This window comes from Elaeis guineensis, chromosome 10 (assembly GCF_000442705.2).
Source record: "Elaeis guineensis isolate ETL-2024a chromosome 10, EG11, whole genome shotgun sequence".
In the NCBI taxonomy this organism is placed as follows: Eukaryota; Viridiplantae; Streptophyta; class Magnoliopsida; order Arecales; family Arecaceae; genus Elaeis; species Elaeis guineensis.
The window spans coordinates 869063-977539 of NC_026002.2; the positions used below are offsets into that span (position 1 = coordinate 869063).

The 108477-nt window shown below is 38.2% G+C and overlaps 7 protein-coding genes across 12 annotated transcripts; 2 read left to right on the forward strand and 5 right to left on the reverse strand.

Annotated features, from left to right (window-relative positions):
* Positions 1-6106: 6106 nt before the first annotated feature.
* LOC105053354 (late embryogenesis abundant protein D-34) lies at positions 6107-7427 on the reverse strand. Its single transcript, XM_010934457.3, has 3 exons — positions 6959-7427; positions 6577-6867; positions 6107-6490 (listed from the first exon to the last, which is right to left on the reverse strand). The coding sequence occupies exons 1-3, from the start codon at positions 7304-7306 to the stop codon at positions 6326-6328; spliced, it is 804 nt and encodes a 267-aa protein (XP_010932759.1). The 5' UTR covers positions 7307-7427; the 3' UTR covers positions 6107-6325.
* A 3984-nt stretch (positions 7428-11411) lies between these two features.
* Positions 11412-21910, reverse strand: LOC105036909 (E3 ubiquitin ligase PQT3-like). Its single transcript, XM_073244101.1, has 15 exons — positions 21007-21910; positions 20601-20700; positions 20295-20376; positions 19949-20115; positions 19691-19770; positions 19180-19245; positions 18911-19067; positions 18677-18825; positions 18386-18550; positions 18009-18305; positions 17560-17601; positions 17145-17403; positions 16829-16951; positions 13676-13757; positions 11412-12163 (listed from the first exon to the last, which is right to left on the reverse strand). Exons 1-15 carry the CDS (start codon positions 21170-21172, stop codon positions 11639-11641), a joined length of 2460 nt encoding a protein of 819 aa, XP_073100202.1. The 5' UTR covers positions 21173-21910; the 3' UTR covers positions 11412-11638.
* A 2775-nt stretch (positions 21911-24685) lies between these two features.
* Positions 24686-41729, reverse strand: LOC105053355 (uncharacterized). 2 transcript variants are annotated; one of them, XM_010934459.3, is made up of 10 exons: positions 41517-41729; positions 37433-37492; positions 37309-37348; positions 36682-36731; positions 35097-35135; positions 34017-34103; positions 33846-33906; positions 26036-26160; positions 25436-25527; positions 24686-25347 (listed from the first exon to the last, which is right to left on the reverse strand). In XM_010934459.3, exons 1-10 carry the CDS (start codon positions 41562-41564, stop codon positions 25233-25235), a joined length of 717 nt encoding a protein of 238 aa, XP_010932761.1. In that variant the 5' UTR covers positions 41565-41729; the 3' UTR covers positions 24686-25232. The 2 variants fall into 2 exon arrangements, with proteins under 2 accessions (XP_010932761.1, XP_010932760.1); XM_010934458.4 differs by having other exon boundaries at positions 36682-36860; positions 41517-41725.
* Positions 41730-44650: 2921 nt separating this feature from the next.
* Positions 44651-63959, forward strand: LOC105053356 (pentatricopeptide repeat-containing protein At2g30780). 4 transcript variants are annotated; one of them, XR_003802034.2, is made up of 3 exons: positions 44651-45027; positions 58774-60156; positions 63391-63959. XR_003802034.2 is itself a non-coding variant. In XM_019853182.3 (2 exons), exons 1-2 carry the CDS (start codon positions 44791-44793, stop codon positions 59770-59772), a joined length of 1236 nt encoding a protein of 411 aa, XP_019708741.1. In that variant the 5' UTR covers positions 44651-44790; the 3' UTR covers positions 59773-60681. The 4 variants fall into 4 exon arrangements, 2 of the variants coding, with proteins under 2 accessions (XP_019708741.1, XP_010932762.1); XR_002165593.3 differs by lacking the exon at positions 63391-63959 and adding an exon at positions 60316-60681; XM_019853182.3 differs by lacking the exon at positions 63391-63959 and having other exon boundaries at positions 58774-60681.
* LOC105053358 (uncharacterized) lies at positions 62702-67787 on the reverse strand. Its single transcript, XM_010934461.4, has 6 exons — positions 67622-67787; positions 67455-67509; positions 67258-67308; positions 64675-64766; positions 64506-64583; positions 62702-63080 (listed from the first exon to the last, which is right to left on the reverse strand). The coding sequence occupies exons 1-6, from the start codon at positions 67675-67677 to the stop codon at positions 62930-62932; spliced, it is 483 nt and encodes a 160-aa protein (XP_010932763.1). The 5' UTR covers positions 67678-67787; the 3' UTR covers positions 62702-62929.
* Positions 67788-74691: 6904 nt separating this feature from the next.
* LOC105053359 (uncharacterized) lies at positions 74692-92609 on the forward strand. 2 transcript variants are annotated; one of them, XM_073244915.1, is made up of 6 exons: positions 74692-74830; positions 76593-76992; positions 78831-79399; positions 79518-79584; positions 91086-91599; positions 92319-92609. In XM_073244915.1, exons 2-5 carry the CDS (start codon positions 76623-76625, stop codon positions 91592-91594), a joined length of 1515 nt encoding a protein of 504 aa, XP_073101016.1. In that variant the 5' UTR covers positions 74692-74830; positions 76593-76622; the 3' UTR covers positions 91595-91599; positions 92319-92609. The 2 variants fall into 2 exon arrangements, with proteins under 2 accessions (XP_073101016.1, XP_010932764.1); XM_010934462.4 differs by lacking the exon at positions 92319-92609 and adding an exon at positions 92053-92294.
* Positions 92610-103672: 11063 nt separating this feature from the next.
* Positions 103673-104954, reverse strand: LOC105053360 (uncharacterized). The gene is made up of 2 exons (XM_010934465.4): positions 104803-104954; positions 103673-104700 (listed from the first exon to the last, which is right to left on the reverse strand). The coding sequence occupies exon 2, from the start codon at positions 104614-104616 to the stop codon at positions 104038-104040; it is 579 nt and encodes a 192-aa protein (XP_010932767.1). The 5' UTR covers positions 104617-104700; positions 104803-104954; the 3' UTR covers positions 103673-104037.
* Between the last annotated feature and the right edge of the window lie 3523 nt (positions 104955-108477).

The window sequence follows — 108477 nt, forward strand, 5'->3', positions numbered from 1 at the left end:
ATATATAGAAAGCTTGGGAGTATTTCATCGATATCTTTTGATTCGATCAGAGAGAAAAAATATTTCTTTCAACTCGCTTAATTCGAATCTTATAAAAAAAAAAGATAGAAAAAAAAGAAGAAATTTCAAATCTAGGACTCAAGTTCTTTTTCATTTTTTTATTAATTAATTCATGATACGATAAATTGAGGTACATTGTTCCTATTTATAATAGTGATCGAAGCCTATCCTTGCACAATTCAGATCAAATTTCTCTTCTTATCTTCTAGGAAGATATCCACCATTGAATAAGTTAAGTTGGACTCCTCTTCTTAATTTGAACAGAACTAGATCTCTAAAAAAATGATAAATATAAAAATCATGAAAAAAAAATTAAAATTTTATAGGAGATAAATATCAACTTCTATATCAACTTTTTCTTCTATGGCTCCATCTAATTCTTCATGGATTACAAGATAATCCTTAGTCAAAATCTTTCCTGAAAAATATTTTGGTTTAACTTTTGAGACTCGAACAATAGAATTTTGGTCTAATTTAACCCCATTTAAGGTTTGTCCAAAGTCATAGATCTTAAAAAGATATAAAATTTTAGAAAAATATTATCTCAATCGAGCATCGTATGGCCAAATTATCGTCTCCTAAAGTTTACCACATGATTCAATTTTTTGATGTGGCAGATTTTGCTCTTGTATTTTATTTACTTCTACTTGTGTGGCCAATATGATCACATCGAGTTCTCATAGTAGTGAAAGTAATCCTTATCAAGTCTAGTGATCATTCTCTATAGTAGTCAAAGTAGTCCACATTGAGTCTAATAATCCATCAGATCAGAGCTCTCTTTGTTTAATCCAGCAAATCAGAAAAGAGAGAAAGGAGAACGTGGAAGCTTGGATTGGATCACCAATGATCCTTGGCATGAAACCCTAGGTAGAGATTAGGAAACATGAGAGAGAGAGAGGCGGCTAGGGTTTCAGGAGAAAAAGCTCTTTTTGTTCTACTATCAATGGTATTGCAAGATCTGTATATATACCAATTACAATGGGTTAAATAATCCGAGCCCAAAAAAATTCCTAGATTAACCCATACATCCCATGAGCTTAATTCCAGTGCACATCCTGATTTAATCACCTTAAGACCTCTCAAATCAAACCTTAAGACCCCTAGGATCAAACCCGACCCTGGACCCAAACAGAAAATCCATCTCGCTATTTTTTCATGACTAAATCGACTCACCTGCGTGTCGATCATAGATTTCTAAAACTCTATTTTTTGTTCTTTGAGACATAGTCTGGGTCGACTCATCTTCAACTTAGTCAATCCAGTCTTAGTCTGAGTCGACTAAAATCCAAAAACTGCTCTTTCTCCACAGTTTCATCCCTGGTTCTGATTCTTTGCTCCACCTGGTGTCCTCAAATCTCTAAAGCACCAACCAAATCCCTCAAAATTCTCAATATCTGGACCTCAAACCCATAGATGTCTCCATCCTAGGACCACTCCTGTCCTAACCTTAGGACCACACTTGTCCTAGTCTCCCAGAGCCAACATTCTGACTCTTCCCATGGCCTCCTAAAGCTTGAGAGTACCACACCAACTCCTACACTCTTTTTCTTCTCCCCATAGCCTTAGGCACCGCCCTCGACCATCAATTTCAGCGAAAAATCAAGAAAAAAATTTCATATATATTTTCTGATCTCTCTCTCCCTTTTTCCAGCCGTGTCTGCCATCGGTGCTCATCGCCAAAGCCCCTAATTTTTTCACCACTTTGCCCTCTAGCCTATGCCAAAGCCCCAGCCCCCAATGAGTGGGTTGGTACCTGAGAATAACTAAGAAAAGGATCTTGGTTAGGCCCTATTTTGGCTTGAATTTTATCTTTCTTTTTATTTCACTGACATCGATCACTCACTGATTGTTGATCCAAGATCCACTAGACATGCCATTGTAGCCCCAGCTGCCGCCGGTTACAACCATGCTGGCCAGGAGCCCTTTCTTCTGGGAAGAAAGGGAAACATAGGTCCCTCTTTCGCCAAGAAAAAAAAAAGAAAAAAGAAAAAGAAGAAGAAAAAAAATGGAAGAGAGAGAGAGAGAAGAGTTGTCTTTCTCTTTCTCTCTCGTGTCCCTCTCTCTTTCACTCTAGTGTGCGTCCCTCTCTCTCTAGATAATGACTAGAACCTAGTCCGCTATTTCTCTCTTCCCTACTTTCTCTCTCTAGCTTCTCTCTATGAACTTCTCTATCTAGAATTGTTCTCTCTCTATGTGGAGTCTCTCTACATATAGCTTCTCTCTCTTAAAGTTTTCTAAATTTTAGAAAAATCTTTTAGTAACTTTGATAGGCCTTGGTGAAGGGATCTTGATCGATGACTATCGGACAACCTGTCGACCCCCAATCGGGTTAAGCATCATGAGATTTTACTATTGATTGCATCCTAGTATCGTAGCATGATCTTAATTTGATTTGTAGTTAGTCAATTGGATGCCCTAAATCAAATCGACTGGGATGTCGGGCACTGCCATATGGCCAATTTTATGAGAATTTTGAGATTTAAGATTTTTATTCTTAAAATAATTATGATTAAATTTTGATAAATATATATTTTAGATATTAGACTTTGAAAAAAAAAATTGAAAAATCTTTATTTGTCGAGATTGAAATGGCTCCACATCAGATAAAAAGGATTGCTCGAGGTACTATTAGGAAAGTATCAAATCAATAGGGTATGTAGCGACACCCCTCAATAGGTGGTGGCACCCCTCAGCAAAAGGGAGTCATTGTTCTTGCTAGAAACACCCAGACAAACCAACAGAACCAACTATGGCCCAAAAAATACAAACACTAGTTGGCTTAATGCAATCGCAATAATAATTGCAGTAATAGTTTCTGCAATAATGACAAGTGCAACAAAAAATTAATACTGCCGCCATAATGATGTGAAGAGCAGCAAAAGCCATGAGGTAATATTATAGAATTTAAGAAGTTGGCCCCACCAACTTTCAAGAGAATTATGGAACCTTTGGAAGCTAAAAATTGACTTTTGGAGATGAAGAAAGCATTTATTGTTAAAAAATACCGTGACGTTGAAAAAATCTTGTATGCATTGCACTTGCTGCAAGGTGAGACGTTCAATTGGTGGCAAAGACTGAAACACAAATATAAAAAAGATGGAGAATAACTCATCTGGGAGAGATTCCAAAAGATATTTTATAATCAATATTTTTCTCAGTGTAAGGACTCAAAAAGAGCAAGAATTTATTTAATCTAAAATAAAAAAATATAACAGTTGCAGAATATAAAGCTAAACTTACGAAACTTACTAAGTTTACTCCAAGCTTAGTCGAGGATGAATGTGATCGGATGTATAAATTTTAGGTAAGACTAAGAACATAAATTAGAAAGCAAGTGGTGCTATATGAATAAACTATTTATACAGATATGGTGAGTAAGCATTAATAATTGAAAGCGAAGTTAATGAGGAATGTGCTGAAAGAAAAAGAAATCAAAAAAAAAAGAATGTAGGTCAAATAAATCCCAGAGTGATAGAAATATCAAGAGTGCAAACAAGAGATCAGCAAGTGATAACTCTAAGTCTTCTGGTAGCACAAGTGTTTCAAATGTAATAAAACTCATAGTAAAAAGGATTATCTCTGGTACGCTGATGCATATTTTGGTTGTGGTCAGAAAGGCCACAAAATAATTGAATGCCTACAAAAAATGCAAAGCTAATCTATTTCAACAATTTGAACAAAATAAAGATGGAAGCCTGAAATTCTAGACCTAAGAAAGGATCTACGCTCCTATATAGTAAGATGCACAAGTTTTCGATACAGTGCTGACAAATTCTGAGAAGGATTCTTGGAATTAATTAATTTGATCAGCAGGTTAGTTTTACTTGCAAGATAGAGGATGCTTTACTTTCTTTAGATTTATCAGTAAATTATAAAATATTTTTTATATTAAATTATTTATGATTTATGAATCTGACGCATGTAGTTTGAACTTACTGAATATATCTTTTTTTTAAAATATTAAGTGCTTTATAATCCAGTGTATTAAATTTGATATCAATCATACTGATTGATTTCGATGTCGTATGGTTCTATAAATTATTCAATTTGAAATATGACATATTTTTAAGAAAAAATATTTTGATTTAAGATGAATTTTGACTCACAATCAAACCATACATCGAACTTGTTAGTAAGGATTAAACACTAGTACTATGATATCCTACCAGTGAAATGGTTAAATATTGATATTTGATATCCTATCAGTAAAAGTTGTGCATTACTAATTCGATATCTTACAAGTGGAATGATTAAATGCTAGTAATTTAATACCATGCTAGTGAAAATTGTATGCTGGTGTTTTAATATCTTACCATTAGAGATTATATATAGGTACTTTAATTTAGTTCATAACAATCGAGATGAACATGATATTTTACAAAAAATTAATTTATGAATAAAATTTGAATCATAAAAAGATTGCACCTGCATGCTTATTATTTGAAAAATATCATATATGTGAATCAGATTTTGAATTAATATATTTTATATGCTTATTTTTAGTATATTATTATTACTAAACTTATCTAGCTAAAATATTCATTGTTTATTGAGTTGTCAAGCTCATTATGCTATCTTTCTTTTTCTGATTCAAATGCTTTGTTTTGAACATAGAAATCACTTGAAAGTAAGATTAAAAGTGAGATTCAATAATATCAATATTTTTTAGATTTAGATTTAATTGTTATTAGTTGAGATTTATCAGTCGATATTTATTTGATATAAAAAATTTTAAATAAATTTATTAATTAAATTTATTAATCGAATATTGATTTTTAGTTATTTAAATTAATTTTACTGTGATGTATTGATATCATATTTATAATATTCTCCTGCTCAGCCTGATCAATATTCAAAAAAATCTAACTAATAGATCTCAAGAGTCAAATGACCTATCTTTTTCGATGACAGAAACCCAGCATCGAGATTAAAAAGTAGAAAACTTGCATCAAGATGAAAAATAGAAAATCTGGATGACCAAATGACCCACCTTCTTAGATAAGAGGAAGAAGACATTGAAATGAGGAGCTCGCCTCAACATGGATAGCAATATCAGTTGGATAAGCAAAACCGACAAGATCAACCTCAATGTCACAAGCAAAACGAGCCAATGAGGGCAAACACCTCATAACCAATCTCAGATCATACCAGACTCGCCGATCTCAAAGAATAAAAATCTAAATGAGCTAACGGACCCTCTGTACCTCTTTGCAGATTTACACACATCGAGAACCATCGACCTCTTTCTTGCAGACCGACTAGACCGACAAAAATCGAACCGACCAACCAATAGACCATATCCACAAACTCAAATTACCCAAAAAGCAATTTGAATGGGACTTATTCCCCAATTAGTTTTTCACTAAAGCTACCAAGAGAGAATTTTCCACTAAAACTCGGATCTAAAAGATTCAACTAGGATGGAATAGGACCTCTTCATCTATAAAAATAAAATAAAATAAAATAAAATAAAATAAAATAAAAGATCCAAGACCTCAAGTATGGGAGAGAAGAAGAAAAGCATTATTCTACATCATACCCTTATTCCGAAACTAATCCAGTAAGCTTTTCTGTTTTGCGTAAACCGACGACTCTTCGATTGCACCACGAACCAGGGCGTCCCCACCAGGCAGAATTTTAGCATCAACATATGTATTTCATTTAATTTAAATCATCCATTTTACCAAAAAAAAATATATTTTCCTAAAAGAACAATCCTTTCCCTATTATTTTACCCAAAGAAAAATATTTCCCCATTTCAGAGGCTTTGCCAACTTCGGTTGTTGAGGATAAATCTAAGCAAGGAATACACAACATTGTCCGAGCACTTAAGATTTGCACCACAGAGGCCACCTCTACATTGTTTTGACGTCACCCTCAAGTTACCTCACTATCATTATCTTCTCCTTTTCCTGGTTGACCTAGGTCAACCAAATCCTTCCCCTGAAATCCCAGGTAAGTGCCTCCTCATTTAATCTAATAAATTCGGGTGGTAACATCTCATTTTCATAAAAAAAAAAAAAAAAAAAAAAAAAACGACGAGGTCTTACGAAACCATTTTTTACACAAATATATTCAAAGATAAGACCAACACCCAGACAACAGGGTTCCATCACAAACTGCATTCGACCAACACTTGACCAAAAAACCAAGCACTCGCTCTAAGTTTTCATATACATGTAACAGTTGCACGCAGATACATAGGACCAACAGGCCACTCCCACTATATCTACTTTTCACTATGAAGACTGACGCCGTTTTAAGCCTAGACCTGCCGGTTTTGATTGAGCCGAGCCGCTGCTGCCATGTTCGCCGCCACGCCTTGCGGATGCGTCGCCATGTCCGGTCTGTTCCGCATTTCCGCTCCGATCACCCGATCCGCGTCCTCCCGAGTCACCGCCTTGTCCGCGGGAAGCTTCGTCGTCGCATTCTACATCATCATCACATCACAATATGATACAACAGATAGCCTATAGTTTACAACCCATTGATGGCGGTAGAAGAATTAATACTTACGGTGACCACGTCTCTGAGCTTGACCCTGTCCTCGTCGCGCATCACACGGGCGTTGGCGTCCGCTGCCGACTGCGCCTCGGCCGCGATACCCCCCGGCACAACCTCATTCTGCCCTGTCGCCCTCACTTCCGCGGCCTGTAACGCCGCCGCATCGCCCTGGTCCACCGGCTTTCCACCTGCTATCATCGCCGTCGCCTCCAGCGCTTCTCCGATAGTAATCGCATCGCCTTGCAGAGCCCCCGCCGGCGTCGTCATACTCGCCGGCGCCGGCGCCTCATACCTTCCCACCACCTGTCCGAAAGCCAAAAATTAATAGCTCAAAGAAATAGACGCAAAAAAGACTAGCCTAGTATTGTGATATTATACTCTGAATTACTCTTACCTGTCCTCCCACAGACTCGGTGACGACACGGCGGCCGGGGAGGTCGGTCTCGGTGACGGAGACGCCCTGGTCGGCCGGAAGGCCGCTGACGTCGCGGTGGCCGACGAGCCCTGCCCGCTCATTGCGGTTGGCAGCCGACTGCATGACGGCGGCGGGCCCACCTTTCTGGGTCTGGCCCATGACCAGGTTCTCGGCGGATTGCATCATGGCCGCGTCCCGGGGTGCAATTGGCTCGCGACCCAGCTCCCCCTGGACGTTAAACACGTCCCCATACTTGATGGGCTCTCCTTGGGCATGGGCGTAGGCCTCGGCCTGGTTCAGAGCCCTCCTTGGCAGTTCCTGGCTCATCCTCGAAGGCTTCGAAGAAAGTGGCTGGGTTCCTGTGATGAAGTTGTGGAGCGTCCTCTGGATGAGAGTACCCAGCCAAGGTTTTGGTGGCTTTTGCGCTGGAGACAGAAGGCCGTTTTTGCCATGTGTGTATATATATAGGTTAGCGGAGGAAGGAGGAGAGGACGTCTGGAATTTTTATGATGACACTTGGAGGGTTTGGAAGGGAATGGGATCCTTGCTTTGGGACACGTTGTTCCTTTGGAGCGTGGGGGGTGGGAGCCAGGTGTGGGCTTGTGGAGTGGCTGCCGTTTAATCGACAGGGCATGACGGTATTTTTGTTCTGTTTTGTTTTGGTTGGGGCGGTGGAAGGTCTGTCTCGAGTTGGTGCTCGCCGACCTGAAAAGAGGAAAACGTAAAATGGATAGGCTTGAGAAAATCGAGTTGGTGTGCGTGAGTAGGTTGCATTTCGTTCCCACTTTGGCTCGAATCATGATCTCTCACCAACAGTAGCATAGCCAGAATTTTTGTCCGGACCATTCAATATATAAATTAAAATAAATAAATAAAGATCGCAGACTAAAGTGAAAGAAAGAATTCAAATATAGGATGTGAGAGATAGATGGTGGGGGTTTAAACTACTAAATTAATTAAAATTTTTAATTTTATGAAGATTTAAATATATTTATGTAAAAAAAAATTCAATAACATTTACATACCTTGAGGATATTGTACTAAAATTTAGGGGTTCAATTGAACCCCTAAGTCAAAATATGGTTCCGCTTCTATCCACTAAGAATTGACACGGGTTTGACTGATACAGGATAGAGGCTAATGTAGAACTGATCTCAATTGGTTCTTCAAAATTTTTAAAATCGAAATCAAATAAATCATGCTACCAACATTGGATTTATTTAGACCAGTTCTCGGACCATTCAATTTTTTTTAAAAAAAAAAAGTTAAAATAAATTGCTCATTGGATCTATATATTACAAGAATATTTTTAATTATAAAAATAAAAATATTTTTTGGTACATCATCGGATTCCAACAAGCCAGCTCATGGTTGATTAGAGTGAATGAGAGAGTCACCTTCAAAAAATTTCTCAGTTGATAAATCTGCCACTTTATTTCCTTTTTTTCGCCTTATATGTGATTGTAATTGCATTGGCTGCTGTCATCCACCCAGCGATGTCCTTCGTCGAGGGGTCTTGTGCTAACCTGCAAAGCCAAGTGACAATAGTACTAGAGTCCCCCTCAATCCATAGTTTTTCAGTATGGAACACTTGAAAGCATGATAAAAACCTAGCCATACACCAATTAGTTCATCAAGGATAATAGAAGGTGAGCTAGGTAATTGTCTGCCTGCGGCCCAAACTAGGTTCCCCACATGATCTCTGAGAACACAAGCCGAGGTAGCCTTTTCCCCTCTTTTTTCTCCATCAAAGTTTACCTTTGCTATTCCAGTGGGGAGCCACCCAACTAATTATGAAACATTTGGTTGGTTGTTGATAAAGTGAATAGGTGGCCTAATTCTTTGACTGGGTAGAAAAGGCATGCATCCAATTTTGAGACATGTCTACATAAAAGGTATGTATCATTCTTAACAGGTTATGTAGGGATAACAATCTAGATTGAAAAATTCTTTTATTCCTAGCAGACCAGATGAGAGAAGTCAAATTAGAATGGAGAGCTTGAACATCTTTCTCTACCCCAGCTTGAGCCACAAAAATGACTAAAGTTGGCAAAGATGAAGGAATAAAATCAGCTCTGAGAATGTGGACAAAGATCACAATACACCAAATGATTTGGAAGGATGCCCCACTCATACAACAAAGATTTGCAAGGCAATCTTAACCAAATCAATTTCCACCGGAAAAAAAAAAATGACACCCTCAGAGGCACCAGCATTTTCCAAATCTTCTAAAATTAGGCATCTGATGAGGATGTTTGCTAATTATCTACTAAGTGGTAGAACTTCCTCAAAGATGTATCTTTAAATCTGGTAGAATTCCAACCCAGCTGATCAAACCAACATCCCTTTGCCAATTGAACCTAAGAGATTTAGTTTATCATTTCAGTATTAAACAATAAGGCTTACGTTTGCAAATCCCATCTTCAGTCAGCAGTAATAAAATCAGCCACTTTCAGATTAGAAAAATCAGCAAGATATACTGGCTAGTGACTAGAAGGAATTGAAGTGACGTCCCAAGGTTCGGTATAAGCATTTAGATTTATTCCCAAGCCCACAACCCACTGAATTTGATTTTGAACTTTATTTGCGTGCTTGCATATTTGGTGCCATATGGGAGATGGATTCCTTGGCGTTTTATAGGCTAGCCTTGATCCGCTTGACTTATATTTGGCCTGCATTACTTCAGACCATAAAGAGTCAGGTTGAGCCAATTTACATAGTAAGGCCTTTTATCTGGTTTGAAGTAGGTGCAAGCCAAGTCCTCCCTTACGTTTCAATTGACAAACAGTATCTTCCAACAATATTGGAAGTGGGGCTGACCTATCTGGTCAAGCCAAGCAAAAGGGGAGTTTTCTCTTTGTATCCTCTAGTCTCAAGAGTTTCTTTCATCTTCGATAGTCTGGAGACAGTGCATTAGCCTCCGTTGACCAATTTAAAGCTTATGAAATCTCTTTCACAAAGAAGAGTCTTCAATACTTATTTTCTTTTTCAAGTAACCGTATGGGTGGTCTATCAAGACAATAACATATCCGCTAAATAGTGGCTTAGAATTGAAATACGAATATAGCAAAAAACCATTAATTAAAATAACTTTTCACTACGATCACATTGATGCCCCTAAAGAAATGATTTAAACTCTCTTCCTATCATTTTGATAATTGATATAGGCACAACAACAAATAACATACAATGAATGGGAAGAAGAGAAGAGAGCCGAATTTAGAAGGGTTACACTGCCTGCTAAAGACAGAGCCCTCCACTTTCGCCTGACCAATCTACTCCCCACATCAGGAGGATTGAGCTTTGTACCTAATAGAGGGACCCGAAGATATTTTCAAACCCCTCCCTTAACTAGCATGTGAATATGGATTGGAGCTGAAGCTTTAATAGCAGGAGGTGTTGATGGGCAAGAAAACATGGACGATTTTGTATTGATTGCCTATCTAGAGAAGTCACAGAAAGCATCAAGAATTTAGACGGTACCTTTTTTTTTGTTTAAAATTGTTTACACCCATTTGATGCTTGAGATGATAAGAAACTTGAGCTAATGGCCTCTTCTCTAATCCAATCCATACCAACAATTTTTTGGGAAATACTAAAAAAATATCAAATTATTATTCATTTTTTTCCTTTTCCAAATACATCTTCAAATTATTCCCCATAAAAAAAATTAATTCAAGACTGTTCGATTATTCACAAATATTCATGGAATTCATGATTTATTTATGACCAATTTTAGAAACATTTATATGTCACAAACTAATAATACTATTGATACAGATTAGTGATATCATATACAAATAGCGGTGGTATTGCCGCTTTATCTGCTACACTTGCGCATACCATACATAGTGTTATTAATATTTTAGAAAACCTACATTCTATATTTTATATTTATTTTTACTATTATCCAAACTCATCATCTTTTAAAGAACATATCAGATATTTTTGGGTCTCAGATTCACCTCTGCCTCTAGCTGGATGGATCAACTTGTGACAATATCATATCCTTCAAAATAGTTCAATGGTAACATAAACAGTAGAGAACAGTTTATCAACCTTCAATAAGTGATTCGATCATCCAGATTTCAAGCTTCATTGCCAGTTATCCCAAATGCTGAATAGTTTGAGTAGTTAATTATATTTTGTAATGAATTTTATCTTGAATTTCTTTTAGAACCAACATCCACTGTAATTAAGAGGACACAAGCCACCACAACTTGAGTCCTCTTCGTACTTAAAACTATGCAAATAATTACTCTAAATCATATAGCGGGTGGTTTAACCTCCCAATTTCATCAAAAAAAAAAAAATGGTAACATAAACAGCTAGATAGAACAACAACCTAAACCTTTTCTCTAAATAACCGACTTTCATCAAAAAAAAAAAAAAAACTTTGCGCTAGAGTTTAACAGCCAAACACAGATATGCATAAATATAAGCAAAAGATCAAATTGCAACAATTTGTTATGAAAATATCATGTCCCTCAGAATATATAAAAAACTAATTTGGTGTGCTCGCATAAAATTCGGGCATAGCCCCCTTTATCACAGCAGTCATTACAACAATCTCGGGACCTCTCACTTCCTATCGCGCTCCCCCCGTCTCTCTCTCTCTCTCTCTCTCTCTCTCTCTCTCTCACAGAAATACACACACTCTCATCGGCGCTTGCTCCCACGCTCATGCGTCCCCCTCTCCCTGGACCCCCTTGCCGGTCGCCCCTCCTCCTCCGCCTCCCTCCTTGACGACGACGGCCTTCTCTTGAAATGATACTCCTCCTCGCTAGACTCATGGTCGTACCCGCCGCCCCTCCGGCCTCCCATCGACGACGAACCACCACCCTTCGACCCCTTCCACTCGTCCCTATGCCCGTCCGAACTGGACCGATGGTGGGCGGACTCGTGCTGGTCCCTGAGCCCGTTCTTCAGCGGCAGCTCCGACGACTTCCTCTTCTTGCCGGCCCCCTCACCGCCGTCGCCGGCAGCGGATGAGGAGTCCGGGAAGCTGATGCGGGAGAACACGCTGCCCTTCTGCTTCCGATCCAGCTTGGCGGTCTCGGCCGGGAGCGGCTCGTCGTGGTCCGAGGCCCTTCTCTTCCCGGTCCGGCTCGGGGAGTCGCGGGACGGGCCGTGGCGGTCTGCTCGGTCGGACCGGTCAGCGCTCGTCGCTTGGGATGTCAGCCTCTGAAACAAAAATGATTGCTTGTCAGGACGAATAAAGTTCAACCATGTTGCCTATCATGCCCCTACAGTGACAAAAATAACGTTACCATCGCACGCACCTTTGCTAAATTTTAAATTGCATGCCTAGAATGCCCTCCGCCGCAACAAGAGCAAAGTGCAAATTTGAGACAATAAATAAAATCATCTTAAATGATATAAACTAAGTAACGCGCCTTTCCGTCAACCACCACATCGATAATTCTACCTCGTCAATGAACGAAGTAATTTGAAGGCAGACAACGCGACATTCATGTGTGACGTGGGACATAGCCTGGTTCACTTACACGAGGACGAAAATGGTCCACCCCCGCGATTAATGATTGGATGCACGACCCCAGCCTATCCAAAAGAGATGCTTCAATCTAATTGAAACCGCCTCCAAAGCTATAGGTGAACCCTTACCAGCCCAAAATCAAAAGCCGTTTGGCTTTAAGGGTTCTCTCCGGAACTGCATCGTCCGATGAACCCATCCTGGAACCATCCGACCACATAGGTTCGAGAGGAAGAACTCACGATTTCTCAAGGTATATGCATAATTTAGTATTGCCTAAAACGAAGAAATAAAAAAAACAATCGTCAAATGGGTCCCCTAACAAGTTCCCTACGTCCTCGTGGCTCAACAGTTCTAACCGAAGCAACCAAAGGCTTGCTCCCTTTTCCACCCTCCGAGTCGAATAAATAAGGCCCTTCCAGAATACGCTTCCCCTCTCTTAAACATCATCCCCCCCATATGACAAAACTAAGATTTCGAAGTCACCTGTACGAAAAAGAGGAAGCGGCATTGGGGAAGAATAAGGTAATAGAAAGGAGCCGCGTGTTCTCGCTACATCCAGCCTATCTCTAGGACCAATAAAGTGTACGTGGAATAGCTTGCTATAGCTGCATGAAGACCAGTTTCGAAGGGCATCATAAGGCTAACAGTTGCACCCTCAACCTTCGGATAGCCTGCGGCTTTTCCAAATAATGAGATCAGAATAGAAAAAAAAAGGGGGGGCCCGGAGGTAGTAGCCAAAAATCAGGGGAATCAGTGATAAACTTCCTTGCCACGAACACCTCAGGCTCACCAATTGGTACACAGCCAGAAGGTGACAAGACCATGATCAAGTGAACTCAGATGTCCCACATGAGTGCACCGAGAACGACGAACCTAGGGCTTTTCCAGGGACGAATCACAAACCGTCCCTGGCCGAATGATGAATCCAAATCTTAAACCAGACACAGACCGACAATAACTTCCAGCATGCAAGGAAAAGCCCTATTCTGGCAAAGTGAATCCCTCCTGAAAGTACTAATGCTGTATGATTGCATCTTCTGCTAATACTTATATTGATTGGGGTTTTGGAACCTTGGGAAATCCCTTTTCTTAATACCCCTATTCTCCCTTTCATCCGGAGCTGCCGGCTCTAATGCTGATATGACGACACCCGGAGTACAAAAATGAATAAGCAAATGAATCAACAAAAGAAGACGTACGGGCTTCGACTTCAATGAAGAAATGTCAGTGGTCCCATTTGGTTCCCTTCTGGGCTCCCTATCCTTGGAATGCTCCCTCTCCCTGAAACCAACAGCAGATGCAGCAATCAAAAAAGGAAACAACAAAACCCACAAGCAGCACAAGGGCTTTCATCCAACCTCCAGAGCCTCAAAATCCATGAAAATGAGTGACATGAATGACTGGATAAAAAGAAAACTCAGTTTATGCACTTCATTCATGAATGTCCCACTTGGGAAAAAAAGCCATATCATGTGGATGAAAGCAAACAGACATCCAGAATCACATCAAAAACAGCAGCACCAAACTTGTTATCCATGTTATAAAGCTACAGAAGATAGTAGGTCTATAAATGTGTATGTGTATGTATCCATATACATACATACAGATAGATAAAAATAGACATGTATATAATAAGGATCTCTAAGGCATTGATAGAATTAATAATCCCACCAATATATACACGAAACCACCAGTGGTGTTTGAGAGGCATACCGAGCATGATATATTATTGATAGCATTTATTGGAGAATGATTGCAAGCAAACAATAGGTATCCCCGGGAACAGTGCATGTCAATACGTACTGAAGATAGGGATTGCTGAATAAATGACTGGAAGAAAGAACAAAGGCGCCTCAAGAGTATAGATACATATAATATTCAAAACAAAATATATCTCAGACAGTGCCACTCTACTGGAACGTGTTGAAACTGACAGTGCAGACAGAGTCAAGGGTTAGAAAAATTGTTCATCAAACAAGAAGTTTTCACTATAAGAACGCATAGATGAGTGTGGCAAGGGGTAACAAAGATATGATAAATTTATGGTAAAACAAGGATGCATAGAGTAAGGAAAGACTCGGAAGGGAAAACGCTTGATCATAGCACCACTAGGAAATAAAGCAAAGGAAAAAGGCTGAGATGGTATAACATGGACAAAAGATAGTCCAAACAAAAAGAGGGGGGCAGAAATATAAAGAAATCGATGGGAATAATTAAAACAGGGAACCCAGACATGAAGTATGAAGTTCAATGCATTCAGATAGGTTACACTCACAGATTCCTAGGTTAAGATTTAAGAAAACACAACATCAAGAAAAATATGAAAAAGGACATAATATGTAACATGTCTTGTTACCAATATATGAGAGATCTCAAATATAATGAACTACAGAATTTTGCAACAAGTTTAGACAAATTAAGGAAAAGGAGATAATAAGAGTAGATTGAAGAAATGTGTCAAACCCTGGCGCATGCGTTAAGAAACAGAAAGCAGGAGTTAAATAAGCTAGCAACTAGCTGCTGATATATTAGGAAAAAGCCCGTAAACTTTTGCATCTACCACATAATGTCGTTTTATTTTTAATTGCATTTCTTCCCTATATATTGTGAATATTCACCCATGATTATATCCGTTTACGCTATGCCTATGCATATATATGCATATTTTGGTCAACTGTTTTATCTTATCTGATAAGTAATTATACTGCTAGTTCTAAAAATATTTTTTCATGTAATATGAGAAATCAACTACTATGATAAACTTGAAACTGAAAAAGAAAAAGAAAAAACAGAGATCAAGGAGTGAATATATCATGTGCATGAAATGTTATCACAGTAACATTGTGGATATTAGCTTTCACATAACACCATTAGGTTGCGTTTGGTAGCTGGCAATCTATCCAGATTGCTGGCAATTTAATATGGGCCCACCACATTACTGCATTTGGTATGTTTTTTAAGTGACAATCTGGATTGCCTTAGAGAGGGGTGACTATCCAAATTACCACATATTTGATAATATTATAATAATTTTTTTAGACAAAAATATCCTCAAAAAAGTACCATGTAAATCATCCCTTCTTCCTCACGATGGGCAGCAGAAAGAAGGGGACCAAAACCAACGCCCTCTACAAAATCCGGCCAACGTCGGTCGAAACCATCCAATCAGTGGGCCACCGTCGTCTCCTTGACGCCAGCCACCGGCAATCAAGAACATTGTGACAAGCACATGGGGATGGGGTATAACACGAGCACAGGCTGGGGAGGGGGGCACGGGGGCTGCGGCAGAGAGCAGCAAGGGGTGGAGACGGGCACCGATGGTGGGGGGGGAGGTTGGGGGGCTATGGCGGAGAGAGGTGGCAGGGGTGGGGTGGCATAAGCACGGGGTGGGGGGTGGCCAGGGGGGCCTGCGGCGGAGATGGGCGATGGCACGGTCGCGAGAGGGAGGGGGGTCGTGAGGGAGAGAGAGGAGAAAAATAGGACGGCACAAGCATGGGGTGGGGGGTGGCTGGGAGGGCCTAGGGGGCTGCAGCGGAGATGGGCGGCGACACGATCGTGGGAGGCAAGGGAGGGTCGTGAGGGAGAGAGAGGAGGCACAGACAATCGGAGTGCAATACCAAAGGCGCGACGGGTGGGGTGCCGCTGGGGAGAGGGTGCGCGGAGCAGCGAAGGCCACCAAGGGTGCTACGGGAGGGGGAAGGGGGGGTCGAGGTGTGGCGTGTAGAGGAAGGAGGAGGAGAAAAAATAAAAAAAATAAAAATAAAAGTAGTAGTAATAATAATAAATACTAAAAAATAATTAAAAAAATTTCATATAATAATTTTTATCATTAAAAAAAATTAAATAAATAGTTTAAAATGCTAAATTAATAATTTGATTTAAAAATATTTTGAAAATTTGATGTTACATTATCAGTAATCTGATTGTCATATCAAACATATCAATCAAGATTCTCAATAATTTTACTGCAACATTATCTACGTATACCAAACACAGTAATCAACATTACTGGCAATCTATTCAAATTGCAGATAATCCAGATCATCACGTGATCCAGATTAAAATTGTCTGGCAATGCACCAAACGCAATCTTAAATTCTTCTTTCAATTCCAAAGACACCTTAAACTGCAAGCCTTGAACACATGAATTTCACTACATAGTTTTGAGAAAATTTCCAAACACCATCCTAGAACCTAGAGGCTGAAATCTCCTCAACTGCCTAACCCAGTTTATCTCGTGCATGTGCGCACATACGCGTGCATCCATGCGTGTCCATATGTAACACACAGTAAGCAAACCCTCAGTTTGGCATTGCAAAAACATCAACAAATATAGTAACCATTTGAATTACCTTTCATTGAGTCGGTCCATTTCACGCTTCCATCTTAGATCAGCTTTCTTAGCCTCAAATTCTTCCCTGGTTAAATATCCAGGCCCCTGATTCATACCACCGATGCCTAACTCAGACAGATCCCTGAAACATGTATGATTTTTTCAATTTACGCAGCCATATGCTGCAAGTGAACTATGCATATAAAACCAAGAGGACTAGGATCAAAAAAAAAAAAAAAAACTGGTTATGGTTTCATATTTTAAAAACCTCCCTTTATCTTCTGACACTGATGATGCATTCTAACTCAAAAAGGACTTGTAACTACCAAGCATACCTTGGAACTACTGGCATCATATAACTTTGTGCAGCAAATGGATCTTGTGGAAGAATACCTCCCCCAAAAGGGACATCAAAGGGGCCAGGAGTATAACCCATGTATTGCATGGGACCAGTGAAAGGCGCCATGTATCCATCAAGTCCAAATGGCATTCCACCACCAGCCCAGTACGGGTTGTAGCCTGGAGCAGCCAAAGGCATTCCCGCAAAGTTTTCAGCTCCAAAATCTTGATAAGTCCTCCACTGCATGTCAGAAGCTGCAGAAAGGAAAGGAAAGCAGCAAAGGTAAAGAATTCAGACTGATTTTTAATTCGCATACTTCATAAAACATCTGATGATTCACAGCAACTGTACATGATAAAAGATTGGCATCACTGATCAAAGTAGAACAAAACATAAGGTAATGCACTAACCATTGCCGGCCATCCGTGTCTTCTTCTTCTTCTTCTTCTTTCCTGGCAAAAAAAAAAAAAAAAAATCTTTCTTAAGGGAACAGAAAGACCTGAAGGAAAGGTTCTGATAAAACCAGTGATCGATCATAATCACTTCCTTACATAGGTACCGGCCCAGACATATATAACTAACTGGAATTCCTTTATCAAGCACCAAAAACAAACCCCTCACTTTAGGATACACCCTTTTTGATAAACAGATTCTAGATTAATCTAAAAGATGATCTGAGATCATAGGATTAGTTTACTGATTCTATGAAACTCTGAAGGAACCTTTGCAACACTCCACACCCTTACCGTGTGCAATGCATCTCTCCGATATTTATTCTCTAGCTCGGACAGACAACAAACAAATTTATATTTTTTTTAAAAAGAAAAATCATATTACATTGCAAGTGCAGATCACCCACCTTGGTCTCCAGCAATCAACTTTTCCTGGCCTTCTTCAGGAACTGGAGCACTCTCTGATGATGGTTCTTTTGCACTCACTGATACCGGCATTGCTTCAGATTTATTCACATTTGCAGCGACCTTCTTGTCCACAGAATTTGTCTCCATATTTGCAGCCTTTACATCACTTGCAGCCTCCCCTTCATTCACATTTGGAGAACGTTCCGGTGGAGGAAGTGGCTTATGTTCATCTTTGGAAGCAGCAGAAAGAGTAGGAGACTGGTTTTTGGGTTGTACCTGGCGAGCTGACTCCATATCTGAAAGTCCAGAAGATACAGGACATCCATCAACAAGATACAAATAACCATATATCATCAACCATGAAAGGTATTCATACCTTGAACATGAACAAGATTTCCTGCATTTTCTGTACTATTGGTTGTTGACTCCATTATGCGACTAATTGTTTCTCTAAGTGTTCTATTTGGCAGAAGGTCATCTGCTAGTATGTCTGTAGCACCACAGACACACACTGACTTGCTAATGATATAATCTCTTATGCCTAGTGGAAGAAAATAGTAATTGGCAATGGATCAATAGGAAAATATTAAAACTTCAGTACCTTAGTTTTCCATGTGCCAAATAATACAACACAAGAAAATTGAGTTCAAATCATTAACACACTTACATTTGTCACAAAAACTCTTAAAACAGCACTTGCTAGTCAAAACAGCATCTTTCATTACTTCTTTACAAAGTGGGCAGTGCAATTCTGGTGGGAGATCACTGACAGGACGAGCTGTAGGTAACCCCTCAATTTCCTTCTCAAATGCAGCTCTATATAGGAAAAGTTGCCCATCAGCTGTGATATCTATCACCATGCTGTGATAACAAGGAGCATTGCATGAAGTCACCAACTTACTCATTCGGCTTAAGAACAGCTACAGCACCACCAGGCAATGCATAGGAACCATCAGGAGTTGCCATTAACATTGATTTAGGAATGCCGGTTGGGGGTTTCACCCTTTTAATGTCATAATTTGGATCACCATTCGTGGGGCAATGCTGGATAAAATGACCTGGAAAAAAGAAAAAAACACTCTTAACATACATAAACTGGTGCTCGCAAATGCTGAAAAACAATTAATTACAATGATAGGGACCTCATAAGTCAACACATTATAAACATACCTGGTACTTTGCATCTGTGACAAACATAACCTGCTGGAGGTGTCCTTCGCTCCAGCCCACCTCGGCCTTAATTTAATGACAAAAATGAAAATGTCAGTATCCAGGAAAATGGGAAAATAAAATAAAGTGATACATGCAGCACACATCATAAAACTAAGAATTCATCTACTTTTGCAACAAAAGTCTACAAAAAAATGGATAGATTTTAATCCTAAAATGTGACATATCAGAAAAGAGCCAGCCCAGTAAACAGAGAGGGTGAAGGCATTTGTGGAATCCCTATCATCACAAACATATATAGGAACCAAGAAAGCATATGCCACATTTAGAGGCATATACGTATGATAAAGATGAAATTAACCAAATCCTAGTTCCATTTAAAAAGTAAATGTGATTGTGAGGCTCTGAGTGTAAGACAGTCAAAGAAGGAAAATGACACAAGAATAAAAAGCAACACAAAGACAGGAAAAGAGACAAGCATGAAGAGTGCCACAAGTGTTTAAGGGATTACCAAAACCACGACCAGCCATCATCCTCCCACCCATTCCCCTACCAAAGCCTCTTCCAGCACCATAACCTTCTTGTGTTTGACTGAAAAGTTACATTGACATGGTGAAAAACATTATGTCATGAACAATTCCTTCATTGGTAAACTAAATGTGACTGCTATTGCCACCCCATTCTCTTGTACTTTGCTAAACTTTTTAATTTCCAAAAAATAAAACCACAGAAAGATGAGAAATATCAAAGCTCCAATTAAATGTCTCACCGATTCCAGTCAAGGGCAGGGGTGTCAATTAAAGCCTTAATCTTGCTATCCTCATCAACCTTATTTGCAGGAGCAACATCTACCACTGGATTGCTTGACTGAGCAGGAAGGACTTCCGGAATAGCATACAAATCATTACCAAACTCATCCCATTCAGATTCTTCAGGCTGCAAAATGTGATTGGTTGTGTATTATCAATATCTTTGCCATCAATCAAAGATAAGAACAGTCAGGAAAGATCCACCCATTATCCACCCAAGAATTAAGCCAATGGTAGCTCGCACCAGTTCAGGATGAAAAAAAATTAAGCACCTAGAGAATCATATTCAGAAATTATTGATCTTACATATTTCATTGTAGATGAATCGCCAACCAAAGTGTTACTTGCTGGTGGAAGATCTTCTACATTATCCTCTACAACTTTGTTCCTGCAGATGGAATACCAACTTTCAATATCAAAATCCAGTCAAGAAAGTCTTCAACATTGTCTTAAAGTTGCCTAACAAAATTTGATCACAATAAAGTTGCAAAATATTTCAGTAACACTACATCCCTCTCACATAACCAAGTCTAAAATTATGAGCAAAAGCATAATGTAAAAGCAAATAGAAGAGTTCATCAAATGCTCAGGATTCAGAGTGCAAGGTAGTACTCGTCTCGTTCTGTGACAATAGGCTTCCGTGGCCGTCCTGGGACGCGACGAATCAATACTGATGTATTTTTGGGTATCATAGCAGCTTCATCTACATATTCTGAAACCGAAAATGAAAGAACACAAAGTCTATAAAAATCCATTGCGAGATTAGCTCAACCCACCTTACTCCCAGCAAAGTAACTCAACAGACACACTACCAATCGTACAGTAGGCACAATCTCACAAACTCAGTTAGCCCTTATCTCTTAATTTTTCCAGCACGATTATCTAAAAATACTTCAACCCATCCCTTTTTATTAGTTTCTAGTCCAATAACAGTTAATTCTGAATGAATTGAACTATCCTCTTACAAGTAAAATGCATGAATAAATCAATGAAGAGAACCTAGTCTAGAAGAACCAACCTTCATTAGTCTGCGCATTGGAGACCATGAGGTCAAAATCGGTACCCCTTCCCAAATGCTTGGATTCAAAAATTCGTTCTTTCAAATTGGCAACAGATATGAATTGACCCTCAATTGGAATAGAGTCGTAATCTTTTGCACTTTTAAACTTATAATACACAGCCATTATTTTTTTTTTCCACTCTGGTCTTCCTCTGATCTAATTGCAGACCAGATCAACCACAAAGAACAGAACTTTGCCGGGGAAAAAAAGCAGCAAACTGAATTTAAAAGGCCGAAAATTAAAAAGCAGGCCTGATATTACGCTAGAACAATAGAAATCATAGAGTACAAGCAGTATATCTTCTTTCTAATCCTTGATGAAGATAACGCTCTATTCTCCCATCAAGAAACGATCTTTCCGAAAGGAAAAAGAAGAAGAGCTCGAGATGAGTTCTCCGCCAACCCTTTTACTTCCAGAACGAATAGAACAGCGATCCAACCAGCAAAGAACCACGATCCGCAGCAAAATCCCTGATATCGCCGATCGCCGCCAGCCGCTACAGGAGGAGAGAGGCTTCCGCGCAAGAAAAAACCCTTCGATCAAAGGAATTCATCCGCAGGAGGAGCGATTAGATACCGCGCTCACCAGATCGCCATCGCCGAAGGAGAATCACCCGAAACCGTGGCGGATTCCAGGATCCCCCGAACCAGCACTCTGATCGGCGAAATCAAGAAGAGAACGAAGAAACGGCGGCTCCCCCGACAGAGAGAACCCGAATTCGAACGGCACAGGGCCCTGGATCGATCAACTGGGGAAGGATCCGCAGATAACTCGAACCGATAGACAGATTTGAGGGGTGGAAACGATCGAAGAGGAGGATGGGGAGGATAAAAGGGGGTTAGGGTTAGGGTTTCCCCAATCCTCTCTCTCTCTATTTCTCCAGCGCTCAGAGATGAAGCGGTAGGGAGGGGAAAGAGGGAATCCGGTTTCCTTTATAGGGCATGCCAGCGAGAGGCGACCTTAATTTTTTCAAAATAAAAGAAATAATAAAACGACCTTAATTTATCATAGAGGTGGGGCCCAGAGCAAAAGATCGGAGGATAGAGGCCACCGGAATGCCTCCTTGTCCGTTTCTATTTGGGCTAGGTGCTGCAGGAGTTGTAGATAGGGCTCTGAGGTGATTAGGCTTTGAACTTTTAGATTAGGAAGAAGTGATAGGGGACTCATGTTGTCACTTGGTTTTGCAATCCAATATTTTTCTATTGGATTGTAAATATTGGTAGTTGCGGGATTGAGTTGCATAGACAATGACTATTACCTATAACACCGAGTTCAGCAAAAAGTTATGAACGTTAAGGTCATGTATTTTGGCATGGCAATATTTGATGCTTAGATGTTGCAAGAATTCTAATTCCATGCAACTCAAAAGTGTTGGATTGGTAAAATAAGAATATGGGGTTAATTTAATAACTTGGTGGTTGAATTAGATATTTTTCATATATAAAACAATTGTTTTTTTTTTTTTATGCTTTCTAAGATCCTACGAATGTTTAGTCATACGAATCATGCACGCTACACATGCTTAAATGTGGATGACATGCACTCGCATACAAAAAGAAAAAAAATAAATTATATGTATTTCTCAATATGCTTTGCCATGAGTTATAAAATTTACCACAACAGCATGCCTCCTCATCCTCCCCGACTCCTTTCGAGCAAAAAAAAAAAAACCTTATCCACCTTTTTAATTCGAAAAATAGTTCGGCCTTAAATGTATGCTTGGCTTGATTTGATCAACTTGGATTATAAGGCAAAAACATAACACATATTTAGCTAAAGCCTAACTAGTGCACATGTTGACCACTTATTATGCCTAGAATTAGTACAGTAACAAAGAGTATCCTTATAAATATTTGTGTGTACTCTTTCAACTGTAGGAAAGAGGAGGGTTTGAGTGCGATCATCTTTCTCAAGTAATTCCACTCACAAAGAAAATTCAAGAACCTCTTTGCTGGTAAGATTAGTTCAATCGGCTTGTTTTCGTAATCAGAAGTATGAGTTCATTATTTTATTGAATCTACAAATTATAGTCTAATCATCACTTGTACATAAAGCAAGTCTATTTTAGCTTGAAGCAAGACATATCAAAACTGATATAACTAATGAAGCTAGGAAGAATGAACATTTTTAAAGAATAAATGGAACCGTAGAGTATGATGATAGGGATGGAAGAGGAAAAAGAACGGTGAGATTATAAATTGAGTGTTTGTCTACTCTCCTTGCGAAAGGATCAAGATCTCAATCTTACCTACTCAAAGTCGATGACGGACATCCTAAATTAAGAATTCATAACATTGATCATGATATACATTAAGAAACCAAAAATGATTTTGTTTTTATGTAATCATCAACAGTTATAATAGTATTAGTGTTAGTAAACTATGTCATAGGTAAATTAAAAAATGATATCATTAATCATGGTCTGTACATTATAACACATGTATGTACTAAATCAATATATTTGAATACTCCAAATTATAAATCATGCAAACATCACATAGAGTTATTTTAACGAGAGATTGTTGGACTGCTTGATGCATAGGAAAATGACTTCCCAAAGACATGATATTTGATTCCAAAATAATTTCTGTAATGTAGATCACAACCAATAATGTAGATCCTCCATATGAGATCGCCATCATTGATTTTAGATAGTTAACATCTCGATCCTTTTGGAAGGAGAGTGCAACAACTTGTAGATTGAAATAAAAAATTTTAGGATATGATGGTCAAACACACATGTGAGTGACTTGGTAAAGAGCATTCTAAAATAACAAACAGCTATTATGAACAAATATAAAGATGAAAGCTAGCAGCACCAAGATGGGTGACTGCCAAAGAGCCAGCCATCAAGGTACGTTGCCCCTATCCCAAGATTTAATTACTTGCGAAGCTTGTTTGTTGCATAAATCATTGTTCTTGGGCAGAACGGAGATTGAAGATTTATCAAGAAGAGGTTAAATATTCTGTTCAATGACTTCAATGAATCTTTTGTACATTCCGCGCAGGACTGGAGAAGGTGGTCAAAAGCTTTTACCAGGCCTAATAATCGTTACATGCGTTTGTCGCTTGCTTGACCGTTAAAAAAATACACAAGTGCATTGATTAGACCTGCGTGGTCCAATCCATGGGGCTAGTTGGCATGGGAAGTCGTCGCCATTGCCTTCTTTTCATCAATCTAAATCACATGGTTAGCCAATCAATTCACGTGGTTCCCTTCCAAGCCTGTATGAGGCATTGGAAGAGCATAGATCATCTACAGCAGACCATCATGTCCAAGAGCACGGGTAATAAGTCGGATTCCTGTCTACCCCAACACCGATCTAAGAAATGTCTTCCAAGTCGCCTTCCTGCCTTCTTCGTTGAATTTTTTTATTTTTTTCACACAATCAGATTAGATTGGGAAACCCTAATTGAAGTCCAAGTCTCCTTCTAGAGGCCACCCCAAATCGATCAAAGCATTGGGTATGGTCCAGGTCATCAATCGGTTACAACTTGTAAGCCTATTCAAACCATCTGTTCTGGACTTGCGAGACAGAATATGCTAGCATTTATTCAAAACTTGACAAGTTGGTGATTAACATAATGAATAATTGATTTAAGTTTATGGAAGTACGCAAAATGAGAAGTCCCGAATAGCAAAGACAGCTTCAAAACGTAATTTCACATTCCATAGTTCTCGATCCACTACAAATTCAGACACTGAAGTAAGATTATATAATACAATAAAATTACATAAAAGCTTCGATTTCTACTTGCCCTTCTTCCCTGAAAATCGCAAGTTTCTTATAATGTAATGTCAAGACCAACTACTAGATGAAGTCAAAAGAGCTTTCTTACTTCAAGGAATCAATAGATAAGTTACAAAGTAAAGATTATCCACAATCCAGTGGTCATCTGCATATTTCCCCAGTTCACGATCCTGAAGTAATCAGCAGAACTACCCCAGCCAGAAAAAAATATCCCAAAACCCTTCAGAAGAAATAAAGCTGGCAATTTGATCATGCTGAATAGCAATATTTTTTGCATCAAGCTAGAAAAACTAAACATCAAATTCCCATACTTTCACCCCCCTTTTCGATTTAACGTCAATATCCTTAACGCCTACAAGGAAAAAAAGGTACCTCCTATCGCTATGAGAATTACGTATGAAGGAAATGAATATTGGAGAGGAGGGTAGGAACTAGACATCCGTCAATATCAACGACGATACAATCATAACATATGCCAGAAAGAAGAAAATCGCTATCTGAATGAAGAACTTAGGGTTTTCCCTCATGCTTGGCGCTGTGACAGCCCTGCAAAAGGGGAAGTTCTCTCAGAGTGAAAGGAAATAGAATTCACAGGTGTAATGAAAATATGAAAAGTACATAGCAATGAAATTACCTTGCAATACGCTGAGAAAGTCGATGGAAGGGTAAACTCTGAATAAAGACAACACCAGGTCCTGTTAGAGTAGCCATTAATTGGTTGTCGCCCTGCAATGTAATGACAGTGAGCTCTCAATGCTAAACCAAAATAAATAAATAATGATGAGAACAAAAATGTCATAATTTGTTACATGCCGTGGTATCTAATAGAAATAACCAAATACAGCAAAGCAAAATGGCAACATTGCAGAGTTATGGAACCACAGGTTAACTATTTCCTCCCCAATACCAGTCATTATGGTATAACAATCATAAGCAGAAGTGCAACCAATAACCAAACAGATTGTAATACCGGCAGATCATTAAATTTTAAGTTAATATCTAGTCAATTATATTACAGGTGAAGAGAACTTATTAGACATTCCTTCGACTGGAAACACTGCTAATCAGCCTCATAATAATCCCAAAGCCATGCCATATATGCATTTCAAGAAATGAAATGGCCATGATAGACTTTACTGGTGATTCCATTTCAAGAAATGAACAGATATCTTTAGTCATAAAAAGGCATTGAAATATGATCAGCACCAGAAAGTAGGAAAGCAGATAAACTCACGCCAAATACCACCCTTCTCATTGGGTTGGAGTGCTTCAGCTGGAAATTGATGGTATTCGTCATAGCTACGATGCAGGCAGCATCAACAACTAGTACTTCACCAGAAGCAAGAATTTTCTGTGCAACTAGCATAAAGAAACACCAAAGAGTTCAAAGAGTTAATTAACGACTAAAAACTATAAACTTATTTATAAGCTAAGGATACTAGTCTGTTACAAACTTGTCCTCTCAAAGCAGAGGGCACAGATCAAATCTCTATACCAAAAAATATAATATTATAAACATAGTGAAGCAATGTACTTTAATTTAAATCTAGTGACTAAAACAAAATCAATAGAAAAGCAGTAAAAAGAAATTACAAAATCTGATATTAGTTTGTATCTACCAATATCTTGGGTTATATCAGTTAACATTGGCTGAGAAAATAAGGACCACTGTTTTGCATATTGCTAAAAGCCCAAAATGCTGACACAACAGATATTGTCACAGATATCTTAGATGAGATGCACAAGATGAATGGAAGGGGGCTGGAGTTTATTTTTATTATCTTATACTGTATTTTTATCACAACTCTAGCAATTCTTTAAGCTTCTTATTTTCTGGTATTATTTATGCTTTTTTATAATTACTCAATGAGTATGAAAAAACAGTAAGCACTTGAAACAAGAATCTGAAAACGCAAGAAGTATGCATGAAGATGTTAATCAAAACTGCCAATAAACACATTCAGCTAGTTGATGGATGTCCTCACTAAATGTCATAGCAGAGGGCAGTGGAATTCAAATTATTTTCCACATATTTGCTTTTCATAAATACCATTGTTTAGACACAAGAAAAGAGATCCGTAAGTACATTTTCCTTACATTTCTACGCTTACATGTCCATGGGGATTCTATCATGAAGCGCAACGAAGCCCAATGTTGGTCCAACAAACCATCATAAGGCAGAGATAAGAAACCAATGCAATCTTCCCAATTTGTTTCGTGATATTAATAGGCCCAGTTAATCAATTTTGTGACCTTAAAACTGCATGTAATTGCAAAATTAATTGAGAGTGATATGAATGCATATATGCATGAGGGGAGTTCATGGAAAAGCATGTAAATTTCATTTTCTTTACATTTTTATGCTTACATGTCAACAGGGATTCTATAATGAAGCACAATGAAGCCCATGTTTGTCCAACAGAGCAGAATAAGGCAGAGATAAGAAACCAATGCAATCTTTCTAATTTGTTTCATGACATTAATAGGCCCAGTTAATCAATTTTGTGAGCTTAAAACTGCATGTAATTGCAAAATTAGTTGAAAGTGATATGAATGCATATATGCGTGAGGGGAGTTGATGGAAAAGCATGTAAAAATTTCATGCTCTTTACATTCTTACACTTATATGTCAACAGGTATGTTAGATGTATGTCCTAGAAGCCAATATGGCAAACACATTGTAATAATTCTAGAACATATTTTTGTACTTAAACAATTAATTTATCAATAAAGTGGGCAATTTTTTATCCATTCTTGTGTTATGCGTCCGAGAATCGTCCAAAAAATTAATAATTTAAAGATACATATTTTAAAGAGTTTAGATTTGAGACATGTATAATTAATTCCTAAATTGCTCCCCATCGATGGATCCTCGTAGAGAAAGTGATTGATCCGATTAAATTGGTGTATGAATCGCTTTCTTCGAGGTAGACGAGTCTTGAATCTACAGTATAGAGACACTGAGCAAGAGTGGAGATGATTGTTAGAAAACATCGGTACTGAACGTAACCATACGAAGATCACATGGATGTCTACTCATTCATCAGTGATCTTCTCGATGCCATAGTGATGTGAGTGGTTCATTGACCTGCGATTGCTCATAGTGAGGTTGCTGTAATTTAACTGCATATAAACATAATCTCCTAGCCATTTAAGTCTTTGTAGTGTATGTTGGCTACAGTAGGTTCGTTGTAGGAGTAGGATGTGCACTTATAAGAAATCTATCGACCTTAGTAAATAAGGAAGTCCTATAAGATTTGAGAAGCTAAATCCATAAGTCTATGGCCATAGCAAGGTAATTGATGGAAAGAAGTTTTCATGAGTATCACATTTGGACTTGAGCTAATTGAATCTTTCATATGACGGATGTTAGGGTTTGACAAGTTTCCATAGTCTCCGTCTTGTCAGGACTCACGATAGAGGAATTAAATCATACGATAACTACACCTAGGGATTCTATTTTCTATTCTGCTGGATTGCCACTATATACTACTAGGTGTCACTAGTGGATTGTAAGAACTCACTAGGATCATTCTGGATCGATAATCTTTATTGGTATGAGTTAGAATTGTTCTAACCCATCGAAAGGAGTTTCAATGATACTATAATGTTAAACATGGTATGTCCCGTTATCCGACAGAACAAAACCTATGGGATCATACACAAAAGAGGTTCTTGACTGATCAGATGGTTGAGTTACGATTATGAATCGTAATAGGATTTAATTATTAATATGATTGATAATGCAAAAATTGTAATTAACTAATTTGCTAAGTGTTAGCAAATTGTAAGAGGATCAATTAGCAATTGGATTGCTGTCTGACTCAATCTGATTGAACTATGAGGTTCAAATCAGATCTAATTGAATTAGATTCAATTTGATTTGATTTAGGTTTGATTAGATCAAGTCTAATTGGATTATGAGATAATCCAATTGCATAAGAAGATCGTTCCTAGTTTGACTAGAACTTGATTTAATCAATTTTCTAATTGAATTATGATTTAATTCAAATTTAATTGAGTTCCTAATTGGACTAGGAATTAACTTAATTTGAGTGCTACCTAATCCTAAATTGGTTAGGATTAAATCAGATTTAAATCAGCACTTAAAGGAATCCCAATTAGATTAGGATTCTATCTCCTTGCGCCACCTATCTCCGCGCCAAATAAGGAGATCGCCTCCCTTGTTTTTTGCCACCAAAGGGCCATGCTAAAGCCCTTCCACGCCTCCTTATTTCTCCTCTTTTTGATAAGGATCAGATCTGATTTGACCTGCTTTTGATTGGATCAAAGTTGAAATCCTAGTTTGATTAGGTTTGATCTTATCAAACCTAATAAGATCAAACATAGTCTTATCCTAACTACTTGGACACCTATTTAAAGAGGGATTATGGGACATGGAGACCTGATACAAGATCAATTTTGGACGTGGGACTCCTCTTTGGGCGTGAGATCGTAAAGAGAAAAGAGAAGGAAAAGAGAGAAAGGGTTCTCATAGTTTCTTCTTCCTCATCTTCTTCCTCTTAGTCTTCTTCTTCTTTATGAGAGTCTTAAAGATTGAAAAAGATCCTAATCAACCATCAAGGAAGTGATCTCTGCAAGGAAGCTAGCATCCCGGAAAGATCAAAGAGCCTCCAATCAGATCAGGCCTCGTTTAGATACCCGTAGAGGTCAGATACGTACGCGGCTACACCAGAACCTGAGACATCCTCAAATCCGGATCTGAAGGAGTTCAGCGATTCAAATATGTGATTCGATCATAAAATTATTTTATTCTCTGAAATCAAATACTCTTAATCTTGTTTATCATCATATGAACTAGATCCATAGGTATTTGATTTAAATCTATATATGCGCAGGATTAAATCTGATTTAATCTAGTCTTCCTGCTTATTTTTCAAAATTATTTTGCAATCCACATGCAAAATATCTAAAATCCAACAGAGAATTCTATCATAAAGTGCAATAAACCCATGTTTGTCCAACAAACCAGAATAAGGCAGAGATAAGAAACCAATGCAATTTTTTTAATTTATTTCGTTATATTACTAGGCCCAGTTAATCAATTTTGTGAGCTTAAAACTGCATGTAATTGCAAAATTAATTGAGAGTGATATGAATGCATATATGCATGAGGAGAGTTGATGGAAAAACATGTAAATTTCACGTTTAGTAAGAACTTTTGACATATTCTTGCACGTCAAGTTTTTTTTTTCCAGCCCAAATAGATTTTTTTTCTCTTGTTATGATCCAAAACTGATGAAAAACTTAGGTTTTAGTCAGCATCAGCCAGTTGCAACAGTTTTGACCGAACCTAGTTGGAAGTAACTCCCTTCTTCACCCCAACCCCCACCACCCCCCCCGACAGAAAAAAAAAAAAAAAACTCTCACCCTGAAATCCCAGTTTTTTCTTAAAGAAAAAGGTTTAACAAGTAAATAGACATCACCAAATTTATGGGATGTGCATCGTGAGGCTATAGACAACAATGCAACATGAAAAGATGCACATGCATGGCTAATTTGAAAAGGGGCTGTTTGGGGAGACCAGGACCTTTTATTAATTTCAAAAATTTGGTGTACATGACATTCTACTGACATTACCATAACGTACTTCACTTTTTTATTTTGATTATTGAAAGTCATACTAAATAGGTATAGGTAATTAATTTTATACTCCTTAGTACTGGGTCATGCTAGTTCAGACTTGACTGAGTAATATTTGAAATTAATACTGAATAAGTTAGTATATTCGCTACATGTTTAATGCATTAAGCTTCAATAAGTTCAGCTTCAACATAAAGCTACCCAAACTAAATAAATTACGATTTTTGATAACTCAAGATACAATAAAATGATGCAAAATAACTTGATTTGGTTTCTTTTTTCCTTGCTTTTGTGTTTTTATAATCGTTTTTGATTTCTTGACTGAGACTCGGCAAAACTAATGAAAGCAAAACCTACCAAGGAGCAAAATTGAAACTAAAACTGAAACCAAGTTTGAAAACAATCTTCAAATTGTTATGTATAAGAAGAGTATTGCCACGCCATATTATCCGAAAAGATATCATCAAGCAGCATGGTAGAGAGCATGCATGAACAGCACTTTAACCCATGATGGCTGGTGAGGGTGAATGTACCGCAGAGTTATAACATAACCGCCTTTTCTTGAGAATAAAATTGTAGCCCTACCATGTTAAGAAAGCACACTGTAGCAGTAGTGTTTGAGAAGATAACATCTAGCTGCTTGATAGGCAGGATGAAGGAAAATGCGGAAGTAACAGATCGGTCGCACCTAGTGTCACTTTATCTAAAAAAATTGTCTGCCTGCGAATTAACTGAATCTGTGTTACATAAGCTCAGGTACAACTGCTATATGCAGGAGCATGCCTAAGCATATGCTAATTTAATCTCAAAACGTTTCCTTTTCCAATATTAACAAAACATTTCCTTTTCCAGGCATTTACTCAAGTCTCATATGCATATTCATGTCCACAAATCATGTGCGATTAATTTTTAAATAAAACAAAGGGAATTAGCAACATAGACCTAGCTTGCTAGCAACCAATATACAGTGCTGTCCGGGCTGCTACATGATTATATTTATTTAATTGAGTCTTAGTCCTTGGAGCAAATTTTGGTCAGTTGATGTGATTATTTAGCCTAAATGCCTGAGTATATAAATCCCCTATTCTCTCTCTACTCTCTTCTCTTGTCCCTTCTCTCTCTTTTTTTAATTTTTCCATCTATTCATTAAGCTCTGTTGGCTAGTTTTTTTTTCTTTTTTTCTTTTCACAGATCTGTCTAAATTCCTCAATTAGATGTTTGTTCAGTGGATTTTGGGAAAAGAAAGGCATAGCATATCAATTCCACCCCTAAGGATTGCAAGATCCTAGAGTCCTCAGATGGTATTAAAGCAACCCTTGGACTTAAACTTTTCTTTCAACATACTTTTATTAAAAATCAAGGCCACTAAAATTTGAACTAGGTCACCACATCTTGTTTTTCATATTTTAATCATATAAGTGAGATATGTACATTTGATTTTTTTACCGTATGAAATCATGTTGAGTTCAATGCACAAGGGCAGAGTAAAAGAAGAATATCTAGGTACAAAGGGGTTCAGGAATGTCCTAGAATACCAGAAAAACTTGAGGAATGTTTGTGCATATGTTTTCCCTACTCTCATCTTTGCAACATATGTGCAATCAGCAAAAATGATAGACTCTGCAGATTGACACTATAATCATTGTCTTTTGAAAATATGGATTCAAAATTATTCTCTGAAACTTAGGATACCAGTTTCATGATTTCATCAATAGTGTCAAACAAAGTTACCTATAATGGTCCACAGCTGCTCCCTTACTTAAAAGGGAAAGGAGAAAGGAAAGTATCTCCACCACCTTGAGGGGATAATTTTAAGTGGAATGGTTGTGGAAAAGCATGAAACCACAAATCAGCTTCAATGTGCGCTTTACGTCTCTGAAAGATAAATGGGAAACCTTGAAGCTAATATACCTCATTGACTCAAAAACTAAGATTTTTAACTTTGATCTTTGCGAGTCTGAAGCTACAAGAAGGAGATTCAATCAAATATCTACCCAAATTGCCTCCCTGAAATTTTTCAAGAGGTAAATCACAGTCAAGATCCTAAACTTAACATAAATAAATGCACATGTGCCTTAAAGTTGACTTTCAGTAACCTCCTTGAACCAAGGTACTTGAAATTTGCAACTTGAGTGGGTTAGGTTGGACCAAAAATCACCCAGGCCCCACCAAACAATGAACTATCTGATCCTAACTAGACCCTTGTTGAAAATTAACCCGAACAACAAAACCCAAATCCAACCATGCCTTGAAAATTTCAACATAAACACAAATTTGGTTAGCTTAGGTCAAGCTCATTTTGAATTCAACCAATATAGGTTCTTTACTATAATTCTAGCCTTGGATTTTAAGTTGGACTTGTTTTAGGTTAGGTTGGGAGCCCTACAATAAAAATTTGGATCATATCAGCTGTCTAAGCCCTGATGTTTTCCCCAAGTTTCACATATTGACCCAACCAGACCTAAAATATGAGTTAAATCAGAGTCAATTCAGGTTACACAAGGTTCAAGTTGCTCCTATATTGAGGATGGCAATAATGAAAAGCTAGAAAAAGAAGTGGTTGATTTTATAAAAAAAAAAAAAAAAAAGAAGGTTTCCTTACCAGCTTTGGAAGGTTTCCTTACCAGCTGCTTTTACACCATGGAGATGTTGCAAAAAGAAACTTACAGGGGTGTTATATACTCTGGAGCAAAATTGCAAGGATCAAGCATTATTGCATTACCCTATCATAGGGACTAAAGAGAACGATTTTAGATTATAACCATCATAATGTTATAATGCACATTATGACATGTTACAGGGCACCTATGATTAAAATATATAGGCTTAATGTATAAAAAATAATAATCTTATATCGTGTTATCAGTGATTTTGTCAAATGAAGCTGCTGTTTCCCTGGTTTTACCTGATACTTAACATTATACTGGATACTGATAGTCATCTCAACATTAAGTCATCAAACTATATAATCCATAACATTACAATTGCCAGTAACTATTTTGGGCCCAGCTAGCAAACAGCTCTAATGGTGTTAATAAAACCTTGTTCAAGTGAAAGAACAAGATGCTGAAGATGCTTGTTCGATTACATCTCACTAATCATGATTGCAAATTTTACTTGAGACCTTGGAAGTCAATAAGATGGTATTTTGACGTTAAAAATATATCGGTTATTCACTTGTTATTGACCTAACAAAGATGTACATGAGTTATTCTAGTGTCAATATAATTCAATATTATGCTAATCTATGCAATATTTTCCTCCAAATATATGGCAGCATTACTATTTAATACTGTTCAACATTCTATGCTATTTTGGAAAATTCTGATATTAATAACAACAACCAGTACTCAATCAAAGACTTGTGGGGATCCAAAAAGCACATCTTCATAATGGCACAATAAAGAGGATGTAATAGAACAGTAGAGAAATAAATATACCTGAACCACCACCAACAAGGAAAGCAAGGCCCTGCCCTATCAGCTTCTGTTTAAGGATTGCCTAAAATAGGAATAGACAGCTATGAGAACAGAATTAAATCAATGTAATCCAGATGCGAGAGAAAGAAGACTCTTAAGAGGGGGAAAAAAAAGTGCAGCATTAGACCTTACCTCTGCACCAACTTCAATATTGCGGGCTCTCTGATCAACTGTGCTTGAGACTGTTACATCATTGACAGAGCAAAGGAATGCATCTGGCTACAACAACCAAATTTGAAAATTGTGAAATATTCTGCATTGCTCCGAGATGAGAAGAAAAAAAGGGCAAACATGTAAATATAAAAAAATAAATAATTTATAAAAGCACATGTTTTCACCTAGTCAACGTACTAAAATTGACTGACATGATCCAAATTTGGATCTGATAAAACAGCCAGTTATAATTTGACTTGAACTTGAATTTGGAACCTTCTCAAATTGACTAGGCTATGGACCCTTGTGATGATAAAAACTATCTCTGGCATATGCCGCAGCAAGCCAGCGATGATTGTCAAAGTACTGCAATCAGACACACAGGGTGTTGCCAGTGCCCAAACACAAAATCATTCAGCAACCTGCTTAGGCAGGCCAGTGCAAGTTTTGTTGTCCAAAAAAAAAAAAAGGAAAAGAAAAAGAAAAGAGTACTGGCATATACATCACTTTGAATTTTCAAAAAAAATGCATACTACAAAAAAATAAGTTTTAACAATAAATTAAGGAGACAAAAACATGGGATGCCTACTAAAGAACATTTTTAAGCTGGCTACACATTAGGAGTTTCATAAGCTTCAAGTCTGACCTGACAACAATTCAAACTTATATGCATAAATCAAGTTATCAGGCAAACACAAGTATTATTAACACTAAGTGGGCTGTGGACACCAATGCAACTTAAATAGAAACCAAAAATGTGAAAAAGAAAAGGTGAGAACATAACATAAAAAGAATGGTGTCATATCAAGTTATCAACTATTGACGATTTATACATAATCGGCTCATAATAGCAAGCCAATGAAAGCAAATCAAGATGAACTGGTCTTGTAAGGTATGTTAGCAGGTACATCCATCAGCTGACATAAGTCAGTGGTAGGAAATATGAAACAAGAGTCAAGCTAGGCCATTTGCATCACTAATTTCAAAACTTCATGAACAACAAGTTCTTAGAACAAGATCAGTTAAACAAAGCAATAGAGATGAAGGAATCAACTCTACCTGGCAAAGAATTTCTCCACCAAAGTTTGCCAAGTCAATCTATAAAAAAAAAAATGACTGAGTTAGAAGATGAAATAAATACAACAGATACAAACTCACATAGCAATGTTTAACAAAAATACCAGCAAATCTAACAATAATTTAGAATTCAATGAATGGCCTTCTGTAAATAAGGATTCACTTATCTTTTCTTTCTAAAAGTTTTATATTTAAGACATGATTTTAAATCCCATTGGATGGGGCCATCCCAGTTTTTCCATCGGACAGGCAGCTGTCCTGCTCTGTCCCAGGACTTGGGACAGAGGATGTCCCAACCTGCACCAATTGGGACACTGGGATGATGGCAGGACAGTCCCATCCCAAAACTAGGGACGGCACCCCATGCCAGCATCCTGCAAGATGTCCCACCAGGAGTTGAAACCATTATTTAAGACATTGAATAGAAAATGACAAATGTTCAGTTGCCATCCAAAGAAATGGAAAACATCTGTGAAATTCATTTATGAGGCCAGCAGTGAAGTGTTTTACTCCTTCCACAACTTCAGAATTACAGGAGCATGGGGCCTTAGCCTCATTAAAATCATATAAGCAGAAAACTGTCCATGTGTGGGCAAGAGTAAGGAAAACAATTTCATGACCTACCGCACATTGTCCTCAAGCAATTTAGGACCCATTTTAAGAAAATGAAGAAAATCTGTTGATTTCTAGCGACACTCTTATTCGACTGAAGCAGTGCCAGTGACAATGGTTGTGTTCTTATCAACAGATTGTGGTGGGCTGCAGCAGTTTCTATGGTGGATATTCTTATTGTTGACACTAGTGGGGGGCTATGAGATGATACAATAGACCTCAGAAAGGGTAAGGGCGGCATCATAAGTAGAACTGGAGAAGACCACTAAGACGAAGGCAGCAAGCCAGCAACGAAGAAAACTAAACTTGGGATGACGTTAAGCCACTCTCATGTGAATGACAATCATTCATCTTGTTGGAATATCAAGAACTATTATTCCTATGACCATCATACAATGGCAATTAATAATGTCGTCTTATCTTGGAACTTGAAGGACTTGGTCTCACAAATTAAAAAAATTGTGATACTTAGATTCATGGTCAAAAGGTGCCCTAGTTATCTCTCAGAATGTCTCAAATATAAAACTCATTAACAAGGCTTTTAAGAAATAAGGAAGAAGACACTTCAAAAATCATTGCAAAGTAATTACAGTAGAAATCTTTAAAATTAAAAGGTTGATCAGATCTTCACATATAAAAGAATTGACAAAAAGCTGACATTTGACAAGGGCTTTTGCTGTATAGCAGTTTAGAGAAAGAGGAAATAGCAACAATCAATAAGGAAAGTCTAAGAATGAAAAAGATGAAGAACTTTTAGATATTCAAAGGAAAAGAGAAGGGATTTGGTTACTAAAATAAAAATTACAAACAAGCAAAAGCTCTTGAGGGATTGTTGTGGATCTTAATTTTCATAAATATTTGTATTGTTGTAGCTCTTATAACATAAAAACAAATTTTGGTTGAGATTCCATAACCATATATGGACATTTAGCTAAATTATCATTTATATACTAACCGGGAGTATCCTCGCAGGAGAGGGTGCTGCAATTCCAACAAATCCATCCTCTGAACCAGAATTAAAAAGAACTATGCTTGTTACGCTTTTTCCGAAAAGCCACTGCCAGAAACCCCCTTCATTTTCAGGGAGGTAATTATTGTCCATTTGAATGGAACCAGACATGTAACACATTGTACCTAAGGAAATTTTCCAACATAAACTTAAAGCTCCTTCACTGGATTCAATATATTAAACAACCAGTTTATGAAATTAGAAATACATAAATGAACAAAGCATATGCTTAATTTTATGAACTAGACCCCTTGCAGAAACGTGACAGAAAGGATAACATTATGGTGCTAAAACCTCTATTTTTTGGCATCTTTCATTACCAGGTTATACAGTAAGCATCATACACTCAAAAACAAAAGTGATTAGCAATTCGTAGATGGCATATCAGGAACTGGTGGTGCCTACTAAAACATGATATAAGGTCGAGCACACAAGGTGTAAGTGCAAATCAGATAAGATTATAAGCAGCATGCAACAACAAAATGAAATGCATAATTAATATATGAATTCAGAAAAAATATGTCCATCTGATCACAAATAAAGCCCAAAAGACTGCAGTGAAAACTGACTTACCTGGCTTTGCGGTTACCTTCTCTTGTGATTTCAACATTATCTAGAAATTGGATTCCAATTACATGTGCAAAAGTTAGTAGTCTTGGAAAAAAGGGTACTCAAACAAGTTGGTGCTTCAAAATACCTGTAAAATTTGTGATTCTCCACCCAATATTTGAAAAGCGGTCACTGTTGTTTGGGGACTCTGCATGATATATTCATTTGGTAAGTCCAACAAGTCTAATGATGATGATGTTTATCAAAAATGACATTTCAGTTTACCAACATTCAGTGACAACAACCACATTTCCAATGAAAGAGAAGTTCAGATTTTAGTAGTAAGAACTAAGAAACCACCTTATATACCCCCAATTTACATAAAAAGAAACCCATAGTCAGGTTGTAGGCACACTGAGCATGTTAGAGAGCAAGAAAAAGTTAAGAAGGAACTACGAGCTTAAAGCTTTTGTCTTCTTGCACAATGCTTCCTAACTTCACACTCACCCTTTCCATGTTGTTTTGCTTTGATCATAACACTGCAGTTACTCCAAAACTTAATTTTTGCAGGACATCTAATTTGTGGAGGAAGCATGTGCCAACTATTCGACACATATGGGAAAAATGGAATGATAATAAATATTTTTCAATTGGAAAACATCAGTTCAAAGCTTGAAAAAATATTAGATAAATTTCAGGAATAATAGATAGAGTTAACCTATGAATAGTGCAAATAAGTGATGATAATTCAACCACTTAGAGAGAGATCTTCAACTTGAGAAGATTGAAGAAAATATAGCTAACCTAAATTTTAAGGCAAGTGACTAGCAAGAAAGGGCAAGTCATTAGCAAGAAAATGATTGTTTAAGAAAGCAAACAAAGGAAGTTGAAGGCAGCCAATCATGCACTTGGACAACCCAACAGCTTAGGTGCTTGGCAGTTCTTAGGATGTTAGGCCAGGAAGTGGCCAAGCCCCCAGGTTAGCGCCTAGGCAAGCAATGGCCACCTAGGTGCCACCTTGTCTCAAGCAAGCATCTTGTTCATTGATTTATGGAAAACATTGTATTTTCAATTAATTATCTCTTTAGTGAAAAGGTATTTACTTTAAGAGACATATAAGCTGAATCTATGTATAATGTGTTGTGTTCTTTTAGATACCAATTGATACTTCAACATTAAATGATGGTAAGAAGCTTCACATACTCTAAATGACTTAGTAGAAAAATTATAAAGTAAAATTATGGCAATTAAATCAAAGAACTACATTTATCACTATGTATGAGAACATATTCTCGAGCTCCCACCTGGGCCTTAGAAAGGGTCAATGCCAAGGATCGTCTAGGCAATTTAACAACCTTGGATTGATGGTTTCTAGTAATATGATATCACTAACTACGTTTTCAAAATCTGCCACTCAAAAGAAGCATCATGAGAGAGCATATTTGCTTGAAGATTATCCAATACTTTTAGGCAACAAAGTTTGTTTAGATAAAAAAAAAAAAAAACTAGGACTTTATGCATAAGATGATTATGCATATATGCTCATAGGCAAAGTGTCAACAAAAGAGGGTTGAAGAGAATTAATGATGGGATTAAATGATAGCATACCATCAGTTATCCTCTTTTGGATTTCTCCATCATTGGGAAGCAAATTACCTTGCAAATATATAATACAGGGGCTAGAGTATGTAGGTTTAAGCATACATCCTATAGCAATGGTGGAGATGTTTAAGGATGGAGATGAATTCCTATAAGGAGTTCTACCTAGATGAAAGAGCTCTGATACACATGCCTTACATGCTAACATGGCTACATGACACTAACCATGTGGATGGCACCAGCTGCTATATACAGGATGTAGTCCAATCCATGTGGGGCTACCTCCACACATAAAGGACCATAAATAAGTACCCATTCATGGGCATAGAATTTTCCTTCTCTAAAAGACCAAGGTGTGCTGGTGCCAAAATCATACTAGCTAAGGCATATCAACTGTTCTCAGGATGTCAAGTAAGCAAATTAACCATGCCACTTTAGGATGAGTTTTCAAGTTGAAAGAATATGTACTTCCGGTGATATTTCAGTCAAGCAAAAAGTTCCTCAAGGCCATGTGATGCTAGCATGACAAATCTTGATTCGACCAAACCCTATGCATTACACAAATTCTCGCAAGTTTACATCAATCCCCTCCCACAACATGGCAGGAGCAGCTATTTGCATGACAGAATAGGTCTGTCCTAGATTTACTCTAAATCAGTTTATGAAAGGTAACACTCAAGAATGTAAGCTAAAATTAACAAGAACTTTAAAAACCAATATCTCCATTATTTTCAACAGGTTGCCAAAACCAAGATGAAACAAGCTATTAGTTTATCGTAACTACGATGGAAGGGCTGAAGAAAGTTCCTATTTGTATCCAAAAAAAAAAAAGAAAAAAAAGAAAGTTCCTATGTCTCAGCCAGTATCTGATGACCAAGATTTTGAAATATCAACCTGTACAGTAATATCCAAAACAATTAGCATTTTAAACAATAATATTAATATTTTAAATAAAAAACCATTTAAGATAGGAAAGAAAAAAAATGTCTCAGGTGATATATCATATCAGCCAATATCTCGGGACATATCACTTTACAAGGGCTCAGATAATAAAGACTATATATCACATAGTATCACGTTAGTAACTGCCCAATATCATAACAGTATTCCAATCAAGAGGAAAACCATGCAACACTATTATTGAAATTCCTCTAGTCTGTTTGCTAGGGGATGTGGCCTCTTAGAGGGTCAACCACATGAACTTGCTCAACTGATGGTTTACTGTTTGCTTTTCTATATTTTTTTTGCCATCACAATCTAGCAAATGAGCCCAAGGTTTTCCCTAAACTCTTAGTATTACATCATTTTGAAACACAAAAGGGGTTTGCATTGTTTAATTTCAATAGTTGGACCCATTGATTGGCGAACAGACCCAAACCGGGGAGTTCAGCCCACACCGGACCAAACTGATAACAAGGCCATATGGTTGGACCAATTTCTCTAGGCTCTCCTTCACTCGCTCTTCTTCTTTCCCTCCCTCCGAAACAATGCAAGTCTGCTACAGGCACTTTGAGCAACGACTTCTTGATCCCTCGCCCACTCTCTCTCCCTTCAAATTCATTTATCCCCTATCCTCGGATGGTGATCTCCCTCCTCATTTCATTCCTTTTACCACTGATCCGTCGTCTATGATTTCTCATATATCTTATGGGTGTTTTCTAGCTTGAAAACACCATTTCCATCAAGAGAACGGGGCATCTCATCTGCAGGAGCATAGACGGAAGGTCATCAATCGACGATGATGGATGACGACCTGCAGGGGCACAGGTGGTAGGTCATCAACACACACCCCCACCCACCTCTTCCTTCTCCCTCTCCTCCACCTTTTGGTATGCGCTGGAACAGCACAGCTGAACCATTCGCCAGCCAATATGACCTGTTATACCGGTCGACAGTGAACCTTGGTTGGACCTATTAGTAGTGCATTTGGCCACTACTGAAAACCGAAGGTAATAAACAGACAGTAGGCTTTTCAAGAAAGGCATAGCATTAGTTAGGGCGAAAACCAAAAAAGGCCTATCTCAGCCAGGATGAAACCTAAAATACCGAATCCTCTAATCCATTTGCAAAGGGATAAGGTCATTCGAGTACTAGCTTGCCTTTGGTTTATCCATGTTTTCTGCTATCACATTCTACCAAAAGATCCTTACGTTTTCATCGGTCCATTAGTACTATATTTCTTTTAAAAAGGGATTGTTGTTGTCTAATTTCAAAAATTGGACCCACACTTCACCACTACGTAAAACTAAAACAATAAACAGACAGTATAACATACAGATGAGATAGACTAAATTAGGAGAAAAACCGGGTATATTATAAAAATTCAGAATAATTTCACAGTAATAAATAATAGAAAACGGATTCAATCAACGGATATCACCCATCCACTGGTTATGAAATACAACAAAACACCGTAAAAAAGGATTCAAGAAACGGTAAGGAGGAATTGCAACCAAAATCGAAGTACTATGAGTTCACATCACGAATATTTTCCCCAATCACAACAAATCGATCAAAATTTTCCGAAATTTCGTACAGATCTCTTTGGATTGACATCAGATCCTAAACGAGAACTCCAAAAAAAACCCCAGCATCCAAAGGAAATCGAGATGAGAAAGGGAAGTGAATGGCACCTGGTAAACGTAGGGCTGGAACGGCGTTGAGAAGAAGGGCGCGGCCATGGCGATGCCGATCAAGCTTCCAAATAAAACTTCGAGCAATAACCAAAGATCGGATCGAGGGTTTCCAAGCGCCACTAGAGACTTCTGAAAGAAGTCGAGGACTCCATCTCTTTTTCTTCTCCCCACGAAAGAAGAACAAAACTGGAGAATTTAGATGCTCTAAATTAAAAATTAAAAAAAAGAAAAAAGAAAATTTAGAAGGGGTAAAACAAAAAAAAAAAAACTCGCTCTACGGTTTCAGAAAGCGGTGGGTTCTCTAGGCCCTTCTGGGATTTTAAGCGAAAGCTTATAGTTACCGTCCGATGACAGAAGAATAATCATATGCCGTTGATATACAGCGTCAAGATTTCTCGGTACTTTCTACTGAATGCGGCGTAGTACGTGCGGCGTGGATGACTTCATGCACGTAATATGGACGGCAGATCTGACACTCGCACATGAGTTATTATGCATCAACTTGTAAGATAACGTTGTTGGCTTTTACGATCTTACGTGATAGCCCTTGTTCTGTCGCACAATTACGCGTAAATGAGCGCTCTGACGGTGGTTATCTTGTAATTATTTTTACTCTGTAAGGGTAGTGATGTCTAAATGTATTCGACTTCTTTCCTATCTGGCGCACCGGTTTGCTCCACGGCATACGCTTGACGGCCACCGCCCACGTCATCACTTTGGGATACGCGGAGCGTTTTTATTGGTACCCATGCTGCTATCGACGTGTCTGAATGATAGCTGGATTTAGACGCCGGAGCCGGGGCTACGGTCCCCATCGTTCCTTCCGCTAGGTGCTGCATTTTTTTTTTTTCGCATGGAATAATAAATGGGTTAACTTTCGAATAATTATTCCGCCGAATACCTTCTATGGGTTTAAGCTGCAAATGTCACCCCGTGCCAGCCCAATTGTACCTTACCCGATCCTGAATTGAATTAGGCTCAAAAATTGAACCTCGCCTAAATTTCAAGCTCAAGTCTAGATCGTGCATATTTTAACCCAACCCATACCATCCAAGCCTAATTTGTGGGTTGGCCCAACACATTCTAAATCTGATCATTTTATATATCTTGTTGGGTAGATCCTCGCCGCTTAGCCGACTAGCTCTTTTTCTTGCCTTCCAACCACTAGTTGTGCGATAATTCATCTCTGCACTGACTGAATTGCTGTGATTGAAACCGACTGATATCAACGGATCTGGATTTGATCGACGTTCAACCAATCAAGATCGACGGAACTTGACCACCAACGGCAACGAACCTAACCAAGTCAGTATTTATCTGACTTGGTTCGACATACAACCTACGATTAACTAGTAATATTTGACATCTACTCGACTACTTCTTTGGAACCATACCGCCTATCTAAATCGACAACGGTTATTCAATTTGGACATTAACTATATATAAACATATAGGATAATTGTCGTCCACGAGCGGCTGATTACTCGATCTTAATAGCAGTTAATGGGGTAACCGCCCACTAAATGCCATAACTCCTATGTCCCAAACATTCATGGACGAGACTTACACAATAACGACATCACCTATCCTATAAATATCGATGAGCAACGGGGGATCTGAAAAGTTTTCTTATTATAAGTTTTCGCTCTCGCTTTTAGCCTTTTTTTATTGTTCATTTTCTCTGACTAACTTAAGCATCGGAGAGTCCTCCATCAAACAACTTCCGATAAATGGACTTATTTTATAGGTTTCCTAATGGTCAACTCCAAGATTGAACAACTTGCTCTTGGCCGACTGTCTCGCCAAAGATAGGCTGTAACATATCTCATACTTATAGAGGGGCAAAGCAAACAGATATTTAGCTAATCTATTTGTGGACAACTTATCTCAACCTCTAAGCCAATAACTTAGCAATTTCATAAGTCTAGCATATTTTAAATATTTTGAGAGAGAAATTTAGTTAAAGTTATTTTGTAAATATTTTAATCTTCATTTTAAATCTTTAGAAATGCAACCTTATTAAGATTATTTTTTTTAACTTTTAAAAGTTACTCTTTTTTTCACGCATAGTTTAAGAAATTAAGGATGGACGACATAATAGGCCTTCTTTGAGACCACTTTAATAGCTATTATATTATTTTTTTGGGCATAGTTATTACAACCTGCTAAAAATCATAATCTAACAAGGCTATGATGCAACAAAAGAAATGAACTGATATTGTTTGGTATATCATCGGTGATATAATCATTAGAGTGATGTGATCACTGGAATGATATGAATAATGAGATGACATACAAATATTGAAGTGATATATAATCAGCATATTTAGTATATCATTGTAATATCAATGAAAATAAAACTTCACTATGTTTGATATATCACCAAATAGTGATAGTGATAATATATGAAATACCATAAATAGTTTTATATATTAACGTATAATAACTACTTTATAACTTGATTAAATATTCTTTATTTATAACTTCTTATAAAAATATGTAGCAGTAGTAATAATAATAATATTTATTTATTTATTATTATAGTTATTTATTTTGATAAATATATTAAAATAATATTACGATAATATTATATATAATCAAGCTTGACTAGACTCAGTCAATTTTGACCATCAATATAGGGCTACCCATTAAGAATGATTTAACCCATCAAAATAAATTGAGAAAAAAAAAGCACGAAGAATTTAATATGATCCATCCATACCAATTAACCATATCTACCTATAAAAATAAAAAATATATATAATAAATAAATAAAAGATATCCATATCATTTAACTAAATTTATCAATAAAAATAAAAAATACATCCAATAGATAGGCATATATAGAAAAAGATGAGGAAGATTTTGATTTTCTTCTCAATTTACTGATTAAAAATATTTTTATCTCAAAATAATTTCAACATATCATCGGTATCCAATGATGTGCTATCATCTGAATATGTATGGTGATAGTACTATCATCAAATTTATTATTAGATCTTTAATTATTGAATAAAATTTTATAATATTAAATAAAATGATCTTGTTATCTAACTCCTATCGTTAGAGTGATGTAAAATATCACTCCCTATTTGATAGCACCCAGGGAGATTCTCATCCCAGAGTTCTCATTCCACTTCGTATTAATTCCCAGACCATCCAAATACGTGGACAGCCATCCGAATGTCCGAATCGGAATCGAGCGAAATCCGGTCCGGCAGAAACGGTTTAGAGTGTTTCCGTCCGGAGGTGAGCCGGCATCAGCTCAAACATGGCGTCGATTTCTACGTTTTTAGCCATCGCCAGGCGAGGTTTTTGCCGTCAAACCTCGACGTCTCCCCTTACCGCCGCGGCGAACTCCCTCCTTGCCAAGCTGCTAAGGGAGTCGGAGCCGGGCGTCAAGATCGCTCTGGACGCGGAGGAGAGCTTGACGGCCCAGCGTGACGCCTCCTTCTGGCAACCCCTCCTCGCCGCCCTCCACTCCTCCGCTCCAAGGAAAGCACAATTGGTAAAGCTGAAACCACCCCATTCTATTTGATTTTATTTCTTTTTAATGATGTTATTCTCCGTTTTTTCCGATTTTTCCAGGTGACTGGAAAGAGATTTTGTGGAAATAATGATTGAAATCTTGTGAGATTTTTATGTTTACAGGATACCAAATTAGTCTTCTGTAATTATTTAGATTAGATTAGTAGATTTTTAAATGAAATATTTGTTTTGAAATGCAAAATGGCGATTCCCAGCTCGAGTCATTTTCTTAATTTGATATTCCCAGCACTCTGACTGGTGTGAAACATTGAATTTTATTAAACAAGTTTGGAGTATTGGGGCTGTTTTTGAATTTGGAGTTTGGGCACAAGAATGGGATGCTAAACGTGGATCAACTGGATGCTTGTAGTTGTAGAACTTAAATGTTTAGTTGAATATCTGGAGGTGATACTGTTTTACTGGTTGCTACTTGTGTTAAAATTTTCTTCCCGAGATAATGTTATTGCATTTCTATGATTAAAAGGAATTTGTAATGATTCAAAGGCTTATCTCTAACTCCTTTTTTTTTTCAAGAATTTTAATGAAATAGTCCTCCTGAAATAGGTAGTGGATTACCATTTTGCTGTGTTGACACCAATGGCTCACTAGCATGGTGCTGCTACAAAGTGTAATCTTTGTTTGGTCTTGTCTTCAAGTTCGAACTCCTATGTAGCACACAAACTTGGATACTGACCTCCATAAATTCATGTGAAATCGGCGATCATTCATTTGCTTATGTACTATCACCTGTATCTATGGTGAACCTGGGTCTGCCAACTTTATAAAACTTTGTGAATTTGACAATTTAAGCATTGATTCCATGTCGATGTGTCAGCGGTTTGGGATTTGGACTTCATTTATTTCCATAACTGATTTTAGGCTCTCTTCCTCTGCGTTGACATCTCCCAAAATTAATATGTCCTGTTGACTTGGCATCTCTACCCACTCTGTTCGACCACCACTGTGATTTGCCCTGTCTGTCAACCATCTTCCTTGGTCCTCTCCTCCCCTAGATTGCATTCCACCTCTTGATCGTATTCTCATTGTCCTTGATTGCCACTTTGCCCTTCATCACTATCCTTAATTCCTTATTCAAACCCTGAACCAACCATCAATCATTCTTTCTCTGCTCCCACTGGTTCACTCCCTCCTCACCTGTAACTCCTCTCTTCAACCCTTGACTTGCACCTTGCCCCTCCATCTTTTGGTCAACCTATAACAATGCCCTACTTCTCACTTCCTCTCCCTTAGGCCATCCACCATCCTCTCTCTCTCTCTCTCTCCCCCCTCCCCCCCCCTTCTCTCTCTCTCTATATGGGTCCTTTGCTCTTGGCCACAACTCAAGTGTCCTCTTCTCTGAATCCTCTTCCTTTAGTTAATTGACCTTAGCTATCATCCCCTTCCGTGCATATATTCTTTTTCTCTTCTTCAACTATAACTAGGATTATGGAAAGACTGGCTACAAGTCACTGGGGTAATTTAATGTCATGGATTGCTTTAAGTTTTTTTCCCCTCTATATTTTGATGGGAAGTGCAATATAGAGGCCAGGTGATCACATGGTGCCCAAGCTAGCACCTAATGGATTTCATTTGGAAATATCAAAATATCACTAAATAGACAATCATCATCCAGAGCCTTTTGTAAACTTCTAGAAGACATACCATGAATAGAAAGTTGGAAAGAAATTAGAATATTCAAAGAAAAGGAAAATAAGCTATCAACCAATGCTAACCAGAAAGCAATAACCTATAGTAATTAAGTAATAATTAGCTTATAAGCGACAACTAGACACTAACAAAATAACAATAGTATTGAAGGAGGAATAGTAGCTGGACAAGTTACAGGAGGAAGAAGAGAAAAGAAGAGAGAAAAGGGGAATAGCAGCAAGGGGAGGAAACAGAGTAACAGCTGATAGGAGCTAGAGGAGGTTAAGAAAAGTAGAATAGGGTAAAGAAGAGTAGCAGTAGGTAGAGAGGAATACTAGTGGCAGCAAGGGTTAGAAGAAGAAAAGGATGGGACTTGTTACGGTAATATCCTGAATGCTTTGGATCTAGCATGTTGTCATTGATACTTTAGATCAGCGTGCTGTCCATGCAGTCACCGATCCAAGCACAGAACTGAGGTACGTAGAGCATAGCTATTTACCTCTGGTCTGTTGCACAGGCTATTTGCCTCAGCCGATCAGCTCCTGGGCACGTGCTACAGTTGTCTACCTTGAGTGGATGGGCTCAAGCATAATCAACTCTTTTGATTTTGTGGGAGCGATTGAGGGCTAAAATATCTCACCTGCTATGGCATGTTAAACAATCTCAGGATGGCACGATCTCATAGCTATTCAACCAGCTGTTCGACGACATTCTTTATAAATCATCAAAGCTCCGAGGATTGAGGTAAGTTGAGCAAATCCCTTTTAGAGAACTTGTTGCTATTCACTTTGTTCTTTGAATCTGACTTGAGCGTCGGAAGGTCCTCGCAGGAGCAAAAATTTTCTGTTCGAATTTCTTTTGCAGGTCACTCCAGCACTCTCTGTACAAGGACCAGACATCCGCCTTCCGACCTAGCTGAAACGAGCAGCAACAGATAGAGAAAAGATCGACTTTTTACATCATCATGCCATCGAAACGAGTATTATCTCGTCTCTCCAATGCCGCCGCCTCTCGTTAGGCAGAGAGCCAGACTGCCAGCCAAGCGCAGCCACCGACGACGGTGACTCCTCCATCAGCCCAGCCAGCACTGATCACGGTGAATCAATTCAATCTGCTTTTTTAGCAGGTTCAAAATTTAACGATCGCTGTTCAAGCGGTCCGACTGTTCTGGCGCCACCGTCGATGACACCACAGCCTACTCAGATTGCTTCTGCACCCGTCTCCAGCAGTACAATCGGTTCTTTTGGTATCACCACCTGCACCTCTTGCAGTGGTGTCCCTATCAAATCGGCCTCCCAGCCACCACCACAATCAGAGCAACCGCGGGTCCTTCCTCAGAGTTCGGAGAGGAGGTAGGTCCGCCAGAGCCACCTGAAGGCCCAGCAACCAGCCAGATGGCGATCTCCTAGCCCGCAGTCGGGGCACGACTCAACCCCCAGTTGCCACTCTCTTTAGCAATCCGAGGCCTGCACCATCCGAGATCTTGCTATAGAGAAGCGATTCCAAATGCTCAAGAGAAAAATCGACTATGCTCTCAATAATGATTCCTCGATGTAGCCCTATGATGGGTTCAACAGCAAGCCACCTTTTACGTCGGAGATAACATGAAAGCCACTCCTCCGATACTTTAAAGTACTCGAGTTTGAGGTTTACGATGGGACCGTCGATCCCATTGATCATTTGGAGACTTTCAAAGCGGCAATGCTCTTTCAAAGAGCGACAGATGCTATCCTTTGTCGAGCATTCCCTGCTACTCTTAATGAGGTCGCTTGTCAGTGGTATTCAAATCTGAAGTCGGCCTCCATCCACTCTTTCGAAGATCTGTGCCGGTCGTTCGTCGGTTACTTTGTTAGCAGCCGGCGACAGCAAAAGTGATCTGACTACCTCCACACCATCAAGCAGAGGGAGGGTGAGTTAATCCGCGCTTTTGTCAACCATTTCAATGCGGTGACTTTGGAGGTCTACGACTTGGACCAATCGACTGTGATGGTCGTGATGATGGGCGGCCTACTGAGGAACGACTTAAAAAAATCGTTGACTAAGACTTATCCTAGGGATTTTTCAGACATGCTTGCCTGTGCGGAGAAGTATGCCTGCACAGAGGAGGCTTTTGCAAAAGAAACCCCTGCCAGTTTTGGTGTGGCAGGTCAGAACAAGGAGTGCTCTCCAAGATGGGAGGGGAGAATCCGCCAACGCTCCCGATCCCCATTTTGGAGGCAGAAAAATAAGGGTCGAAGCCATCGATCTCGGAGCCCTCCGAGCGGGGATCGACGACCCTCTCCTCCTAGGCGTTACACTAACTACATGCCTTTGAATATTTCTAAGGAGAGGTGTTGATGGAGATTCAAGCTAAGCTGTCCGAGCCTCCAATGATGCGAACGAAGTCAGAGCACTGCCGCGATCCAAATAAATATTGTTTCTACCATCGCGACCATGGTCGCGATGCTAAAGACTGCATGCAGCTCCATGATGAGATTGAGAGGCCATCAGGTAAGGGAGATTGGACCACTTCATCCAGGGGAGAGCGCCTCCACGACGACCTCTTTCGAGAGCTTAGCAGCCATCTCCTCTACCTCAGCAGCCATTCTCTTTGCTCAGCCACAGCCAGCACCAGTGCAGTCGGTGAGACAGGAAGCAAAAGGACCGGCGGTAGTAGAAGATCGACCCATCCGAGGTGAAATCCATATGATAATTGGGGGTTCAACTAGGCCAGTAGAGCTTTCGAAGGTAAAGAGGCTGAGGCTCAAAGATGAGTATGAAGATGCTATTACCTTCACTAAGCGGGATACAGATGGTGTGCTAGCCCCGCACAATGATATGGTGATTGTAACAGCGAATATCGCTGATTTTAATGTGCACAGTGTATTTATTGATAATGAAAACTCGGTTGATATTTTGTATTTCTCTATCTTCGTCCAAATGGACTTTACACCAAATCAGCTAGGTAGATTTGATACCCCGGTTCAAGGTTTCTTTGAGGGTTCCGTGATCCTAGAGAGAATGATTAGGTTGCCCGTCATAGTGGGTACTGCATCAAAATGGACGACGATCCAAATCAATTTTCTGGTGGTCAAGCTCCCTTCAGCTTACAATGCCTTGGTCGTCCAAGCTTGTGGACTCTAAAGGCCATGGTGTCGAGCTATCACTTGATGGTGAAGTTTTTTCGAATGAAGTAGGACAAATCAGAGGCAATCAGGCCATGGCTAAACAGTATTTTGTTGTAAAACTTCAAGCAGAAAGCCAGTCATTCCAGACAGAGGTCCAACCTGAACTTCCTATTAGGTTGGATGCCCAAGATGATTTGTCCGAGGAATGAGCCTAGCCGTCCGAGGACCTCCTGGAGATTTCGCTGAGGAAAGAGAATCTCCAGCAAATAGTGAAGATCGGCTCGCACCTAGATAAGGTAATAAAAGACCGACTAACTGCTCTTTTGCAAAGAAATACAAATCTCTTTATCTGGTCGGCTGCAGACATGCCCGACATTGACTCAGAGATGATGTCCTATCATCTGAAGGTGGATCCAACCTATCGATCGGTGAAGCAGAAAAAGCGAAGCTTCGCCTCAGAGTGCTAGAAGGCCATATTAGAGAAAGTGGACAAACTACTCAAAGCTGGCTTCATCAGAGAAGCGATGTACCCAGATTGGCTGGCGAATGTTGTCCTGATCAAAAAGACGAATGAAAAGTAGTGCATGTGCATTGACTTCATCGATCTGAATAAGGCCTGCCTCAAGGATAGCTATCCGTTGCCTCGGATAGACTAGATGGTGGATGCTACTTTTGGACATGAGCTTTTTAACTTCATGGATGCATTTTTATGCTATAATCAGATCCGGATGGCATCTGAAGATAAAAAAAATAGTCTTTATTACTGATCGTAGGCTTTATTGTTATAGGATGATGCCTTTCGATTTGAAAAATACAGGAGCTACCTATCAACGGCTGATGGATAAGATCTTTAAAGATCAACTCGATCGCAACATGGAGGCGTACGTAGATGATATACTGGTCAAGAGCCGTGCAGTCTCAGACCACATTGCTGACCTTCAAGAGATTTTTGACACCTTTCGCCGATTCCAGATGAGGTTGAATCCAGCGAAGTGTGCCTTTGGAGTTATCGTTGGAAAGTTTTTTGGATTCATGATCTTGCAAAGAGGTATTGAGGCGAATCTCGAGAAGATCAGGGCAATTTTTGAGATGACTCCACTAAGAACAATTGGAGAGGTGCAGCGTCTCACTGGTAGGATCGCTTCGCTCAACCGCTTCATCTCCAGATCGATCGAGAGGTGTCTCCCATTCTTCCAGACCCTCAGACAGCAAAGGGCTTCCAATAGGCTATTGAATGCCAAAAGACGTTTGAGGAGTTAAAGTAATATCTCAGCTCTCCACTGTCCGAGGCCTTCCATCAAAGCCCAAGTGCTAACGGACTTCATCCTGGAATGTACCATCCCGAATGGACAGAGTTCACAAAATGGAGAAGGCTCAAGAGCTAGTGAGGGCTCAGAAGCTGGTAAAAACTCAAGCAATATAGAGGCAGACGTAGGATCTAACCCTGAGGAGTTATGGATGCTGCACGTCGACAGCTCATCAAATGCTTCTGGAGTTAGGGTCGGGTTGATCTTAATTGATCCTGAAGGCGATGTTGCAGGATACGCGTTGCGCTTTGAATTTTCAGCCACCAATAATGAGGTAGAATATGAGACTCTGCTTACTGAACTCAAGATGGCAAGAGAAGCGGGAGCCTAGCATTTGAAGGTCTTCAGCGACTCCCAGTTGGTGGTGGGACATATAAAAGGCAAATATGAGGTACGGGAGGAGAATATGAAGAGGTATCTTCAAAAGATAAAGGATTTAACCTTGGTCTTTTTGAGTTGTGACATTTGATGGATCCCTAGAATGGAAAATACCAGAGCAGATGCACCATTGAAGTTAGCAGTCTTACTACCGGTCGACCTGAAAAAAGGGACCTACTTCTAAGTATTGAAAATCTCGAGCCTCGAGGACTCTCTTGTCATCCAGTAAGTTGACAAAGAATCCTATTGGATCGACCCTCTACTGAGGTATCTGCGGTCAGGAGAACTACCGCCTGATCATAGGGAGGCTCAAAAGATAAGAAAGTAAGCCGCTCACTACGTCCTGTATGATGACAAGCTCTACAAGCGATCGTTTTTTCTGTCTTTGCTAAAGTGCTTATGCCCGTTCGAGATTGATTATGCATTGTGGGAGGTCCATGAAGAAATCTGTGGAAGTCACTTGGGGAGTAGATCTCTATCCTACAAGATCATTCGATAAGGATATTACTGGTCCACAATGCAGTAAGATGCAGGTGCTTTTGTCAGGAAGTGCGATCGGTGCCAGAGAAACTCCAACATCTAGCCCAGCCGGCAGTACTTCTGACTCCAATCAGCACCTCATGGCCATTTGCTCAGTGGGATATGGATATTCCTGGCCCCTTCCCTCTCACGTCGGATCAGTGTTTCTCTTAGTGGCCATCGACTATTTCACATAATGGATTGAGGCTGAGTCTTTTGCTCACATCACCGAGGCAAGAATAAGAGATTTTATTTGAAAGTCGATCATCTGTCGCTACGGTCTTTTCAGAGTGCTGATTGCAGATAATGGCAGACAGTTCAGTGATGCTCGACTCAGCAATTTTTGTAAAGAATATGGAATAGAGCATCATTTTACCTCGATGGGTCACCCACAGGCAAACGGAGAGATAGAGGTGACCAATAAAACTCTTCTGCAAGACTTCAAGGCTAGGATAAAGTGGACCAAGGGGTCTTGGGTAGACGAGCTTCATCATGTACTATGGGCTTATCGAACCACTCAGAGACTTCCAACCGGTGAGACTCCTTTCAATCTTGCATTTGGGACTAAGACAATCATTTCTGTGGAGTTTGGACTCCTATCCCTTAGAGTGGAGGAATATAATGAAGACACCAATTCAGCGTGGCTTTGGACTAAGCTCGACTTGATCGAAGAAAGCAGGGAGTGCGCTGCTATGAGGATGGCCGCCTATTGCCAGAGAGTAGCCAAATACTATAATGCCCGAGTCAAGATCAAGGAGTTCCAAGTTGGTGACCTAGTATTACGGCGAGCTGAGGTATCACAACCCACTGAGTAGGGAAAGTTATCACTTAATTGGGAAGGTGCTTATCAGATGGATGACATAGTGGGCCTTGGGATCTATCGGCTGAAGCAACTTGACGGCACCACTTCCTAGGCCATGGAATTCGGCCAACCTCCGTGTATATTATCAATAAGGATATTGTAACATCTTACTATCGCATACATGAAGTTTTAGATTTATCAATTCTTATTTACACATAAAAGTAGCTTGAAAAACTAACCAATACCTCGACGACTTAGAGGTAGGGCTAGCTTATAAGATCCCTACAAAGTCCAAGTCACGCAAGACGCGAAGGGAGATCCAAAGAGACCTCCGAAGGGCTAACTTACAAGACCCTCAACCTATAATTACGAGCAGAGCACAAGCTGCTGCTCACAAGATGAGCAGGACATATGCTACCTCTCGCGTTATGAGTAGAGCACAAGTTGCCACTCACAAGATAAGTAAAGCACACGCTGCCTCTCATATTACACAAGCTGTCGCTCACAAGATGAGCAGGGCACACGCTGCTCTCGTGTTATAAGCAGAACACAAACTGCCGCTCGCAAGATAAGCATAGCACATGCTACCTCTCGCATTACGAGCAGAGCACAAGCTGCCGCTCACGAGATGAGCAGATTACACGTTGTCGCTCACGAGATGAGCAGAGCAGAGTTCCTTTGTTCGGATCCAGCCTCATCTCCTATACTTTTATGATGGAGTTGTCTCCTAAACCAGAGCGGTTTCAACTAAAGCCCTTAGGGTTAGAATTGAGTCAGATAGAAGCAATTTTAAGTTTCTTAGGTTGGAACAGACCTCTGCGATGCCTCTGTACGCTAAATGAAAATACACAAGCATAAATAAAGAAGATGCAGACATCATGAAGATGGGATAACTCTTTTTCATGTATTTTCATTTAAGTATTTACAAGGAGATAGCACTTGTAGCGCCCCCCCCCAAAAAAAAACAAAAAGAAAGAAAGGAAAAATACATCACTTCTCCGGAGCACCATCGGCACGACTCGCTTTGGAGCGACATGTTTTGTTGTCGGCAACCTCTTCAGTCTGGATGGCTACGACGATTTTGCTCGGCTCAACAAGATACCGGGATGCTCTTGCAAATCTCCCAGTGTTGTCTACTATTACGGCCTTCAAACTTTCATTCAGGAGGTTAGCCTTTCGAAGTTCTGTGTGCACGGCAAGAAGATGCAGCTCAGCCATTGTTTTGCACCTCTCAAAGCCAGCAGAGAATGCCGACTTGCAGGCTTGGTTTATAATCTCAACTCTTCTCTTTGCCAGCCGATCCACCCTCCATTGAGCCTTCTCGATCATAAGCTCTTGATCCGCGAGCCGGCCATGAAGAAGAGCCTCCATTTTTCTTTTATCATTAACTTTCTTTTTCAGGCGCTCCATTTTTGAGAGAGTTTTTCAGGCGCTCTATTTCTGAGAGAGCCACCTGAAGCTCAGCCTAAGGTGTGGATGGCTTAGGAGATACTTGAGTCTCTTTGGAGGCAAAGCCTCCATCCCTCTGCGGTGTTTTCTCTCTATGGCCGGCCCTATCCGAGATCTTGGCCTTTTTGGTCGAGCCTCTGCCGGGGCTCCTTTGAGAACGGGTCTCAGAGGAGGTGTAGTCGCGGCCTCTGTTCCCTCCGAATGTTCTCCTTAGGCGCTCTACATCATTGTGAGCTCGACGTCAGTCCCTCTCAGCCCTAGACCTCCGCCTCTCGAGATCTGCAATCCTCCTTTCGGCCCTTCTAATCTCGTCATCATGACGGTTGATTATTTTTTGGCTTTTTGAAGGGCCTCCTTAGAAGAGTTGAGCTCTCTAGTCAGCTCGGAGATGATTCTTTCTGTCTGCTCCAATTGATGCTTCAGCAAGTCAATCTCTTCTCTCGCTGCTGTAAGCTCTAGTGCAGACGCATCAGAAATAGAGCCGATGAAGCTGGCCAGATGATGCCCAACTTGCACAAAATTAACATCAAGACTATTAGATGCCGCAAATCGCAGGAGATAAGGAGAGATTCGAAAAATCCCTTATCTGGACAAGGGACCTAAGGGCGCTCGCCATACATTGCTGAGCCCCTTATTCTTCAAAGAACAATTTCTGGATAGGAGAAAGAAAATTTTTCAGAAACTCCGCTGCAGATTTGAGATTCTCCACCGTTGATGGAGCAGTGGGCACAGGCTGTGAGGGACCTGCTTGAGAAGCAGCCGTAAGAAGAAGATATGCAGCAGGCATTGCTTGCTTCAAAGGATTCTCAGCTTCTATTATGGCCACTGGAGCCTCTTCCGGATGACCAACGGTCTCCTTCACCCATATGCCCTCCATCGGAGCCTCTTCCGTCAAAATCTCCTCCGTCGGAGTCTCCTCCATTAGGATCTCCCTCACCGAAATCTCCTCCAGTAAGGCTTTCATCACAACCTTCGGAGGGGGGCCACAGATTCAATGAGTAAAGGGGAATTCACATCCCCCACGACCGTAGAAGTAGATTTGATGGTCGAAGCCCTGACATTGCCATCCGTCGGAGCCTGAGGACTAGCCGATGGAGCCTTGATTTGTCTTTTTCGGACCAATCTCAGTTCAAGCTTTTTTACAAACTCTGGATTCTTCATTCTGTCGTTGGAAATCTGCTGGGAGTTTCGACAAAAATCTGGAGCAGAAAAAGAACTTGCGATTGTCCTTTGGCGCATCTGTAGGCTAATTTAAAAGGAGGATGGAAGAGAGGACAGAGAGCCGTCGTTTAAGGAATTAAATCCTTGAGAAAACTGCCGACTGAGTGGTCCCATCAATTGTGGTCGTTCGTGACACTTCTTCGTTAGGCTGACATCATCAAACTCAAATGCCAGGGGTGCATTGGAAGCATGAGCGCGCACGTTCCTAGATTCGAGGAATCACTTGAGATACTCCTCTCGTCTAATTCTCAGACTCAGGACTAGGGGGGTAGTGTTACGGTAGTATCCTGAATGCCTTGGATCTGGCATATTGTCATTGATATCTCAAATTAGCGGGCTGTCCGCGCAGTCGTTGGCCCAAGCGCAAAACTGAGGTACATAGGCAGAGCTATTTAACTCTGATCTGTTGCACGGACTATTTGCCTCGGCCAACTTTCCATAGCCTTAGCCGATCAGCTTCGGGCACGTGCTACAGCTGTCCACCCCGAGTGGATGGGCTCAAGTGTAACCAACTCCTCTGATTTCGCAGGAGCGATTGAGTGCTGAAATATCTTGCCTGCTATGACATGTTGAACAGCCCTGCAATCTCGAGATGACATGATCTCACAGTTGTTCAACTAGCTGTTTGACGATATTCTTTATAAATCACCAAAGCCTCGAGGATCGAGGTAAGTTAAGCAAATCCCTCTTAGAGAACTCGTTGCTGTTCACTTTATTCTCTGAATCTAATTTGAGCATCGGAGGGTCCTCACATGAGCGAAAACCTCCTGTTCGGACTTCTTTTGCAGGTCACTCCAGCACTCCCTATGCAACGACCAGGCATCTGCCTTCCGACCTAGCTGAAACGAGCAGCAACAGGAGTCAAAAGGAAAAAGAAGGGATTTAATCTTCTGTCCACTGTAAACAATAAGGGCATGTTTTCCACTCTGCCTTTTATTCACCTATTCCAATGCTTCTACTTCCTCTCTCCTCCTTCTGTTCTTGCTTAAGCTTATAAATCTGCTTGTGTGATCGCTCGTACCCCGACCAGCCTGCTTGTATATATCCATGTACGCCCTAGCCAACCAATTAGCCTGCTTCTATATATCCATGTACGCCCAGCCAGCCTTGTTGGAAGATAACCTGCCATCCTGCTTGCCCATCCTATGTAGACAGCTAAGCTTGTATAGGCTGTTTGGGTGCCAATTAAGTGACTAGGTCACTTAGGGGCCACCTAGGACACTACATATCTAGCTGAGGTGCGCTTTCTTTTCCTTTTTTAACTGAAACTAAACATATTCTAGATCTTCATTTGCTTTGCTTAGCTTGATAGTTTTGTTTTCTCATGTAATGTTTTTTTATTTTGCTGAACTGCATTCACATTCTTGTGCACCTAAGCTGCATCCAATTCTGATGTAGTCAATTAGGTTTTGGAATCAAGGTCTGGAAGTTAAGCTGCAACTAAACCAATTTCATGCAAGACTTTGATTCCTTCATTTTGCCCTATTTAAAGGCTAACTGACGTTTAAGGCATTTTTAGAGCCTACTTTTATATTTCTTTGATTCTGATTCTCATTTTATGAGGCTTTTGTGAACCAAAGTGTCATATATGTTCTTTGTTGCGTAACATTAGCTTCACAATCTTGTTTTCTTCGATTCTGATACATACATGGCAATATCAAGTTATCCCACTAGCTGCTTTCTAAACAATCTTTTACTGGCTAGTAGCAGTGCTTCTGACTTCTTATATGTGGGAATTTATATAGATTTATGTAAATATAAGAATGCATTTGGCGTTGCTGCCATTTTTCTTTTTAAAAAAAATTAGAAACAAGAATTCTGTTTCCATTTTTTTAGATTTCTGACAACAAATACATGTTTGGTGGTCACTTTTTTTTTACAACAGACAAAAGAGAACATGTTTGGTAAGCCAAAAGTAACAATTCAAAGTAGTTGTATTTTCTGTATATTCTCTAAGATATATTCATCTACTATAACTCCTGTAACTGCTATATACATCATGGTTAACAAGTTCAAATTCAAAACTCATCCATTGGACCATCCTTTTTTAAGTATCATTGGTCGAATTTAAATTTCCATGATGAATCAGCATTGAAATTTAAAAAAAGTGGAAAAAGTATATCCAACAAGATAGGACTAGGAGATCAACATAAATAAGGCATCTACAAGGTATCAAGAGTGGAAAGAAACCACCAGCTCTGCTGCTTCAGTTTGCTTCTTGCCGAAATGTATGTTTTAAGTTTGTAATGTGTTTTTGTTTCTGTCAGGAAACAAGAAAGAGACAAATGTTATGTTAGAAGCAAAACATGATGATAGGGTTGGGTTTGTCCTTAGAAAATATCAAAGAAACAAGCCTTATCCAGCCGGTCGGCACCCACATCCCGTCCTTTCCTCCCATTCTGACCATAATTTCTTCCATATTTCTCGAAGAAAAACACCGATTTTTCTTCAGTCTGAGTCTGCTATGGAACATGAAACACATGTAAAAAACCAAGCTAGCGACATTGGCGGTCCAATAAGCTTACATGTGCCAAGATGTACATGCAATTGAGATGACTTTGGTTTTTGGGAAAAGCATATGGAGTTGGCACCTAAACTGCAACTCTAAAAGGGGGGCTTCAATCTGATTTCAAGTAGCATATGTAGTTGACATTTGAAAGTTTTGGCTTCATCTAGAGTTGGTGACCTTTATGAATCTCACAATGGATAAGTGGACTCAGTATCTCAAGTGCCAACACCATGTGCTTCATGAGATGTGTTATTCAGTATGCTGGCTGCATAAGGTCCTTGAAAGAACGGAAATAGTGCTTTTGTGGCATACTACTTTGCCATTTCTTGACTCCAGCATTCAAGCATAGTGAGGTACGGAAGGGGCAGAAGGCCACTCATTGCTAAATTTTTATAGGATAAGGCTATGTTTAATTAATTTTTAAATACTGTCTTTTTGAAAATATCAGAATTCAGAGTGGAAAAAGCAGGGCGTTGAGAGGTGGTCTTTCTTATCAAAAAAAACCATGGAGTTTAAGTAGGACTTCTTATTTAATGAATTTGAAACTTCAATTTTTCAAAAATTTACTTGGGCTTATAATTTTCTCATTTCAGTATCATAACAAATTAGAATAAAAAATATTTCTTTCCTTTCCATTCATTCAAACTACATGTAAACTCTAACTAATCAACTTATTGATTTCTTGATGTAATTGAAGCATTAACTTGTGTTCTTTTTGGGATGTGAAGTAACTCATTAGAGGTATTTAATATCTTATTCTGCATCTTCTGCTCATGCATGTATTTAGCAGGTCTTGGAATGGAAATTGGATAAACTATGCAAGGAGGGTATGCAGGACTGGATCCCTTATTCAAGACTAATCTATTTCTGTGGGAAACTGGGCAACATTCCATTTGCAATGAGGGTCTTCACAACAATGGAGGCCCAAGGGATTAGAACAAATACTTGCACTTTTAACGCTCTGCTTACTTCTTGCTTGTCAATTGGCAATGCTGTTACAGCTTTGAGCTTGTTTGAGATAATGGAGAGGACTGAGAACTGCAAGCCTGACTTGGCCACTTACAATGCGTTTGTATCCATGTATTCAGAATATGGAGATGGTCACAGTATGGTGAGTTGGTACATGGCTGGTAAGAAAGCCGGGTTTTCTCCAAATATTCAAACCTATGAGTCCATTATAACAGGGTTTATCAGATTGGAGAAATATGATGATGCTGACTGGTTTTACAAAGAAATGATGTCAAATGAAATTTTGCCTAATTTAACCATATTGGAGTCCAAACTTGAAGGGCTCTGTAAGCAAAAGGATATGCATGGTCTCAAAGAGTTTCTGAAATTTGTTCTTGATGGAGGGTGGGAATTGAGTGAACCCATGGCTGAGAAGCTTGCAAGAATATACATGGATTTCGGCATGGTCAAAGAGATGGAACAGTTGCTTGGGCTCATCAAACCAACTCTAAATGTGGATATCTTGTCACAAATCCATTGTGGCATAATAAGATTGTATGCCCTATCAGATAGCTTGGATGACATGGAATATTCAGTTGGGAGGATGTTGAAGGCAGGAATGATATTCACCTGCCCAGAAGATGTTGAGGCAGTCATCTCTTCTTACTTCCGTCAGAAGGCTTTCACTAGGTTGGATTTGTTCTTGGACCGGATACGTTGTTCATACAAGCTTGCAAAATCTACTTATGATCTCCTAGTTTCTGGATACCGCAAATTTCACTTGCATGAGAGATTGGGTTTGATTGTAAAGGATATGAAAAATGTTGGGTATGCATAGTTTCTAACAGTTGGTTTCAGTTTATTGCTTGCATTTATTCAACATCTGGTGAAGTAACAGTGCTAGAGGGAGTAGTGCTAATTGTGTTCGCTGACTGCAGTGAAAGGCTTATGAGAGACTGCGGGCACTTTTGATTGGCAACTGGAATCAGAATTGGAAACAGAATGGTTTGGAATAGCAGTCGGAATGATATTTGAATACTTGAAGAGAGTAAAGATTTGGTTTCAGAGGGATTGGGGCATTCCCATCCTCCCCTGGAATTGGAATGGCAATGGGACTCCCCCCAACCAAATGGCTGGAATAGGGGTCACTCATGCCCAATCCTATTACCATTCCAAAGTCCAACTTCCCCCCACCCAAAGGTGCCCGGCATATATTTCAGTGGTAAGTCCATCATGGGTCTAAAAGAACCATTTACTTTTGGATTAGTTTCTTGATGCATTGATATCTGGGTTGCTGATTGGTTGATAAATAATAATAGAGGCAGGTTTGTATAGCTTAAGAATGCTAGTATGAACCAGTTTTTGTCATTTAATTTTGCAGTGTCCATCTGTTAGTGAAACAAATCAGTAAAAAGAAGCTATAGAGTGCACAGTTGTGCAAAAGCAAGCATCTAGCAGGCTATTTGTTTAAAAAATAGATGTAAAATTACTTGCAGAAGAGGTTGATAGACAAAAATGTGGTACACTATCAGACTTCCATCATTGGTGTGAGTGATATGGTTGTGCAATACCAAGCAAGTTTATTCGTTGAAGGGCTTGAAAAAAATTGTTACCAAAAAGGCATACAAAAGATATGGGTTAAACCATGTGGAGACTCCTATTAGCAGTTTATATTCAAAGTCTGTAAAAAAACCGTATCTATTGTCCTCCTCAATCAGCAGTTTAGCTCTTGTACCGAGTTGATAGCTGTGACTTTCTTTTCTTTCCTCCTTTTTTTTTTTTTTTTGAGAAATGATAGCAATGATTTTCTGTTTAACCTACTAATGCAGCATTAATGCTTAACTGAAAGTGGCATCAAGATATATGAGCAGGGGATCAGAAATAAACGTATGTTGTTGTAGGGATTACATGGAATGGTGTTATCTGAGGTTTGATCATCTCTTGCAGAGTCAACTGAGATATGTTGCCCAATTCTAGAGGATGAGAAACTTGTGTTTTTTCTTAGAGCAAATAATACTTTTTCTTTTAGGTAATTTATTTGGATGTTGTGTTTGATGGAAATTGTATGGTGCTGAGCAATTAGTAAAACTTTCACCTACGTTTTTTAGGGCGTAGTCATGATATAGCTGTATTCTACTTGTTTATTTGGGATTGCATTGACTCAAATCAGAATTATTCTAATGTTGCCTCCAACTTTTTGGGTGAGTCTGAGCAGGAGCAAGTAGGTCATGCATTCTTTGGGAAGTAACTTTCCTTTTTTCTCATTTTGTGTGTTTGTCTAGTCTCGAAGATCATAAACAACGATGGTTGAACAGTTGGGATTTTTAAAAAAAAAACAACACTTATTTCTCATATAACTCTTGAAGGTGTGGAGCAATCATGGTGCTTTAGTTAATCCTCAAATTTGATTATTTAATCCTACCAAAAGAACAAGATGATTATTTAATATGTTTATCATTATGATTTATAAACAACAGCATAATATAAAACTTGATCTCAAAATATATTTTACTGTTGGCTCTGTGTTTTGAAAATTTCTGATCGTTGGCTCTTAGATTTTCAGAGTTTTAATCAGTTCATGAGCGCAGTTCATCAACATGTAACAATTCACCTACCTGGTTAGAGAAGGTCCCATTTCCATATAATAAGAGCATCATAAGATGAAAGAAGCTTATGGTGAAGAAACACTCCTCTAAATACTATGTCACATAAATAGTTAGTGCATATGAGGCAACATGTTTACCATCTAGATACATTGGAACTGATGAAGGGGGAAATGGAATTTTTCTTGCTTAAGAGAGAAATAAAGAAAAAGAGAGGCTTTCAGCCAACAAAAAAAGAAAAAGAAAAAGACAGATGGCTCCTATTGAGGCCTATGTTTGCTTTATGTGATCTCTCTTTCTATGATCGGGTTGAATGGATATACTATCCTTAAATTATGTACATTCTTGATATATAGCCCCTCGCTTACAAGCTATTTTTATCGCAGATAAAAATCAAACAAACAATAAAAGAAGACTGACATATAAAGAGAACAACCAGGGGTAATCTATTGATCATCTTAAGTTTGAAAAATTTACAGCCAATAGCTTGTGGATCAGCTGGTTGGCGCCCATCTCTTCAAGTGAGAGTTCCCAAGTTCAAAGCCGAGGGGTGATAGACTATTTTCAGAAGGTTTATTGAAACTTATAAATGAACTTATAAATGAGGCAAGGGTAGAGGGTGTTTATTTCTGCACCAAATAAGCCATTCAAAGACTCTCCAACTATGCAACACTTCCCAGTATGTGCTGCTACCAACTTACCAAGTACACAATAATATTCACCAACACGAGTATTGGCAACGAAGAGGATAAAAGGCTTATTTAAGTTCCCTCCCCAACCCAGAACTTTCCATGGCCAACCAGTCTCAGCTGGTTGGCATCTCTCCACTTCAGGGAGGTCCTGGGTTCAGACCCTGGCAGCAGCATCCCGTCTGTTATCTCTGAAAAACTGAAAGTTTTCTATAATTGCTTTCTGCAGACAAGTTCCTATTTTCATCTTCTACCATAGGATGACTATATCTGATCATTTCATCTACAAGAGTAATACACACACACGCACGCACACGCACACACGGCAAATGAAAAAGGTTTAAAAAGTTAACATGTTTCAGGTTGAATGCACACCAGCACGTTGTTCTTAATCTTTTTGAACTTATTATGGCAAATATGAGCATCCCAAAAATGTTTGCATGAATAATTAACATCATAGATTTATCAAGGATGATTTCACTACCAAAGAGTCCAGAATTAACTTTCAATAATAGCCACAACTGGCAGAACATTCCCTGGTTTACCAATTGCAATAACTTACAAATTTATGATTTATCACCATATAAATGACTTGATTCACTAAAAGCATTGAGGCTCATTTTCTTCTAATTGCCAATTAATAAGTTACAAACTTTCTTTGGAAAAAAAAAATTGCTACCACAAACACATCAAGAAATACTAATTAACTTTCTGATCCAGAGTTCTGATTCTCTTTAGGAGAAGCCCATTGTTGGCTAGCACGAGACTTTGTCCACGGATCAAGAGGGACTCTCTGAGGTGGTTGCGGAGTTGGGGGTTTAGCCTCTCGGAGTTCATTTTCCCTGTCAACAAATCTGCATACAAGTCCATACATATAAAAAATTAATACTTTATAGCCGATATTGAAAATAAATACTGCTGGACTATACAAAACCCATCCAGCTGAGACCAAACAGGAAGCATTGTTGTTGATATGTTATTTCTATTGTTGAATGAAGTCGTATACCTCCTTCAAAATAAAAAGAGGCATATATTATTTTTTCTTGTCTCAAATCATAAGTTGGAGGTTCTAGAGTGAGCTAAGTTCATGTACATTAATATCACATAGGGCACAAACATCACATAAACTATTTTGATGTCAGTTCATGTTTTTGTGACTTGAAGGTGAGGAATTATGACCTGAGTTGTTCAATCCCATATGGTGACAACTAGACAAGCACCGGACCAGATGTTGGCACTGTAAGTGCATGAACAGCGCTAACACAAGCTCTTGTAGCAGCTAGAAATATGCTAAAAAGTACAAGGTGAATATGGTGTGGGATTCAACAGGGTCATGGTAGTGCAACCACATGAGTTCCTAAGAACTGTGTAAAAGATAGCAAGCGCATGGTATGAGAAAGTCAGACTGCCATAAGCACTCTCACAGCGAAAGAGTCTTCACACCCCATCATCACGCTAAAGGCCTGGGCATGCTTGGAGATGGTGGATAAGTTGTTTGGTTATCAGTGTGTTGTCAACCATGCATGATAAAGCCTGATATCAAGTTAAAACAGATTGTCCAAAGCAGAAAAGTGAGATTTTGGCAAAACTTGGGTCTTTTGCTCATCTATTTTGGTATAACATAACCAAAATGTTCAAGTAGTTTCTAATTTTGTGAGAAATGTTCAATGGCTAGATTGATTAAATTCAGCACATGGGACTATTTTATTAATCATGCAATTTTTCTTTCTTCTTGGGCTTTTTAGCTTTTTCATATGCTTGCTGAAGGATGGTTCTTTTTAGCTTGGGTACTAAAATGATTGTCTCGTTAAAATTTACTTCCCAGCACTTTTACAAAGGTAAAGGTCATATAAGTTTCGGGATAGCTGTAACTGATGACATAAGTTGTGGCAATGGATAGTCATCAGCAAGAAAGGTATCCGCAAGAGATTTAAAATAATGTAAAAGAAAAATAGAAATCATAAAAAGAAGAGGAACAAAGAAAATCCATAACAAATTTATAAGAAGAAAGAGAAGACCAAAGGAAGAAGGAAAAGTACTAGACTACAGTAATCATAAGCACCTGAATTGCTTTCCTGTACTGTAACAAACACAACTCTACATGAGAATGATAGAATATCTATACATTCCATAAGATTTGAAAATGGAAGGTATAAATCATCCACCCTCCCATACAGCATATGCTCAAGAGAATTAATATATATAAACCTCCATGGATCATTGACATGAAAAATAAATTTCAAATTTTAGGAGAGACATAAAAAGAAAAGATAAATTACTCGATATATGCCATAGGTGCAGCATCCCCCACTCGTATGCGAGTCCGAAGTAATCTTGTATACCCACCTGCTCGGTCTCTGGTTTTCCAAAGAAATTTCTTCCATGAAAAAAGAGCAATATAACTTGGAAGAATGGATCATACTGAATCTTAATAAATTAAATACTTACTTATAGCGATAAGCCAGCTCTGTAAACAACTTATGAAGGACATCATCACCACGAACAAAAGCAGCGGCACGACGTGCAGCAGCAAGTGTACCCTGAAAATAATCGAACTCGTGACTTAAATATAACCATGGCTATTAATGAGAAATGTTATACAAAATAAATATCATCTTCATTAATCATGCATCATACTAATCAAATAAATTTTGAAATGTTATTAGTTATAAAAGCATGCAGATTAAGTATGACAGATCTATCAGGAAGCAACTGTCCAACATGTTAGACAGCTGTTATGTCATGAAGATTTCAGATAAAAGTGCTCCTCAGGATATATAAAGTAACTTTCCTTGCTCAAAAACATAAAGCAGAAGAGCAAAACTTGTGAAATAAAACCAAGTCAGAGGCATCTTGATCCACACCATAATGTACACATATCTCAGGTCTGTTTTCTTAACATTTTAGGTCAATCTCTGGTATCATTTGACCCAGCATAAATGAATTGATCCTTTTTTTCCTAAGAAGAAAACTATTGTTAACTGCAAATCTTGAAACAGGAAAAGAGAATAATGGCTCTCATCCTTTGCCACTAACCAGATAAGAGAAAGAATGGAGGCCCCCCAAAAACAATGCCACAACTCGGTCATGAGGTAATGAAAAACAGAAGAGAAAAAAATAAAGAAAGTACATATTGTATATATAAAAAGATTGTTATATCAAAAGTATAAAGGTGACTGCAGAATAAACAAACATAAAGGAACCTAGCAGAATCTGCAGACTTCTTCATAATTATACAGGAATATATAACCTGATTAAGATGAGATCAAGAAAGGGCTAACATGAAATACAGAATCAAGCAGAACTTTGTTTTGAAGCAGCAAAGATAATCTAAATCCATGATGATATGAAAAGTGGGATTGCTTTCCAAGTCACGTTATCAAGCTGATAAGGTAATGAGGAAACCCCAAAGAAACTGCAAATTGAAAGAATATTCAAACAATAAGAGAGATATATAGATTGACAAATAAATAAATAAAAATAAAGCTGGATCAACAACAGAAAGAAAAATAGCTTAAAAAATAGCTTGAATAATATTAAAGCAGTGTAGTTAGTTGTGAATCTTCAATTACCCGCCTTCACCACAGGCCACTCAAATATTCTTCTGTTTTGATCAGTTCAGATCTCCCAACTCACTCCATGAAAAAGTATAAGTCTTAATCTTGCACCATCTTTTTTATGACTTGGATTGTTTCAAGGATTCGATACAGTTTCTTTGTTCCAATTAGCTGACAAATATTGCAACCTTCTGTGGGCAGTTGCACCAAAATCTATGAGACAGCACATTGTCAATTTGTCGTCAACTCACCATGCCACAAAGAATGCCCTTCTTGTGACCTCTCAAGACCCTACTCAAGAGTTTATCACTAGTTACGTTTCAATTTAGAATAGTTTTGCTGCTGAAAGCTCAAACTCTAGATAGTTCTAGATAATCCTTTTTCTAGGCACAATGCATCCATATAACTGAGATACTTATCAAAGGATTTAATGGAAGGTGTCCAACTTGCTATCACTTTTAAACCCTAAAACATTCTGCCTTTTTTTGAGTTCTCTAAATCATAAAGAAGAGGTAGCACTTCCATATATCATGTTTGAAAAGCAATCCATTATTCTCCTTCATATAATAGAAAGAACTTACTCAGATTTACATATAATTTCTTCCAAAACATCATAATGCATGGCTCAAGTATTCAGACCTCTATTGATATGCTCCCAGACTAATGAATTATTCATAGCCATCTTAGCACCACACAACCTTTCCTAATCACTGTTTAGTTACTTCTATCATATTCAAGACTCCAAAGCTTTTTCTCACAAAAATCCCAGTTTAACTCATTCGGTCTCTTAATCCTTCATCACCCTTTTTCTTTAATCTCCTTCTTTTGAAACCCCGCTCCTTTCTTCATAAGAAGGAAAATTTATTCAGTTTGTTCCTAAGAGAGTCATTCCAAATGCTCTTAGTTTAGTTGGCATGTACATTTAAGCCCAGGAAACCAACATCTGATAAGCATGATGACTGGATAGACAAGTTTCAGAATAGTAGGACTCCCTCCAAAATGAAAGAAATCTACCCTTCCAGCATACAACGTTCATTCGATATTTCTGACATTCCCGTGCTTATTAGATTTTCCTGACCCCAAGTAATCCCTCAATACACTATCACAAGTTTTCTTGCATTCCACATATGACATATCGGTAATATGCTTGCCTGAACAATTACTCTAACACTGGTCAGGCACTCAAGAACAAACGAAGATAAAGTACAAAACAAACCAATTTTGTCCAAATAAAATGCACTAACAAACAATAACATATGTGCATCCCAGTCCTCATTGCTATGCTTTCTGATTCATTACTGCAAGCATGTCAGAATTTTAGTGGCAGAATCTGTTATTAGTGTTGCAACGTTGTAGCCATTTGGATTGTCCACCACTAGCCTCCGAAGTAGTCTGATAATATTACCAATGTAACCTTGGCGGAATTTGATGGGTGAAAAAATTATTAAAGCATAAAAGCAAGTATTTTCATAACCTCTTTGCCCAGCTGCACCATGTTGTCTGCAACACGACGAACTTCCTTTGCCTGCAATATAATCCCAACAAATACGACTTCAGCTTAGTTTTCACTGGTCGAATGATCGCCAACTGCTCGACGAAATGCCACACAAACCACCCCAACTAAAACAGCCATATCTCCCAAACCAGCAGGAGAAGAAAAAGAAGAAGTACCTTTGCGACGGTGGTTTCAATGCGTTCATGCTTTACCAACTGCGAGACCATCGTCCTGAAAGAAAGAAAGCTAGAGCTTATCAAGGAAAAGAGCCCAAACTGAAAAGGAGGAGGAGGAGAAATGGAGTTAGGCAGCGTGTGGAAAGAAAAGGGCGGGTGGGAGTAACCGGAGCATAGAGACGCGGTGGGCCGCGGGGCGGCCGAGCTTCCGGAACTTGGCCATGGCGGCAGCGACGACGGAGCCGGCGGCGAGATCGCTCTCGGTTGTCGTTCCCGGTTCTCTAGGTTTAAGATCTGGAAGCCAGTTCACCGTTGTGTGGTTTTGTCCAATTGCACGTGCATCTCACGTGCTAGAGGTCTCCTTCAAATATGCGCGAGGTGCTCAGAAAAAAAGATTTTTAAATATTATAAAAGAAAATATTAGTAAGTTATTTTTATACCTTACAAAATTATTTTAGTGCGTTGATTCTCAACCAATTTTTTTTTAAAAAAAATCTCACTTTCAAAAATAATATAATGTATATATTTTTTTTTGATGAAAGTAAAATTATAGTCCAACTCTTCAGCAAATAATAAAAGTTAAAATTGAAAATTTTGAACGATATCTAATGTGAATATAAATCGAATATAGATTCTTGAAATTAGGCATAGGCGCCTATAAAGTTCTTGCTCCACCTCCACCAGCTCGCAATCTCTATCGATAGGCTTTCACCACCATGTCTCCTATCTCCATCATGTAACGAAGACTAGACTTATACCAAGCTTTCTATTTAACATATAGATGCTTGTTTAATTTGTTATTAATATCATTTATAAACATTATTCCTAATCTATATAATATATTCAAATATATATATATATATTAAAATAGATATTTTTATGTTGGCAAAGTTTTTATCCATCGCGTGTACATAGTTTTATTAAAATCCAAATTCTTTATCATAAACTACCAAGATTTTGCTACTATGCTCTGAAGCCTTTTTTTATCTTTTTATTGTTAATCTTTTTTTGACCATCTGATTCACGATAGACGGTACTGATTTATTCATCCACAATCAATTTTAACTAGTCATGTGCATGGCTGGCATGGTAAATAATTTAAATTTAGAAGGTGATTTGAAAAATAGAAAGTTGACTTAGTGCTGCAAGTAATTAAAAATTTAAAAATATTTTTGAAAATTACTTATTTTGGAAGTTGATTCTTCTTCTTTCTTCCCCTATTCTTGTTGATTTTTTCCTCCTTTGCCTCTAACTACTGTGGCCTCCTCTCCAATCACCACTTCAACTGCCACCGATCAAGTGCCACCCCCCTCTCATTATCTCAACCACCTTCTTCTCGATCTCCGACCAACGATAATGCCTCACCCACCTTTGCTCCTTCATTTTCTCCTTCGATTAATTACGTCCGCTTCTTGGCCACCACCTCCTTCTCGATCTTCCTCCAGCAATCAAGCTCCATGCCACACTCTACTTCTTCTTTACTAATCAATGTGATGATGCCCTGCCCGACCCTCTTCTTTTCTCTTTCACCTCCAATTGCAGTGCCATCTCTCTCCTCACCACCTCGACCTCCTCCATCACCTTGATCGCACCACTACGATCACCTTTCTCCCCCATCTTAACCATCTCCTTCTCTAGATCCAACCACTCAATCCTTCGATTCTAATTTCATTGGCTTGAAATTTGATGAGCGGTTCAAGTGGAGGAGATATGGGTGGAGGGGGAGGGCGGTGGTAGGCCACGATAAGGAGACAAATAGTGAAAAAAATTATAAAAGATTAAAAAATAATAAAATATTATTATTTTAAAAAATAATAAAATATGAGAAAAGAAGGAGAGTGGTAATCTAATGGTGATATAATTTTTTAAATATTTTTATTATAAAATATTATAAAAGAGTATTATAGTAAAATCTAAAGAAAAGAAAGGGCAAAGAAAAGGTAGGACAATTTACAGAGTCCTGCTCCTCTGGTTATGGCATTTGAAAGATGGGTCCCATACGGAATACTTCTCATATATGTTGTCCTATCATGTATTAATTGGAAGACATTTTAAAGTATACTATAACAGGAATATAAGTCTAAAAATAACATTATAGTATTTTATGGTAGAGAATTTTTGTACTTTATGGTGTGAATAATGGCATTTTTGTATTTTTAGTTAAGAGCTTGTTCTTCTGAGGAAAAAATATTTATCCAGAAATCTATATTTTTATGAATAAATATTTTTTAATCAATATTTAGATAAAAAAATAATTTATTCATATTCTTTTATGCATTGAAAAATGACTTGGGAATCTATCATTTGTGTTCTTTTGTATTATTAGTTTTTTGGATGAGTTACCAAGAGAAACGTAAAATATAGGTAAGTTGGTCAATAAAAAAATTGATTAATTTTTTCATGATATTTATCCACAAAAAAGAGGATCCTTAAAGAGTCTTCTAAACCGAAAAATCCAATGATGGTTATTAACCCATTAACATTTAGTGGGAGATAAATAAATAATGATATTAATACCAATAGAAGACCATTAAAGGCCTTGGTGGTCAAAAAGGGAGGAAAAGAACTTCCAAGATCGTGACTCCATAAAAATATTTATTAATAAAATAAGTATATGATATATTAATGAAACATATATTTTTTAAAAAAATAGAGGTGGTATATTTTCTAAATCAGATAGTAAAGTTACAAATGGATTGAGTTGACTCGTGATTTAATCCGATCCTATCCGACCCAATCCGCTTAGTTATATAGGTTGATTTGAATTTTATGCTCAATAACCTGATCAGACCCAACCTTAATATTGGACCCGAATGGTCGAATCCATCCATAGGTCTTGACCCATCGATATCATGAGATTTGTAGCTTTGTACATTTCATTGTGATTTGTAGCTTTGTACATTTTATCATAATGGTTTTCATGGTTTAGATGAATATATAATTAGATTCGGACCATCTGTCAATATCAAGTCTTGGTCTTTTTTTTTTCCTGAGCTTCAAGTGGGTCTTTTTTTCTTGCAAGGATGGTGGGATGCACTTGATTGTAGTTAATACACCATGTGGTGCCAACTTAGTTTACAGTTTAAAGACATTGACCACCTCCTCTCTCTTCCTATGTAAATTATAAATTAAACCATAGGTTCCTAATTGATATATCTTTCGATGAATATACTATATCCGGTATTGGAATGTTAGAAGACTTAGTAATATGTTTTCAACTATTTTAGAAGATCAATTATTAATAGTGTCCATAAACATGCATATTTCTTCTAAGTTAAACTATTTAAAAATTTTGTTTGATTTTTGAAGAAGTAAGAGCAAAGATATTTAGGAAAGAATCTTCTTACCGTTAAACAAAAAAACTTTGAGAGAGGAAAAAAGTGAAGTTCAACAGAAGGGAGTAGATAGAACTATAGATCATTAATATGGTTAAGAAATTAGTGTGGCAGTGTTCTGAGATTATAAACTTCGATCGAATCTGAATTTTTTAGATTATGATCGGATTATATATGGACTTGATTCAACTCAAATAATCTATTGGGATAAAATTTTTGTCCATAGATCTGATCCGACCAATTTTTCGGATTGAGTCTGGATTTAATATTAGAATTCGATTGAAAAATCAGATCAATTTATGATTATTCATGATCCGATCTAACCTGAGCATTTGTATCTCTATCAAAGAGATGGTGCTAGTAAAGTCTCCCTCCACCATGTCTACAAATAAGTACTTATACAAAAATGATTCATATAGTATATTTTTTTTAGCATATTAGAAAAAGAAGTGCATTTTAACTTAACATCTTGCATTCTCCAAGCATTTTTGTAATGTAAGTATGATAATATTAACCATATTGGTAATAATAATCATTTAATAAAAAATATTTTAGTAAAATAATATTTTATTTAATAATATTTAAAAATATGTTAATATATTAATAAAATGACATTTCTAATAAAACTAAGAATGTTATTTATTAACAAATAAATACTTTATATATTGATAAAATATATATTATTTTCTAAATAATTATGTAAATAAAAATAATATTTTAAAAATATTATATTCTTAAATAAAAAATGTATCCCTTGCATTGCTACAGGTTTTATGCAAGTTATATATATCTAAAATGGAGGCTCAGCTTTGCTGAGCGTTCCATTTACGGTAGTAGCCATTATTAACGGTGAAGCATCAATGGATTACATCAATTTTAATATAATTTATTAACATCATCCTTGGGCTATAAACCAAGCAATTCTATTATTTATTATCTAATATAGATATATAGATATATTGATATGTACATAGATATAGGTATGGATATAATGGATGTTTAGCTTATGTAGAGTCTATCATTATGTATATACGATATTAATGAATCGGTGGATCTGAATTTTTTTTTTTTTAAACTCTCTAGCAAAGTACCTATCAAGCCGAATAGAGGCAAGGTTATTAGAGAGCAACATGAGAACATACACCAAATAGATAAAAGATTTTTTTTAGTTCATATAGGATGAGTGTACCTTTCCTAGCATAGTAGAACGGATGATTTGGACCATAAGACCAAGACAACCATGCCTATCGGCCGAATGGGTTATATATTAGGGTTATCGATCATTAGAGCAATTAAGTTGACACAAGAAAAAGAGAAGGGATTCCAAAAATAAAGCCTCAATTCAAGGTAAAAAGTTCGATAGTTTTAAAATCATATTCAACTTTCTCTCTTCTTCTTTTCTTTACTGGTTCTTGCTCTGACACGTCCATAACATACACATATTACTAATAAAATTACAAAAATATGTAAAAGTTTTATACAAAACCAGTGAAACTAATAATATAAAACTTCCTAACTGCAACGGTGCTTGAGCGAATGTATTTTGATCACGCGAAACCAGTGAAGAGACCAATTAAACATTCTTTTCATGAGATTTTTATATTGCGGTATCAATCCCATGGCTCTAGAATAGACAAAACCTTGAAACTTCATGCCACGAAACAACGAGAAATTACTGATGCACGACCTGTCGTGGACCATCCCCAATTGTCTAAACCTCTCGTATGTATCATGCCAACAGTGAATGAAGTTGAAGTTTTGTACTTGAGACCTATATTATCATGATGAACTTGTAATTCATCGGGTGTATCCAGCAATATAATCACAGCTATCAAAGATTACACAATACCAGCAGCCTTACAAATGAAAGGAGTTCAAATCATGGTTTACTGTACTATTCGACACGAGATATACCATATTGGTACTATATACCAATATGACATACTATCCCATACTGATATTATTGTATCGTATTGAATTGCATACTGATACCGTAATTAAGAATGTCTAAGGATAACAATAGATAGGGTATGGGTTTGATAGGCCATTATCTATATCAATCTCGTATTTTTCTTAGGATGTATAGTCTCGAGGTAGGGGTGGTAGAGTCAAATGGGGCAGGTCAGGTGAGGTTACAAAAATCTCTTTTTTTTTTTTACATGTAAATCAATTTTTTTTTGCTTCAAGGGGAGGATTTAGGAAGAGATATATATCGGATTGGATTCGAAACGAATTTTACCATTATCGGTACCCATCTCTAGATCCATCATATGTTGGATAAAACCTACTCCATTTGGGGTGGTTCGAGTCAGATACCTGATGGGCTAGAGTAAAGTGCCATCCCAGATATGTTTGAACATATCTCATGTACCATATTGGGCTTATTCAATCGCATCTATTGTAGGGGTAAAAGTGAATCAGATAATATCCGTTCAAATATATTTTTATATTCAAATATATTTGGATATAAATAAAAATTTGAGCATAAAACTAAGATTCATATTCGCATCTATTTCTATAAAAAAAAAAGATATAGATATAGATAGACAACTATTTGATCCATTTCTAAATATTCAATTCTATTTATAATTTAATTTAATTTTATATAGCACTAAATTTTTTAAAAAATATATATAACTACATTAATATACTATTAATTTGATTGGCTATCCACTTAGTAGTTTAATTATATAATTATAAAGTTTAGTTATCTAACTTATATCCATATTTCTATTATTTGACTTGTATTTGTATTTATTTAAAATAAGTATGGATATGAATTTTTGCATTCAACTAATATTCGTATTTATATTTGTTAAAAAAAATAAATATAAATATGGATATATTAGTATCCGATCTGATTTCAATCCTAATTGTGGTCGAAGTAGGAAATGAGCTTGGGCCAATTTAAGGCCCATTGAACTAAACTAGCTTCCCAAATCCATCTTGGGCATCTTGAAGACAATTTCAGTCAGACTTGGGCCTAAAACAGAATCATAATAAACTTTTGACCAAGGTTGATATTTGGCCTTGGGCCATGGCTCCAACTTGAAGCATGATCCTGGAACTTGGCTCGATGTTGAGTTGAATTCATTATTAGGATTTTTTGCTGGGGCTCTTTTGAGTTAGGCCAAGCATTTTGGGTTTTGGGCCAAAGATTTTAGATTAGTTGGACCAATTTAGCTTGGGTGTAATCCTTTAGCCCAAGCGTTTTTCTGCATTGATCCAATTAAACTTTGGATTAGGCTCATGCTCAATATGTGGGAAAAAAAATTTGGACCTAATTCTAGCATGAAACTTAAAATTTGTCTGGGGCTCATGTAGGAGTATGGTCCAGCCTGACCTAATTTCAGCCCTAGATGTGGCATATAAGAATGACTTATTAGACCTCTAACTAAATTTTTAAAAATAAAAAAAATATATATATAGCCAACTTTCACTCCACCTCAAATGTTAGGAGCCACGGCGAGGCAATCTTAGCTCCACCCTCACCATTAGGGGACGTGGCGAGGCTAGTAAAAAAAGAAAGGAGTAACTAATGATTTATTTAATAAAGATATCAAATTTAGATCTAAATTTTTGGTCTATTTAACAATTATATAAGATTAGGCTGATAGATTTTTGATTTACCTTGTATACGACTCAACCCGGTTGCCCCAAGAATTGATACCGAGCCAGGCAGCACACACTCGGTCCGCTCCGTGACACGTCAAATTTTCTACGTGGCATTTGGGCGGATCCTGCACGGATTCGGTCGGCCGAGCGGTCCACCGAATCTGGCCGCGAACTCAACAGCTGCATCTGCTGCTCGTAACGGTTAGACAAAATCTGTCGTTGTCGGGTACCGAGGGCATTTCGGGAACCAGAGGCTTGGAGTTCAAAAAAGCCACTGCCAAAAGCATCAGTCCCCCCCTCCCCACCCCCTCGTTCATCTCGCCTTCCCTTCTCCATTTCAGATAACCAAAGGGGGCGATCGAAATCGAATCCCGTCTTCGTTTCTCTCTGACAGGCACTTCATTTTCCAAACCCTAATTCGCCCCGGTAATCCTTCTCTCCCCCTTCCTTTCCTCTCTGAAGCTTTGAAATGAAATGATATGTTTGAAGAATTCCAAAAAAAATGAATGATTGTTGTACATAAAAAAAAAATAGAATGATTTTTCTTAAAACCCTAGCTCTCTCAAGGTTTGGATCCGGATTCGGATTCTTTCTTCTCTACTTTCTCGAATCAGATTACTACATCCAAGGCAATCAGAGTGTCAGTCGGAAGCTGATGATTTTGTTTGATGCCATGTATTATTTGATTTAAATGGGAATTTCTTCTGGTTCAATCTTTCTTTTTTTTTTTTGCATGTTTTTTTTTTTTAATGTTTTTAATTCGGTGCAAGAAGAAAACTTAGGTACCTATTGTTCCAATGAATTATACTTTTTGGTGTACCATGTGTAGATTCCATACTGGTTTTTTTGTTTAAGAAATACTTCCATTAGTTGACATTCCAATTTTCAAAATTTTCCCCCACTCCAGTAACCTGTTTTTGTCTCAGGATCAAATCCACCTAGTCCCTTCCAAGAGATGGGTTGCTAAGGTGTCAGACACCAGGCTAAACAAACCCATCCTCCACGCAAATTGCTGCTTAGATATCAGCCAACATGCTATGAAAACCTGTCTGCTGTACTGAAATATGTTCCTTGAAGTCCTATATCTATCACTGATTTTATAAGTTGGTGGTTTAATATTTTTTTTACCTACAGTCAGTATTCAAGAGGGTGAGTCTTGGCGCAACGGTAATGTTGGTCCATCATGACCTTGATATCATGGGTTTGAACATGGAAACAGCCCCTCTGCATGCGGTGTAAGGCTGAGTGTTGAGTACATCTGTCGCTTCCCTGACCCTGCAGTTGCAGGAGTCTCGTGCACCAGACCAACCTTTCTTTTTCTAGTTAGTATCCTACTAATTGCTGGTAAAGGTTGATATTCATTGTTGGAGAAATTTTTTCTTTTCACTTTCATCATTGATAGTTGGCTTGAATCAACATTGAACTTTGGAAATAACTCATTGTGAGTTGTTTTATGTAGTTTGTATTAAGATGATAATAAATGACACTTGCAAAAAATTGAAATACTTGTAAAATTTCAGATCAACCCATAGCTGGCATGTGGTGGCAAGTACTGGAGTGGTTGATGTACAAACTAGTCTTCCAGAAAATGATTCCATGACCATAGTCACTAGAGGACCAGTCTTAAATTCATCTATAGGAGTGGGGCAATGAAGAAGATAGGTGGGGAGGAGAGTAGGAAGCATAGGGGAGGAGGGGAGCAGATTTGCTCTTTCTTTTTATTTTTCCTTTCTATATTCTTTTTTGTGGAGAGTCCCAGTCCAGTTTCACTTCTGGGGGTTATTCTATAATATTACTGATGCCATTTTAGGAATATGTATGTGGTTATAAATATGGAGAATCCTGCAAACAAGCTGGAGTTGTGTATTTTGTAGCATAAGACGAATCATCAAAGTCAGGCACATTAAAGCAATTTAATGCCAAAAAATTCTTCCCTCCTTTAACTGCTGTTTTGAAATATTAAAGCTCTCTTTTCTTCCAAAAATTTTAGAATTGCTAATAATTTTGCACTCCTCAAGTCTCATTTCTTTCAAACAATTTGCTTAATCATAGCCAATTTTTTGTTGAACATCTTTGACAAATCAAAGTTATGCAAATGACTAGTTGCTGAAAACATTTGACATTAGAATGTGATATCTTTCTGAATTATCTAAGGTGGGGAACTAACTGAATACTTTATGGTCACTAGTATAATTTAATCACCAGAGGAAACAAATCCATGGACGTTGATCTATCTGAAGGGAGTAATTGTCAGACTCCATCTTCAAATGAAAAGTGGCTAGTTGCCATACCTGTTGCAGGTGGTTCATCTGGTGAAGGCTTGCCTTATGCTCCTGAAGATTGGCCCCATCCAGGAGATAAATGGCGGTGGAAAGTAGGGAATAGAAAGACTTCTTCTGGCCACTGGATTGATCGATATCTTTATCCCCCTCCGCATTTTTCAAAAGCTACTGGTAGCAAGTCGGGATTTGCAAGCAGATCATCCCTTGAAGAATATATTCGGAAGGAATTTCCTGACAAGGATGTTGATTCCTTCTTTTCCTCTTTTATTTGGAAGATTCCTTGTGCTGGTTACACCCCAAGAAAAGGTTCAACTTTGTATAATACCTGCCTTCTTCTGTTGTTATCTTTTACATCACTCGAAATCTATTCTATTGCATTAGTTTTGTTGGGGACTTGGTTTTAGGTCTATAGGTCTGTTTTGTTAAATTTGCATTCAACTTGATTTACTGCTTGCATTGACACTTGGTTAACTGAATCCATATTGTACCATTTGTAGAATGTTTCAGTGAATGAGTGCTTTTCAAGCACTCCTTCTGACATTATTAGTTGTCCTTGAGATCATTTAATAAATCACCTATGTTTTCCCTTGTTATCTCACATGAATAAGGACAGCAGCAAACAGATGATAATGGAAGCACTCCTATATCAAGAGGAAAAAAAAAAGAAAAGAAGAAGAAAGAAGAAGAATGATCAAACTGATGTTCAAGTGAAAATCAGTGTTATGCATCTTGATACATGCACCTGTATATGACAGTTGGTCGCTGGAAATTTTAACACTTTGCATTCTAGGGGGTTCTCAATTAGGAACACGGTTAGACAATAATCTTTTGATGTTGTGAAGTCCTTGTCCGTGGCTGCATCCATCTGCAAGCACACATGTGCATGCATGAACAAATGGGCAAATGCAGATATGCACGTAGCATTTTTTTTTTTTTTTTAAAGGTAGATAGGGATCAGTTGGTAGGCAAACAACATTTTGACATTATGGTTTTGTATTATCAACCATAAGAGTGGCCTATCTTAACATTGGCCAAGCTTTACTTCTGAATCTCTTCATTATGCAATTAGTTATGTGAAACCATTTTCCAGTCTTTATATGTCAAGTTGTTGATATAGTTTTCAAAGAGGTTGATTCATGCTTCCTCTGTGATCATTCTTTTCTTGGAACTCTGCTGGTACTACTCATTCTCTCTGAATGCCTTAAGTACCATCAGTGTTTACTCTGGTTTTCTTGCCCATCAGAATTGATATCCTGCCATAATTAGCAGTCATTCAAATGACAAATGCTTGGGCAGCTGGTTTACAGCATGCAAATCATAGAAGCATATATTAGATAATACTTTGTAGCCCCTGTATCGGTTTAAACTATTATTTTTCTGGGGGTTCTGATGGTGTCATAATGATGTAGAAGATGGTGCAACATCAGCCATTGCATATCTGGGCGCTACTAACTGGTTTCCTTAACAGTTCTCTGTTCAGATGTCATAATATCACCCTCTATGGTAACCATTGCAACCATAAACACCTTGTCTCATTGTTGTCTTGAGTTGGCATGATAAATCAAGCTTTGTATTGTGGTTGATCTTGTTTTAATCATTGATCATCAGTCTGGTGACAACTCTCGACCACAAGTTGATTAACTGTCCATTACTCAATTGTACAAGTACAACTGTTGAAACATTTAAAATTCACCAGATATAGAGGAAAAACAGAGTATCTTAGTTTGGTCAAGTTTAATATGTAATTTGGGTCCAGTTTTTTTTTTCCCTTTCTTGCCATTCATTTTGGCAAGCTGATTGTTGTTATCACTAGATTCTCAGGCACATGTCTGTGCGCCAACTACTTTAATTCTTATTCTTTTGCCTCAGAAAAAGAATACTTTAAATTATTGTATTGCTACTTTGGACAAATAAAAGCAAGAGTTGCAAACTCTATTGTAGATTCCAAGTCAAGTGCTTCTTCCTTTCTGGATTCATAACCCCATTCTGTATTCCATTCTTCTATGTTAACATCACTTCATTTTAGACGTAATAGATCCAAATTTAAGTTATTATTTATATTTTTTTCCAAGAAATGACAGTTCTAGATAACTATATTCATCCACTTCTTCTGATGCTTGCATTTATTTGTTCACATTTTGCAGGTACTGAGAAAAACATATATATCCATGCATCTCCCAATAATTTAGATGTTAATGAATGTTCTGGATCTGAATCAGCATTAGGGACAGGGGGTTGTAAAGCTGGAAATAAAATGTGCAGCCTTCAAGAGAAAGTAGGAAGCTACAGATTGCCAGCCAAGGATTGTGATGTCTGCTGTAGTGAAGATGGTTTCTGTCGTGACTGTTGTTGTATTCTGTGCCGCAAAACTATTGATTGGGCATATGGAGGTTATAATTTTATTAGATGTGAGGCAACTGTGGATGAAAATCTTATCTGTGGGCATGTTGCACATATTGAATGTGCCCTTCGTTCTTACATGGGTGGGACTGTCGGTGGAGCCATTGGTTTGGATGTGGAATATTATTGCAGACATTGTGACCATAAAACCAACCTTGTATCACACGTGACCAAGCTTATAAGAACATGTGAATCTCTTGACTCCAGGGGTGATATTGAAAAAATTCTAAATCTGGGCTTCTGCATCTTGCGGGGCTCTGATCAAATGATAGCAAGGAGCTTGCGGAACCAGATTGGATTTATCTTGGATAAGGTACTTTATTATGGTTGAGTTTTCACTGTAAGGTGCTGCATCTTTAATGCATGGGAATTTCTTCCCTTGTCTTATTTTATGATTTCTCAACAAAGGCATTGTGTGATATTTGATCCAGCTTAAACAAGGTGTTCCTCTTGGTGAAATCTGGAAGATGGAGGATAGCATCTCATTGACTACTACAGGTCAGCTTCTCCTACATCACTTTCTTGGGAGATTATTATTGTGACACTCATCTCATTTATTACGGGTAGTAGCAGTTGAATATAAATAATATGGTATTATGAAAAAATGCCAAAAGAGGTATAGATTAAGCTATGTTCGGATATTGATCCCTAGTACCATAAAACCTTATTCTGACTCATAAATGTTTTCACAGGTACTTCAGTCTCAGTTGCTCAAATATTTTGGTCCTTCATCCACCATCTATTTTAATCTCATCGTAGGAAAGCTTGGATGTTTGATTAAGTGTTTCTTGAGTGCTTTATCATCTGCTTTGCTCATAGCCTTTAATTTTCTAAGCCAGCATAACAAATGTGCCTTTGTCATTCCTCATATCTGTATCATTTTCATGAAGCCTGAAATGTTTGTAAGACTTTTATCAAACTTCAGCTTTCTTTTAACCCATCAACTTTTAATGTCAATGCTAGGGTAGGATACTGATATTGTTATATTGTTACCTAATGGACATCTTTTCTTATGGGAGCAAGGCAACAATGAACCATGTTTTTATCTTCTTTGAAGTATTTTCAGTTAGCTGGGTCTTGTCTCTTGTGCTTGATAAGCCTTTCCCACAACACTTGTAAAAGTTCATGGGATGACTTTTTTAAAATCTATCCTGTATTACCAAAAACTTATTGCCATACCACCTTCTTAGACATCCATCAAATTGTTAAGGCAAGCACATTGCATGTTTGATAGTATTTAAACATTCAAAATATCTCACTGGATGCGGAGATTTGTGGGTATTATGTCATCAGAATATTGAAACATGGACAAGTAGTTGATTGAGGGTTCTTGTTTAGAATGTACTTAAGGGAACTCATCATTAACAGCCACACATGAACAAACAAAATTATTTGAGATAGCTCCAAAACTAGGCACAGCGTTTTTGAAACCACACCCATAAAGTTATGTTAAGGAAAACAATAGGGAAAACGGTTGTGAAGAAACATAGTTTCATAAAATATTTTTTAATATTTACTAAATAAACTATTTTAAAAAAAAATGCATTGTAATTTGAATTGTAAACATAGTTTGAATTACTGAATATTGAAATATATAAAAAGGCCATTATACTTGTTATGTAATGGCATTATAATAGAATATGAACAAATAAAATCTTTTTATATAATTTGGCAATACCTGTCATTTATCTATCTATCTATCTATAGTCTATACTATCATGTAATGCAAATGATCAGGGTTAGACTCCACTCCAAGCATGCAAAACAACTTTTTTTTTTTTTTCCCCAATTATACTTCGACTTTTTCCCTTCCTAATGGGTGCTCTATCAATGTATGTGAAGAAAAAAACTTTGTTGCTTTATTCACCATGACTCCCTGGTTTCCTCCTATAGACCAAAAACAATGAGGCCTTCATCATCACATGCATAACTTGTGCAAAGTGTGATTATATTTAATTGCAAAGCCTTCAGTCATTGGACTCTCTTATTGTAACCGAACAAATGTTTCCTAGGGGTGGTAATGTGTTATGCCAGGTTGGGTTTGCTTTGCATCAAATTCAGGTTGGGTCAAAAACCCTTGACACATACCCACACCATTTATAGTTGGTCTGAAAGTTGTAAACCCATTCCCCATTCTCATCCCATTTATTTTATAAGGACTCATACCTGCTCTGCCAACCAGGTTAGTGCTTCACTTGCCAATTGTATACCCTAGTAAATAAAATAAATTATGATCAAAAGTAGGGGATTTAGGGTTGGCATCAAAATAGAGTGAGAAAGCAAGGAGGAAAAAATCAAAGTGGAGAAGGAAACATGGTATTTCATAAATCTTAAGCACGAAATTCCCTCCACTTCTCTTTTTAGCATTATTTATTCCTTTAATCATTAGTTATGCAATCTTTCCTTGATTTGGCTATAGCCCATCATATATTTCCCACTATCCTAGGGTTAGGAATGGATTATTAAGGAGTGTTCAACCCATGGTGGTCCATCAAGTTGAAAGGGTATGAATCCATACCCAACCATTTATAATCGGATTGGTCTTGGGCAATCCATATGTTATAACAAACCCTCCTAGGTTTTGGCAGGTTGGAAGGTCCGGTCAAAAATTGCCACCCCTAAACAATAAGCTAGATTTTTCTTTTGTCCAGGCAAGAAAAATATGAAAAACTATTTTGCTTCAGTACATTTTTGGTTGAGCTATCCATTTATTTTAGTTGAATAGTTGATATTAAAGTTTAGCTGGTCACAACAGGGTATACTTTCTGTGATACCAGTGATCTTGGTAAAAATTCTTGAGTTTGATGTAAATATGTGGAATATGAAGGTTTTGATATGGAGGGGACTGTGGAAGGAGATTATCTGGCATGACTTATTTGGGTAATATCTTTAGGACTCCTTTTATGGAATGGAAGGGAATTTAAATCTAAAGGAATTTATTTGAGAGTATTGTCTCCAAGACTTTCAATCAAAAGGAAAGGAATTAACATCTAACATCAATTGAGAGTCTTTTCTTTATATGTCTTTCTGTAGATGAGCCACACCCCCTTATCTCTAGGACTTACCCAAACTCATCTATCTGTCTTCGGTTGGGTGAGCAGGGGAAGGGAGAGAGCAACATTGGGCATGAATTGTTAGATCAAGAAGAAAAGATAGAGGAAAAGAGAAGAAGGCTGGCTGGAATTGTTAAAACCAGCATCTTTATCGGTTTAGAGGGCTGGGATTTCGTCTAGATAAAAAATACTATGAAAAATATATGAAGCAAAACTTGTAAAATACGTCCATTAGTGCCTTGATATTACTGAGAGGAAATCAGCATCATTAAGATGGTTACACTTAATGCCCATAGGGGGAAAAAAAAAAAACATGTACAAAAGGTGTTGGGAATAATCTCTAATTTGCCTATATATTTAGAGTCCAAATGGATCTAGGAATTCTTTAGTCTCCTACTCTAGAAAATGCTTTAGAATGCTAATATATATGAAAATAGAGCCAAACTCCATGATTATATTTTTGTCCTTTATAGATGTGAATTTTTGCATTCAGGAGTTATGTTGCATAGCTCATGTTTATACAAAATTTAACATATATTGCCAAGTACCAACTTTGATAAATGGTCAACAATGGTGTGTCGACAGAGTTTCATTTACTAATTCTTGTATTGGTAACTTGGCACCTCATATTAGAGGCCATTTATGGGTAGTTTGCTGTTGGAATTAACAACCTACAAGAAGATTTTGGATAAAGCAAAGATATTTGCAAGAGCAATCATCGAAGAAGAGTTACTTGTGAAGGATGTCACCATGCAAAGGAAGTTATTGCTGGAAATAACTTATTCTTTTGTGATAAAAGCAGAAAGAATACTTCATTTCAAGGATCTGACTTTCTTTTCTTCATCATGGAACAAGGCTATTTTAGTAATGTATCTTAGGATTAGGTTTAGGATTTATCCTCTAGAATGGAGGTTCAAACTGCTCTAGAGTTTTCATTGGTACTGTCAGTCAGTTTGTATTATATATTCCCTTGTTACTGGTGCCTTAATTATACTTATATTTATAATCTTCTTGTATTCTTTTGTTATCTTGTAATGGATGGATTGTATAATTTATCCCCTTGTTACGATGTCAATGATTACTCTGTTTGGATATCAACTACTGCCATGACAATTGTTATGACTATGATGATGATTATTGCTATGATGATGATATTTGCCATGATATGTTGGATGAAATTCAAGAGATCCTAGGGACACAACATGTTAATTTTAAAGCATGGAATGATTACAAAAGCCAACAAGAGGACAAGCAACGCTAATTCATGCATGCCTTTTTTGGTGTACAAAAACATCTTTGTGATATTGTAGTTCAATATTTAGATCAGAGGGCAAATGTTAGGTCCTTGGAACAAATGATAAAGAACCTACTGTTTCTCTCATTGGACATGACACACTTCATGTTGACCAGCCTAAAAAGTTTCCCTAATGTTTCCTTATGGGGGACAACTTACCATAGTGGTGGTTTCATTCACATGCATAGCATGTGCTTGCTGCAAATACATATGAGAGTGACACTAATGATCACCAGTTCACCACTATCAGGGTGCCAAGTGTTTAGCCCAACTTCCAAATGCCACCCACTTATCCTCATATATTGCATTAATCCTAGTGTGCCACATGATGGGATTGGGCGAGGAGTGGAAAGCAGATCACTAATAATACTTTGCATATGATGGTCATGTTCTATAGGCACATTTGTTATTTAAATTGGCAATATCTGTGCATATAAACATATAATGTGAGAGATTTGGAGAAACTAAATAATGATTATTATAAATTATTTAGGTCGTTACAAATTAGACTTGGTGGCAAATGGAGTTGACTGGGTCAAAAGGAAAGTAAGCCATTTTTTAAAACCAAAAGGAGGTTGAAGGCCCTTTAAAATTATAACCTATCATGGCAAACACTTCTTGGAACAACTATAAAGATGGGGGAGACCCATCAATCTAAATTCTTCACTCTGGCTGTTGGGAACCTGCATCGGCTACCCAACTGTCCAACTTGTTCTCTTCCCTCAAAGTATGACTATTTAGATTTTGAGAAAGGAAGACATCATATCCCATGCATATCTTAGGCAAGGGTGAGCCAACCAGATTGCATTCTGATCAGTCAGCCAATGAATCACTATCTAAGAGTACTCTGCCATCCAGCCACCCTTATAGTAGTGCTTCCATGCAAGTTCTTGAAGACACTCCGAGGGCAGCCTTCACCTCTGCCACAAAAACAACATTGGGTCAACTGGACAGGACCTTTCATCGGCTGCCATGCTGAGGACATTACAAGGCTGAAAACCAGCTCCCCTAACAGCCTTGCTCTTGATAGCCCTATCAAACTTTAAATGGATGTACCCTAGTTGAGGGGACACCCAGAAAGTGACATGCGAGAAGCTGAAAGTAGGTTGCTTTTTGATGAAGGGCCACTAGCAGGAATTGACAACTCTTTGCAGTTTGCATACTCATATTCATTCACCAAGGTTTGGAGAATGCCAACATCCCTTAATAATGGACCCAATTTGAAGTCATCAGTTACCATTGTAATAGAAGTAATGGTCATTATTTGTGTAGACATCGACGTCAACATACTTATTTCAGGCTTTGACTTGATCTTTTTGAAATAAGATAATAGCTATTATAGTGATCCTTATTAGTATAATAGAAAATAATGACAGGATAATCATATTATTTGATCAAGCCACAATATGTAGAATATATTATTATTTTTGAATTGACAAGATGTTTAGAGTACACAAAACATGGACACTACTATCCATTCCGATGTGAAATCGACACTGTTACAAGTGCTGAAAGTCAAAACCATCTGTATTGGTACATATTGTATGTAGTATTCCATATTGTTGCATACCGATGATATCATATTGACATGTAGTGTTGGTACCAATGTTTTTTCATTGTTTGATACTATCAATTTTGGTACATACTGTCAATATCAATACCATACTTTTCTGATTGAAAAATGGTATGACATTTGATATTGGCATTTAAACCTTGATAAAAATGTTGATTTGGATATTTGGCAAAAGACGTTATAACATGCTAGCAATTAAATACTTTAGTTTTATTCCTAGTTTATGTGTCAATTTTATCATAATTGGAGGCCTCCGAGACTGTTATAGCAACCTTTATCTTAAAGCATGACATTTGCCTAAAATGCTTTGGTATACTTTATTTGGGCCACCATTTGATGACACTAGTGTTGGGAGAATTATGAGCAAGGATCACAATGCCTTTTTTAACTTTTTTGTGGAGCGCTTATGTAAACCTGTTTGTTCACACATTTGCTTATTGTTAAAAAATAGCTTTTTTGTGCAAAAAATTCTATTATTATTTTTGTCATTGATGATATTATTGTAAAAAAGAATCAGAAAGGTGCATTTAAAAATTCATTAATAGTAGTAAATTATTGAACCTAAAAGAAGTGAAATCATATGGCACATGCATGGCATTTGCCTGGATGCATTTGTACTTATCATCAAATTAAATTTTATTGTTGGTTCATAATTATGCATCTATATCAAGCCTGCTGTATCTTAATATTTTTGATAGTTATATGGTTTTTTAGCTAAGTCAAGTTTTTCTTTATTACTTGCTTTAAGTAATTGAAATTAATATGATCTCCAAGCTTCATTAATAAAATACAGGATGCTAGATTTCTTTAGATAGATCTAAAAGCAAGATTTGCTATGTTATGACCTGTACCAATTGGTTGGCGGCATGGTTCAGTATGCCTTTGTGTCGAACCCAAATGACACCGTAGAGAGAACGGGGAGAGGGAGAACTAGAGAGCGGAAAAGAGAGAGAGAAGGAGAGGGAGAGCATAAAGAGGCTGTCGGAGGGCTGCGGAGATTGGGGAGGAACATCTGGCTATCTTGCGGCCTGGATGGATGACGGCCACCACCGGCCTCCTCGCCCTCCCTCTCCCTTCCCCTCTCTATTTTCTTCTTTTTAAAGGAGGGTGGAGTTTTAGAGGCCTCGGTAGCCTCAACGGACCTCTGATGGCCTCCGCAGCCTTTCTCTCTCCTTCCCTCCCTCCTCTCTCTCTTCCTCTCTTTCCTTCTCCCTCCCCCCATCTGTTGGTCGACTGTTGGTATGGTTCGGCACACCCCAAACTGGGCGGTTCGGGATGGTTCGATGAATTTTGTCTAAAAGTGTCAAAATTTACCATAATCTATGACTTATAATGCCATCCATTTTTTGGAAACCTATTTCTCTTAACATGCAACAGCTAGCTTACTGAAAATATGGGTATGAAGACCATTTTTTATGATGGCTTAGCAATGACTATGGTAGCCTACCATGTTGATGGAGTTAATTATGAAGAAACAGGAGAATGACAACAAGAAAAAAATCGTGCACATACAGTTTGTGTTAGTGAGAAAAAAATAGCTTGGTTTTATACGATAATTTTTTATTACTATATTATTCTATTATTAATACAATGTTAGTAATTTATATCTTGCCTAAAAAATTATTTTCTTACAATATTTTGGAAATCGATTTTGAACAATGAGATGAAAATTGGAGAAAACTTTTAATAATTTAAAGCTAGAAGGATATGTTGCTTGTTTCATTCATTTTAAGATATGATTCACGATGGAATTCTTTTACTCATAATTCTAGATAAGGTACGCCATCTCGATACTAGATCCCGTATAGGTACCAATCTAATATTATGTCAATATGCCTGGTATAGGGGCTGGTTGGGTGTATCGACACTCGATACACCCCTTGTACCATGTATCAATTTGATACTTGTATGGTATGGTACAATCAGTACACATCGGTACCGACCGGTACAACATTCCTTGATTTTAGAATTAATGGAAATTTAGTATAATTTTGAAAAGATTAAATAATTATGCCTTTTGAGATAATGTTAAGAATTTCCCATTCTTTTCTGAACATATTTGAGGTACATAAGTCTCATGAATTTAAAAAATCCTTCTTTCTGTAGAAAACATTAAATCCTTATTAATAGTATACCATGTCAAGATCATTGATGCAGCACAAAAAGGAAGGAGTAATTTGATCAAAGTGGTTATGCTTTGAAGATCAACAATTGAAGAAAACTAGATTGAAGAATTTTTCCCATGGTGAAAGAATTTTTTTTAAAAAGAAAGTTTATTAATATCTCAAAAACTGTCCCTTATGATGCATAACATGCATATTTATAGGACATGATACCCTAACCCTAATTTGGGAATTAAATCGAAATGTTTGCTTAGTACAGTTTTCCCCGATGAATCTGTTGGCTCCTTTGATGCTTGGTATGGCCTAGTTGGTCATAGTACCTATTGGCTGCACCTTGTGCTGCTTCATTCGTCAACCCATGACAATGGATGAAGGAAGTCAACTTCATGTTTAAGTCTAGAAAAGTCAAACTATTTTTTGTTTAAACTTGGAAGAATAACATGGGATAAGTAAGGTATCTGGACTTGTTAAAGTGCTGCTTCCCTAGTAGTGGGCTATGGTAACCAAACATGGCAAACAAGTAACCTTCATTGCCACTGTGATCTGCTGCTTTGTTGATGCGTCGCTGTCAATGACAATTTCTGCTTTCATTGCCATTACCTAACAATAGCTTGTTTATGCTGCTAATCCTGCTAACTTTTGAAGCTATTCTTCCTTGACAATATATGGTGGTGGTAATCTTCTCATGGAAAATCACAAATAAGAAGGATGTAGTTGTTTGCTCCTCAAGGTGACTTCTAAATAAAGTAAAATATGCGCAAATAAAAGAATGAATTAAGAGTTGATCTTTTTGATTTTCATCCCGGCTAAATCTGTCATTTTGTTGCCTTGTGTCTGCTCTCTTTGTTGCTACTGGCTTGCATTCACCATCAATTCACAAATGCTTATGCTATCAATTCCAACCTTACTTAGGAAGTTATTGGGAAGTTCTTACTTTATTCTTCAACTATGATCTTCATAATTGCTTACATAATGATTTGGTAAATAAATCATGATTGTATTGTATCATGGTAAGGTTTATAGAAAATTCCCAATATTTTGCTAATTTGTCACAAGTTACTCTAGTTTCACATCAATATTCCTTATCCTTGAGATGCTTTCTCTATTGTTAAGATTATCTACCATTAATTAACCATTTAATCATCTACTTTTCTTGTTTTCACTTTTTTTTTTAGAACTATGATTTCTTGTTTGATGAAATGATACCAAGACCTTGAACTTATTCCTATGGCCAACTTGGGGCTGCTAATGGTTAAGCTTTGGCTTGGATGATTTCCAGCTTATTTCCAGCTTAAAGTAGGCCAAGTCTAGATTTAGCTCTTGCTTGAAGCAAATTCATTTTGGTGACCTTTGGGCCAAGTTTTGCCTAACAAAGTTGAGCCTAAATCTAATTTGGCTTGATCCTAGAATTTTAAGAAAGGAAGTGAAAGAGGGGGAATGTCGTGTGGTATCCTCTAGTAAAGATCAAAACCAATGTGTATATGTGTTCCAAACTGCTATTGATATGGGTCCATAGAAGTGGCAACTAGGTACATTTCCTCAAATGTTGAGGCCAATGCTTAGTGGCAGGAAAATTCAACTCAGGATTTTACCTTGGTTTGGTATCTCGGAAATTTTCTCCTCGACCAACTTCCCAAGTGCTTCCTTTAAAATCCTGAAGAGATTTTTGCATCAATACCCACTCCTATACCATCGCTTAATTCAGGTAACCCAAGGGCCAAAAGCGTGGGGACTGGGGAGGAAGCTGAGAGGAAAAAGTGGGGAGGGGGTGTTTTGTTTAGTCTTTGGTTGTGACGTTTAGTTGGACCAGTGGTTGAGCCACATGTATGAAATTATTTGAATTTGGGATCGTAACTCGAATCAACTTAACCTAAGCCTGGCTTGATTATGTCTTATCAGAAAAGTTTAAACAAGCCCAAGCCTCAAGCAAGCTTGGCCCAGCACAGCCCTAGAATTGCTATCTCCCAAGCCATCACTCCTACTTTTGCCCACTAGCTCCACATTGCTCCTGTCTGAACCCTAGAACCCTTTCTAAACCTTGATCTCCACTTTCCATCCCATCTCCAGCACCTGTGATGCATGTAGGAGCTGTCAAGCATCAATTTCAACATCCAAAGTCAAATTTTGGGAGTATTGAATGTTAGATCTGAATTTTGAAATCTTTACATGCTGAGATTGAGTCTTTTAATGTTATTTGTATCTTTAGCATGGGACATTCTGGATGGCTAGATTAAGTGATCAAATGCAAGACTTGACCATTACTTAAGTAATGAGGTCCATAGGAGGGGACAGCCAGTGAAGCAAAAGAAAAAAGGAGAAGAGCAACGAGCTGACACTATCTCCCATCTCCCTTTTTTGATTGTCAATTGTGTTACTGGTTCAACCCTTCACCATTCAGGGCCCCAATTTGCTACATACTCAGGCTAGCCCTTTAGATCATTTGCTAAGACACATAAGAAATGTGTAGCAGTCCAACACCATAGCACACATATGCTTCTTGCCAGACACATAATTTTGGACTCTTGAAACCAGGGTTTTCTGTGCTGATCTGTACCGCCAAGTACTGGGCATACCTACCAACTTGATAAGGTACTGGTATGGTATGGGGACTTGATATGGTATTGTACTACTGACGCATGGTATAGCTGTTGTCTCACTTTATGCAATGTACCATGTGTCATCATGCAGGTGTACTTTATTAATTTGACTCATACCTGTAAGTTGTCAGTACGAGGTCTGGTACAGAGATTGAAAACCTTGCTTGCAACACCCTCAAATGTCCAGAAGTAGCCCATCCGTCAAGTTGGTTGTGATGTGCATCAACACCGCCATGCTATATGACTTTCTTCTTGAGAACACAACCACAAGTCAACTTTCTTTTCTGTATTGTTTTTCCTTGTAAGTCAAACTCCTTGTGCACCTTGCCATCTTTGAGCTGAGCACCAGAGGTCCTTGGTATGACTTACCACTCTGTTGGTGATGTATTGCAAACCTAGCTGGCCTTTGATGCCACTAAAGTCACATGACACAGTCACATTGCTTCCGCAATGCATGGAGTCCTTAACAAGCCTAACATCTCTGCGACAAGCCCAAGTTGCCAAGTTGGCATCCCTTGATGTTTAACCATCATTCCCCATTTTCATTTATTCCTGTACTTTATGTTATTTTCCTTAATAGATTTGGCTGGAATTTCATGGAATTATATTTCATCATTGGTGCATCATAAAGAAAGTTCTGTATGCACAATCTGATGTGTTAGACTATTTGTCTAAAGTTGTCTTTTCTCCAGATTTCATGCATTGCAAACAATGATATGAAATATACATGGTCCAGTAAAGTAGAATAATGAGATCAAACAGAAAAAGCACTTGGAAGTGGTCTGGCATTTTCAATCTTTTCAATAAACATAAATTCTGCTTGGAAGCTTGATATCAACTTGGAAATTCATCTTTGTTTGATGGTATATACTCCAGCCAACTTAATTATACAAACAGAACTGGATCAGGGAGGAACAGGAGTTCAATTTTGAACGCATTGGATTTTTTTCCTGCCAAACCTCCCATGACAGGACATCCTTAATTTGATTATGTTAACACGAAGCTATTACTTCTTCATGACCTTGCTGATATATAAATATTTAAAATTAGAATCACAAGACCTTGAAATTTTATTAGAAGAAGTGATCATCCTTATTTTCTTTCAATTTTTTTGCTCAATGACATTTAGTGTTAACCCAGATGGTCAATTGCCTTTTCTTGTATTTGGATTCCTATCTGTACTTTCATCATGCCTCTGTAGAAAGTCATTGTCAGCAGCTTTTAAGAAAATATTGGCATTGATTTTTTTTTTAAGTCTTCAACAAATACCTGTATTAATTGCTATATACGATAGATTTTTTTCAGGATCTAATCATCTGATCTATATATTAGACTTACAGAACTTTCTTTTTCATGCAGAAGATACTTCTTATCTTGGAAATGAGATAATGATTTTAGGAGCATCGGACATTACAAGATATAAAATAAATGATGGTCTCAAAGATGAGGTTGAACATCTGCAGAAGAATGATGCAGTTGATGGGAGAACTCAGCTGCCAGTATACATAACTTCAGATTATGATAATGTCTCTCTGAAGCTTGAAGATGACATAGATAAGATACTTCAAGAGTTGAAAAATTCACAAGATTTGAACTATCGAATTGTGGAGCGAAAGCTTTATGATCAGAAAGATTATCTTCTCAGTTTATATCGACAACTTGATTCAGAAAGATCAGCACTTGCAAATCCTATGTCTTTACCTAATCTTGGTGATTGTGATAATCTTCTTGCCAATGTTCTGGACAGAGTGGATCAAATAAAGCACGAGGAAGGAAAACTCAGGAATATGATGAAAATTGCTAAAGGATATGGGCAAACCAACAAAAATATCCTTCGTGAACACTTTGGACTAGCTGCTGATGATTGAACAAAGTGAGTACCTATATTAGTTTACATTGTTATGTTGTATGCCTTGTTTTCACAACTGAGAAAAAGGATAACATTCATAGTTTCTTAAGTAAATAAATGCAGTACAACCAACATGTATTGCTTTGTTCTATCCTATGTCCCCTAATCTAGTTGGTAAAATGAAATTACCAATGTCAGTCACACTAATTTTTCGTTTATGAGAAGTTGAATCAAGGGTCTCTTCATGTATTATGCTGCCCACTTAGTTGTGTGGTAGGTTCATGATCAGTGTTTTCCCTGTAATAACTGGAGGCCAGTCTCCTATTCATTCTTTTGTTCATGATCTTTCGTTGTTGGTTTTATGTATTCTGATGACCACATAGGCCTTTTTTTTAATATTTGTTTGTACTTTTTTAATTATTTCTTCTGTTGTTTCACTTTTCATCATGGTGCTTACAACAATCTGAACATGATTAGGTTTATGAATGCCATGGATAAGCACACATTTCCTGGTCTCCGTCCCAGTTTTCGACATTCATGGAACTGGAAAGACACTTGATATTTTGGATGTGCTTAATATCATAAGAGGTTTTTGTGTTGTAAAATAAAGCATGGACAAAGCTTATACATCTTGTTCAGTCAGATGGTTTTGAGTTGTTTTGTATTTCTCTGCATTTGATGGAATATATCAATTACTGATCATCTTGACCTCTGCTTCATATCGCCTTCTTCATTTTCTTTAGGTATATTCTTGGATGAACCTGGAAATTCAACTCCACTATTTCCTGTTTTGTTGTCTATCAAGCCTGGTTGAAGTAGTCAAAGTATGATTCAGCAGTTTTTCTAAGTATGTTATGCTTAGTAGCATGGCCACGTGGTGCAATTAGTGAACTGGATCAAAATTGCATTGTTATGGTGCTTGGTCATAGCATGAGTGTCATTTTGCAACTGCTTGTGTGTTGCAGGATCTTGCTTGATGTTAATCATCTTTGCTTTTGGAATTTCATATGGCTTTGATGATTCGTTTGCTTTCACTACTGGGTTTCTTGCTATTTTAATAAGTCTGGAAACAGCCCAATTACTTTGTTGGTTCTGTTGATCAGACAATAACAGATGACATGGGTCGAACACCAGGTTTTAGGTCCAGATGGAATTCAGATTATGCCCAATGCAATCAGACAATTCCTGAATAAATTCAGTTGTCCACTTTTATGAATAACCAATTCATGGCATCCTTTATGAATGAATTAAGCAGTTGTTCTTGGTCAAAATTTCCATTCTTAGACCACTCCTAGACTGAGCGAATGTCAAGTCAAACTTGCACCATTCTAGCCTGCTTGCACTGATTTGTAAGCTTTTGTCTGTTTGTTGGCATACTTTTGGATTTGGGAGGTTATCGAGGCTCCTGATGCAGATAGCTGAATACTGCCACATAAGGTCATCCTAGAATCCATAATTTTCCATCTTTTGTCCTCTCCCATTTTTTTTTCCTTTTTGGTATTGAATGCAAATGGGTCCTAGAAGAGATTAGAAACCTAGTTAGGCAATAGAGACTGGTATTGCAAACCATCCGTTGGATCAGCTCAGTCAGTAGCTTGTTTCAGAAAATGAGCCAAACTCAAATAGATTCAGAGCATGGCTCACAAATGAGCAGAGCCTGAATACTGGTGGATTAAAAATAAGGGAAGGCTTTGCTCTGCTAGAGAAAGGTCAGCTTAGAATTGATACGAGCTGAGCTCAAAGAATGTAGGTTAACCTCAGTTTGATCCCAAGCTTTTATGTTTCAAGCCAAGCACAAGCAGCCTGATAGTTGGCTCAGTTTGGCATGTTTGCACCCCCTGATCATAATTCATAATATACTGCTCAAATTTTGCTTGCCTGTGATCAAACTGCATCAGACCATGATGTATAAAACTGTGTGTGAACCATGCAAACCTGTGGATACCATGGAACCAACTTATTGGGTGCTTCCAGTAAGAAGGCAGGAAGAGAAGATAAATCTTTCCTCCCATTCTTGTATATATGTAACATTAAATGTTGTGGTTATCTATTAAAAAGCGGATTATGACTAAACTATTTTCTTATTGGAAACTATATAGTTGATGTATTACTTTTTGCTTTCTTTACAACACATCTTTTTTTCTTGGTAGTTCCTGCGGAGGCATTCAAAACAGAGTTTCTTATGGGGTAGTCCTGTTCATTGAATTTTCTTGTTACACGATTAATAACTGCTCAAACATATGTGTCCTGTGATGTGCTGAAAGTTTCTAGAATTTGAGCCTTTCACTTTGGGTTGTTTTGTTTCTTGACATGCTTTGTCCTGATTGCACTGTCCCACTGTGTCATTATTTTGAAGCAATACGATCAGGAATGAATTCTGAATTCGGCATTTTGAGTCCTGGTAAAGGAGCTTAGAAGCAAAGCCCTGAATTCGGCATTTTTGGCTCTTGGAACTTTCTGGCTTAAGTTGGCATCAAGTAATTTATTCAAAACATTAGTGCTCTTTGACTTTAATTAATGGAAACAACTTCAATGATGAAGAATCAAATTTGAGGAAGACCAAAACTGACCACTTGATCGGAATGGTTTCTCTGTGAACAGTAACTTATGTTTTTTCAGAACCCAGTAAGCTATACAGCCAATATAGATGGCCCACCTCTCAGCTAAAATGGTTGGAACAAGCAATGCTATGCACTGAAGAACCTTTGTGATTATATTATCTAGTCAATCTAAACCCAACCACAGCTTCTGAGTATACAGAAACACTTGGCGATCTTCTTCTAGCTGATAATTATCCCTGCACTCTACCTATGTTGTGTGGTATCTGTTTGGCTTGAAAACCACTATAACTGTTGGGAAAAACGTCTCGAATTCGACCCATAAGAGCGAAAACCCAGATGCGGAGAAGTCTAGCTCGAAGAGCATGTCGCGAGAAGTCCGGAGGCGTGGAGCAGTGGGGCCTGCAGTGCGCTGAGCAGCGGGGCCCGTAGCGTGCAGGCCAAGGGGGCGCAAGGGGCAGCCCAGCAGGCCAGCGCGCGGGCTCAGCCTAGACACGCACGGGCCAGCCATGTGCGGGCGCACAGCCCAGCGTGCAAGTGCATGCCGGTAGGCCGCGGGCTCGCATGGGCCGGCCCAGCAGGTGCGCGGCCTGGCAGTGTATCGCGGTCCACCGCAGACCATGGTCCATGGGAGGGCGCATGGACCGACGCACCATTTTCCTTGTGCTTCTCGCGGTCCACGATGAACCGAAGGTGTTTTGCAGGCATTTCCCAGGGTAACTGCGTGATTGGACAGTCCAGATGATGACTAAGGCTTGATCGGATGCTTGGAAGGCTAGTTCAGGTATTGATCTGTGCTGATGAGCACGATCTGATGGTTGAGAAGGCAAGCGGCAAAGATCAGACGGCAGCAGAGCTTCTGGATTTCAATTGGGAGTAGTTCTTCGATCTGAGCTGGGTTTTAGGGCTTTAAACGGCTCTGTGGGCGAACAAAATTGGGAACATGCTGAGAGCAGCAGGTGTGTGCAGCCGTGAGGAGTCCGACAAGCAGAGAGGGGCATCAGCCATGGGAGGCTCAGGCAGCAGTCGAAGGGAGTTCGATGGGTGCCAAGTGTGCGCAGCAGGCAGAGCAGACACTGTAGAGCACCGACAGGAGATCGGGGGCAGAGCAGAGCGTCAAGCAGAGCAGCTGCGGAGATGTATGATGTAGCGGTTCACTTCAAAGGAAGCATCTAGAGGCGTCGAGGATCCTGGTACTAGCAGGCCCGTGAGAGGGTCTCCTTGGGGGATTTTGAGAAAGCTTTAGTAAGGATAGCTTTTAGTTAAGAGAGGTGTGTATATGAGAGTTGAGAGTGGGTGTTCTCTTCTTGTATTATTTTCTCTTTTTCATAGTGAAGCTTGCATGTCCCGTAGAGATGAGCCTTTTGATTGATCCATGTACTTGATTGTTCTGTTTTATTTCTTCTCTCTTCTTGCTGCAACGAGTGGTATCGGATCCTGGGCAACAAGTGGTATCAGAGCAAGTGATATCACAACAATTGATATTAAAGCCGGGTTGGTACCAGGTGCAGGTTGCAGCGGTGGTGTTCAAGATTGAAGATGGAGAAGATAGGCGCAATCAAGGTGAAGATCAACCACGAAGGGTTGATCGATGCTCTCTTATGCAAGGAGGAGCCGTCTATATAGAGAATGCCAGTGGGAGCCAGTGTGAGGTGGAGCTTCAGGTAGAGGTCGATTGGGCACAGAACGGGAGACTCGGGAGGAGGATATGTGATGTCGCCAGGAGGCTACCCCGAGCAGGTCTTAGGTTGGAGGATATGATGGAGGTGGGATAGAGCGATCTGACTCGACTCTCATGTTTGCCCATCCATGAGTAGCATACGATTGCCCCAGGATATGGAGGTAAGATCCAAAAGCTTTTAAAGTCAGATAGAGGCTGAATATTGAGTCCAGGTGGAGATTATTGAAAAAAATGCATCGATTCGATCCACAAGAGCGAAAATCCAAATGTGGAGAAGTCCAACTTGAAGAGCACGTCGTGAGGAGCCCAGAGGCATGGAGCAATGGGGCCTGCAATGCGCAGAGTAGTGGGGCCCACAGCGCGTAGGCTAGGGGCTGCAGGGGGCGACCCAGTGGGCCAGCGCATGGGTTCGGCCCAGACGCACGTGGGGCAGCTACGCATGGGCGTGTGGCCCAGCAGCTAGCACTACCCAATGCGCGAGCGTGCGACTTAGCGGTATACCGCGGTCCATCGCGAACCGTGGTCCATGGGAGGGTGCATGGACCGGCGCACTGTTTCCTCTGTGCTTCTCGCGGTCCATGGTGGATTGGAGGTGTTTCACAGGTGTTTCTCAAGGTATCTGTGCGATCGAACGGTCCAAATGATGACTGAGGCTTGATCGAATGCTTGGAAGGCTAGTTCAGGCATTGATCTGCACTGATGAGCGCAATTCGATGGCTGAGAAGGCAAGTGGCTAAGATTAGACGGCGATAGAGCTTCTGGAGTTCGATCGGGAGTAGTTCTTCGATCTAAGCTGGGTTTTAGGGCTTTAAACGGCCATGTGGGCAAACAGAACTGGAAACACGCTGAGAGCAGTGGGTGTGTGTAGCCGTGAGGAGTCCGGCAAACAAAGAGGGGCATCAGCCATGGGAGGCTCATGCAACAGTCGAGAGGAGTTCGGCGGGTGCCGAGTGTACGCAGTGGGTAGAGCAGACACTGCAGAGCACCAACAAGGGATCGGGGGTAGAGCAGAGCGTCAGGCAGAGCAGTTGTGGAGAGGCATAATGTAGCGGTTGGCTCCACAGAAAGCATCCAGGGGCGTCGAGGATCCTGATACTGGCAGGCCTGTGAGAGGATCTCTTTGGGGGATTTTAAGAAAGCTTTAGAGAGGGTAGCTTCTAGTTGAGAGATGTGTGTATATGAGAGTTGAGAGTGGGTGTTCTCCTCTTGTATTGTTTTCTCTTTTTCATAGTGAAACTTGCATGTCTCATAGAGGCGAATCTTTTGGCTGATCCACATACTTTATTATGTTTTGTTTTATTTCTTCTCTCTTCCTGCTGTAATAAGTAGTATCGGATCCTAGGCAACAAGTGATATCAGAGCAATTGATATCACAACAATAACAATATAAATTGTAGACAAAATTTGACCCATCCAATTCTATCATCCATATATCAAATGATCAAAGTTTGCAATATTTTCGCTAACCGTGTGTGCACACATGGGCATACATACACATCTTATGAGCTCACCATTAGCAAGTAACATTCCCTAACATAGTAAAGCAAATAAAAAAGCAATGAACTGGAAAGGCCAACAAAAAGGATAAGAAATTCTCAGAGAATTCAACACAGATAACATCAACCTCTGAAATGTTGATAGAGTGTCATTTTATTATGCTCATGTACTCTTTTAAATTTGTCTTTGGTGGATTTGATCCCCTGGCAATCTACATATTGGTAAATAGGCATGGAAAATCTTTTTTGCTTATAAAAAAAGAAACAGTTGTTCCACTACTTCGTATTAAATCAAATTAGTGCCAAATATTGGTGACTTGCCCTGCAAAAAGTAAGTAAACAAGTTGCCATCTCAAATCAAATTAATGATATCTTCATCAACTGAAGGACTTAGCAGAGTCTGATTCCCTAAATGTTGAGCATACTGCTCGTTCATACTAAATCACCTAGACTCACTATCTAGTGAACCTTATTATATAAGCTTGCTTAATTGCAGCAAATCAGTCACAAGTTCCATACTGAGTTCTAGATCCTTTATATGTTATATAAGCCTAAAAAAGACTATCCATTGGTATACTTAACAGTGAAATAATAGCCACTGGCTGCTCATAGTGACATAAATGATGAGGACTTAGATTTAACATGACTAAGGGAACAATATGCTGTAAATTCAATGAGTAATGATGCTTCGAACACTTATGAAAAAGTAATAAGCCTTGCTACATAAAATTCTGATAAAAATTTCAAGCAATCTGAAAGTAATCTAGAATGCCACCTGCATCTTTCACCAAGTTTTCAGTGATATTTGAATATATTGAATAAGATCATAACTGTGATTAACTATTTGGTGAAGTAAGCATTGTATTTCGTGACCACGTACTCCTCAAGAAATACAATATAGCATCACTTTTTTTCTCAATACTTAAAATTCCAAATATGTCATTTCCTAAACAAAATTATATGGGAAACAGTTTGTTTAAGAGTTTATATAAAGTTGTCATTAATCAAAGGGCATATCGTCATATGGATGGTGTCTTACAATTACTAAATAAAATCTGAGCATAATTCAACATTCTAACAAATAGTTATGATATTTTTCATCACCATGTTAAAATTAATGCGATGTAGATTCTTAGAAAACCTTTTTCACCCAAGTGTCCATCACAAACAAGTTTTGGTTGCACAGGTTGACAGGAACAGCATCTAAATATGAAAATATGGGTGTTTGATGTAAGAATATTCTCAGTAGTCAGGATGTAAAGATTAGGCTCGCCTAATCGCTTGCATAAATTAAATAAAAAAAAATAACAAGGAAAAGCTTACAAAAGGCATAAAAGAGAAGAAGAGAAAGAAAGTGGGAGAAAGAAGATTAGCAATTGGAAAAGAATATGAAAGTTCAGACTTCAGAGGAAGATCCAGGCCGGTCTGTCCATAGCCAAAGAAGTAATGGAATTGAGCAGGTCTTGAATTGTAGAAAATTTCTCCTGAAATATTCTGCTATTCCGTTCTAACCAAACGGACCAGAAAATTGTGGTAGCCAGATGGTCTCAACAGGCTTTAAAAGCTGAAATTTTGAGACTATTGGATCGGTGACCTAGCAACTTCTCTCTAATCCCATTCACTTCTCTCACCCTAGCCTCTACTGCTGTCAGACCTAAGTGTAAGAGGATGTCTTAGAGGTCCAGAACTTGAGGAAATCCAAACAAGTCTATAGGTAAATACTATGTCCCTTGAAGGTTATCAGAGTAATCCATTAAGGTAGATGTTTCACCTCCATCTTATCAATACAACTATGGTAGAACCGTGGGAGGTCTATCTATCCCTTGTAGTCCAGAACATTGTATTCTTTATAATATCAGAACCCAGCAGTAATAATTTTTTGTAACTCATTCTGGACTCAATTGTGCAACATGAAATAATAAGCTTATTTTTATGCAATGTTGGTCCGTGTTCGCATATTTTCAGCATTCTTTAATGATTCATTATGTTTTAAAATTTATATACATAGTGTCTGTCATCAGCAGAGAACATAATATGCTAGGAACTTGCAACATAAGATTTGATAACAGAATTATGTACATGGACATTTGTGCATGCAGGGATATCATAAGTATGAATGTGCAAATGCTTAGAAAAGAATTTAGAGTATGACATATCTCTTACAAAAGCATAATTTCATAAACCAACAGACATAAAGCACATATTTATATCACAGTGTTTAATCTACCTATAAGTATCTAAATGAAGAATCCACCTTATTGATCATAAGTTAGACATGTTAAATATATATAAACTGAAAATCGATAAATTCTTAATGCTTATTCATAGTAAAACATAATCTTGTATCATATTTTCTAACTGTTCATTTTATCACCTACTTGGTACATAGGTTAGAGACTACTAAAATACATGATGTTTGTTTTTCAGGTATTTTTAGTTACATAAAGCATGATCAACAATGTAGATCTTTGACCTAAATACCCTATTATTGATTTTGGTATTAAGAGGAGTAGATATCCTCTCCTCTAGAGAGGAGTATAGTCCATCCATCCATACATACATACAAACGTAAATCCATACATACGTACATCAAACTTGTTGATGAAAACGCTCTTATTATGTTCAGAAAAAAATATGAAAAATAACAATAACAGTAAATATCAATATATAGCATTTTCACTAAATAAAAGAAATATGTTATTTTTATCTTTCTATTTGTCGGCTGCATGAGTTATTATCTCTCCATCCCACCTATTTTTCTACTAATTTTAAATTTAAATAATTTGCAAGTGCTCCCTGTATAAATCTCCAAACACATCCTGCTTGTTCCTCCCCGTGCCATATGCATTTACATCCATCATAACTAGTTCAATAAAATAAAGCCTGCAGTTCTATAGATGAATATTACTTGATGCACTGTCAATAGAACTATGAGAATATCTGGCAGTCCACATGTTTAATAATGTAAAAGTGGTTCAATAGTTCCAAAATGATCCTGCCTGTGGCAAGGTAATTTGAGCCCCTTCTTTATGGATGCCTTGCCTAAATGGCATTATTTTTGAATTAAAATATTCATAGCGCGTCTGGTCAATTTCAGATCAAATTTGGATCCAACCTCATGAGAAATTATATCCTACACCATATGCACCATGTGGTGGTGCACCATACCAATCACAGCCGCTTGTTTTTGTGGATCCTATTTATTTAGGGTTTATCTCGATGCATTATAACCATAGGAAGGAATGGTTGTGATTGGTGTGGTATACTGCCACACCATTGTAGCAGACCAGTGTTGACTCTGTTTTTGGCTTGGAAGTCTGCTGAAGTGAAGTTAAGTAGCTGATGTGTATGAGCTTAAACACATTACCTAACGCCATCCAAAGCTCGACTCATGGTAAAGACCTGTCAACACCGTAAGGTTTTGGTTCATTGATTTTTTCCAGAAAACTTGGCTGAAAAGTTCATGTCCCGAAAATTTGTAGAAGCTCATGCAGCAGTCTTGGAAAGGAAAAATGCTTTAGATGGCTGGTTCATATACATGAATAGTATTTTGATCCATCTGCAGAAGAAACTCCTCATACACGTATATCCAGCTCTCTATAATATTATTTAATTAGGAAATTATATTTCTAAACTTTGTTCAAACAAAAAACCCTTGAATGTTATCATTTCTTGTCGCTCGAAAAAGGAGGGCCGGGGTTCAATTTTAACTGGAGTCAATTCTCGAAAAATAAAGTGGGTGTAAGCTAGAAGGTAGAGTTTAGCCATCAAATTCTGTAGCATGCCGATGTAAATGAACAGCAATGGAAACTGTCGTGCCTGGAGGTACTCATGATGTCATACTTACAACGCGAACGTTCCAGGAATCATTTGGGTGGAGTCTTCCGTCTGAGAATTATTGGAAATATTGTAAGCCAGAAGCCATCTTTCCTCTGTTATGCAACAGCACTCTTTCTGGGAAGTTTCCTCTTCTACAGAAAGTTTTCCTTACTAAAGTACTTGACAAGCCATGAAAATGACAACATACCAACACTCTTTCTGGGAAGTTTCCTCTTTTACAATAAGTTTCTTCGTATTGAAGTATTTACGACCAATGAAAACAACAACAAACTCGAGTTTTAACGGTCCATGCGATGGGCTGAGATACAATATAATTTAAACCTTTTGTTTTCCTTGGTGTGATTTGAAGACCAAATTGAAGTTCAAATGGATTAGACCTCTGACAACTTAAAGTAAGAGACCTTGTTAGTGGCAAGGATCATACCATCCAAACTTATGATTAGAAGAATTAGGCCTTCTACAGAAGTAAGGTTATTCCAATAGGATGGCATAAATATCCTATGCGAAGTCTTAACGCTTGATGGCTCCCAGCGAGCCACGTTATACGCTCATTCCAGTGAACATTGCTTCTATAAATGGAGAACACTACGCAAAATGGTTCTTCTGCAGACCATCTTTGAACCAGAGGTGCGTTATTATCTCATCAAAGACGTCAACCCCGTCCATAAATTGACAGTAACGTAGAATACCAAAATCTTCTAGCCAATGTTATTCGAGAAAAAATTACGTAATCAAATAAGATATGTTGTTGCTTGGCAGGTTGGAAAAGACCTTGCAAATGAAACCTGGTGATGCAACTTGTGCTCCGTGCTCTTGACATATCTATACTCAATCACCCAATACAGAATCAAATTGTTGACGATTCTTCAACAAGCATCACATGCAAGGAGAAAAAAAAGGGGGGATGAGATAAGGGGATGAAATAAACAGAAAAAGGACGATCAAAAGCACAAACATGTAAGAAAACATCACAAGGGATATGCTGAATAAACAGAAAAGGACAATAGGAATAAACTATAGGAAAAGACAATATGAAAGCATCACAAGTGATGATCAAAAGGGAATGCAAAGCATCTGGAAAAACTATAGGAAGCGATGGTAAAAACACAGAAAAAAAATGCAGCATTCTTGAAAATATATGCAACCGACAAATAAACTTTCTTGATAAGACAATACCAAATATCAATTGCAGATAATGCTGAATGAAGATGAGCTAACGAACCACAAGGACCAGACCGACCAGTGGCATCCATGGTTTGCTAGTCCCAATAACATCACAAATGATACATTTGAGAGAAATAACAGAGCGCAGTTATCGGAAGCATGTGGGCTGGGACGAAACAACTCTGTTGCAAAGCTTTTCTGTGGTAATGCGGATCTTTATCTTATTAGGTAATCCAAGTATGTTCGAGATTTTAACGACCCTATTTTTTCAGAAGCAATAGAAAAATGCTTCCTATAAGAGTGAAGTATTCTGATGCAGTTCTGTTGAAGTAGAGGATGGAAACCAGAAAGTGAATAATAAATCTACCTTGACCATAATGTGAAGGAAAGCATTGGAAGTAACAGAAAATGTCAAAAGTTAAAGCCCATTAAGCAGACAGGATTTCCATGACAGCAGTCATTGCTCTTACAGGAACTAAGGCACTTCTACAAATTCGCTTATTCACTTAATCGGTGAAACATGCGACCTAACCAGACAGTAGCATCAGATTGGACAGAGATATGCACTCTCATGCAGTTGAATTTCATGGTGGAAAGTACAGAAGTGTTCCCACAATACAGACAATAAGCAAAACGGGAGAATAGCTGATATTTGAAACACGATGATTGACCAAGATTATCTTGCAATAACTTTACAAGCCAAGTGCAATCTACAAAATATCAAAACAATACAAGCAACAGCCAGAATGAGTGCAAGCAGTTAATCCTAGTGAAAAAGAATTAACAAGAACTCTCAAGGCATAACAGATACATTGCAAATTGCTGACACGGCAACAAAATCATATTCCCTTTGGAGGGGCCTCATAGTTTGAATTCCACCCTGGCCCCTGGGGCATAGGCACATATTTGCCAACCAACTAGAAAGCATAAGGTAGACAGAACTAACACAAACAAGACTAACCTCAAAAGAAACACAAAATAAACAGTAATATATCGCTTACACTACAAATCAGGAAAAAAACCTGGGCATGGAAGAACAAGTTTGTGTTTGTACATTGACAGCAAGCCAAAGGCCCTTGGAACTTTCCTATCAAATGCAACCAACCTTGTAACGTAACAAAGGAATCATCACATCTCCGATGATGAACTCACAAAGACCTCGATAGCTTTCGATTAAAAGCATACGTCCTCTCCAGATACATGCAGGAAGCCTAAGATTACTCAATGAGTTATAATATACTTCCAAAACAAACTTCAAAAGCTGGAAAGCAGAAGGAAAAAAAAAAAAAAAACCTCTCGAGGAATAAGTGCTAAGCTATACAACATTCAAAATCGTAAACTGCAGTTCCAACACAAGATAGACAACCGGTATTAATCAAGTCAACATCAAAACTGAACATACAGGAGTTCTAGTTGGGACATGAAAGTGAACTAAATCACATCCAAACTTCTCTTATGAAGCCCAAATTCAATATATATACAAATGCTTCCATTTGACAACCAAGCGCCACCAGTTCAATGCAGATGGGCATCAAGAATTCCCCACTTCATTGACAGAGCAATGAGGTCAAAAGAATGAACTTGACTAGCTAATTGCAAAGTAACCACAACAAACACTATATATACTTACAGGAAAGACTCTTCAATTGAACTGAAAATATGACAAATAGTTCAACCATGATCCAAAAGAACCATCTTTATCTTTAAAGAAAAGTGAAGCATATTACTGTACAACTACAAGCCGGTCCATGCCTCCATTGCCTCTGAGACCCCCTTTCTCCTCTTGACCCCACAGCTTTGCTCCTCCCCCATCCTCCTCCTCCCCCTCCTCCTCATCAGGATCATCAGAGCCCTTGGCCTTCGGAACGGTCACCACGAGCTCTCCATCGATGCAATTGGCGGTAGCCAGCGCCGGCCTGGTGCTCGGCGGGAGCCGGAACCTCCACCGGTCGAACTCGAGGCCGTCCAGGTCCCGGCCAGCGTCCCCGCCGCTGCCGGCAGGCCCATCGCCCCGGACCACAACCTTCATCACGCCGGGGTGGATCCGAACTGCGTGAGCCCGGAAGGTTCCGCCGACGAGGTCACCGGCGGCGGCGACGAAGCGGAAGTCGTCGGGACCCTCGTGGACTGCGACGTCGGCTTCGGCGGCGAGGGGAAGCTCGAGGACCTTGCTGAAGATGTGGGGCAGGCGGCGGAGCTTCTTCTGCCGGCCCAGCACGACCGCATCAGCCGCCAAGAGGGCGGCGCCGACGTCGTACCGGAACGTGATGTTCCGCTTCTTGGGAGCCGGATGAACCCTCATGGCCGCCGCCCCCAAAACGAAAACTCCAACCCTAGAGATAGCCGATCTTGAGAAATGGCCAAATCTGGAAACCTTGGGTTCGTCCTGGGACCAAGAATTTGAAGGAAAATCAACCAAAAAGGAGAAATAAATCAAGAAATTCCATTTAATGGGCTGTGAAATGCTCTTTCGGAAGGAAACCCTAACCCGAACGTGGTTCTGCAAACCCCGACCCAAGAGTGTGGAGAATAATGGAGGGTAGGAGCGGACGACCCAAGTAGGAAGATAAGAGAGAGATCAGAGACCTTCGGAGTGGGCCTTGGGGTTATTTCGGGGAATGGAAAAGTTATAGAACCGTTGTGGAATTTTTTTTTTTGGATGAAACCGTTAAAGAAAGTTTTGCATCAAGTTGGCTTCTTTACATCAGATCCACCTGGCATCAACAAAGGAAAATTCTTACCCTTTGAGAAATTTATAAACTATTTTTTTAAATTTTTTTAATAGCTGAGGATACCTGCCGTTGATTGAGTTTTGTTGCACTATGTTATTATTTTTTAATGCAAAGCTCCCAAATAACAATCATAACAATAGGGTTGCAAATAAATATCTCTTTGAATTTTGTACTACTGAATCGTGAACATCTACCTTAATGTAATGTCAATCTTATATTTTACATACTGCTTAAATAGGTTCATAATCTATCTAGTTTATAAATAAGAACTCATAGAAATCTCATTTAAATACGCAATTGCTACAATACATATATCAAAATATCAGCCAAATATCTATATGAGTCATTATTTATGCAATTATAGTGAGCCACGATGGAATTGGATGGGTTCCGGATCTATTTGAGTAATGTGGAAATTGAAAGGTTGACATTACATCATTCAAAATGTAAGTATTTGCAACTCAATATAAAATGTTGAAGGGTATTTATTTTTAAACCATAATAATATGATAATTGTCCAGCTACATCACCCATCATATTATATTAGAACTACTCGAAGATCCGCACATTGTCTAGAGCCAGATGTACGAAAATAATTTTTTTTCTAAATTTGATCGGATGGAAAAAAAAAATATAAATAATAAAATAATATTCATTCAAAATCTTAGAATCACTTCATATTCTCAACTACTTATATAAATAAGTTTTAATTATAAGAATATAATAATATAATTTAATATGAAAAAGTATTCTTTTCAGATGGTACAATATAATTAATAGCATAATTTAATGTAAAGAGATGTTCTTTTTAGATGGGACAACAAAATTTATTTGAAAAATAGAGAGGAAGGACATCTCAAGTAAAATCTCGTACATTGATGATGAACTACTGTATAATATCAGGTCAAAAAGTTAACATTCACAAGTTTGAGGTGAAATTTAGGCCCAAGATCATGACTTATACTAAGAATTATCAAGGATATACCGGGAATATTGGAGACAAGAATGCTTTTCGTCCCCTCATGTGCATTGCACATATATTTTGCCTTATATCCAATAGTCTCCAAGGCTTCAAATTTTTATCCATATTACTACTTAGGCTTCTCACTTAAAATCACTGTGACTTGAGGAGAGAGAAAAAACCAAGGAGAAGACTTGGGGCGGTAAGCTTTGTATGTTGAACTTAGGGCTTTTCCATTATAGATAGTAGATAAATGGTAGGTAAATGGAGATTATTCATATTGAAAAATCACTGTTAGTCTAGGAGTACACAATTTGACTATATTTTACCAATATATTTCCAAATGTGAAGGAGTCTGCGATGCTCGACCAATTTGAAACTGGGCCACCTACCAATATCCATTATCCATTTCTCAATTCACAAATTTATTAAAATTTATGGGTTGAGCAGAAGGATGAAGGACAAACTTCAAAGTCCCCTGATTCTAGGGTTTTCTGATTATAGAAAGTAGATAAATAAATATTAGATAAGTAGAGATTACAGATTATGAAAAATTCTTGACAATTTTGGATGCTCAACTCGATTAAACTTGGCCCATTTACAACTATGGAAGAGCTCGAGACAGTAGAATTGCCCAGACTTGGGCCTACCTGCCAACATCTAAGCTGATGTTCCTTGCTCTCTTCTCAGTGAAACGTGTCCCATTCTGAAAGTCCCCTTCCTACCGCATGGCCTTGAGGCATTGGCTAATGGCCACCAACTAACACTTCAGGGCATTCCAAGGATGAACACTGGACAATGCACCATGGAAGACTGACATTAATTAATTAGTTAATCATATATTCGATATAATTAACAATATATTAAGTACTAAACTTGGTGCTATACGAATTTGATGTTATAGATAGTAATAAACTAGATACTGGCCTAGCATATGAGGGGAATTGTTTAACCACTACGAAGTCCTCCAAAAGGCTTTAGATTTCTGAGCAATGTAAACTTCTTAGCAAGATTTACCGCAACTTGTATGGGGAAAAAATTTAAAAATTATAGGGAAAGGCTTCATAGGTTGGAGTACGTTTTTGTAATATAGATAGATATAAAGAGAGAGAGAGGATGGGATAGATAAATAAATAGATAAACAGATAGGAAGAGAAAAATTTTAGATAATAAAAATTAAAAAGCCCTACTAACTTCAAGAGTGCTCGTTGAGTCCAACCTACTTCTTGTTTACACCACATCCAACCAACTGTGATTCAGAGGCTGATATACCAAAAGAGATATATGCCAAAATACTAAAAATATAGGCTGATGTACTAATAGTGCAAAATCAAATAATTAATGTATAGATTGAAGAGAGAAAGAACTATCGGCCTAAGATGAGACTATAATGGAGGAGTTTAAGGATGATGGTCCACCATCCATGATATAAGAGGGATATAAGTATTATCTAAAAAGTGAAAATAGCAGCAGTGTGGGGTAGCACTACATATCATGGCAATAGTAGGACATGTCACGTATAATAATATGGATAAATGTAAGTAATGACATTTATTTTAACAGTTAATGAGAGGCACTTATAAACATTAGATGGTAAATTTTTCTGATCTAAAATGTGTTAGTCCATTATATTTTATTTTTGCTTATCTTTGTATTAGTTTTAGTTTGTCCTTATTTTTTACTAGTAGGATTTTATCTTTGGAGTAGTGTTAATTTAGATCTTTCACATCATTACCTAGGCTACATCTTATCCCTATCCAAATCTATCTTTTTTGAACATTAGTATGACAGTAGCGAAAATCTTTAATAATTAAAATATTTGAATCTATGTTAATCTCGTATTCTTCCTTCGATAACCTTCTTTCTAATTGCTTAAATGCCGATAACACGCCTACACATCTATCTATCCCATGCCGTTAGACTTTTTTTAGGACTTCTCTAACACTATGGTCAGGAAATATGCTTCTTTAATATGCATAAAGAGATGTCAGGAAAACACTTTCATCGTGGAGGATTTTGTAATACTCGACCAGCCTAGCATGGCCCACCTACTAACACCAGTGTCCTTGTCATTCTCGCACTTATATGCATTTTACTCTAATCTAGCCATGCTGCCATATAGCCTAAAGGCATTGGGAAGTATCCCTACCAATTAACACTCTACAATGTTGTAGAAGAGCATCCGAATGTGATTAACTATCTACTATTTATAGTTAACAACGTATTGGTTGCTTTGTACCATAAACATCCATATGCCTTTGATGGTTGCTATATCATCCGATTATGCAGATAGATGGTTGTCCCACATCAAAAGTGATGCGCCAAATGTGCCATGCAATTTGATGTGACTTCATGCTTCTCGATAAATAGATGATGTGGCAGTCATCAAGGAGAGTATTGTTCTTTACAGTATAAAACATGCATTGCAAAAGATTCGCACATTTTATTATTAAAAGAAAAAAAAAAAGCA

Excerpts from the sequence above, each read along its gene's own strand:
- LOC105053354 (XM_010934457.3), bottom strand. The coding sequence starts at position 7,306 with ATGAGCCAGGAACTGCCAAGGAGGGCTCTGAACCAGGCCGAGGCCTAC. Across the intron at positions 6,868-6,958 it reads CCGAGTCTGTGGGAGGACAG|GTGGTGGGAAGGTATGAGGC; the intron begins GTAAGAGTAATT and ends GCTTTCGGACAG. Across the intron at positions 6,491-6,576 it reads AGCTCAGAGACGTGGTCACC|AATGCGACGACGAAGCTTCC; the intron begins GTAAGTATTAAT and ends ATGATGATGTAG.
- LOC105036909 (XM_073244101.1), bottom strand. The coding sequence starts at position 21,172 with ATGGCTGTGTATTATAAGTTTAAAAGTGCAAAAGATTACGACTCTATT. Across the intron at positions 20,701-21,006 it reads CAATGCGCAGACTAATGAAG|AATATGTAGATGAAGCTGCT; the intron begins GTTGGTTCTTCT and ends TTTCGGTTTCAG. Across the intron at positions 17,404-17,559 it reads GACACGGATGGCCGGCAATG|CTTCTGACATGCAGTGGAGG; the intron begins GTTAGTGCATTA and ends TCCTTTCTGCAG.
- LOC105053355 (XM_010934458.4), bottom strand. The coding sequence starts at position 41,564 with ATGGCCGCGCCCTTCTTCTCAACGCCGTTCCAGCCCTACGTTTACCAG. Across the intron at positions 37,493-41,516 it reads TCCAGCCCTACGTTTACCAG|AGTCCCCAAACAACAGTGAC; the intron begins GTGCCATTCACT and ends TATATCATGCAG. Across the intron at positions 35,136-36,681 it reads CTCCTGCGAGGATACTCCCG|ATTGACTTGGCAAACTTTGG; the intron begins GTTAGTATATAA and ends TTTTTTTTATAG.
- LOC105053356 (XM_019853182.3), top strand. The coding sequence starts at position 44,791 with ATGGCGTCGATTTCTACGTTTTTAGCCATCGCCAGGCGAGGTTTTTGC. Across the intron at positions 45,028-58,773 it reads CTCCAAGGAAAGCACAATTG|CAGGTCTTGGAATGGAAATT; the intron begins GTAAAGCTGAAA and ends GCATGTATTTAG.
- LOC105053358 (XM_010934461.4), bottom strand. The coding sequence starts at position 67,677 with ATGGCCAAGTTCCGGAAGCTCGGCCGCCCCGCGGCCCACCGCGTCTCT. Across the intron at positions 67,510-67,621 it reads CACCGCGTCTCTATGCTCCG|GACGATGGTCTCGCAGTTGG; the intron begins GTTACTCCCACC and ends TCTTTCTTTCAG. Across the intron at positions 63,081-64,505 it reads GCACCTATGGCATATATCGA|ATTTGTTGACAGGGAAAATG; the intron begins GTAATTTATCTT and ends ACTTGTATGCAG.
- LOC105053359 (XM_073244915.1), top strand. The coding sequence starts at position 76,623 with ATGGACGTTGATCTATCTGAAGGGAGTAATTGTCAGACTCCATCTTCA. Across the intron at positions 76,993-78,830 it reads TGGTTACACCCCAAGAAAAG|GTACTGAGAAAAACATATAT; the intron begins GTTCAACTTTGT and ends CACATTTTGCAG. Across the intron at positions 79,400-79,517 it reads TTGGATTTATCTTGGATAAG|CTTAAACAAGGTGTTCCTCT; the intron begins GTACTTTATTAT and ends TATTTGATCCAG.
- LOC105053360 (XM_010934465.4), bottom strand. The coding sequence starts at position 104,616 with ATGAGGGTTCATCCGGCTCCCAAGAAGCGGAACATCACGTTCCGGTAC.